Source organism: Pelecanus crispus, chromosome 9 (genome assembly GCF_030463565.1).
Source record: "Pelecanus crispus isolate bPelCri1 chromosome 9, bPelCri1.pri, whole genome shotgun sequence".
Lineage (NCBI taxonomy): Eukaryota > Metazoa > Chordata > Aves > Pelecaniformes > Pelecanidae > Pelecanus > Pelecanus crispus.
Window position 1 is genome coordinate 33,285,723 of NC_134651.1, and position 140,425 is coordinate 33,426,147.

General features: G+C 47.2%; 5 protein-coding genes, 1 long non-coding RNA gene and 1 pseudogene across 11 annotated transcripts; 5 read left to right on the plus strand and 2 right to left on the minus strand.

The window, feature by feature from the left end:
- Positions 1-5,259: 5,259 nt before the first annotated feature.
- LOC104031876 (discoidin domain-containing receptor 2) lies at positions 5,260-36,125 on the plus strand. Its single transcript, XM_009484015.2, has 16 exons — positions 5,260-5,323; positions 9,678-9,780; positions 12,033-12,261; positions 16,122-16,269; positions 16,482-16,587; positions 19,294-19,480; positions 22,759-23,005; positions 24,099-24,191; positions 24,720-24,877; positions 25,123-25,318; positions 26,549-26,793; positions 29,444-29,565; positions 29,940-30,137; positions 32,956-33,190; positions 34,589-34,738; positions 35,985-36,125. The coding sequence occupies exons 1-16, from the start codon at positions 5,260-5,262 to the stop codon at positions 36,123-36,125; spliced, it is 2,622 nt and encodes an 873-aa protein (XP_009482290.1).
- A 6,944-nt stretch (positions 36,126-43,069) lies between these two features.
- On the plus strand, positions 43,070-58,245 carry CIMIP2A (ciliary microtubule inner protein 2A). Its single transcript, XM_075717205.1, has 7 exons — positions 43,070-43,125; positions 46,729-46,922; positions 50,574-50,887; positions 51,892-52,009; positions 53,194-53,288; positions 55,432-55,549; positions 58,157-58,245. Exons 1-7 carry the CDS (start codon positions 43,070-43,072, stop codon positions 58,243-58,245), a joined length of 984 nt encoding a protein of 327 aa, XP_075573320.1.
- A 7-nt stretch (positions 58,246-58,252) lies between these two features.
- Positions 58,253-60,418, minus strand: TUBB4B (tubulin beta 4B class IVb). 6 transcript variants are annotated; one of them, XM_075717211.1, is made up of 5 exons: positions 60,325-60,418; positions 60,116-60,224; positions 59,928-60,038; positions 59,354-59,445; positions 58,253-58,747 (listed from the first exon to the last, which is right to left on the minus strand). In XM_075717211.1, the coding sequence occupies exons 1-5, from the start codon at positions 60,379-60,381 to the stop codon at positions 58,385-58,387; spliced, it is 732 nt and encodes a 243-aa protein (XP_075573326.1). In that variant the 5' UTR covers positions 60,382-60,418; the 3' UTR covers positions 58,253-58,384. The 6 variants fall into 6 exon arrangements, with proteins under 6 accessions (XP_075573326.1, XP_075573325.1, XP_075573322.1 ...); XM_075717210.1 differs by having other exon boundaries at positions 58,253-58,992; positions 59,338-59,445; XM_075717207.1 differs by having other exon boundaries at positions 58,253-59,199; positions 59,299-59,445.
- Positions 60,419-71,186: 10,768 nt separating this feature from the next.
- LOC104027790 (ectonucleoside triphosphate diphosphohydrolase 2-like) lies at positions 71,187-83,424 on the minus strand. Its single transcript, XM_075716232.1, has 9 exons — positions 83,311-83,424; positions 80,958-81,075; positions 79,131-79,281; positions 78,196-78,355; positions 75,973-76,200; positions 74,584-74,856; positions 73,603-73,697; positions 72,449-72,584; positions 71,187-71,417 (listed from the first exon to the last, which is right to left on the minus strand). Exons 1-9 carry the CDS (start codon positions 83,422-83,424, stop codon positions 71,187-71,189), a joined length of 1,506 nt encoding a protein of 501 aa, XP_075572347.1.
- A 3,090-nt stretch (positions 83,425-86,514) lies between these two features.
- On the plus strand, positions 86,515-105,526 carry NELFB (negative elongation factor complex member B). Its single transcript, XM_075716231.1, has 13 exons — positions 86,515-86,616; positions 86,873-87,036; positions 87,228-87,327; positions 93,918-94,148; positions 95,780-95,965; positions 97,355-97,467; positions 98,165-98,267; positions 99,355-99,450; positions 100,673-100,815; positions 101,789-101,895; positions 102,844-102,985; positions 103,791-103,899; positions 104,155-105,526. The coding sequence occupies exons 1-13, from the start codon at positions 86,515-86,517 to the stop codon at positions 104,290-104,292; spliced, it is 1,734 nt and encodes a 577-aa protein (XP_075572346.1). The 3' UTR covers positions 104,293-105,526.
- A 5,317-nt stretch (positions 105,527-110,843) lies between these two features.
- On the plus strand, positions 110,844-116,400 carry LOC142594315 (uncharacterized). The gene is made up of 3 exons (XR_012831330.1): positions 110,844-111,567; positions 111,834-111,924; positions 116,188-116,400. It is a non-coding gene; the product is annotated as an uncharacterized LOC142594315 (long non-coding RNA).
- Positions 116,401-131,362: 14,962 nt separating this feature from the next.
- LOC142594308 (P2Y purinoceptor 4-like) lies at positions 131,363-132,469 on the plus strand (annotated as a pseudogene).
- Positions 132,470-140,425: the final 7,956 nt, after the last annotated feature.

Consider the following 140,425-nt stretch of genomic DNA (forward strand, 5'->3'; position numbering starts at 1 on the left):
ATGTTTTAAGTGATCAGAATCCTTTCTGCTAAGCATTTTCATCAGCAAATTCTGTTTGGTCCAAACTGGAATTTCATGGGCTGCAAGCGTGTGCTCCAGAGGAAGACTGGGTTTGGGGTATCTCGGATGAATTCTGAGGCAAACAGAAATGTTCCACCATCATTCTGGAGCCAGAAAAATGGAAATCACACTTTCCAGCCTATATTTCTTCAGGCTTCAGATACTGTCCCAGTTAGTAGCTTTGTTGTTTCCTCCTTGAATTCCTCTAGGAATGCTAGGAGATACCGTACAGTCCTGTTCCTGAACCTCTTCTGAGGATACTTTGATTTAGGATAGATCCTCTTGTAATACATCCAGAGTGCATCATACACACAGCTATGAGTTTTGATCATGACCATGGAGTTTCTTGGCATGGTGCTGGGCATCTGTAATGGGATTCCTGCAGCAAACCCTAAGGTCCCACTCTGGGGTAATGATCTGCAAAGGAACCAGTTAAAACGAATGCCTGTTGCAGTTGGGATCTAGAGAGGCTTGCAAACATGCCAGACCTCCGTAATAGATCTCTGGAGGGAGAACAGTACCTGGAGGTGCTCCAAGTCCCACCTTCTTCATGCACGTCACTATAAAGAATAGCTCCCTCCTGTGCCCACTGTGCCCAGTGCTTTTGCTTGCAGGCCTCATGCTGCGCTGGGGACAGCGTGCTGGGTCACAGCGAGCTGTCTCTCTGCAGAGGGATGGATTGGCTTTTTAGACATAGTATCTGCTGGGTATATTGGGAAAAACTACCCTCTTTTGCATTTCTTAGTGAGTTTTTCAGTGAGCAGATATTTTTTTTTTCCACTCTCAGAATGATTGTAACAGGATTTGATTCTCCTGTAGCCAGCTGTTAGCAATTAGCAACTTGATCCATTCAGTCCTGAGAACAGAGTTTAACACTTTCTTGCCTCTGTGAGGATGTTGCTAATCCTGTTTTTGCTGGTTTCAGGCTTGTGCTGTAGTTTTGGCACTTTCTGTGTATGTGTGGGCAGGTCAAGAAGAAAGGCAAGGGACTCTAATGTAGCTGAAAGAGCTACAAAGAAAAGTATTGAGTCGTCTACCAAGAAAAAAAATCATTAGGAAGATGATTTCCAAGCAGTTTGTGCAGAGGCTTGTATTTAGTGGCATATTCCAGTGTGTTCTAGCACTTGGAAGTGTGCAGTTTGGGAATCCAATCTACGACTAGCTGAGATTTAGACTCGGCAGAAATCAACATCAATAGTTCTTCAAACAGTGATTTCCAGCAGTACAAGCTCCTGAGTGGAGCTGAGGTTCCTCTAAATTACAAGATGGGAGTGAAAAACAGCCTCGGTGTCCTTGTTCAAGAGAACAGCAGCTGCTGTCAAGCACTAGAAGATAAGTGACACTGTTTGCTCCCTGTGTGCAGCACCTCTCCTGGGACTCCCAAACATGCACTTCAGTGGTCCAGGACTGGGAACCGAGTGTGGTGGGAAGAGTGAACCCAGCACAGCCTGAACTCAGCTGCTGGGGTCCCTGCATAGGGCTGGAAATAGTTTGTCACTGCCACATACAGAGGTGAGAATTTGTCTCACCAAACTGTGGCCACCTGGGAATGATGAGGCTAGTCTAGGCCAGCCTTTTAGGTTCCCTTTGTCATCAGTGGAGACAGATGCATCCCGAGAGGATTCATCCTGCTCATCTTGGACATGCTTTAGGCAAGGGCCAAATTCAAAGCCAGCTTTCATAGGCACAGAGCTGCAGACAGGCGAGCTCTAGGGCCAGCTCTGAAGGTTTCCTTTTTTCTCCTGGAGGCCAGGCTGGCCTCTATGGCCACATCTTCCAGTTTTGGCTTGCAGTTCCCCCAAGCCACACTGTTTTTATGTGACCTGCTGAGCTCCACGTACCCATCAAGTCCTGGGAAGCCCCCAGTTCACAGGTAATCTGTAGCCCACAGGTTAGGGTGGGACAGACAATTGTCTGAGCCACCGCAACCCATACCTTTCCTCCAGTGCTGGTTGGTGGCTCAGTGGCAGGAGCTGACATGGTGCTTGGGCATTTCTATGTGGCTTTTCTTGTCCACCCTCCATCTCATTCCTTCTTCCCTCCTGTTATCTTTTACATTCTGATCACTGCATTCAAGTGGTTAAATTATGTGACTGGCTGTGTGGCAATACAATAGGTGTGATTTAGAATCATAGAATTGTTTAGGTTGGAAAAGACCTTTAAGATCATCCAGTCCAACCATTAACCTAACATTACCAAGTCCACACTAAACCAGTTAAGGGTAGACTAGTCTAAACCATGTCCCCAAGTGCCACATCTACCTGTTTTTTGAATGCTTGCAGGGATGGTGACTCCACCACCTCTCTGGGCAGCCTGTTCCAGCGCTTGACTACCCTTTCTGGGAAGAAATTTTTCCTAATAGCCAATCCAAACCTCCCCTGGTGCAGCTTGCGTCCATTTCCTCTCGTCCTATCGCTAACTACATGGGAGAAGAGATCAACACCCACCTCACTACAACCTCCTTTCAGCTCCTTCATCCTTGTGCTCCACTGCAGGCAGATGCCTGGGCTGTTGATTCTTATTTGCTGGGCTTTTGGATCAAACGGGAAGCCAAGGCATCTGAACACTTAATGATGTCTGGGGTTGCTCTCATTTCTTTTTTGCTTCAACAGCAGACTCTGGTCCTCACCTAGCCATGTACGATTGCTATTTCAATGCTCTCTGGCTACCCTTTCCCTTAATCCTGACCACATTGCAGAGGGAAATCCCAGGGTGTTTTGGTGGGTGCTAGCCTGTGTCTTTACAGATGCCTGTTTACCAGGCTCAGTTTCTAGGCTCTGAAGGGGGTGATGAGGGCATGGACATATGTGTGCTTGTCTTCTGCCATCTGAGGGCTCCAGTACAGCTGGCAGCTTTTAAACCTCCAGCTGAGAAGTCACCTGGGAGATAGCTCCAAGCTGCTGTTCTCCTGCCAGGGTTTCCTGAGCAACTTGCAGCTCTGTTCAGTGACTGGTCCAGCATGAGGACCCAGTGGAAGGATCTTCCCTAGCCCAGGCTACACCCACATAGTGCAGCTTATCTGGGCAGACACCTGGGCCATGGTCAGGGCGCCCCATATACCACCAAACAGTTCTCTGCTGTGTTTCCCCTCACCTCCTTCAGGAACATGGTTAAAGTTAAAGCCTTAACGTTCATGACGCTTTCCTTTCTCATGTTCTATTGAGGACAGTCTCCTCTAGTGCTGAACTCTGCAGTTCCCTTTGCAAGTCCTGCTTTGGGAGCCTCCAGGGCACCCTAGCAAATCACCTGCATAGATTAACATCCAGCAGGTCTGTCTTCAAACTCTGATGCAAAAATGTCTTTACAAAGTCTCCCTCTGCATGGCTACAAGAACTCTCTGCTCTGTGGTACTTGCAGTCTGTCGTGGGATGGTGGGAATTAGTGTGTTTGCATCAGAGATCACCCCCCTCCATTTCAGGGGGGAAAGACGACCTTGGATGCACACACAGCTTGAGAGTGCTTGGGCAAAACCTCTTTTCTGATTGCCAGACCCTGCTGCTGAGATATGGGCTGCCTTTTCTCTCCAGTGCTTTGCTTTTGCATACCCACCACCCAAGATGCCACAAAATCCAGAACCCTGTGGTCACCCTCCTCACAGCCTTGGCCTGGGTGCTCACACAGAGCACAAGAGGTGGCTAAAGCAGGAGGGGTCCTGGCAATTTTAAGGTCTTTTTTTGGGTTTGCTTGCATTGTCGCATGGCTGGGCACAGCACCCACCAGGCAGCATCCACTGATCATTAGTTCCCCTCCTGCATGAGCATTTGGCTCTTTTCCCAAGAAGGCCTTTAGTTGTTTTTCAGGCTCAGAGCCATCTTTTCTGATGGAATCTAGCAGGGACAATGGCCAGTAGCAAATCCTTAGGAAAGAGAATAAAAACAGGGCAAGCCTCAGTGATTCTAACCCTGATTTAGCTTCTGGGCATCTAGCAATCTGCGGCTGGGGGATTTCCTGATCTAAAGGTTTTACCTTCAGATTTAAGAAGCCGTGGTGTATCTTTCTGTTGTGAATATATCCAGTTGTTTTGGTATCCATGGCAACTCATAGCTGTGACTTGTACAGTTTAATTATGTTGGGTGGAAAAAATAGAGCCTTTTGTTACAAATCTCTGAGCTAATGGCATCTGATGCTCTGTCGTTCTTATACACAAGTATGCACTGGCATAGTGATGGTCCCTTTTTTATCCTCTCTTCCTTTACTAACAAATCCTGACATTCATTTTTGTCTTTTTACTACCACTCTGAGGATTCTTGAGCAAACACCCTCTGGTCCTGGCAGCTTTTCATTTATTGATTTGTTCTGTTTTCTTTTTGCCTGACATTTCAATATGAGACAGAGCCTTTAACCTGCCTTCTGTAAAGCTATCTTCCAGGATGGGAACCTCCTAAGGCTCTTTGTAGTGAATGTGGACACAAAGAATTCACATAACTTTGCTGATATGCCCTTGTGTTCCTTTAGGTGTTATCTTGGCTTTCCACTGAAATCGCCAGCATTTAAGCCCTTTGCTATTTTTCCTTGTTTCCAAACAGGAAATTAAGTGTGCTCATATGTGTGAGTGCACACGCTCTTTTGGCAGCAGTGTGGACATGTAGGGAGAGATTATTTTCGCCCTGTTTTAGACATTTATCGTAAGGTTGTGTGACAAGTTCCAGAGTGCGCACTTGGGTACTTGGAGTAGACTGCTGGTTCAGATAGAGGTGTGCGTTGGGTGGGTAAGCCCCACTTGGGAAGCCTGCTTGGACTGTCCAGGTTCACTGTAGATACAGCTTCAATACTTGTTAATATAATAAGGAAAGTGAAGAATCGATGGGGGAGCAATTATGTGGCATTGGACTTGTTTAAGAGCAGTGAAGGGAGTATGTCTGCACAATAGTCATGGCAGCTGAACTCCTAAAAGCTGAATTACATTAATAGCTTTAGAGATGGTATAGGTAGTCAGGCAATCATTAGTTCTTTGCTAAGCCTCTGATCAGGTGATGGGTCGGAGTAGGGCTGAAGTCAAGACACTCTTGAAGGCATGGAAGATTGCCCAACCCATCACGAGGCAATGACAATATAGCAAGTCTGCAGCACAGAGAAGTCCTGTCTTTGGAGGACTCTCATCTTCTCTCTTTGCTTTGTCTTTCAGAAATGTAGATGGCAGCTGCTGTCTTTGAAGGACTCACACCCATCTGACCCTGCGCTGTGCCTCCGATTGCTACCATGATCTTCTGCATGCTACTGTTGGCCTCACTGCCTGAGCCATCTGGCACCGAAGTCAACCCTGGTAGGGAGCTGCCAAGCTGGGAGAGGATTCTAATCTCCCACTTTTCATATGTTTGTTCTCAGCCTTTCTTTGCCCTCTCATGGTGAATGCATATAAATGTAATGAATGCACGTAAATGTAATCACTAACGTAGTCCCTGAATGTCCTACTCTGGACTGAGTTGGCCAGTCTGACTTGACAGCTGTACTGGAGTGAAACACCTCTCCTGACAGTCCCAGCAGGGCTCACGCACATGGGTATACTCCTTTCCCTGCCCACCCAGAGGGTCTGTGCTATCAGTAGGCCTGTTTTGAGCTCTGATTATCTCTTCATCAATTTGACCATGTGGCCTGCAGGACAAACCTGTCTCTAGACTGGTTCAGAGATACTGTGCTCACTGTGGAATATAAATTACCAATTAGCAAAGCATAAGCTACAGCTGTCCAGCCAGCAAGAGAAGTTCTGGAGAGAGAGGTGTGGAAGGAAAGGTACAAAACCCTACCTGGCACAAAGCTAGGGTGGAGATAGGGATATGAGCCTATGAGTCCCTGTGGAGGGCATGACCTCTTGTCCTACAGCATTTGGCAAGTTATAATCATGATTGAGATGAGTAAGATAATGGTCTGCAATATATTGCAAAAAATCCCTGTAATGAGGTGGTTTGAGCTGGAGACAGTCTGTGAAATAAATGAGTCTAATCCTTTTTCAGCTTGGCTGAAGGTGTGGTGAGGCAGCAGAGCTACCCTAAGGGCCTTAGTTTGCTCTGCTGGGTCTGGCTCTGTTTGTTGGAGCCCTTTGACTGTGTCTGGTTCTGACCCTGCTCTGGCCTGTAGAGCTCTGCAGAGGTTTGAGGTTGTGCTGCAACCAGCCAGCAGTGAAGTGAAGCCTGTGGGGGAGCTCAGAAGACACTCCTGTTCTCCCCGTTACACAGCTGTGCCCTGCACTGCACACACCCAACATGTCCAACTTTGAACTGGGGTTGCCATCTGGATCTGATGGTTAAAAATAGTGGAAGAAGAGGGAAGATGGCAGCTAGAGGGTCAGTCACACGCAGATCCCTTTTGGTGGTGCTAACTACAGGAGTTAGCACACCCTAAGGTGCAGGAATAGCTTCCCCCACCACAGGATTCTGGGAGGTGGGGTGGGCTCTGAGCACAGGGCTGTGTTCCCACCCTGCTGCAGTAATCTTTTCCACCAAGAAATAAACATGTAGCTTCATTCACACTTCTCAGTTCTGCTTGTGACTTTCTCAAGCAGCTTTGTGTTCTCAGCCCCCACAGCTGCTCAGTTGCCTCTGTGGCAAGGGGCCATGCCTTGCTGTTCCCACCCAGACTCCAGCACACCCATAGCCCAGCTGATGCTTGATTGATTATCTGGACCTCCTGATCTGCTCCAGGAGTGGTCTGGAGTGCCTCCTGCATTGCCTTCTAAACCAAAGGGGCTGCTTTGTGGGTGATTTCAGACCTGAAAATTCCAGAAGATTCCTGTGCAGTCCTTTTGTCCAGCATCAGTTGTTTGACCTCATTAACAGAGGTGAGCTGTGACGTTTTTCTGAGCCTCCATGTGTCCTGTCTGCATGGCAGGTGAGTGTGTTCCTGAGTGCGTAGTAAAGGGTCAGGGATGTCTGAGCAGGAGTCCTGCTGGTGCCTGAACAGAACCCAAGGATGGTTTTGCTTGAAAGGATGTGCATTTTGGTGAGAGCAGAGCCTTATGCCACTTGTTTTGGTGAGAGCCACAGCCACCCGTGGAGTGCATCCCTTGATGCCAAGGCCACTCTGGCTTCCATCTACCAGCCCTGGGTTTGTGAACGAATGAGTTTTGTTCAGGATTGCAATAAGTCCTGATCCCCCAGAGTCCTTCCCAACTAGCTAGCTCTCAGTCTGGCATTGCTGTAGGGTGTGCACTTGACCTTTAAATAAGATGTGACCAGAGAGGACGCCCACTGCAGAAAGACAAAAACACTTCCTGTTTTCAGATGACGACTCAACCCTTTTGGAAAATCTTCAGATATTTACTCATAGTTCAGCAACATACTAGCTTTCCAGCAATAGATCAGATTGTACTGGTCTGTGGTGGGACAGATAAGAGTGAAGACAGGCAAGGCTAGTTTGATTTACTAAAGTTACTGTTCAGTATCAGAGCAGGGTTAGAGCCCTAGCTGGCTTTCAGCAGCTGCAGTCATCATGCCTGATCTCAGCCAGACACAATCTGCCTCCCAGTGAATTCTTCTGTAAACAGGCCTCTTAAGAAACCTCAGACATATGAATCAATGTTCTGGGTGAGACCAGAGGCCCATCCAGCTTGGTGTCCTGACTCCAGCAGGGTCCCATCCCTGCTGGTTCTGGAAGAGTGCACAGATGGGCAAGCACACAGCAGTGCATTACCCCAGGTATGCTCTTGGCTCGCTGCAGTCTGCTGCTTAGGAGCTTTCCGAGGTAGCACTTGTGTATTTGCCTGTGGCAGCTGTGAGTGTCTAGCTGATTTTTGAACCCATGTGAACCTTTGGCATTCAGAGTGTTTTAATAGATTAAGGATGGATATGTTGGTTTTGAACTCTGCCACCTGATCTTTTCATCCTGGTACTGGTATTTTGAGAGATAGTGAGTAATTGTTCAGGATATAAATGATCTCTTGTCATACTTCAGTAATCTCTTTTGTAATGATGAGGCTGCTGATCTTTCCTTTTGCATCATCTGTGTTGCCTTCTCTGCCTTTTGATGGGAGAAGGAAGGAGTAAGAGCTCTATTCCATCTCTGATGGGCACCTGACCATGAATACAGACAGTGGTATAATGGTGTTTTCTAGTTTGTCTTGTATGTATTCCCATAATTTGCTTTTTTTTTCTATATTAAATAATCTGGTACCATCAGCAAACATTGTCACCTCACCACCCATCTCCTTTACAAGATTATTTAGGAATATATAGAACATCACACTTTCATTGATACTGTGCTTGACAACAGCTGTAGCCAAACCCTGTTGAAACAACATCTGTTTGCAAACATTTCTACATTGAAATCTGCCAAGTAGTTATTAGGCCTGCAGTGTTTATTCTGCATGGTGGCAACAACAGGGTGGGTTTCATGCCTCTGTCTTTTCTTGTAGCTTCTGAACCTGGTGAACAGCTTTATCCAGGTTTGGTACAAGGGTAGCAGTCCTGAAATACAGAAATGAGGAAGTGCACTTGCTGAGGGAAAGGCAGGCAGAACTGCTGATATGGCAGCAGGCAGCGTAGCAGTGAGGATGCCAACCGGCATGCCAGTTTGGAGTGACTGGAGCATGTGCTGGCACTTGCCTGTGTCACTGCAGGCAGGGGAGGAGCCGGGGCTGTTGTGATGGGGCTCCTGTGAGCTCAGAGGACAAAGACCAAATATCTATAGGAAAGTCTATTTCCTCTTTTTCCTGGGACTTGCCATTGGCTATGTTTCTGTCTTTTAATTGATTTGTAATTTAATCCCATGTAACTTTCTTTTTAATCTGCTGTTGATGTCAGTCTGACAAAAATATCTTACTTGGCTGTGTTGAATACTGAGCCTTGATGAATACATTAAGGCTTTGAGTTTTCTGAAATATCTCTAATATTCCAGGACGTGTTTAAAAACTTGTGTCAGGGGAGAGAGCTTGGCCAGCTTGGATTTGTAAGCTACATCTGCACTGTCTTTGGTGTATTGAGCTGTACTGAGCTTGTAGAGCTCCCTGTCTTGAGCCAGTTGTGTCTGTACTCCCTGGAGGCACCAAGTTTGAGTCTTCTCATTTTCTGGAGAGAAGTGCTTGCTCCAGTTGAGGCTAGAGGCAGGGAACAGACCAGGATGGGGCAGCGTGGATGGTTAGGGGCTTGGCCTCAAATGTAAGCTCTAATCTGCAGTGACACGACAGAGCAGATGTTTCCATAAGCTAGTCTGGTCATCTGTAATAGAAGCTGTTTAACTTCTCACTTGTTACTGGACTGGTGGAAATAATAATAATTGTTCTTATTTGAATGCAAGTCAAGCATCCAGTTTATTCCAGAAGAAGAAGAAAAATCTTTAAAAAAAGTCTTCCTTTTTATGTTGTATCATTATTAATAAATAATTTTTCATTGTAAAATAGGTCCGTGCAACCATTAACACAAGTATGGTTTTGGCTTTCCTGTTCTTAAAATGTTTCTCTAAAGTTTTTTTTGTCTTGCCAGGACTCTGCTGAATGATACTAACTCTGAGTGTATTTCATTACTTATTTCAGTTTATGGTAATTATTTGCATCTTTATTTGCATTCTCTATTTTATCATTACCATGTTTATTCCCTAGGCATTGATAGCCTTTTAATTAAACTTGTCTGGTGATTTAGAAAGAATTGGTACTCATTTTTTTTTTTAACTGTTGTTCGCGTTTTCAGCTATATGCCGTTATCCTTTGGGTATGCATGAAGGGACAATACGGGATGAAGACATCACTGCTTCCAGCCAGTGGTATGATTCCACAGGACCCCAGTATGCACGGTAGGTTAACCTCTGGCAAAAAAATGTAATCCTCTTTTTTTTCTTCTAGATATCTAGTATGTGATTGAGGAAGAAGTTCCCTCACCCTTAAAGCAATCTTAAGTTTGCTTAGCTTGTTCACTGCTTCCATATTAAATCTAATTAGCATATAGTGGAAGACAAAGAGGTAATGGTCATAGTCACAAGCTGTAATACAGGAAATTCTGAATCAATATTAAGGAAAAAACCAAAAATCCTTCCACATGAGAATGAAGTGGTGGAGCTCTCAGACAGGTACCCAGAGACATGATGTCTCAGTGTTTGGAGATTTTCAGGATGTGGCTGTACAAGTCCTTGAGCAATGCACTGTAGCTTTGGAGTTAGCCCTGGTGTGAGCAGGGGATTGGACTAGAGGCTACCAGAGGTTGCTTCCGACCCTGGTCTTCCTATAGTTCTGTGAATAAATCTTTAATGGATTTATGACTTACAGGTCAGCTAGGGACAGTGCCCCTGGGATTCTTGTAGAGCGCTTTAAACAAAATCATAGGAAATCATTTATGAGGATCAACTTTTCAACAGCATCATATTGAGGAAATGGGCTGTGTCCACTTTGACTCTAAAACCTGGAGACTGCAGAGTTAAGAAATTGTTAGGAAGCACCTAAAGGATTTTCTTTCAATGTCAAGCAGTACTACAGTCTTTCTCATAAGCTTGGCTCTTCATTATTTTATAATTTCATTTCTCTTAAAGCTACTAACTGATGATTTGCAAAATATTTACAAATGTAAGTTTCCTTAGAATTGTTTACAGTGATGATATCAAACATTCCTACAGTTTCAGTGCAAGTCACATATGAATTTCAGGTTAACTATGATACTTACATTTTTATGATGATTTTGGGCAGTCCAAAATCATAGCCTAGTGCCTGATTATTTTTTTTTCTTAGTCTGTGGTAGAGCAAAGATGCTGAGTGTCGTGGGTTTTTAATGGAGTTTGAACAAGCCTGTAGGTCTGAAAGCTGCGAGACTTATTTTGTTCTCTGAGGTATGGCTTATCTCCAGTACTTCAAGCATCACTTATGATCTGTTACCATCATCTCTTTGCCAGGGCAGCAGGATGTCCACAGGGTGAAGACATGAAGGCACCCTCTAGCTGACTTAATTTTGTTAGAGGTCATAGTTAGAGGTCATAGTTGTCCTGTGCAGATATCTGTCCTTGTCATTTCACAGTCACCCTTCCTGCCTTTCTTATCACTTCTTTGACCTGCCACTTCACCGTAAGAAAGTCTTACACAAACAGCTGACCAGCCTGAGACAAAATTCTCCTCTAGCCTGTGCCTTGACCTTCAGTGTCATCTTCTAGGTTGGCACTCAATGATCCCATCAGTTAGAGACGGGATAGCTGTCTGAAAGACAAGGGCACTTCAAGGGCTTGCTGTTTGCTAAGAAATCCCTGTTGCTAAAAAACCCACATGGTCTTTTTGTGTGTGGATAAATTATTCATATTCAAAACTCTCACCACCTTGTGGCTTGCACAGTTGAGCCTACAGAAGTGTAGGTAAGGCAGCATTTCCTTTAGTGGCTCCACCTGCTGATTGCTACTGGACTATGCTTGGCATGCAATCTCCAAGGATAAAAGTTTTAATCTTGGCAGCTGACACCACAATGTTCAACTTTGAAGCAGAGACCTTCACATCCTACACCTAGCAGTGTCCTGCACAAGCAACTCTGCTGAATGAAAGGAAGGGTGAAAGATGTGTTGAGATGACCCAGAATAATAGGTAGATGGGCAGAGTTTTTCTTTCTGAAATGTATTTTTAAGATAGGTCCTCTTTGTGCTTGTTAGAACTGTGGGAGGTGGTCAAGCAGAGGTTCAGGCCTTATTGTATGGGGCTTAGGAGAAGTGAGTATGCACTTTACCAGCAAGGTGCTAAAAAGCATGCAGTACGCAATTACCTACCAAGTAGCATAGTTGCTTATGATCAACATGAAAGTATGTGTCTGGGAAAGAAATTACTTCTAACAGTTAATGAAAGATATCTGAAACTGAGGGAGTTGTTCTGAACAGGACAAAACTGGCTACAGGACTCTGATAAAGTCTCAACTGATCATCACCCCAAAGGGAAGAGGTATTTGGTAGCCAGCTGTCAGGTCTCACTTGCTGATTTGGTTTCTTTCTCCCAGTTCTCAGCATTTCAAGGTGGTTCCTCAGTTGCTGGGAAGGCTGGATCCTTGGAAGTGACATTTTTTTAATGTGTGTGGTTTTCCCCTCAGGTTACAAAGGGAAGAGGGGGATGGAGCCTGGTGTCCGGCTGGGTTGTTGCAACCAGAAGATGTACAGTTCCTTCAAATTGACCTGCACAAGCTCTTTTTCATCACCTTAATTGGGACTCAGGGACGGCATGCCCGTGCCACAGGCAAAGAATTTGCCCGTGCTTACCGAATTGACTATAGCCGCAATGGAGAGCGCTGGATCTCCTGGAAAGATCGTCAGGGCAGGAAGGTGAGTGTAGTAGGAACTGAATCATGGAGCACACAGAAGTCAAGTCATAGAGAACTAGACTGTAGAAGGCACATCTTCTATGTACTGCCTAGTGCATTGTTCTTTATCCTGACTCTTCTCTGTCAGGCATTCAGTGTTCTCTGCCTTAGTCCTGTGTTTGCTGTGATGTTGGACTGTTATTCCCCTGACCTGATCCCCCAAATTCCAGCCATTGCCGTAACTGAAAACTGTGGCTCTTCACTGCCTTTCTGCCATGTTCAAAAAACATCATGTGAATGTCCCTCTACCAGCCAGACGCTTACTTCTAAAGTGGAAGCTGCAAAGCAGATGCCTGCTTTGTGATTAAAAAAAAAAAAGGGAGGGGGTGGCAGGGAATGGAGATAAGTTTCTGGATGTCCGATAGCAGTGTTTAATGTAGGGAGCAATGAGGAGGAAGGAGTTTAGAGGGTAGGAAATGTGCTAAGCACACACACAGAGGCTTCCCTGCTCACCATAGTTGTCTCCTGCTATCTCCAGACTTGAGCACACAGCTCAGCACTGGCTGGGCTCTGGTCATGTTCATAAGCCTTTATTAAACTTCCCCTGGGAAGGAATCCCCTTTAATCTGCAGCTCGTCTGACCTGATCACCCTGCCTCAGGCTGGCTTGTGGAGTCTGAAGACCTAAGCCAGACTAGAAAAGGTACTGGGTGTGGTGATGTTTTCTAGCACTGGGGGAGCTTTGGAAGTCACAGTGGGATCTGTATTGCAGTGTTAGGTAATAGCTTCTAGCTTGTTAATAAATTATTTGCTCACTCAGACCTTTGATCTGCTATTTGGTCATTACCATTTTCTTGCCCATCTCTCACGTTTTGGTGTGTGCTACAAACACTTGTGTTTGCAGGATGGGAGGGGAAGCTTAAACTCCATGGGGCTACCTGTTCTTAGTCAGTACTTTCTTAGGTGAAGTCTGTCCTCATCTTGAGTTGTATCAGAATTCAATTGGTTACACGCCCACAAGCAGCTAAATGTTTTTTGTCTCCCACCCAGTCCTGTGCAGAGCAGTGTTCTCTGGCACTCAGGACTGTTAGTGTCAGGTGTTATGATTTAGCATGGGTCAATTTTTGCAAGATCTTCCTCTTAGGCCATAATAAGGTAATGAGCATGTATTCAGCTGTGTATGATGCTATAATTTGAGCTATCCTCTATTCTGTATATGTGGATGTCCACATATATTCTGTCAGTGTGTGTACCTGTTCCCCATCACATGAGACCACAAAGTTTTTCCTCCTGGTATCCTTAGAGAAGATGCTTCTGCTCCTCTGCTCCTGGTGTTCTGGACATGATGTACACAGTGGGGTGCAATTCCTGCCCTTTCAGCTCCTCTGTAAAATGACCTTCCATAAAACATTTTTCAGAATGTCATCAGTATCCATTAGTGAATCCATATTTCAAAAGCACTGCTGTCTGGTCAAAATAATTTGGTAAAAATGTCCTGTAACATCATTCAAGCCTTGGAATGAGGTGCAGATAGAGATGCAAGATCCTAATCTACTTATTTGCATGGATTAGGAAGGCCTCTACCAGTCTTGCAGTTGATAGATTCCCAGTCACTGAGATTTCAGAGTGTGACTATGTGGGCCCATCTTGGCATGTCTCTGTCCAAGGAGATCACATGAATGGTTTCAGTAAGAAAAAAAACAAACCAAAAAACACCCCACCCCCCCAAAAAAAAAACCCCAAACCCACACCATCACCCCCTACCCCACCCCCCTGCCAAACCCAAAACCAACCCCTTCCCTGTGCTCTTAAGTTTTAGATCTCACAGGATGTTGCATTATCAGGTATGTAGCACATGCTGCTCCTCACCAGGAAAGTCACCTCCAGCTCTAATTTGCTCAGTAAAGGCAAAGGGTCAGGTTGCTGTCCCCTTGCCTCTGACACCAGTTAAGGATGGTGCTCTCCATTGACACTAATGTTGCATGGTGCAGCACTGTTGAGTCCTGGTCTCTCATCAGCTTCTGGGATCAGCCCTCTACAGTTGTTTGCCAGCAGCACTGCTTCATTCCTGATGTTGTTGGGAACATTGATTGGCATCAGTAGTGGCCGGGACTGGAAACTGGTGCTGAGTTTGTTCCACACACAGCTGATCACTTTGGTTTTTTGGCCCTGAGAAACCAAATGTGCTCAATAGCAGCAACCCCACCTTGTGGAGGTGCTATGCAAAATGCATCTTCTCTTTTGCTTCTCAGAAGATGTCCATACAGCACAGGCAAAAATGTCAGCTCTTCCAGTACAGAGCTGGTGCAAAGGTACCTTTTTCTGAAGGGGATGGCTGAAGGTTTTTCCTCTTTGTCCATGTAGGACTTTTTGGCTTGATGTATCTGCCACCTCCAAGATTCCTAAACAAATGGTCAGCTCCAGAGGATCTGTTCAACTCCTGTGTGGTGTGGGGTATTCTGCCATATGTTGGCTCCTCTTGGGTTTTATCTCCTATCAGCAAGGTCTTGTGGGAGCCAGTTAGATGGCTTCCAGGTCTCCTATCTCAGGCCAACTGACAGCTGAAAGGGTTAATAGCTGTCACTTGGTTCCCAAACTCAAGGATTATTTACGTGTCCCTACTTCACTGGAACAAGTCATGGGTGCATCTCCTAGGAAGCAAGATCTTAAGAGGCTGCAAGTTAAAAGCCTGTTGAGCTGAAGAAGGTGAGGAAGCAAGCTTACTTTTTGGCTTTCCTTCTGTTTTCTTTGGTCAGCTCCTGGGACTGTGCTGTGCACCTTTGTAGAGCTGTCCAACCAGGTGCAGAAAACTTTCACAGCTATCCTGGTGCAGTCCAGAAGACCACCAGATGTGACCGGCTGCTCTTCAGGGAGATGTAGTCTTTTGAGTGGCTTCCTTTTGTGGTACAATAAGGTCTTTGACTTCTCAATGGACTCTCCAGATACATTTACTCTCTGGAGATCTTCCCTGCTGCCATGAAGAGGAAGCTACCTTTCTGCTCCCTCATTGGCCTCCCGTGTCTTTTAAATTGCCTGTACATCAACAACTGCAATCCATGTGGTCTTTTGAGTAACCTCAGTCTCTGATTCACCCCTCTCACCAATAACATCTTTGAACAGGAGCCCTTGCACTTATAATTCAGACTTTTGGTATCAAAAGCGTTCTTACTCTGTTTCCATAGATCCATATCCTTTCAAAAAAAATCTGTTAGGCACTTTTGCCCACTGCTGGGGGATTGACAGCTTCAGCTGTTTCCACATACTGACTGTCAAAATAAACAATGGACTGTTTCCAGAACTGTATTGAAACTGAGGGGAAGGGGAGGGTGAAAGTCCTTGCCATATCAGACTGCACTTGAGCAGGATGGGGTGACTGTGGCAATGCTGAACACTTCAGTTCAAGACATCTGCTGTGCAGCTGCTTGCACCTTCATCCCCCAAACACTGCAGCACCTCTGGAATTTTGTTGGTTCATAGAAAAAGGATATCAGGACCCTCCACCAGGTAACTAGTGATGAGGGCAAGTGCTCAGTTACCTGCTGTTAGAGTGTACATGGAGACTCACTTGAAGAGAGGTTACGTACTAGTAACTGGAGCTCTCTGCAACGTATAGTCCACGTGTACATTCATCTCCCACTTGCCTTTCTCCTCTCCCTCAGAGTACTGCCTGCTGTGGGTCTGCAGTGGACAGGAGGTGAAATGGCAGCACCCTTCACCCTGTAAGCCATATACCAGGTAGGAGGAGGGGAGCAGCAGCAGCTAATCCTCTGCAGATATTGCATGGGAAAGCTCCCCAGTCTCAAATGATAGGGTACAAGTACACCACTGTTCATATTAACTGCACAATAGGGAAAAGTTACTGATAAAGAGCTCTCTTCTCCAGGTGATCCAAGGCAACATTGATACTTATGATGTGGTCTTGAAAGATCTTCGACCTCCCATCATTGCACGTTATATCCGGGTGATTCCTGTGACGGAGATGCCAATGACTGTCTGCATGAGGGTGGAGCTCTATGGCTGTGTCTGGTATGGTAAGTAGCAATTTCCATGCCTGTCAATGGAAAGTAGTGTTTACTCAACGCTGACTGGGACTCAGCTGCGTCCCCACGTATGCAGAGGGAATCCCAGGCCCACGAAACAGCTTCTGTTGGTCCACATCATAAATAAAAGGATCATATGGACAGAGATGATGGAAGGCTGCTGCTGCTGCTGTATTTCTGAGGTATATGGCCTTCTTTTTTAGATGGTTTGGCATCCTATAGCATCCCTGAAGGAGGGACAATAGCGGCTCCTGGCTTCCCCATCGTTTATCTGAATGACTCGACCTATGATGGCTACCAGGAGCGCAGGTGGGAGAAGTTGTCCTGTTCTCTCTCGGTCACTGTGCATATTATCTCTTCTTTCCTACTTACCCTGTCATTAGTATCATGTACCTCAAACAATTCTTTGGGACCTCCAGAGCTGCAAACTAGCCTACTTGTTCTCCAAAGCATCATGGCTTCATTGTTCCACACCCTTTCATGACATGCTGTTAGTTGCTCTTTCAAAGGAGGGCAATGGGCTCAGGATGCATCAGATTAATTTCCTACAGCTGACAAAGGCTGGTGGGAAAGAAATATTTGTTTTGTTATTGGAAAATGTTGTTGCTTCTCTTTAAAGAGAAGAGTGTGTCCTTATACAGCTAAGTGCTGTCTTTGTTCATAGCTTCCATCTTTACATGATGTGATGACACCGTCTTGATGTGTCTGATTGCCTTAAAGCCCTCTTTGCTCGTGGTCTCTAATTGTGACCATTTTCATTGCACTGATTTCTTTGTTGATTCAGGTATAGCCTTAAAGCTGTTGTTGATACTGCAGATCATAAGGTGCTGCTACTCTTCTGTTGCCCCAGATTGGAGTGGGAGAGCTGGCTGGACCTTCTACCTGTGCAGTCCCAGTGTCCCTGGAGCAGATGAAGGTCCTTCCCCTCTTCATTGCCTTTGTTGATTCTGGAGTTCGATATCTGAAATGCATTCTCTAGCAGACTGCATCTTAAACTGTTGCAGGAGGTCTCCAGGGTAAACTGGGCATCCGAGAAAGTGCGCAACACCTGAACTCTAGGCCTGCACTTGATACCTGTGAGCTTCTGGACAGATTTGAGATATTGTTTTTGAAAACAAAGCTCTGATGGACTCGAAACAACTTGGAAAACTGCATCACTCCCTGTGAGAAGCTCCAGGTCAGCAGAGGCGCCACTGCAAATGTGGTATGAGAGGAAGGTGGCTGATTACTCACTGTAAAGATTTCTTGGGTATGATGCTTTTCCAATTTGGAGTCAAAAATCCTAAAGTAACTGGATTTTGTCAGCTCATTACAAGGTCTGTTAATTTTTCACATCACTGAGGTTAGTTAGGTAGAGTGGCATGTTATTGACATTTTGAGGTGTCTCTGGTTTACCAGAGATTGACTCTCATGGAAGGAGAGTTCACTAAGACTCTATCTGAAGTGTTAAATAACTGGCTGAACTTTCAGACGTTTAGTGTGACCACTTTCTTTGCTATAAATACAGATTTAAGTGTGTTTCAGCGGATTGAAACCTCAGACAAACTTGGGCATGAGGCAGCATATCCCTGCCTGTGCAGGAATGTGCCTAATAAGTGAACAGTGTCTTTTCAAGTGACCTGGTGTCATCCATTGACTTAAGGTGCTTCTATGATATGTCCCGTTTCAGTTGTCATTAACTTCCTGAAAATTTTTACTGTTGCCTATAATTTTTTTATGCTTAGAGGTGATTTTTGTAAATGTATTTGTGTTTTATCATGCTGGAGGTTAAAATAAGGCATTGGAAAGTACATTATTCATGCTTGTAGGATGTTGCAAGATAGCGGGTAACAATGTCTTTATATGTTAATATCTGATGCTTTCAAGCTGCATTGATATAGTAGGGATTGGATATTAAAAAAAAAGGGGGGGGGGAGTATGTGCAGAAAGGTGTAGGTGTTGCACTTAGCTGTCCAGCACCAACTTAGGAAGCTGGGTTTGCTGAGGAGTGTCAGGGTGCTACAGATGGAGGCACAAGACCCAACATGCTAAGCAAGGAGTCTTTCAAACTATTGAACCTGTAGGTCATGTGCCTGACTGGCCTGGAAGCAGGAGTCTGCCTCTTCCAGCTGCTAATCCTGTTTTGGAGTTCAAAGGCAATACATACCTGTGCAAATCCTAGTGATAGGAGGGCTCACCTGGAATGGACTTGGAGACCTTCAGTGTATGCAGCAGCAGCCCAGCCTGGGTTACAAAGACTGCCTAGAGGTAGCTAAATGAAACGGGGCCAGGGAGCAAGTTCAGGCACTAATACAGCTGAACTGTTTGTGCTTTGCTTTTGCTGCTATAGGACAAGGAACATGGCAGGTGGGTCAGGAGTGTACCACATCTGGCATCTTCTACTCTGGGGCAGTGCTGGAAAACTGTATAGTGGGCTCTGCACTCTCGGATAGGAAGTGGAATGAGGCAGGGTCCTGGGTGAAGAGTCTGATCAGCCTTGGAAATGGAGCCAATAACATTCTCTTGCACAAGGAGTAATGCCAGAAATAATCCCAGTTAGAACTGGCTGTGGCTGGGTGAGCTGCCCGTGGTTTCACTGCTCTCTTTCCTGCTTTTCTGTGCCTGCCTGCAAAACTTTCCCCACTGGTTCCCCCAGGGCAGGATGGAGCAGTGTTCCTCCCATGCAGCTCCATGGTGAAATGCTGCAATTAAAGCTCTCTGGAGAGCATACAGTGTCATTTTCTGTAGTCTCAGTTTTCGTTCTCAAGAGATTCTGCTCGTAGCTTGGCTTTGCTGTCAGTGCTTGATATCAGTGGAAAAACTTCTGCATTTTCCCAAGCAGGGAAAGGTTTCAAAAGTCCAGCCTGAACAAAATAAAGGTGATGTTGCATAAGAACAGGGAATGAGTTCTTGTCCAGGATGGGTTAAGAGTAAATAAACTAATGTTTTCTTGGTACCGGTTGGAGGACCCATGTGCTTTCACATTTGAGCTCTCCTGGCTGGTATTCTGCCTAACTGTTGGTTCTTTCTTGCTAGGCACTTGTACGGTGGTCTGGGCCAGCTGACAGACGGTGTGTTAGGACTGGATGATTTCACACAGAGCCACCAGTACCGTGTGTGGCCAGGCTATGACTATGTGGGCTGGAAGAACGAGAGCTTCAGTACGGGCTCTGTTGAAATGGAATTCCAGTTTGACCGACCACGGAACTTCACCTCTATGAAGGTAGTCAGCATTGTCCCTCTCCAGCAGCCTGGGACAGGCTTTGGGTGTGGGTGCTCCCAGGTACTCTTCCCAAAGCAGGAGAATATAAGGTGCCCAACAGCAGAGCCCACCAGAGGCAGAATTTTAGCAGGAGATGTCCCAAGTTTGCCATGTAGAAAGGTGAAGCAAGGGAGCACTTGTCTTGCTGGAGCTCAGACACAGTCCTTCCAGTATTCGGCTTAAAGGGACAAAAAGCAGACACATGAAGCAGTGGTTAGGCAGCCACTGTTGGCAACTGAGATGGATTGAAGATGTATGCTACTTACTGTCTAGGGCCCGCCTGACCCTTGAGGTAAAGGAATGTGGTTGTCCTTCCATTTTGACCAAAAATTTCTTTGGATGCCTCAATCTATGCTTGTGCTGTGGGAAATTACTTAAACACACAGGAAAAGGATGAGCTGAACTTTCTGAGTCTGTAGTAAACAGCAGAATCTTTTAAAAAGGATTGGTGGCTTTTCTTGTAGAGATTTCAAATGAAGGAGAACCCACCACATCCTTAAGTAAATTGTTTTGGTGGTTACTTACCCTAGTTTTATTTTGTCTATTTTTAACTTGGCAGCCATTGGCCCTTAGCCTGCTTTTGCTGGCAAAAATAAGAGTCCTGCCTTCTCAGAAATTTTTATGCTTCTACGCTGTGATTAAACCATTCTCTTAATCTTTGCTTCAGTAAACTAAGTTGGCTGAACTTCTTAATGCCTTCCCTGTGAGAGCTAGGGTCATTTTTGTAGCTATCTTCCGATCCTTTCTTTCCTTGCCAGTGCTCTTTTGGAGTTACAGAAACTGGAACTGGATGCAGGCTTTCCATCAAACTGCATAAAAGAATGGTACCGATTTCCTGCTTTTGGACAATTCTTTTTTGTTTATGAATCTTGTGATCATATTAGTCCTCCTAGCCAATGGAGGATTAAGATTTCATTAAGACTTTGGTATCATGGTAAAAGTCAGTTCAAAGTTATTAGTGTCCAGGATAAAAGTCCAGTGTAGAAAGCATTGCTTGCATTTTGTTCCTGAGTTTACTACCCTGAAATGAGTCAGTCCCAAAAACCTGTTCAGTTCAGATTATTTGAGGAAACTTTGATTTATTTGTTTCCCCATTTAAATTATTTTATTGCTAGTGATTCTGCTGTCTTTTTCAGATCACTGAAAAAGGTAGCAAATAACCGTGAGCTAGGTATACATTCCTGCTAGAAAAACACCTACAGAAGAATGATTTGTGCCTTAAAATTTGTAAGACTTACTAGTTGAAAATTTTTAATCAAATTAATATAATTCATGTGTTCATACTGTGCTAGTTGGAGTCAGATGTTATAATGAGTAAATCAAATGCCTTATAAAAATCTGTCAGGTAAACACAGCCATCCTGATCAACCAAACACATAAGCTCATAAAAACAGCTACTTCATTTAGGATTTCATTGTTAAGCTGTATTGATTAGCATAAGTTATTCTTCATTCTTTGAGTGTTGCCTGTTTCAGCTTTGAATTTATTTCATATAGGCTAGGTGATCTGTAAATACTTTTTTGTGTCTTCATACCTGCTAGCTTTATTCCAGTTATCTGAGCTTCCCCAGTATCCAAGAAAGTATTAAAAATAAATGTTAGCAAATATTGCAACTGCATTGCAAATTACTTGGGCTTGCATATTATAAAATTGGACATCAGTAGGCGGTGTTTGGAATAAAGTGTCTCTGTATCAGTCCAAGATGCAAACGTATCCAACTACTGTCCAAATATGGCACAAATTGTATATTGCAGGCATCAGGCTTTCCTGCCTTGTTATGGATGACTGTATCTCCTTATTGAATAACGTTGTCTAAGCCTTGTCTGTTCCTAATTATACGCAAATACCCTTCTTTTGTCTTTCTGCTGCTCATCAGGCCTGTCGTCCTCATTACTGCTTCACTTATTCACTGCAAGACCTCGCAGAGGCCAAGCAATTAATAAGGTTCAAAGCTACACTTAGTTTGGAAACTGTTGTTGTCACCGTTGCTAATACTCCACAGTCATTAGGAAATAATGTTTAGAGTTGCTAGGGGAGGTCAGACCACTATGCCTGTGAAAATGAGGGATACTGAGGGATACCAAAGACATCAAGGGTCACCTTACTCCTTCTGGTCACTGGCCACAGTGCCAAGATACTGTGGTCTGGATCTTTAGGGCTGCATGGCAGAACTTACTGTCATGTTTGTTTAAAAAGGCGCAGGGTGAGATTTGCATTGAAGACAGACAGTGGAACAGCATAAAGGATCCAAACAAGCCTTGTTCCTCTTTGCGAAGCCTGCTTCCTTGGAAATGCTGGAGGCCTGGGAGAGTGCCAGGTGTTTGGTGTTGATGGGTCTGCAGTGCTGCAACCCAGGAAGACGGAGATGATGCTTTTATGCTGGAGCCTCTTGGTTTGGGTGCAGCCCAAGAGCAGGAAGGGAGAGAGTTGTTACCAGCTGTTGGGAGGGTAAAACAAACCTCCCAAATACGGAGGTGTGAAGTCAGCCTGAAAGCAGTTTGTGAACTCTGTAGTCTGAAAGCAGACTGTGTGGAGCTGTAGCTCAGAGATGAGAGACAGTGCCTTTGTTTTAGTGAGATGTTAGCTTTGCAGCATAGCGATTGCAGTTTAAATTCTAGTGTCATTAGCTAAACCAGTGGCGCCATTGCAACAGGGACAACCTGATGATGAGTCACCAGGAGAGGTTGATGGATGCAGGCTTACTTGGTGGTTGTCTTAAAACTTATATCTTCAGTTGTATTTAAGGTGCAGCCACAGCAGAAGAGCTGCTGTATGTCAGGGGAATATCTTCTTGAGCTTGTACCATTTTGGTGGGAAAGAAATTAGCTTAGCCTGAAGGCTTTCTAAAAGAGGCTAGAGCTCAGGTGTGGTTTTTCTTTCCTCTCAGGATATATGTTCAAGGAGGATTGGTCTGTGAGGCTTTAGATTAGCACAGGGTTTGTTTGATATATTTTTATATGGGCCTTTTGAAGAGCCTGCCAAAATTTGACCATTAATGTAGCTTTTGCATGTAAAGTTAAGAGCTATTTCAGAATCACTTTTTGCACAAACATTCTCATTGCACACTATGAGTAGATGAAGCTATACTGGACCAAGGCACTCATTCTGGGTTAGGAAGGAGTATTTATACAGGGAGATATTAGAAATAGAAAATCTTCATGAACAGAAAATCGCTGAAGCTTGATTTAGGTTTCAGTAGATCTTCCTCCTGTCTGATTGATCTGTTCTCTCCTTCCTAGGTGCACTGTAACAACATGTTTTCCAAGGGGGTGAAGATCTTCCAGAAGGTGGAGTGTCTGTTTAAACCACGCCTGATTGCAGACTGGGAGTCAGAACCTGTTGGAGTGGCCACTGTCTTAGATGACAAAAACCCTAGCGCTAGGTTTGTGACTGTCCCCCTCAATCAACGTGTAGGTAAAGCCATCCTTTGCCGCTTCTACTTTGCTGACACCTGGATGATGATGAGCGAGATTTCCTTCCAGTCCGGTGAGTATTCCTTCAGTCGAGCAGATCTGGCAAAGCAGAGAGCAAAAGAGATGGTGTGGAGATGCAGGACATTTGGGGTTAACATGAGTGTAGGGTGTTTTGGGGCTACACAATAGGAAGGAGGAGGTAGTAGAAGCACTGAGAAGGTTGGAAGGGCAGTGCAGGGGCAGAATGGTCAAGTCTACAGTGGATCCTTTTCAGGCTGATAACTGATGCACATGTGCAGAAGCACAACCAGGGCAACCAAAAATTGGACTATAGAGCATGTCTTCTTTTTGAGACAATTGCCTGCTGCTTATGGAGTTGATTTTTATTTCTCTTTACCAAGTATTTTGTTACCCATAACTTAAGTATAGGTGATGATCAAGTTAGCAGATTATGAAAAATAAGAGGCTGACTTTTTTTTTTTCTCAAGTCTTAACTGTGACGCAGAAGTCAGTGCCATGAGGTGCTTTAAAAGGCTTTAGAAGGGAATGGACAAGAGTCTTGGAGAAAACCACCAGCACTGACAGTGAAATGATCTTGCTATAGGTTCCTACTCGAAGGTCCCTAATCAGCTATAGTGAGAGGACATTCCTGGGGAAGGAGGGCTCTGATTGCAGCTTGCTGCTTATCTTGCTGATAGCAGCCCTTCCTGGCTACCCTCTGTCACATGTGGGGCTAAGTAGACTCTTGGTCTAGCCTGGGATGGCAATTCTTATAATCATGCTAAAATGAAAAAAACCCCAAAACAAACAAAAAACCACCGAAACCCACCAAAACAAAAAACCCCCCACCAAACCAACCAAACAAAAAAACCCAAAAAACTTTTGCTTCAGTCCCCTGTGTCTGGCCAAGCTCAGGGAAGCATCCTGCACACACTGGCAGTTTGCTGTGGTCAGGACGTACATGCTGTTCAACGCAGAGGTTCATTCCTGTAGGTGTGCTGGGAAGTGCTGAGTGAGCAGGTATCTCTGCTCATGCTGTTTGTGACCTGCTGTGTGGGTCTCAGCCCAGTCCTGCTTGGGAAGGCAGGAATGGTGGTTGGGATTGCACTGACCACTGGCAGGAGGAGGGAGGTTGTTGGACTGACGCCTTCCCTTCCCTTCCACAGACATGGAGAGTGTGAATCCTAATTTCGTTACGGTAGCCACAAGCACAACGGATCTCCTGGCAACAGAGTGCAACGTTACTATGGGGACCTGGGGTAAGGACTTCTGTCACTTAGCCGTGCCAAGGGCTCAAGTGTTGGGGGATTTCACAGTAACATCCTAGTTAACCTGGTCTCTCCCTCCATTTCTGGAGGTTCAGGTATGGCCTGGTTATTGCCCTTATGCACAGGGCTGCATATTACAGTCCTCTGAGCCTCAGCTATTTCTTCTTCCCTCAGCTGGCCAAGGCTGCCTCAGAGCAAGTGGGTTGAAGGCATATGTGCAACCAGTAAAACTCTGAAAACTGTCTGCTCTAACATGGATCCATCACAAGAATCTGTTCCAATGCTAAGAACAGTCTTTGATTGCAGAAGTCCTCTGCAAAATTCTTAGATGCAAGCCTCCAAAATGAGAATTTCTGATAAGACCAAAATGTGAACACAGCTAATGTTAATGCTCAGGAAGCTGCCTAAGATCTTTTCTGTACCAGACTGTAGGAAGGGACATGTAGGAAGTTAGCCAGTGCAGATAACAACCTATGCTTTGTTAACTCCAGGTTCTTCTTCTTTCCTCTATGATTGCAGAAACCACATCTTCTGTAACCAGCACTTGGATAGGAGAGAAAGCAGATGACTCCAATACCTCCATCCTTGTGGGCTGTCTTGTGGCTATTATTCTTCTTCTCCTGATGATTATAATCATAATTCTTTGGAAGCAATACGTTCAAAAAAGGTTGGAAAAGGTAATACAATGGGGCTATTTTGCAGGCACAAATTCAATATTAAGCATTAACCTTAATGAACTCAGAATTATGTGGAAAGCACATAATTCCCCAGCTCCATAGAGTAGCTAAAACTCTGTTCTCACAGCAGGGGAGGATGCCAGCCCTATCCGTGATGTTACTGGAAATTGCTGTGGTTGCAGCCAATGCGTTACTTCACAACTGAGCATTGCCTCAGCATTTTTTTTTCCTCCTCTCTTTTGCAGGCCCCACGTCGAATCCTGGAGGAGGATGCCACAGTTCGCCTCTCCTTCTACAGCTACACCATTGCCAACAACCAGACCCAGATTCACCAGTCAAATCCCACCTATGAACGTGCTTTCCCACTGGATTTGGAATACCACCAGCCAGCTACACTGCTACAAAAGCTTCCAGAGCTCTCCCAAAGTGCAGAGGATTCAGGTAACGTAATCATCAGTCTCCAGAAGTTATGCATTTTTTTATTTTTTATTATTTGTCTCAGATTTTAAAATGTGCCGCTTCTCGGTGTCTAAGTAATAATCTCTGACTCCTATGCAATGCAATACTAACCAAGGGACCTAAGACAGTATTCTGGAGCTCTGAAACTTTTTTAGCATGTAACTTTGGTAGATGGAGCACCAGCCCCACTAGAGGCTGATGGCCTTTTACTGTTCTCTTTGAAGACTGTGTTTATATGTTAGCCAAGTCATCTTTTAGGAGCTGGTTTTGGCAATCACAGCAATCGCACATTGTTTGTCTCACCAGCCCCTTGGCAGTGGAGTTGCTACCTGCAGCACTCCTGAGCTGTCCAGACTGGCTGGTGGAGAAGACCTTTAGCACGTTTTCCAGCAGCGAGGGCGCTTTGAATTCCCTTAAGAAAAGTAGAGAGAAATGTAGCAGAGAATTGTCAGTGGTGCCCTGGCTTCCAGCCCCTAGGGAGCTTTTGGATGCATGCAGAAGGGAACATTTCCAACAGTGTTTTGTACTCAGTGATGGCAGTGCTGATTAGTGAATGGAAGGACAGTGCTGCATTCCTCAGGCACCGACAAGTTGCTAAGATCCAGCACTATACTACACAGGGAGACTGGTTTGGATTGAGTCAGGATGTGAATTTGAAGCAGAACAAAAGTTCTGTGTGATACTGACCATACAGGGAGTTAATGTTATGCCATGATATTTATGTGAATAAGCTGTAAGAGGTAGCATAGCATGCGAACAGAGTACATGGAAAACAGAGACCCTGATCAGTTCTTGTTGCAGAAGCGAATCCAGAGCAAGTCTGACATTGCAAACAACATCCCTGCATCAGGTCAGGGGAACAGATCATATTTAGGATGAATCAGAAACAGGAAGTCACTTTAGATTCATGCCTCCATGTCTGGGCAAGAATTTTCTCTCTCATAACTGGATAGAGAGGCAGCTTTTTAACATGAATTCACTGGCACATCACAGGCATTCTGGTGTCTGCAGAAGTGTGGCTTGCTCTGGTTTAAGCCCTAGTTAAAACAAAGGACAGTCTTCCATCTGGGTGTACCTTGGTACAAGGCGGTAGGCGTGCAGCTAGGCTGAATTCCCAGAGGTCTGCAGGATCGAGAGGAGTGGAAGCCAGGCCATACTGGTTTTAAGGGAGTGAGTGTGTCTGACTCCACCTGTCTTTTGGTTTCCCCTTAGTGTGCAGTGGGGACTATGCTGAGCCCGACCTGACCAAGTCCACTCCTCACCAAGGCTTTCAGAACAATGTTCCTCACTATGCTGAAACGGATATTGTCCATCTGCAAGGTGTGACCGGCAACAACATGTATGCAGTTCCAGCCCTCACTGTGGATTCACTTACCAAGAAGGACATCTCAGTGGGTGAATTCCCACGGCAGCAGCTACGACTTAAGGAGAAGCTGGGAGAAGGACAGTTTGGAGAGGTACAGCCATTCTCTTCCACACTTCCTCTGACAGAAAGGAGATGCCTGGCACAGTGAAACTTAGGAGCTGCCTCTCTGGCACTGCTTCATATTTGGGGGCTGAGGGACCTGGATACCAGTATTTTATTTAATACGTGTCTTTGCTGTTGGGGAGAGCTGATGATAGACTCCAGAGAGCCCCATTCTGCACCTGTGAGGCTGCTGCTGGTACCACATGAGTCTTTCTCAACAGATGAGCTTTGCGAACTTTTTTGTTTGCTGTCTGTATCCCCATTTATGACCTTATACAAAAGGCCTGGGGGTGTGAGTTCAGACTGTTTCACAACCTTCCATGGACATTTCAAACATATCGGCTGTCACCCATCTCTAGGCATGTGAGTTTTTGAAAACTCTAGCAGTGACTCCAGCCAAGACAGATTGATCCTAGCTGTAAAAACAGCTTTCACATTAACAGGTGGAGGTTCTGGTAGAGCTCTGCATGCTGACCCAAGCAAAGACAGGCATTACCCAAGCACTGTGGTGCCCTTGCATATTCTCTAACATTGCTGCTTGCTCAAGTCCCAGTTTGTGTCAGAAGCCTCAGGCAGCATGATACATGCATCTGTCACCTGCCAAGCTTTCTGTTTACTCCTTGATCTCCTTGCAAGCCATGAATAGTTTCACCTCGCCTTTTCTTCTCTCCCTGCTTCATTTCCATGCTATCCCTAGTTCCATACTGAGCAGGTCTTCCCCTCTCCTGCTCCTACTCTTCCACTGCCTCTTTCTTCCCAGCTTTTGCTCACTCACAGCCTTAAATTCTACCTGTCTACTACATTTTGGCAAAGCACAGCCCTTTACTGACTGCTTCATTCTCTGTGATGTGCCCGTCTTTATAGTTCCTCCCTTCTGACAGCACACTTTCCCTACCCCAGCCCCTTCCCTGTCCCACTCACTTCTTTCTGGGTCACTCTGTGTATTGGGAAGGTGCTGACATCCTCAGCCTCTTCACCTGGCTGTCAGTGTAGCCCCTTCTGCTGTTGCCTGGATCCTGCCCTGTCTTGGGCTGTGCTCCAAAACTGAAACAGACAGGCTTTTTTTGTCCTCATTGTTTTGCTTCTGGTTTCTCCTTCCCTCTTGTTTCTGTCCTTCTAATAACTATCAAAGCTTTCTCCTCTTCCTTTGTGTTGTCAAAGAGCAGCATCCAGGCTCTCCCATCTCTGTTTTCCTTGGAGACTGATTCAGAGCCTGTTCCTTTCCTCACATCACAGGCTCTTCCCCTAACTTTTGCAAAGGTGCCACACCACATTCTCCTGTCTCTCCTTCTCACCTCCTTAGTCTTTACCAAACTGGTCATCATCATATGCTCTGCTCCACTGCTCTCGCTTAGTGTGCAACCTTGCTTCTAGCAACATGGCTCTTCTCCCCACCTCTGCCTGCTGCACCCCCCCCCCCCCCCCCCCCCCCCCCCCCCCCCCCCAAGATTTCTTCCCTTTCAATCTTCTTTTCTTCCTTGCTCCTAACCATCCACTCCCTGGACTCAGTGACACATTACCTGTGCTTGTAATACATGCACTTAGTACCATGGCTCTCTTCCCTATTCCTAGTTTCATGACTACTTTCACCACAGCAGATTTCATTCTCCATGTAACTGCAGCAGCATCTTTGTACTCTTATTTCTGTTCTGTGGGTTGGTCCCATTTTCTATACTGACTCCTTTTTCTCCTCACCATGCTTGTCACATAAGTTCTTGGTGCTTTCTTCATATAAAGTTCATTAAGCTCCCATTACATTCCCCTCACTGCTGCCAGTCTTTGACGCATCCAGTCTGCTCCCCTCCTCCAGTCCATTTTCCTGTCCCACATGCTCGGGTCTGTCTACGTTCCCCACCCCAGTCTCTCTTGCCCAGTTCTCTATTTGAATACGTATTCTGATAACTTCTTAAGCAAGTATCTTGTCACCCCTTCTTATACAACCATGGCAGTAATTTTATGTCTTTATTCATTTATTTGTCTGACGAAACTTGGAGTTCTGTGTACTCACCAGAGTATTCACCTCCTGGGTATATTCACAGGTGAGGTGTTCACATCGTGTACACATGGATGGACGTACACGCATGCACACACTTCTCCCTGTTTTTTTCTGGAATTAGAGGACTTTGGATAGCTGTCTAGTTCCTGGATGCTCCTCAGCTAAGTTTGAGTGGTGACTTAAGCCAGGCTGCACGACAGTTCTGGACTTGTATGGCTGGTGTGATGTGCTGTACATGCCAAACCTGCTGCAGCTGTGCTGTTTGCATGCACATGCAGAGTAGAGCAGACAACTCCAGGCACAGTGGCCTTTCTGAACATCTCCAGTACTCGCTGGGTGAATTGGACTGCCCCACTGCACCAGTCTGCACATGTGCAGTAAATTCAGTGTGTTGGGGACGCATCAGGCTGCAGTCCACGTGTGTTCCTACATCATGGGCTATATAGTGTAGGTACACATTTTGTCCAGGATCTAGGGACAACCTATGGGCTATTTCTGATCAGAACAGTGTCACCTTCATTAGATCATTCACTTGGTTATTCTGCCAGTGGTGGCCAAACCGGTGACCTCAAAGTGACGGCGTTTTCCTCTGTTTTTCTGCCTGTGCATGCCCTCATAGTTGTCTCTGCTTTCTGCCCTGCAGGTACACCTGTGTGAAGCTGATGGCCTGCTGGAATTCCTGGGAGTCTCGCCTACAGAATTCACTCACCAGCCGGTTCTTGTAGCAGTGAAAATGCTGAGATCAGATGTCAACAAAACAGCCAGGTAAGTGCATCCACAATGCTGACCATCTGAGAAAGAAAGCAAATACTCTTCAAGCAACAGTTTCACATAGGTTAACCCTGGTGACTTCTGTAAGAGTGTGTCATGTCTCTGGTGTACGTTCTGTGTGTTCATGTAAGGAATAGGACACAAGCAGGGAATAGGGGATAGGAATGGATGTAATGTCAAACTGAAATGCTGTATTACTCCTGTTTGTTGAGGAAGCGGTCAGTGTTGAACACAAGCACAGAAACAGCTTTCAAACTTACTGTGTGCGGAAGTGTAAGTGTCTCTGAACTGAGATTTTCTTACATGACACTTCTGCTTTCCTTAGAGGAATAGTTTAGGATTCGAACCTGTGTTTTCTGTTTTACAAGAAATGATTTCCTGAAGGAGATCAAGATCATGTCACGGCTGAAGAACCCGAATATCATCCGGCTTCTGGGGGTGTGTGTGCGTGATGACCCACTGTGCATGATAACAGAGTACATGGAAAATGGCGATCTCAATCAGTTCCTGTCACAGAGGGAGATCTACAGCAAATTTGCCATTTCAAATAATATTCCCTGCGTCAGGTAAGAGGAGCTGCCTATCTTAGGGACAAATCAATAATACAAAGCTACCGGTTTCATCTGCTGTGCCTTTCAGGCAGTGACCTTCCTCCAGCCTGGCCATTGCCACAGCACATACTGTGGACACTAGTCGTGCTTTGCATGGGAGGTTGTTCTTGAGGCCTCTGGAGATCTGTGTTCCTGTGAAGTGTCCCTGACTGGGCTGTTCTGGTCATGGTGACCATCTTACATGCATTGTTTACTGATGTGACCATCTGTTTACATTAGTGGGCTTGCATCAAATATTTCATTAATATGGGAAGCCAGCTGCATTACAGCAAGAATTTTGGGATGAAGATCAAGAATGTCTCTTAGGCTTTTAAGAAGGTTTATATGTTCTCTGGATGTCTAAAAAATATTACATAAGGGGAGTTGAGTGTGGAGCTTCACTAAGGAAAGATTTCATCAGCCAACAGAAGGATTATATTTGGCAAAGCAAACCATTTTCTGTCAGTGGTAGCCCTTATCTCCCTCCTCTATGGAAGGATTAAATCTAACATAAAAGCATCTCTACTATTGCAGAAATCCTTTCCTCGGAGGAGAGTTGTGTGTAGGACTAACGTATTCTGCTTGATAAAGAAACTTGCACTGATCAGAAGTTGCTGCCTTGCTTAGCCTTTGGCATGTACCTCCCCAAGGATTAGATTTATTTATAGTTCAAGAAGTAGGCAGTTAGGCAGAGCCAGTTCTGTTGATAGACTGGGCAGGAGATGGCTGGCTGGGTCTTACCATGTCGAGACAACACCAGTGTTTCTGCCAGTAGCTGGCAGTGGTCAGTAGTCTGTCAGGGAGTGTTAAACTGGCATCCTCCAGTCATGACACACCAGGAACTGTAGGATGGGAGAGGGTTTGCATCTGAGTAGAAACATATTCCAGCTTTCTCCAGTCTCTTGCCCTTTCTGCACATCTGAAACAGCTTTCACCTTTAGACTTGCGGCTTTTTTTCCTGGCCAAAGCCTCAAACTGTTCTTTATTCTTTATCTCTTCCTCACCTCTCATCTGATTTCAGCACTGTCACTCACATTCCTCCTTGATTTCTATTACTTGACTCTACCTCTAGTTTTTCTTTCTCTCCAGCTGATCCTTTGGCCTTTCCTTTTGTCCCTTCCAGCCAGATATAGTTTCACATTAAAAGAAGCTGGTATGACTAGCTTAGATATCTGTCTATATAGGAGTTGTTTACTGAGAGTGAAATGAATTCCCTTGCCAAAGAGTGCAGCTTGTCTCTGCCGGTGCCTGTGGGTGTCTGACAGGGCAAGGTCCAACCATCTCACCTATCTCTCAAGCTCAGTACTTGGTGCACCAAATGTGGTGACCAGCCCTTTCCTGCAGAGAGGTCATACATTTTTAAGTCCTTATGGCTCTTTGGGATTTGAAATGCATCTCCCTACTGTCTCTCTGGCTACCTAGCAAATTATGAAGATGAGTCTGCTTAGAGGTGTCTCCCGTCCTGCCTCTCTATATGCAAAGCCATGTGCATCGAGCTGTGCAGAGTTTGCTGAGCAGAGGGGCAGGAAGCCAGCAGGTAGCTGCTGACGGGACCCTGCCAGGGTGCAGGTGGGATGGGTGAGATGTGGCTTCTTGAATGGAAGAGCAACAGCCCCAGGCAGGGAGACAGCTGGAGCTGAGCAGGGGAGAAGGTTGGGTCTGGAGGCTCTGCCCACTGCTATGTGAAAAGCCAACAACCAGGTTAACAAGGTACAAGTGGGTGGCACAGTTCCTTCTCTGGGGGCACAACAGGTCTGCTCAGATCAGGAGAAACAGTGAGCTGACTGTGGCACTGGGCTAAGTATCACCTAGCTGAGTTGTGGTGCTCACCATGCTGAAAGGCTGGGAGGGAAGTGGTACCCAGACCCTCCTGCCAGCGCTCTGCCGTGGCAAGGGGCGGCCTCTGAATCTCTGTAGTGATAGCTTAGCTATTGATTAGAACAGATAGATTGGATCTGTTATCGTTAGATGCAGTACATTATTGTAATTTGGATAACATGGTAGTGCTTTTCTCATTGCCACCAGAACACAAAGAGGAGGCGGTTAAGACTTTTTCTGAGCTTTATCAGAGGAGAAATACTAACTGTGAACAGTTTATTAGAATTGTTGTGACAGATGCTTGATTGTGTGAAGCATTTGAGCATGCACAGTGGGAAACGAGCCGAGCATCACAGAATAACAGTGTGTGAAGAATGCTGAAAGTCATATGGTCCAAACTTGGTCTGTGTATCATGCAACTTTATTAATATCTTCATTTTGCTAATGGGGGAATTAAAATTATATTAGATGGAAAATGTGTCTGTTTATATTGTCAGTAATATTAAACATATTTTAAAAAAGTAAGCTCTCTTTAATGTTAAGTGATATACTAATATTAATGTAAGCATGCAATAGTGGCAGTGTTTGAAATACCAAGCTAAGCATTTTTTTAGGTATGAGATTCTGAGATTGTACAGCTTAAATTTTCATGTCTCTGCAAAAAGTTGGTGCTTTGATGCATAAATTCTTTGAAAATCTTGAGATTAATGCTTGATAATTTAAAAAAAAAAAAAAAATCTAAGGGATGTCAAATTCTACGGACCCTGAATTGTTGTCTGTTCTTGCTTAGTCAGCTCTGGAGCTTGACTTAGCCTGGCAGCAGGTGGGGGTGTCAGTGCCCTGAAACTAGACAGTTTAATTTCACTGTTATGGGAAAAAATAAAATGACAGGTCACTGCAATACATCAGATGCAAGGGAGAGTTGAGTGTGGGGAGCCTTATTGATTTTTCTTCATTTTGTTTTCTTTCAATGCAGCTACTCTAACCTGCTGTACATGGCCACCCAGATTGCCTCTGGAATGAAGTATTTAGCATCTCTGAATTTTGTGCACAGAGATCTGGCAACTCGCAACTGCCTGGTGGGGAACAACTACACCATCAAGATTGCAGACTTTGGCATGAGCAGGAATCTTTACAGTGGGGATTACTACCGTATCCAGGGAAGAGCCGTACTGCCCATACGTTGGATGGCCTGGGAAAGCATCCTCCTGGTAGGGACTGCACAAAACCATTCTCTTTCCCTTCCTCTGATTTCTGACTGTGCCCCTGAAATAGTAACAACGTGTATGTGTAACAGTCCTTACAGCATCAAAACATATGCTACAGATGCCCCAGGTGAGATGTCCATTAGGTCACATTGGACATAGCTCGGATCCTGGAAAAGGAGCGTGTCCTTGCAAATACAGCACGGATCATCTGGGGCATAATTTCTGTTCTGTGCCTGGTGTTCAGGATTCCTGCTGGAATCATAAGGAAATTGCCTTTCTGTGCTTATTTCCCCAGCTGTGAAGCTGAGAAGGACAGGGACAGAACTTCATGAGTTTCAAATGCCAAGTCTGGTTTTGAGGTTGAGGTTTTGTTTTGTGTTTAAGTGTCCTGCTGTCTCCTCTTAGGAGATTGTTCAACAGCCCAAACACATCCAGACTGGAGGCAGTTCTTTAATATTCAGCCCCATATTTCTTTCTCAGACTAGTTGGTGAGATCACCTGGTTATACTTTCTTACAACACCCACTCTGAATACCCAGCAAAATTGTACTTACCTCTGCTATAAAGGCTGATAGGCCTAATTTTTTCTAAATTCACCCTATTTTCCTGGTTACAGCTGCATCTAAACCCTAAGTTGCTCCGATCTTCCTTGTGTGGATATCTTCCAAACATTGACAGACTGCTAGGGTTGCCAGATAAGCCTGGGCAATCCAGGTCTTGGATGTTTTCTGCCCAAATAGGCCCTCCAGCCCCTGATTGTTGTCTGTTATTTTCTGAGCAATCTTTAGCTTCTTTTTACTTCAGAAACACATTGTTCCAAACACAGCCAGTTTGGGTACATTTTTCAAAGACCGAAAACAGGGACAGCAGGCAGACTGTAACCGGCTTCTTACATGTGCAAAGATCAAAATTATCTTGGCCTTTCTGTGAGTCGGGAGTCTGCTTCGGTCTGCTTTCACCCCGAAGGCTTTGCTTCCTATTCAAAGGCTTTTCTGTGCTGCACTGCTGTGTTTCAGGTGGAGGTAGGCAGCAGTTATCCACCCCCTGCCACAGTCCATTTTCCTACAGCTGCAGACAAATACAGACTCTTTTGGGATGGACAGTAGTCTCTGGCTTTCTCTGAGACTTGCTTCCTGTTTCAAGAGGTCTGCCCCAGTGAAAGCTGTCCCAGGGGTCCCACAGACATGCTGCTCTTGCCCCACAAAGCAGCAATGTCGTACGTTGGTCCTCTTGTGCATTGCTGAGAGCAGGTCACCTGATCTGCTGTCTCTTTTTGAGAGCATTTTCCCAGGTACGAATTCTGCATCCTTGTGTTTAGCTGCAGGGAGTGTAGACTGAAGTGGGTTTTGCTGGATGTGTGCTGTGAGCAACCTGGGCTTACCAACATCTTTTCTGTTAACAGGGCAAGTTCACCACAGCCAGTGATGTCTGGGCATTTGGTGTCACCCTCTGGGAGATGTTCATACTGTGTAAGGAGCAACCGTACAGCCTCCTCTCAGATGAGCAAGTCATCGAGAACACAGGAGAATTCTTCCGGAGCCAGGGCAGGCAGGTAAGAAAGCAAATGTGACCTCTCCTTCCCTCACTTGACCTGGTGACATCCAAGTGGATCTTCCCAGGGCCTTTCTGATGTTCTTGCGTCATCTGCAAAAGTCACTGCTTCTATTACTTATCTCTTCAAGCATGTCCCACCTCTCCTCCCCTTCCTCCAGGCTCATCGTGCTGGCTTTCCTCTCTTGTAGTCCCACTGGAAGAATATTTTGGCCCTGTCCAGTGCTTCTTCCTTATAAGCCGCTTCTATTTCAATCTGCCCATGATGCACTGTCCTCCTTAGCATTTCTGGCCTCTCCTACACAATCCTTAGCTCTTTGCCGTTCTCAGATCTCTCTCCCAGTAGTGTTTTCTCTGAAAGACAAGGAAGCACTTACTGAGGTGGGGAAGGAGGAGTTGTTACTGCCCAGGGATTAGATACTCCCTGTAATATCTCCACACGTGTTGAGAAGCCTTTGGCCATCTTTAGTTGCTGAAGGGTTTTTCTGTGTCATTGTCCTCTCTTACTAACTCCCAAGCAGGACTGTGCACTCCACTGCTGCTACCTTCCATAGGTACCAATGATGATGCTAAATAGAGCAGGACAATCCAGCACCTCAGTACTGAGGATCACTGTACCCTGAAAAGTGCAGTGCCAGTTGTATGCTGTTCTCCCCAAAATTCACCTTTAGCACAAAATAAGTTAAAGGATTAAGGGGAATAAAATAATGGGAGGTTTTATTCACTGTCTCCTGAACACTAATGATTTAGTGAAGAGCCTAAAAGATGTGTATTGAAATGAGAGTGGGGGGAAAAAAAAAATCTGCCAAGCTGTGCTTTAGATAAGCTCTAAAAGGTGTTTTTTCTCTCTGCTAACAAGCTGTCACGATGCTTAGAAAGCCTCATGGGTTGTCTACGGTGAGTGAAAGTATTTGGATTTTATTGTGGTAAATTTGGTTTTGGTTTGTGTTTTGCTGTCACTTGGAAGACAAACCTCTCTGAAGCATTCATGTTTCCTGGGGGACAAAGGACTATTTTGTGACCAGCTCATCAAACAAGTTGGTAAAGTGTCCACAGTACCATTTGAGATGGCATCAAAGTTCCATCCAGACTTCACTGCCAGGTTCATGCTTAATGGATTTCAAACACTGCATGATGGCTGTGTCTTGTAAACCTAGAATGAAACTGTCCTTTTGGTTTTAATTTAGTAGAGGTTCAATTCTTTTATGAAAAGCCCACTGAAATAGCTGTATTTTTCTTCCTTTCAGATCTATCTCTCCCAGACTCCTCTGTGTCCTAACCCTGTGTTTGACCTGATGCTGAAATGTTGGAGCAGGGATATAAAAGATCGTCCCACTTTTGACATGATTCACCACTTCCTGCTAGAACAAATGGAATCAAACATTTGAATCCAGAAAAAGAGACAAACTGTTGAGAACAGAGTGACTTCGGTGTCTCTTTGCCTGTACCTCACAGGAAGATGGTCAGGCCACCTTGCTCTCCTCCCTTGACTGTTCTGTATTTAAGTTGAGATGTCCATGGCAGCTGCTCATTCTATTGGCCATGGTCTGACACACAGGACCAGAGGATCTCGTTTGGTTGAAAAATCATCTCCTCTTCCGAATCATTTCCTGGGAATACTGTGAGAGGGGTTTTATTTGATACCCGTACACCTTTGGGCAAAGCGAATGAGTAAAACTTTACAAGGGACTTGGCTCTCTCTCCTGGGTGGAATAGAAAGCTACCAGTTGGTGAGAGTGCTACCACTCAAAACAGACTTCTAGAAGTAAAGACTTCAGTTTTAGAAAACTATTCCATTAAATCAAATGGAAGTCTTGTGCACATTAGCAAGTGTTTTTGTTTGCTCTTGCTACAGACAATATGTATAGTGAGAGACTAGAAATGTGTAGAGCTAGGGAATGGTTTAACAGACTTGAGAACTGACGGAGCTGGATTTAGCAACCCTTTGGAAGTAATGCTACCAGGGTCTACGGAGGATGCTGATACAAGAGTCCAAGATCATGTTCTTTTTTCCTGTGGTTGTTAAGCACTGCTTTTGTTATATATGTGCGTTTTCCCCACACTGGATTTTTTTTCTAGAAAAAAATTTTGAAAATGAATGTTAAAGGTCATAGGAAGGTCATGACGGTAGAAGATCTTCTTTTGACCTACAAATTAAGGCTAGGGTAGGGAGTTTGTATTGAAAAGTAGCTGATACTGTACTACTGTCACTATGTAGATTTATTAGCCTAATGAACTTGTAGCCACAATGGACTGATGTGCAATTAATCCTGTATAAGTACCCATTAATATGAGATCTCTAAGTGAATGCTGTTACATGTGCAGAGGGAACTTAGATTTGGTGAAACGGAATGGCTGAGAGCAGAACCTGCTATGTCACTTGTCATAGCTCACACAAGAGGAAAATGAGCAGAGTACGGGTTGTCCCCTGGCACGCGTGTGCGTACGCACTCAGATATATATTTCTAGCATCAGCCGTTCCTCTTCAGGTCTGCAGCAGGGTTAGTGCTGTCAGCCAGGCAGATGCACTTTGGCCCAGGCTCCTTTATTGCCATGGTCAAATCTGGCATCGGGAGATGGGACAGACATAACCCCTTAGTTTGGGTTTGCGTTTTATTTTGGATGCTCCCTGCACAACCTAAGACAACTTACTCATTGAACTTGGGGTTGTGTTTTGTTGTGTCACAAATGGCTCATTCTCTGGAGGGTTTTAGAGGGCTCTGAAATCCATTTGGAGTGAGTTAGAGAATTCAGCTCGTTTCTACAATAAATCCATTGTGGATTTACCAGGTGCCTGGGGAATACTCTGCTACTCCCTCTCTAATTGTTTAGCAAGATACTTAGGACCAAACCAAATATTTCATAAGCTGGGAGAAGATGAAAGCTCAGCACTTGGCATTTTTTAAACAGCATCCAGCATAGCATATATTTCCAGTAAAGATTATAATTTTTATCTTAGCCACAAGCATAGTGTGAATGGCTGTCTGTGCTACGAGCTCTGTAAGAGGGCACTGCTGAGAGGGAATCTCAAAACAGTTATAATATGAGGATAATTATGACTGTTATGTTGAAAGAAAAAAACCTACTTCTGAGTTGGCAGATGCCAGGACGGAGCATGGCATGGCCATGTCTGCTTCCCAGGCAGAGCAAACTCAGTCATGAAGTTTCCCCAGTTGCAGCTCATTTGATAGGACCATGTCCAGATTGTCCTGCCACAGACCTGGCGTGGGGGTTCCTCTGGCTGTGTGTAGGCGTGTCCATCCAAGCTGGTCCTCTGAGCCCCCTTTACGTGATAAGGAGCTGGATGGTACAAGTCATCTCATCTTCCTGTGAGGGCTACATGGGCTCAGGTGAATCTCACCCCCAAATAGTTTTGGTTTTTTTTTTTTTTTTTCTTCCCTTTGACTAGAGGGGCCCAGGGTGAGCTGCCGTTACACGTGTGCACTGTCTGTCTGGAGCTGGGCGATGTGAGTCAAAGCCAGCGTGGTCCCTGCTGCAGTCTGTCGGGCACTGGCAAACCACACATCATTTGTATTTCTGGAGTATTTCTATCCTGTCCCAGAAAATGTACCCAAGTTAATACACAGCCATGTGCGTGATCTGTACTTCAGAGTTTAGAGGTACCAGAGCACTGTAACATCACCCAGATGGGCTTTGTACTTCTGTTATGTCAGGACATGCTGTTCCTCTGTTGACATGTTGACATACGAAGTTTCTCTCACATCAATAAATTCTAATGATAACCTTGACAAAAGTGAATTTCTACTTTTTTACCCAGGTTTCTGTAATGAGAACTGATATTTTGGTCTGATTATTCATTAGCTCTTTGGGAAGTCTGTGGTCCCCAGGTTTGGAAATAGCAGCCACTGGCCATTTAAAGGAGTGAGCTCTTCACTGAGTGAAGGGAGTTTCTGAAAATGCTGGGAAGATGCTGACCTGAGCCTCCTCAGGAGCCAAGGAGGATGATGGGACCTGGAACAGCCTGGGATCGTTGCTTGGTGCTATGAATATGGTGCTGCATTTCAGTAAGCAATTTTTTTTTTCATAGAATCACAGAATTGTTTAGGTTGGAAAAGACCCTTAAGATCATCCAGTCCAACCATTAACCTAACATTACCAAGTCCACACTAAACCAATCAAGGGTAGACTAGACTAAACCATGTCCCAAAGTGCCACATCTACGCATTTTTTGAACACTTCCAGGGATGGCAACTCCACCACCTCTCTGGGCAGCCTGTTCCAATGCTTGACTACCCTTTCCATGAAGAAATTTTTCCTAATAGCCAATCTAAACCTCCCCTGGCACAGCTTGAGCCCATTTCCTCTCGTCTTATTGCTAACCACATGGGAGAAGAGACCAACACGCACCTCACTACAACCTCGTTTCAGATAGTTGTAGAGAGCTATAAGGTCTCCCCTCAGCCTCTTCTCTAGGCTAAACAATCCCAGTTCCCTCAGCCGCTCCTCATAAGACCTGTGCTCCAGACCCTTCACCAGCTTCCTTGTCCTCTGAACATGCTCCAGCACCTCAATGTCTTTCTTGTATTGAGGGGCCCAAAACTGGACACAGTATTCCAGGTGCGGCCTCACCAGTGCCCAGTACAGGGCGACAATCACCTCCCTGCTCCTGCTGGCCACACCATTCCTGATACAAGCCAGGATGCTGTTGGCTGCCTTGGCCACCTGGGCACACTGCTGGCTCATGTTCAGCCTGGCTGTCAACCAACACCCCCAGGTCCTTTTCCGCCAGGCAGCTTTCCAGCCCCTCTTCCCCAAGCCTGTGGTGTTGCATGGGGTTGTTGTGACCCAAGTGCAGGACCTGGCACTTGGCCTTGTTGAACCTCATACAGCTGGCCTTGGCCCATCGGTCCAGCCTGTCCAGGTCCCTCTGCAAGGCCATCCTACCCTCGAGCAGGTCGACACTCCCACCCAGCTTGGTGTCGTCTGCAAACTTACTGAGGGTGCACTCAATCCCCTCATCCAGATCATTGATAAAGATATTAAACAAGGCTGGCCCCAAAACAGAGCCCTGGGGAACACCGCTCGTGACTGGCTGCCAACTGGACTTATCTCCATTCACCACAGCTCCCTGGGCTCGGCCACCCAACCAGTTTTTTACCCAGTGAAGACTATGCCTGTCCAAGCCATGAGCTGCCAGCTTCCCAAGGAGAATATTGTGCGAGACAGTGTCAAAAGCTTTGCTAAAGTCCAGGTAAATGACATCCACAGCCTTTCCATCATCTACCAGGCGCGTCACCAGGTCATAAAAGGAGATCAGGTTGGTTAAGCAGGACCTGCCTTTCATGAAACCCATGCTGCCTGGGCCTGATCCCCTGGTTGACCTGCACATGCCTGTTGAGTTCACTCAATACGAACCTCTCCATAATCTTTCCCGGCACTGAGGTCAGGCTGACAGGCCTGTAGTTCCCCAGGTCCTCCTTCCGGCCCTTCTTGTAGATGGGTGTCACATTAGCAAGCCTCCAGTCATCAGGGACCTCCCCTGTTAACCAGGACTGCTGAGAGATGATGGAAAGGGGCTTGGCAAGCTCCTCTGCCTCCTCAGTACTCTTGGGTGGATCCCATCTGGCCCTATAGACTTGTGAGCATCCAGGTGGCACAGCAGGTCATTAACTGCTTCCTCCCGGACTATGAGGGCTCTATTCTGGTCCCCGACCCTGTCTTCCAGCTCAAGGGCCTCAGTACCCTGGGGATGACCGGTCTGGCTGTTAAACACAGAGGCAAAGAAGGCGTTAAGTACCTCAGCCTTTTCCTTGTCCTCGGTGACAGTGTTCCCCCCTACATCCAGCAAAGGATGGAGATCCTCCTTGGCTCTCCTTTTATTGCTGATGTACTTATAAAAGCATTTTTTATTATCTTTTACAGCATTGGCCAGATTGAGTTCTAGCTGGGCTTTTGCTTTCCTAATTTCCTCCCTGCATGACCTAACAAGATCCCTGTACTCCTCCTGAGTTGCCCGCCCCTTCTTCCAAAGGCTGTAGACTCTCCTTTTTTCCCTGAGTCCCCGCAAAAGCTCCCTGTTCAGCCAGGCCGGTCGTTTTCCCCGCCAGTTGGTCTTACGGCACACGGGGACAGCCTGCTCCTGTGCCCTTAAGGCTTCCTTCTTGAAGAAGGCCCAGCCTTCCTGGACCCCTTTGCCCTTCAGGACTGCCTCCCAAGGGACTTTCCCAACCAGTGTCCTGAACAGGCCAAAGTCTGCCCTCCGGAAGTTCATAGTAACAGTTTTGCTGCCCCTCCGCTTGGCATCACCCAGAATTGAGAACTTTATCACATCGTGGTTGCTAAGCCCAAGATGGCCTCCGACCTTGACATTTCCCACAAGCCCTTCTCTGTTAGTAAACAACAGGTCAAGTGAGGCACCTCCCCTGGTAGGCTGGCTTACCAGCTGTGTCAGAAAGTTATCCCCCACATGCTCTAGGAACTTCCGAGACTGCTGCCTCTCTGCTGTATGGTATTTCCAGCAGATGTCCGGCAAGTTGAAGTCCCCCATGAGAACAAGGGCTAGCGATTGCGAGACTTCTGCCAGCCGCTTGTAGAACGCTTCATCTACCGCTACGTCCTGGTTGGGTGGTCTATAGCAGACTCCCAACAGGACATCCGCCTTGCTGGCCTTCCCCCTCATCCTTACCCATAAGCACTCAACTTTGTCATCTCCACTGTCAATTTCTATACAGTCAAAACACTCCCTAACATACAGAGCCACCCCACTGCCTCCCCTTCCCTGCCTATCCCTTCTGAAGAGCTTATAGCCCTCCAGTGCAGCACTCCAGTCATGAGAGTCGTCCCACCACGTTTCTGTGATGGCGACTATGTCATAGCCATCCTGCTGCAGAAGGGCTTCCAGCTCCTGTTTGTTGCCTATACTACGTGCATTGTTGTAGATGCACTTGAGCTGGGCTATTGATTTCGCCCCCAATGTTGCCATGCCACCCCTGGGGTCCTCACTAGCGGGCCCGTTTATATCCCCTTTTTCATGTTCATATTAAACTCGGAGGAAGATCTAGGCTGGGAGGGAACTTTGTATGTCTCTAATCCAATTGTCCACTGAAAGCTGAGCTAACTTCAAAGCTGCATTGCGGTCCTCTGGGTGTTCCCTATCTAAGCTTTGAAGTTGTCCAAGAATGGAGATGCCACCATGTGCCAGGGCTGTGCCTCTCCTGTGAGGGAGAATTTTCTCCTTGCGTCCGGTGAGCCTTCCCCTTGTTGCATCTTGTGCCTGTTACCTCTTGGTCTTCTGCTGCACACCTCTGAGAAGAGCCATCATACACCTCTCAGACCCATCCACCCTGCAGACCTGGGGTTGTGGGACAGGTCTGCCCCTGGTTAGAGCTCAAGTATTTGGGCAAACTCAAATATATTTATACAGGCTGGAAATTCCAGACCTCCCAGAGTCTTTAGGCACCAAGGGCAAGAGTCGAAGCAGAATTTTTATCTCCTCAGATACAATTTTGGGTAGAGTATAGGCACCTAAACAGGTCAGAACAACCCTTGAATACTCTATGATTTCTAGTTAGTAGCTTTGAAACCTTAAAATGATTCTGCTAGCCTTGTAGCTGAGCTCTTCAAGGCCATAGAGGGACTTCAGCAGTGAAGCAGGCTTGCTGCTGGTATTGTAGCTGTGGCTACTCAGTGGCTGCTCACTAAACAGGAGACCTGTGTCTTGGTCCTGCCTTCAGCTGGAGGGGGGCGAAACCCACTGCACACAAGACAACATGACCATACAATGTTGGGAATGGGAACAACCTTTATCTTACATGAGGCAAGGCAGCAAAGGATTGCACCCTCAAACAGCCAGACCAGGAGGGCAGCAAGGAGCAGGGAGAGGAGGGTTGAGCCTTCCACTACAGTGTGGTGAATCCTTGAACCTCTGCCTCGGTGTTTCCTCAACAGAAAGATATGTGTGTGGCCATGTGTGTGCAGGCAGTGCTGGCCTGGCCATGCATGTGCTGTACCAGTGACCGGGCACACACAGCCAGGCTGTCCCGAGTTGTGCATGTTGGACGTGAACTGCACCATGAACATGTATTTGTGCTGGGGCTGCTTATGGGAAACATCTGGCGCTACTGTCCCAAGGGCTATGAGCCTTCAGGAAATCTGACAATTGCTATAAAATCTTCATGCTCATCCAAAATTTGCAGGTGGGGGAAAAAAAAAAAGACATGTCCAGAAAAACCTGACAAGCTGTGTGCTGCAGCTGGAAGTGCTGTCGGGTACCGACAGCACTCCCAGCAGCATCACAGAGGTTTCCCGGGCGACTGCATCGTGCTGCTACCTCCTTCCTCCCACACCCGCCACCAAGAGCTGCTGCATTGCCATGGCAGCCCCGAAGGAAAATAGCCTCTTCCCTCCCAATCCCTACTATATCCCTGGGTAAGTTCTGAAGTTCATCCAAAATGTCTGCTCACTTCCAGTGCAAATAGCTCCAGTTGGGATCATGTAGTATTTATGATTCATGATACTTTTTTTTTAAAGACACTATTAAATATTCTATGTAACAGTGCTCCAAAGGAGACAGGGCTCCAGGATAAGAAGCACCACCTTGTAACAGGGTATAATTAAAGACCATGCCATAGCACATTGAGGGTAAAGTCAAAATTGTTCTTCCCCCCCCCCCCCCCCCCCCCCGCTTTTTTTCATTTGTTTTAAGTTGCCAAATGTTACCAGGGCTGCTGTGCAGGCTTTGGCTTCCAAACTGTCATAACTTTTGCATGAAGGATGTTTGAAGATCTCCTTTGAATAAGTAGTTGCATAGACATGTTATGCTCTTGTCAAATTGGTTGGAGCGCAGTCCTGCTGTGGCATCTGAGCTCTTTGAAGAAGTCAGTACTCTGTGGATGCTGGTGATCTAGTTGATACGTAGTTAGATTTTTTCCAAAGCTTTTTGCAACATCCTCCTCTAAAGGCTTGAAAAGAAGAAACCAAGCTGTCATGGTTAAGAGGTAATGAGTTATTGGTTAAAAGGTAAGATATGAATGGCAGAAAAAAGTGGATAGGCTTCACGGTGAAGTAGAGAAGTTGTGCATGGAGTCCCCTGGTGACCCGTGCTGGGAGATGTGGTCCATGATGTGTAAATAAGCTGGGAAGGGCTGGATGGCCACTGAGGGAAAACAAGCTTCTGTTCGTACAAAATCACTCGGATTAGTCCAGCCTGAGGGTAACTCCAAAGGGTGTCTGGATGACCTCCCAGGGCAGAGGGGCTGGTGACAGCCCAGGCTGCAAACCTCAGCACAGAGAAAACCAGCTGTGTCCCGCACAGCTCCAGGTGCAGCACAAGTACAGGCAGGAGGCAGGCAGATCCCAAGCTGCCAGATAAAGGCTGGAGCGCATTTGCTTCCTTAACGATGCTCCTGAGGTGACAATCAGATCAGTCCTTCCCATTACAGCAATGTGCAAGATTTTTCCATTCCTGGTCTCCATATCTTCCATAAGCTCTGGGGTTGGGGGTTTTTAACACGTTTTTGCATCGATGCAGTTGTCTGAAGATGTGATGTGTTACTCCGTGCGTGCTGTCACCCTGTCAAAGCTGTGCACTGACAGCAGCTTGGGAAAGACAAGTAACAGCAAGGAGGGAGCTGTGGCTGGGCTTGCACCTCCAAAAGCCTCCAAACCTTCCCTTGCTTGCTCCTGCCTGCAGACAGCTCCCTCAGAAGCAGCTTTGAGCCCTAATACTGTCACATCAGCTGGGGCTGCTCCTCTCTGGGCTGCTGCTTCAGCCACTAAAGGCAGGAGGAGGAGGAACCAAATTCTGCCACTGCTTTTGGCAGTGCCATGCAGGGTCATAGCATCACCCTGAGCCCCAGAGGAAGCCCCCATGGGTGGCTGAGGGTGCTGCTTTGCATCTGCTTTGGGTGGCTGAGCACAAGGAGGAGCTGCCTTAAGGGCATTGCCAGAGCCTGGGCTCTGCTGTTGACAGACAGTGCACCCTATGCCAGGGTGCCAGCAGGAGGAGAAGGAAGATGCTGCATCACGGCATCTCACCAGTGCCGTGAGATGTGCTCTCATGTGCTGTATCCTGCTGTGCCGGTGAACCCGCAAACACAATGAAGGCATCAAAATAGGTTGCTGTCACTCAGGTCGGTCAATGGTCACAGCCAGGGCTTTGAAAATGCCACCACAGTGTTCAAGAGCATTGGGAAGCCAAAACCAACGTGTGGGATAGTTTGGGAAGGACTTGGTGCTCACAGAAGGGGTAAATCCATGAATCCTGGGCTCAGTCCTGGCTGCCCCATCCTGAATTGGTGGAGCTGGGAAGGGCAGAGCTGAGTGAGGACAGGCCCAGGGCCAAGGCTTTTCCCTGGTGATCAGGAAGGCTGAGCAGGTTTAGGTGACGTGGTCTGGGGAGTGGTGATTGAAGAGATATGGCTGAGTAAGACAAAAGTGAAATAGTGCTCAGCCTTGGGAAAGCAGGTTACTCACTGCTTGCCAATGAGGTTTGAGATCAGCGGCTGCAGGGGCTCAGCGTGGACTACAGAAATGGGGGATCTCTCTGGTTTCTTAATCAAAATACCAAGGATAAGGTCAAACAGCCCTGCTGAGACTGGTCTCTTCCCCAGGTGCCACAGCTTTTATCAGCGGCACTTGTAATTCACTCTGTGGCAGATCCCTTTGCCATAAACCCAGACTGACTTGCCCGAGCTCCTTGGATTACCTTACTTTTAATTGCTTATGAATTGAATCCTTTCTCAGCCCTACCATTATTTTGTTCATGATCAAAACCCCTCTGGCCATCCTGTAATTATTCAGGCTATGTCATTTGTGCTCTTGCTCAGCTTTATCATCCTGGTGTAGCTTCCCCGTGTTGCAAGACTCATTGAAAATCAATGGTGATGAGCCACCGAGCTCCTCCGGCAGCAGCCGGTGAAAGATCCTGCATGCAAAGTGGGAGAACTTGCCAAGTGTAAATGCACGGCTCTGCTCGCTGTTGTTTAAAGTATTTGGAAGGGAAAGTACTTACTCATCATCTTATGATCTTTATGCATCATCTGGCTTTATCCCCAGATACGCAGTAGGATCATTGATTGAATATTTCTGTCTGTACATTGTAACTGGCAGCTCTACCTTTCTTCTTCAGTGGTGGTATAATGTCACCATTAGAAAATTTGATACTGGGAATAGCTAATGTTTCTGATCCATACTGGTGGACTTGGGAGCAGAGCCAGAGCTCCAGCACCTGCCCAAAAAGTCAAACTGCCCGTCCCAGGCCGTGGGGGGCAGAGAAACAGCGTGTCATTACACACCCTGCACAAAGGTCTCGAAAAAATCACGTGATGTTTGTTACTGGGGCTGAGCAGCTGCCTGCCCACTGATGCCTCTCCATGTAATGCAGTGCCTGGGTAGGTTTTGGCAGGTACAAGCAATTTTTCTGATTTTTGAGTTTCAATATTGAACAAGGGACACTGGGTAATTCCAAGTAACTCACTGTGTTTTAGAATAGAGAGAGTGATTGCAAATGTAAAACTGGAGCATGTTTAAATGGAAATAATATTTTAACTGGGAGGCTGTCGATGTCAGCACTGTCAAAGCAACTGCAGCCCACACTGTGCTCCTGCTGTAAGTTTTCCCATCCACAGATGCTGCTTTGGCCATGCTTCCTGACCTCATCCCATATTCCTCCATGAACCAAAGCACAAGCCTGTGCCTAAGCATGCTTGTAAATCTGTAAGCCAGTTTTCATGCTGATATGTAAGAACATGCATGTGCGAACACACACACAGACACACCCACCTGGCTTCATGCATAACCACACACATCTCCTCAGTGCTCCCCTTGTGCTGCTGCTCCAGCAGCATAAACGAATTCATGCTTGCAGGCACAGCCCTGTGCAATCACCTTCCCTGGGCTCATGTACTCTCAGCCACATGTGCTCCTGGCCATGGCCTTTCCAGTGTACAAAAGCTCTGAAGCAGGTTATCCTATCTGCGGGCACCTTCTAATGCCATCTCAGTGACTGCTCTTTTTTGGTTTCCTCCTCAGCTATGAGGGCTTCATCCCTCAGTACAACTATCAGTTTGGAGAAACCTTTGGCAAAACCACCTACCGCCTGCTGACGGATCCTGGTGTTAGCAAGAGCCCTCGCCCCTTGCTGGCACCGCTGTACAAGCCCAAGTTCGTTGAGGACTTCAGCAGGACAAAGCACAGTGTCCAGGGTTATCTCCCTGGGTGTCCAGGTGAGCACACCCTGGGTCTCATCCCTTTGCCAGAACAGACTCTGCTAACGAGCACCAGGGTCTGTGCCCATCCTCAATAGGCACAGTGAAATGGGATATTTTCCATGGAGCAATCAGAGCTCTGGTGTAGGAGCACAGACGTGCGGAGAGCCGCACTGGTGCGGAGTTGGAGCACTCAGCCGATGAGCATGGGGCTTCTCGCATTGGGTGGCTGGTGGAGTGGAGAGGAGAATTTTAGTTCCCAGGTTATCTTCAGTTAGATGAAGATAAATGATTTTATGGCATATTATGAATTCACTCCCCAATTCTTCCATATTCCTGTTGTGGTTTAACCCCAGCTGGCAACCAAGCACCACACAGCCCCTCACTCACTCTCCCCCAGCGGGATCAGGAGAGAGAATTGGACGGGTAAAAGTGAGAAAACTTGTGGGTTGAGATAAAAACAGTTTAATAATTGAAATAAAATAATAGTGATAATAATAAATTGTAATGAAAAGGAAAATAACAAAAAGAGAAATAAAACCCAAGAAAGACAAGTGATGCAAATGAAAACAGTTGCTTACTACCAACCGATCGATGCCCAGCCAGTCCCTGAGCAGTGTCCTCCCCCGCCAACCTCCCCCCCAGCTTTATGTGCTGAGCATGACATCCTATGGTACAGAATATCCCTTTGTTGAGTTGGGGTCAGCTGTCCCGCCTGTGCGCCCTCCCAACTTCTTGTGCACCCCCAACCTAGTTGCTGGTGGGGTGGGGTGAGAAGCAGAAAAGGCCTTGACTCTGTGTAAGCACTGCTCAGCAGTAACTGAAGCATCCCTGTGTTACCAACACTGTTTTCAGCACAATCCAAAACACAGCCCCATGCTAGCTGCTGTGAAGAAAATGAACTCTATCCCAGTCAAACCCAGCACAACTGCACAGGCTACAATCTGTCTGGGGAAGGTTGGCTCTGCCACCTCCAACCCTTTCCCGGCTGACCCGCCTGGTGCAGCGCTCGTTCTGCTCAGACCTCTTGCAGCTTGTGGTTCATTTTGGATCTTGCTGCTCCTACCTCAGCTCAGCAGAAGGGCTCGTGTGCCCTTCCTTTCCCTTCCCACCTTCCCCACTTCTGCTAACAGGCCCCATCACCTCCATCACACACTGAGACATGCTCACGTGGATTCCCAGCTCTGGGAATTTGCAGGAATCTCCTACCAAGTCTCAGCCCTTCCAGGCAAAGTGCCTGGTCCCAGTTGACCCAAATCAGGCCACAGCAGCAGCCACACCATAATCCTGATCAGACCCTCTCAGGGACATGTCATCCTTTGGAGGCACATTTGCCGTGTACTATATCATGTGTCTAAGCTGTAGCTGTTGTGGACACCCTGTTCAGTGGGAGCGAGTCCACTCCCAGCTGAACCGCAGGGGTAACATACCTGGGTGGTATCTGGGTCTTCATTTCCCTGGGGATGGCCACACCAAAGTGATGCTTTCCCATTTCTCGCTGGGAATTTGTACTGTGTAGCTTCTCTCAGACTTTTAGCATTTCTGTTCTTCCTAGCCGTGTTTTCCAGGATCCAGGTCTCTACTATGCAGGTGGTGTTTACAGGCATCATTCCTGGACATTTAAATTTGCATTTCCTTGGACTAAAAGGTAGTTTGGATGGACACAACCAACCAGTTGACCTAGTTGCTCTCTGTCATTATCTTGTCCTCATTCTTGTTCTCCCCTTGCCAACCTTTATGTCACCTGGCAACGTTTGCAGCTGGGAGCTCATGTTTGCTGCTCGTTGGTGAAATTCTGAAGAACATGGCCACAAGGAGCACCTTGCTGTGCTGGTAACTCTTCATCAACAGCTCCTGCTGTTGAGCTGTTGGTGCGTGATTCCTAAAACACTTCACTGCAAACTTTATTAGTACTGCCTGGCATCCTTCTGGGTATGTTACATGATGGAGATCAAAGAGCTCATGGCAGTGTTGGATCTGTGTGGTTGCCTTTAGCAAAGTCAGTCAAGATTTTTTTCTCAAGATTTATTTTTGATAAAGTCTTGTTGATGGGCACCAAGTATATTGCTGGTTTCTATCAGTTGAATCCCATGTTGTTTTCTTGCTGGAAGTGAGGCCAGGCTCAGTTGGTTGGGGATATCAACCAGGGTTATGCTGGATCTCCAGGGGTGGCTGTGTTGGCATTGAGGGGTTACAGCATAGGCCAAACGTGCAGGCACCCGCTCCCCAGGAAGCTGAAATGAAAACATATGGATATTTACTCAAATCAAATGCACAGTTCTCTCTTGGCTTTTAATTTAGTGCCTTACTGTGCAACCTTTCTGAATCAGTAAGTTTGGAAAACCCAGTGTCACAAAAAAGAGCTAACATGGATTTCTCAAGTACAAAACAACTTCATTTTGCCTTTTCCTTTGGTTTGTGGGATAAAAAGAAAAGAGTAGATGCAATATTTTCATTAATAATGAAGGAAATATTAAGATAAACCTGCTTTAAAATTTGCACACTGGATTGAAAAATCACTTTCATCAAGGATTTGTCTTTATTTTGTTGCTAGCCTGGACAACACTTGATAATTCAGTTACATAGAGTATATATACTTTACAAGGTTATATACAGTCTATACTTTATAATACAGTTATAAGCAGATTGTAAACCTAAATGCCCATCAGAAGTTTTAGACTCTTGCAGAAAGGAGCAAATTTTGCTCTGCGCTGTTTGAGCCAGGACAGGCTGTAATTCCCCAGGACTCTCTGCAGATGAAGCCTTTGCTGGAAGATGCTGTCTTGTCTGTGGGGCTTTGCATTGTGATACAGATGTCTACCAAACATGAGGAGGTCAGGGGAAGTCAGTAATGACCAGAGGGTTGAAAAAAAAATGACCTATGAGAACAAAAATGGGAGGAATTTGGTTTGTTTAAAAAAGACAAGACTGACATAGTAACAGTTTTCCAATAAGGAAAAGGTTGTTGGGGGGCATAAGAGCAATCATCCTCTGTAACCACCGAGGAGGGAGAAATTGGCTTCACTCCTGGCACAGAGCATGAGGAAGCACCTGGTCTGGAGGTGTTGTACAGTGCTGGGGCAGCCTGGGGAGCCACATCATGGGACATTTTTATGGGAAAGTCAAACAAAAGTTGCCAAGCTTGGCTGTCCCTGTGGAGTTTCAAGCTGCAGGGCTCTGTCCCTAGTTCACAGTGGAGATATTTAGCATACACTGGCTGTAAGATAACTTTTTTCCAGCTGGCGTTACAGCAGACCTTTTCCTTGATGAGCAGCAATGATGCCAGTGCAAGAATTCATTGGGGGTGGTGGTGGTGGGGGTGTCTGTGTTTGGGGTGTGCTGACTCAGCCACATGGAGAAAAGGCTATGGTTTCCCCACCACCACTCCCTTACTACTTTGTAGCTTGGCTGATAATATTTTACAGTTTAGATGTCACTTAGAATAAATTTTAAGTTACTGAGCTTCTATCTGTGCAGTTTTTCTGTGCAGGCCAGTTTATTGGATGGGGCTGATGTCACTCGCAGGATACATTCACAGCCCGTGGGATGCTGTTGACCTCCAGGCTCCTTCCCTACAGAGGGATGTGTGGGGGCTGAGGTCCAGTGTGATGGGAACCCCTCATCCTCGTTTGGCCACTCCTTTCCCTTAACTCAGTGTCTGTCCTGCAGGGTACTTTCCCTATGAGAAAGCTGGGGCTACAACAAGCTTTCCTGAACCAGTCCTTGGGCCAAACCCCACCCCACCGGGGCCAGGGCCGGCAGAAGAAGAGCTGATGATGATGCCTATGGACCCCATACCCTGGCACCAACCCAGCGAGTATGTCCCAAGGACACGACTGCCTCAGGGGTACCCACAGAGGATTTCACACTATCCTGTGTCTGAGGAGCGAGAGTGGCGATTGCCCGAGCTAACCCCAGCCTGTGGGCAGGGAAAAAGGTGCGGACATGGCCAGCTCAGCAGTGCTTTGGCAGGAAGCAAACCGGTATGTGGTTTTGGGTGGAAGAGACATATGGTAAGGGATGCTGCTGCAGAGGGTTGGGGTTTGGGGACTGATGGGCATGGAAGGGCTCTCCTCAGTCCAGGAGTGTGAAGAGGGAATTTCATATGGGCGTGGATGGCAAGGACAGAAAGTTTAGAGTGTCACGTAGAGAAATACCAAATACACAAATGTTTCTAGCAGTGGCAAATCCACCACATCTTCAGGAAATTGTTGTAAACGTTAATTATTCTTCCTAATCAAAAAGGTTTATCTTCTCATTTAGTTGAGTCTTAGCTTCAAATCCTAGTCATTAGATCTTGTGTTATGCTGTGCTATGCAACCAGGCTTCTGTTTCCTTTGGGTGAACTGGGAAGCCCTGCTGCTGCTCTCCTCTTCCTCCTGAAAAGAAAGCACTTCTGGCACCTTTGGTTACGTGCCGGGTTTCTGACCCCTTAACTGCTCCCACTGCTCACCTGAATTTCCCACCATCGTTATCCCTTGTTGAAACAGAAGCATTGGAATTTGCCTATGGTGCTGGGTGCTGCTTTGTATGGCACTGCTGGTATCACTCGGGACCAACATGTTTGAGCCCCTTATTTCTCCTGGAGCCAGAGACAGCATTTGTCACGTCACAGCCAGCCAGGGCTCTGCAAATCTCCTGAAGGCAGAGATTAGAGATTTGACGTATCAAGTCAAAAGCTGGCTTGGAGATAAATCCTAAGAAGGGGGATTCCTGCTCCTTGCTCTGAGAAATGGGTTTTGCAGAGGAGCTCAGTGCCCAAAGCTCCCCTTGTTCTTCCTGGGGATTTTGCAAAACCTCTATGTACAGGCAGCTCATCTGGTAATTTGACTTTACCAGAAATTCTTGGAGTAGCTCTTAGTGTAAAGCTGGGAAGAAATGGAAATGGCAGTTGCTGTTCACAGGTTCTGGCAGTGATTTAAGCAATGGAGCCAAAGGAGGAAGCAGGTTTTACTGGTGTTTATTTTATTTCTGCTTTTATTTTGAGCCTGTAAAAATTGAAGGTGTGACTCTGCCAGGAGTGGCTGAAACCGCAGATGTGGCGCAAGATAATTGGTTACCAAAACTGGATGTACCAAATGCGATCCAACAGAAAGTCATTCCAGGTAAAAAAGAGAGAGGTCGTGCACAGCATGAGTCCACCTCAGAAGAAGTTGTGTCACCCTTCTCCCCCTGGGGAAATCTCAGAGACATTGGCCAGTCGCTCCAGCTCGTTTGAACATTTTGGGATGGAAAACGCCCCTGCTCCTCTCCATGCAAGGGTGTTTCTTTGGGATGCTGTCACCCCCGTGGATCTCACACTGAGGGACACATGCCCATAGGCAGGTGGAAGGGATGCAGGAGCCATCACAGTTCCCCACAGCTGTGGGGCCAGGCTAGAAAATGCTCAAGAAAGCAAAGAGCAAAGGGTTATGGGCTCTGCACCAACTCCAGCAGCTTGATGAGTATCTGTTACTGTTGAGGTAATTTCTCTCCTAGAAATAAGATGCTTTTCTGACTCATCAAATCAACACACAGTGGTGTATTGCACCATCATAAATGTATAAAACTCTGTCTTACAAGGTGTTATACTCTGTAACTTCTCCGCTTGCACTGGAAGAGTGTTCCTGTGCAAGCAGGAGAATTACGAAGGGCGATGCACTGGGCTCCCCCCTAAAGGGTATGACACCCTTAGGGATACTTAGCTCTGTGGCAGACCACAGAGAATACAGGGGTAGCATGTCAAAATATTTTAGACTCGGTGAAAGAGCATCAATGTTTTAGGATGCAGAAGTCAAATTTTGCACTCTCCAAAGCATCCATTTGGGAAGAGTGAGTTCTGGTTGCTTTTAGGATGTACCTCCCTCTCTGTTTTATGTAGTTTTAGACTTTATATATCTGTCTTATAATTAGTGAAAATTTGTTGGATGGGCAGGGCAAATGAGGAAGAAAGGTTGGACACCCAGTTGTTAGCCCTTGAATGTGTATTAAACTGGGAGAGAACGTGACAGAGCTGTTGGTGTAAAAAAAGACTATAAGAAAATGAAATGTTTCTTCCATACATCATGGAAACCAACAAAGATCAGTTCAGCCCATTGAGTTTTCCTTTGGAATCATAAAAAATACTCTTTCAGAAAAGATACTTCACATGTAAGAGTTAATTTTACAGTTTAAATGGATGAGTTTTTCCTTCCTATACTCTGCCAAGGTTTTGTATTTATCCCAGCCTCTTCCACTTCCAGACTGGTTGATCCTTATACGATATGTATGTTCTCAAGCAGAAAATGTTCTCTCTTGTCTTCTTCCGAAGGGTACGCTGGATTCATCCCCCGCCTCACCGGGATTAATGGCGTGAACTACATCCAGAGTGTGAAGGAAGCAATGAACGAATTTGACCGACAGCAGGTAGATTATATGTACAAATCTTATTTCAACAATATAATGCTGGTGTTGATTCATCTCCAACACCAAAAGTAGTTTCATCTACCGTAGTAGTATTAGAACTGGGGTTCTAAGTACAAGCAAAATAAAATGCTGTTAGGTAACATGTTGAAAAAATCATGAGCAATGAAATTCTGTAACTTGTTTCCTTGGGACATTAAGGGAGGATAAATGAGTTCATAAAAGGATTAAGCAAATCCATTGAGAGTTGGGTCAAAGGTGGCTATTAAAAATGTTGCTCTGAGTGCAGAAACACAGGATACAAGTATCTGTGCTTCACTTACGGAGTGTATCTTCTCTACCTGGATGGCAGTGTTGGATGGCTTCCTGGGCTGCTTGGATGGATTATTTCTCCCTTTTAATTGGTTGTAAGGCTTTTTCCTTTACTAACATAATTTGTCTTCAAGGGAACTAGATCTTCTTTCTCCTTCTTTTGGGAAGGATGCAGAAATATGCCCACTGAAAAACTATTTTGTCCCATTGCTGTAAGATCTCCCATATAATCCTCCTACACAGGAAAATAAGATCCCTCCCACAGCAGTCAATAGTTTGCATTCAAAGCTACACGTTTCTTCCTGCTACCAGGATGGAGTGAGATCCCTGGGATGCAGCCATCTTGCTGGTCCTGTGCCAGTGAGGGCTGATCAGCTCAGTGACGCAGCTCATTAAAAGCAGGTTACAACATTTCCAGCCCTTTCTGGTCACCGGGATTCACTGCAGTGCTTTTGTCCCAGAGTGTATGGGTCTGATGTAGAAAAAAGGCCAAGACTGAGGATCCCCAGCTCAGAGAAACTCAGCTGGGAAAAAATGACTCAGCAGGGAGAGCAGCACGGCTGACGGTGCTCATGGCAGCCTCATGCTTTGGCTGAAATATATTTTCCTGTGCTGGCTTCCTTATTCATCTGCCATTAACAGGAATTTAAATGAAGCAAACAGAACAAAACCCAGGCATTATCAAAACTAAATGTGCTGTTTGCAAAGCCTTTCTGCCCCTGATTTCTTAAATGTCTGCCATGTAGTAAATCAGCGAGGGAGGTGTTTCTCTGTTGCAGGATTCAGCAGAATCCAGGCTCGCAGAGGTTAGCTGCAGCACATCAGGTGCTGGAGGAATATAAGCATGCTAAAAAAAAAACCACACCACAAAACAAACCCTACTACATTTCTCTCTAAGATGGCTTCTGACTTCAAGCCACTAATCTTCTGCCCTAAATCTCTGTTGCCCTAGGTTACATACTGGGATGTGCCATGGATCATTGCTTACTGTCTGCATCAGGGAAAATAATGCAATCCTCTCACTGCAGTGCTGCACTTAAGGAATTGCAGCAATCGCTCCATCATGAGTCACAAAATGGTTCAATGGCCTCACGGTTTGCTCAGCTCTGTGAACTCAGTCCCTTCACCACTGAGCAGGGTGCATGCCGAGGAGGGCGGCACAGCTTTAGTGACTTCTTTAGAGGTTTTGCCACTGCAGAGACATGCAGAACTGCAATATCCATCCTCAAGCACAGCCCCTTATCTGGGTCTGACCTTGGAGCAAGGACAGATCCAGGAGATGATTTACACTCTCCCTGCAGTTAACACCCCCTAAGCCTTCCTGTTCCTCCTAGCTTGGGAATTACTGGCTAATCAGTAAGACTCATGGAAAAATAAAACCGGTTGAAGGGGTCAAACCAAAACACAGATGTGCAGAGTCACAGCACAGGAGCAGATGAGGCACAGACCCAACTCCCAGCAGCCAGTGCTGGCTCACACTGTATCAAACGTATGAGCACAAGGTGTTTGAGACTTCCGGATGATGCTCAAAGGTGATGAAATGCAGTCCGGTCTGTAGAGATCCTGATGACTACACCTAGGCCAGGAGCTGCTCTGTGCAGCTGGGGATATGAGCTAGCAGAGGCAGCGCTGTCGAGGCCTGTCAGGAGAAAAACGTATGAAGTAGAAAAAGGGGAAGATATAATGTAGCTCCTAACAAGGAGAAAACAGAACTGGAAAGAGAATTGCTGTACATTATATCTTCTTTAATATGGGGTCAAAGCACATGATGTGGGTAACAATGATATGGTTTAAAATGAACTGTACTGTATTGTTGGGTTTGTTTGTTTTCCAGTTTTTGCAGAGAAACACAGCTTGCAGCTTTGGCAAGATATTTCCCCAAACATACTGGCCTAACAACAGAATTTACACCAGTGATGGACTGATACCTTCCTACATGGGCTTCGTACCACGTAAGTTTATCAGCTGAGTGAAAATGAAAGTCACTAATTACTGTCATTAAGTAGCGCTGTTATTAGCTGTAGTGCCATAGTAGTGACCAATTACTGAAATGTTCCACATGGGTAGTAGATTTTTCTTGCAGTCTGTGCCAAGGTGCTGGAGCTGTGCCATCCCCTGCCTTTCTGCAGGAGAGACCATCATCCTCACTGCCAGCCTGGGCTTGTGCAGAACATTCCTCTGTTTTCCAGCCACCATCCCCCTGCAAAATCAGAGGAGGCTCAGTAACACCGCACCTGTTACATGGGTGCATTACAATTTCATCAGGAAAGTGATTCTTTTCTAAAAAGCTTGAAGTCTGATAAAAAGCAAAAGGTAGATGATACAAAGGGGTTGAGAAGGCACAAAAAAAGCAGCGAAATGGTCTTAGCCATCAAGACAGGTGGTGGCTACTCCGTACTGTCCGCCTGATCCTTGTCAGTTACTGGTGTTGCCTAAAAGGAGAGGTCTGAAGAAAGTAATTTTGTCTATGTTAAGGTTTGTCCATACACCTTGAAAACATTAAGGTATCAGGCTAAAATTTCAACAAATCAGCAACTAGTATTGCTATCTTTGGCCACAGCAAAGTCAAGAGCCCACAGCTCAGTAATGTGGGATGGGAAATCATGGAGATAGATAAGCTAGAAAACACGAAACTCATAGCTTGTACTTAATGCAATGCAGAGGAGGAAAATGGTAGAAGACACAAAATGTGGCAGTAATGAAAGCGAAGAGTGGGAAAATTACTATCCTGGCAGGGTTGGACTGTAGCTGATATCAAGGTTGAGCCCAGAGAGAACGTTAAGGAAGTGAATGTGGCTCTAGCAAGACTTGTATCGGGGCATGGGAAAGCCGTACAGAAAAAGCAAAGTTCAACACCCGGCCAGTCATCAGGAGCTTGAGGGATGGTCTAAGGGAAAGGATGGAAGCATCATACACACTGATGGCGAAAGGTGGGGCTGGGGCCTTCTGATCAAAGATGAAGAGAAATATGTTCATTTTGGCCTCTGTCACCACACTGCTGCTCTGGGGCAGACGGCAAGCGCAGCAGCTGCTGTCCCCGGTGCATGACAACTCGCCTGTCCCCTTCCCTCACATGGCAGCTCTGGGTCATCTCACAGCAAAGCCCCGGCTGTTCTGGGTGCCCGTTTCCTCTGTGCTGGATTGCTCAGGGAGGGCTGTGGTCACACTCCACGCGGCTGTGGCCTGCAAGCTAAAGGCCCCTGGAGAAGGAAGGGCTTTATGAACCTAAGGGTAAGCTGGACTGCAGTGTTAATACTTACCCATGTGTTTTGTCCTCTGTCCACAAGCCTGCAGAAAGCAGGGAGAGCAGCCGGAGCTCTTCAGAGGAGGGTGACTAATGTAGCTCTGCCCAAAAGGGTGCTGGGGAGGGACAACGCTGTCCTGCCCTCGGTAACTGGCAGGCCAGGGAACACACTGGCTTCAGTGCAATGAAAAGGACGAAGAAAAAAAACCACACCCTAAAATCAAGGACAAAAATCAACTGCTTAAAGTGTTACTTCATGCTTTAAAAATCCGTTGCCATCTCTTCACCTACGGAAGTATTCTTCTGTGCAGGTTTGAAACAGCCACCTGCTTCTGTAGACAGACTGATTTCCACTGCCCCCAGAGCCACCACAGTCAGTGCAATTTTAACTACTCCAACCAGTTCAACTCTGGAAGGAGAAACTTATTTTTAAGACAGAAAAACTTAACACAAAATCAGTTACAATTAAGAACACAACAGAATTTATTCAGCAGGAAAGCAGCCTGCTGTCTCCTGTCCAGCTATTCAGTGACAGGTTTGTCACTTAAGGTAACACTGAACTTATTAACTGTTTCCACAGTAAAAATCTGCTTTGCTAATATAGGGTTTTCATGAGACAAAACAGTGTGACTTGGTATCAGGTGTTCAGCTCACTTCAAAAACAGAGGCTGCAGTTAACAGCTGATTGATTTGCTTTTAAAACCTCTACATACCCATTTTAAAAGAAGTGACTCCAGCAAAGCTGCATACACAGGAGCTCTTGTCACTTGTCCTTAGCAGTAGGCTCAGCACAGCTTGTCACAGCTGTCCCCAGCGCTCTTGTGACCGGCCACGGCAACCTGCTGGGTAGCCGCAGTGGATCAGCCACAGTGAGGCCAGCTCATCTTCTGCTACACACACCCACCTGTATCCGAACAGCAACTTGCCTGCACCATGCTGTCGCCCAGGCAGCCAGCATAAGCTACAGCTTACAGACGCCTACATTTGAACCTACGCTTCCATTACGGTCAGGAGAGCAGCTCAGCTCCCGCCAAGAGTGAAGCCTGTAACAGGAGTCCACATGCAGGTACCTAAATTTAGACACAGCTTGGAGCTGAATTCCATCCTCCATGTGAAGTGTATCCCTCTCCACCAGTATTGATTTTAAACAAATAGCAGAGAATTTCTGCAACTCCCACAGCACCAGGAGCAAGTAGGACTGCCACCACATCCAGTGACAGCAACAGGCATGCACCTCATTAGAAGGCAGGGAGAGAAGTGTGGTTGCATGGGCAGTGGCAGGGCTCACGCCAAATCTGTTATTTTTCTTTTCCAGACCTCCGACACACCTACGCGCTTACTTTTGGAAACAGCACCCGAAAAGCTTACCAGAAGGAACAAAGGAGACGAGCTTGTGCACTGTGAAAAATGCTTTAATGGTGCCTGTACAGCATTTGAAGTGACTTTGAGACAGGAAGAGGAACACAACACAGACAGAGAAGTTTTGAATGAAAGAGTTCATACAGCTTTAAACAAAATTTACAGGTGTTCATCTGCATAGCTTTTACTCTGCCTCTTCCTCAGCCTCCTCCTCAAACTCCCCCTCCTCCTCAGCTGTAGCATCCTGGTACTGCTGATACTCAGACACCAGGTCGTTCATGTTGCTCTCGGCCTCTGTGAACTCCATCTCGTCCATGCCCTCGCCAGTGTACCAGTGCAGGAAAGCCTTTCGGCGGAACATGGCAGTGAACTGCTCAGAAATGCGTTTGAACAGCTCCTGGATGGCTGTGCTGTTACCAATGAAGGTGGCAGACATTTTCAGGCCACGAGGTGGAATGTCACAGACCGCCGTTTTAACGTTATTAGGAATCCATTCAACAAAATAGCTGCTGTTTTTGTTCTGAACGTTCAGCATTTGCTCATCGACCTCTTTCATTGACATACGGCCTCTAAAAACAGCAGCTACGGTCAGATAGCGGCCATGACGCGGGTCACACGCAGCCATCATATTCTTTGCATCAAACATCTGCTGTGTTAGCTCTGGCACAGTTAAAGCACGGTACTGCTGGCTCCCACGGCTCGTGAGCGGGGCAAAACCAGGCATGAAAAAGTGCAAACGGGGGAAGGGAACCATGTTCACTGCCAGCTTCCGCAGGTCAGCATTAAGCTGGCCTGGGAATCGCAGGCAGGTGGTAACACCGCTCATGGTTGCTGACACTAAATGGTTCAGATCACCGTATGTTGGAGTAGTTAACTTCAGTGTTCTGAAGCATATGTCGTAGAGGGCTTCATTATCAATACAGTATGTTTCATCTGTGTTCTCCACAAGCTGGTGCACCGAGAGCGTGGCATTGTAGGGCTCTACTACAGTATCTGATACTTTAGGGGAAGGTACAACACTGAAAGTATTCATAATTCGGTCTGGGTACTCTTCACGAATTTTGCTGATGAGGAGGGTACCCATGCCAGAGCCTGTACCACCACCGAGGGAGTGAGTAAGCTGAAAGCCCTGGAGACAATCACAGCTTTCTGCCTCCTTTCTTACAACATCTAACACGGAATCGACTAATTCAGCACCTTCCGTATAATGGCCCTTTGCCCAGTTGTTTCCTGCTCCGCTCTGACCTGGAAAAGAGCCATTTTCGTATTAGATTATGGTCACTGCTTCCTGCTTACTAGCAAAGGTTAGGAGCCTCAGCCTACAGAGAAGCCCCAAAAAAGCTTTCATTTTATCAAGCATAGAGCTGTGGTTTCACACATGCACCTTTGAAATGGCTTGGTAGATACACGGAAAACATTCATTATCAATGATACAGCAGCCATTTAATTTCTCCTGATACTATGAAGGAGGTAATGAGAATCAGAAGAGCAACGACCTCTTGCGCCTCCTCGGACCTGCTCTCCCAGCAGCTGCCATGATGCACCATCCGCAGATCCCCGGTATTTCACGCCCGTCATGAAGCGCCAGGATTAACCCCCCTCCCGGAGCCGCGCTTCCCTCAGGAGCATGTGCGGCGGTGAAGCCCGCAGTGCAGCGTCCCTGCCCTGCCCACCCCACCCCGAGCCGGTTACACGACAGGTCCCTCCCCCGCTCCCAGCACACTCACCGAACACGAAGTTGTCTGGCCTGAATATCTGGCCGAAGGGCCCGGAGCGCACCGAATCCATGGTGCCGGGCTCCAGGTCCACCAGCACGGCGCGGGGCACGTACTTGCCACCTGCAAAACAGGGAGAAGCCGTGACTGCGGCGCCGGTGGCGGCCCGGGGAGGGGGCGGGCGGGGCACTGGGCCCTACCTGTGGCCTCATTGTAGTACACGTTAATGCGCTCCAGCTGCAGGTCGCTGTCTCCATGGTAGGTACCGGTTGGGTCGATGCCATGTTCGTCGCTGATCACCTCCCAGAACTGCCGGAGAAAATCGCGTCAGGGGCGGCTGGGCCGGGCGTGACCCCCACCACCACTCCTCCTCCCTCCCATGCCACCGCCCCCTGCCCACCGCCCGGACCTTAGCCCCGATCTGGTTTCCGCACTGCCCGGCCTGCAGGTGCACGATCTCCCTCATGATGGCGGCGGCACAGGTCACTCTCAGCCAACGCCACTCTTCCCCCAACTGACTCTGACTGACTGAGGCAACCGCCAAGCCTTATATAGCAGCGGAATGCGCGCGCAGCCTTCTTTTCCCCGCCCAGGCGGCCATTCACAGCACCCACTGGCTACTCATAACGAGGCTCTACGAATGAGGAAATATGGTTGGTCTGAGTGCTGTCATTCAAATCAGCGGCTCCTATTTGCTCCGCCCGTCTGTCTGTTGATTTTACTGTTAGGCAACCGGGGCCCACGAATGCCCGCCCTACTCCCTCAGAACACTCTCGATTGGCTTAATTGAATGATTGATGTCGAGCATGATTGGCTGTCGGCCTCAGGGATGAGCTAACGTCATTTGATTGGATGAAAACAAAGTGTCCTAGTAACCGTCGCAATGGCTCCGCAGCAGGCCCTGGGCGGTGGCTCGCGCAGCCGCCTATTCCCGAAGCCGTGTGCGCACTTTCCGCAGCGTAGGCGGCAGCTCCTCCTTACTGCGGGAGAGGGGGAGGGTGGTTTTCGGGGAAACCTGGCTGGGCCGTTTCCCCCGCGGGTCCCGAGCACCCCCCTGCCTCTCGCCTCTGCTCCGCCGGGAGGGCCTCCCTCGCCCGTCCCCGCCGCCCACCCCCTTCCCCCGCCGTCACCCCCGTCCCCCGCCCTCCGTTGGCCCCGGGGCGCTGCAGCGGCGCCGTGGGGGCAGGGAACCCGTCTGCGCAGGCGCGGGCTGCTGCGCCTTTCTAGCACTTTCTGGCGCGCAGCCGCCTGAGGCAGTGGGGGCCGGGCGGCCGTTGTTATGGCAACCGCGCTCCGCGGCGGGAAGGGGTTAGGCTAGGGCACGGCCTGCTGCAGCAGCGGGTGGCGGCGGTGGCCTGCCTTCTGCTTCGGGCGGCGGGGAGGCTGCGTGGGCTCTGGGGGTGCTGGTGGCTAGGGAGAGCCGTTTGGCGGCAGCGTTTTTGGGGGAAGGGCCTGTGCTGTGAGGCGAGCGCTTGCGTGATGTGGTATCTGCCTGGGAGGGAGCCTGTGTGAGGTGGCATCCTCTCACAGGCCTCGAGGTGGGCGGCTGGCTCACCAAGTCTTTCCTAGGGTGAGCAGAGCAGCACTAGGTGAGACTTCTGTCCTGGGCTGGATGTTTATGTCGCAGCCCTGTCATGAGGCAGCCAAGCATCCCAAACTAGGTAAATGTCTCCCATGCTTACCTTTTCTCTGCCTCTTATTCTGCCATACAGTTCGCCTTCCACCATCCAACTTTGTTAGCACATTCTTGCATAGATAGTTCATCTATTGGTCACAGCTTCTACTGAGCATACTTTGATTCTTGTTTTAGCAGAGCCTTTTTATGATTGTATGTATTCATTAGGATGCCAGCAAGGTCTACAAGTCCAAGCATCTCTTCTTGTTTCATAATGCAGCTCAAACTTGAAAGAGGCTCCTAATTGGGTTCTCCAAACCTAGCTAGTCTCAAACTGTTGCCTTGATGTGGGAGCAGACTGAGGCAAAAGCAGCAGGTGACCTCAATTCTTTCTACACAAATTGAGCACATTGGGCTGGTGCTCTGTGTCATGCAGGCACTCATATAAGGCAGAGGTACATTATGGCTTGTATACATATCTTGATCTATGCTTGGATAACAACAACCTGCTGTTTCTGTGACTGGGTCAGGTGAGGAGGTGGGCATAAGAGTAACACTGAAGATTTTGGCTGGAGATAGACTAGCCTCTGGTAGTTGACTTAATACAAAGGTTATGGTGATTGGTATTTCTTGCATGTAAATAACGTATTCCCCCAGAGATGCTGGAAGGAGCCCAGGAGCACTGGGAGCAGCCCCAGAGACCCTGGGAAGAGCCCCAGGGCATCTGGAGTGGCCTGAGAGGATCCTGGGCAGCTCCAGGAGGGCCTGGGAGAGACCTTCGTCAGCCCCAGAGGTGCCCAGTCAGGACTAGAAAGACACACATATGGCTCATCCTCCACATTTGAAGCCAGAATGCAGGAGGTTTATGCAGTTTACTTCGAGATAGCTTAGTAATGCAAAGGCATTAGGGTCCGGATTTATCCCACCTAATTATAGACATTGACTTGAATAGCTAACTCTGGGCTGCGTTCACACCAGAGTCAGTGGAAAGGGATGGCTCGGCCCACTACAGCTCTGACTAGTCCTCTGACAACGCCTTTCTGTTCTCTGTAAAGGTGTTTGAGGTGACCAAATAACAAATCTCAGTGTTATTTAGGTATCAAAGGCAGCTGGGATGAATCTAGATCAGACTCGCTCAAGATTTCATACAAGGCTGTAATAATCAGTAAAGAAAGCTTTTCCTCCAGGATGTGATGCCATCTCTTCAGAGTAACATAAAAAATGAATACTGTCTTCTTTCTGATTAAAAAGAGAAAATGTAGAATGTCTTGCCTGTGTTCTGCTGTCTGGGAAAGTACATTCAGCATAAATTCTCATTGAGGCGTACTCAGAACAGTGTTAGCAAGCTTCTGCACTCATGAAGCCCTAGAAAACCATCCCTAAAAAGGAGCAGGGGGAGCCACTGCAGGGCTAGTAGGAGCTTTGCTGGTACAAGTGCTGTTGTATTTAATGCAGATACAGGTTTGGTTTTTTTTTTTTTCAGTCTGGGCCAGAATGCGAAGGACTGCGCATCAGTGACAAAGATCTATTTCCTTACTTTGTTAGAAATCATGAGCCCTTGTAGCTGGTGCTTCTCACAGCTTGTGCTTCAGCCTGCACTGCCTTTAATGTTTGGGAAGCTGTTCTATAATGTGTAGAGTGAGAAATGGTTGCCACCCCCAGCGTTCCCAGTGGCAGCGAAAAAGTGGAAATACTCTGCTCAGTTAAGACTTCCGATATCTGTCTCCAAAACGCTAGCAGGATCGCACGCAGCAGAGCAGGGATAGTACCCTATGGGGTAGCTAAAACTTTGCTCCTGTGATTGAGCCTCCAGAGGTTTCCCTGGGAGATTCAGACACCTGAATATCTATGGGTTAGGAGGCATTTCAAATTATTCATGCATCATTTATTTTTGCTAATTCTATCCCAGTCAGCCAGTACTTCTGTTCTTAGCTACGTGCAGATTCACAGGAAATGACAATTCTATTTAAAATATTTTTGCATTTTAAAAATGAAAGTAAAATGCCAGTATTTCTAAGCTCTCTCTGAGGAGGAACACAGCCAAGCTGACAGGAATCTCTATGGAGAGCTGCCGGAGCTGCCGACCATCTTAGCCCTGCAACTTCTAATGCTGTGGCAGCCCAGCAACCTAATTAACGCGTACGAGAAGGTGAGCTGGCAAGTAACAAGGCAGGTTTCTGCCAGAACCTTGTCTCACATGAAGCGTTCCTTCCAAGGCAAACCTTCTGTACAAAACACTGACAATTGGGCAAATTCTGTGAGAAAAAAATTGCACATTCTGTGGTCCTGCCTGAGCAAACTGCTTAAATGTGTTTTTAGATGTTATTGGTTTAGTGGACAGCCTACACACAGATACTGCTGCAGATTCCCAGGGCAGGGAGCGGGGGGCAGTTGGAAAGCAATTGGGATAGCAGAGAAGAGAAGAGCTTGACCAAGGTGGGGAGGTACGTGGCTCCCACATCATGTTTTCATTGAAGACATCTGTTTTATCTGGTATTTGATTTCTTTGAAAGCTCTCCTCAAACCTGCTGCAAGTGACAGGCAAGGACATTTCACCTCATTTAGGTGCTTCTAAATTTCCCATCTGTAAGTTTGCTGTATCAACTAAAGGATGTAACAGGGACACCAGAAAACATTAGGGACTGCTATTAGCAGGCCAGAGTCCCTGGGTATAATCCAAAGAAAGACATGGTAGTAAAGTTAAAACTAAGTTGGAAATTGCATTTCTGTTCGCTTGAATTGTGTATTAGTTATTTTTTAACTTTTTGTTGTAATTGTGGTTTTTTTTTTAAACTATCTGTACTGCTTTTGGCATGGAAACAGATTTTACTGTGAACACAATTGGTTTGAGCAGAGTGGGGAGACACTTTCTTTCAGTATTGCATTCCCCTTTTACTGAACCAGGGTTCTTTGTGTGCTATGGCATGTATAGAGATGATCCCTGCCCTTGGCAGGCAGGCAGGCAACAGCTCTAATACTTCTCTTGATACTTAACTAGCCAGATAGCAGCCTGTGTCTCTGAAATAGCATCCTAGTCTAAACTGAGCCTAGTACCTGGGGCTGGGATGATGTTGGAGCTGGCAGGAGCCCAAAGAGAAATCACAGAACTAATTCTGTTTATATAGGTGAAAATCTGAAGCCCTGAGTTCAAGAGAGGGATGCTGCAGAACAAATGTGGGTGGAAGCCTGCCTCCAGAACTGAAAAGCTTTTGGTGTTGGGGTCGTTCCAGGTTTATGGTAACACTGAGGTATGACATGAGTATGTGCAGACCATTTGTCATTCTTGTCTTTCTGATTGTTACTTCTAAGGATAAACAATACTTTGTTTTCTAAAAATTATTGCTCCTGGGAGATGGGAATTATTGAAGGTGAGGTGCTGCTTCCAGAGACGGGTGAGTGAGAGGTGCAGTTGTGGGATTCCTGCTTGAGAGAAATAGGAACAGCTGAATGGGATCAAGCCACAGGTCCATCCAGGCCAGTATCTTGTCTCTAATGATCAGCAGCAGTTGCCAAAGAAGAACAGGGCAAATGTATATGGATATGGCAGGTGGTTCATGCAATTCTTTAGCCACAAGCAAATAACTTTTTTGTTTAATAGCCCCAATGGATTATTATGAATTTATCTAATATCCTTTTGCAGCCATGTAAACTTGGCATAAACAACCTCCTGTCATGATGAGGCCCATGGCTTAACCACAAGCTGTGTGGAAGAAGAGCTCCTTCCATTTGGTTTGATGATTTCCACTGAGCTCCTCAGTTCAGAAGGCTGTGAGCCTGTCACTTCAAAGCTTGCACTCAAGAGAGTCTTAAACATTGTCGGTGATTACCATGAAACAGAAGGTAATGCTAGACCTGCTTTTACTTGACGTAAGGTTCAGCATTAACTGGCAGTTACGTCTCCTTCATGTTTAAAACCAGTGAACTTTGAACACTGTTCCCATAAAGTTTCCCTCATTCGATTCCACAGCTCCACTGCTGTACATTGTCCAGTGATAAGCCCTACAGGTATTGCCTTCTTTCACTTGGGAGATCTGTTTCTCCGGAGAATTTCCACCAAGAAGTGGTGACTAATTCGATCATGAGGTGCACATATGGTGACACCCCCTGCTGTGAACAAAAATAAGCTTTCCTTCACAGAAAAGTTGATTTTATCATTCCTCTGTCTCTCTCAAACCTCCTCTTCTTCATTCCCAGTGCAGTCCTCTTCCTATTAGGGATTATTCTTTCTCCCTCTTGTTTCCAAAAAAGCCTTCATCCACACTCTGTGCTAGTGCCCATCTCCCTGCATCTTCCACCACAGCTTCTTAAATCACTGATTAGAGCTGCTTTCACATCCCACACATAGAGAGCTTCCATACTGCAGTGTGTCTTTCATCTGTGTCCACATCAAGGAGTCTCCTTGACAAGTTTCCAGACAAGCCGGCTTGCTAATTGCTTTATGGTGGGACCAGCTACTAGCTGTGCTGGAGATTTCCTGAGGCTTAAGGCACTGTTCTGCCAGCCTCCCTCTTGTGACTAATCCCTGTCATTACATGCTCAAGGGAGCAACAGCTTATGTTCTGTGTTTACCTGACTTTAACAGGGGATCTAAAAGCACCCTACTGCAAGAAGGCTCTGAATATCTCATATTGAGGGCATGCTGGAAACTAGGTCAAAGACACCTCTTCTGCCTGGTCTCCACTGTGTACGAGTACACAGTGATGTTTGCATTTGCAAAACATCAAAACACTTTGACTTGCCTGGGTTTGATGGCATTATGAAAGTTTTTATTAAGAGAGCTGTGGCAAAAATTGGCATTTTACGGATCTCGGTATTCATTTGGGCTTGTTCTTCTGATAGCATTTCCATCTACTTCAGTGTGTTCTGAATTAGCTCTTGAAGTAGGAGTGACAGTCCATGAGGTAGGATATAAACATCATATGGCTTCCTACTTCTCTGGAAGATATTCAGATACATGCTCAGAGGCACGGTATAAGAACAAGATAAAATGTACTGATTGATCTCTAAATCCAGCCATCCTAAAAGGCATTCCTCTCATGTTCTGCTGGATTTGCTCCACCAGTGGTTGTGGATTTCAAGTTATTTCACTATTGTTTATTATAACAGCCCCAAACAACTGAAATGAGTGCAAGTACTACAGTGCCTGTTGCTGTATGTTTTTTCTACATTTGCTGCTCCAGAGGCCTTCCCTTAGCCACTGAACTGGGTATTTTCACAGACAGGACTATCTCAAGGAGAGGAAGAGTAACAATCGCATTACTAATGGGAAGCCATTATGACAAGATTTGCAAAGTCCTTGAAGCATGCATGACCTTCTCATGATTTGCCAAGATAAGCTAGGAAGTCTGTGACAGCAGCTGGTGGAGAGTCCAGCTCTGGGAAATCCCGGAGAACTAGTTCATCCATAAGCATCCTGTGAAATGCCTGTATCTCAAAAAGCAGCACTTATCTACAGCCCTGCCTCAGGTAGAGCCATGTACGGAGCGGGAGGTTAGGACTCAGCTTAGGTCTCTCTCCTACAGCCGCAGGGTCCTGGGTGCATCAGAACGGGAAGAAAGAAACAACTCTGGTCTGTCATGGTGAACTTCATACTGCAGAACTGGACTGCAGACAAGAAATGTTATTTCTCTCAATTTTCATGGGAATTCATTGGTACAATCCTGATGTGATGTACTGTTTGGGAATCCATGGTGCTTTGGAAGTGTGTTGTGGTTTAGCCCCAGCCAGCAACTAAGCACCACGCAGCCGCTCACTCATTCCCCCTGCCCCGATGGGATGGGGGAGAGAATCGGAGGAGTAAGAGTGAGAAACACTCCTGGGTTGAGATAAGAACAGTTTAATAATTGAAATAAAATAAAATGGTAATGATAATAATAACAATATAATAATGATAATAATAATATACAAAGCAAGTGATACACAATGCAATTGCTCACCACCCACCGACCGATACCCAGACAGTTCCTGAGCAGCGATCGCTGCCCCCCGGCCAACTCCTCCCAGTTTATATACTGAGCATGACGTCACATGGTATGGAATAGCTCTTTGGCCAGTTTGGATCAACTGTTCTGGCTGTGCCCCCTCCCAGTTTCTTGTGTACCTGGCAGAGCATGGGAAGCTGAAAAGTCCTTGATTAGCATAAGCAGTACTTAGCAACAACTAAAAACATCAGTGTGTTATCAACATTCTTCTCATACTAAATCCAAGACACAGCACTATGCCTGCTACTAGGAAGAAAATTAACTCTATCCCAGCTGAAACCAGGACAAAGTGGTATAAACTGGAAGAAAGACAGGAGCTAATATACTCCTACAAACATGCTGAAATGAAATTTAGACCACTCTAGCCAGCAGCAGGTCAGCTAGCCTATTGTGTTTCTGGAGTTAGAATAGAGAAAGTGCTTTCTGGTGTCAATTTTTATATCTAATACTTTTGATTTCCTTCTTATTGATACTTGCTGACAGCAGCAGAACTGCAATTATGTGTGAACATACATTATTTGCCAGAAGAGCTCTCACATGGTTTCAGCCTGAGTAAGAAGCAAGGGAGCTATGCACAAACCTAAAGAATTGATGGACAGTTAGAAAATCCTCATTATTAATCATTTCCACAATTACATTGTAACCGAAGGGCTGCAAGCATCTTTGTTTCAAAGTGAGTGAGTTAACCTAGAATCTTCTTTTAAGTAGATTTCTGCTGTCCAGGTAATCTGGGGATTAATTCTGCAAACTAACGTAGTGCTGACATGAAGGAGCTGCTTCTATAGAGAGGAGGGAGAAAGGAATATGTTACTTTTATTAGTTTCCAGTCTTCTCATAGGTTCCCAATTTTGTTATGTTTTGCCTTTTTTTATGGCTAAAAACACACTTCAGGGCTTTAAATATACCAATCTAGCTCATCGTCTAGTAAATACATCTATAAGTGTTTTTTTTTTCTGCCAGATAGAAAGAGAATGATACACACCGCCAATACTGCCCATTCCAAGCCCCGTTCACCTGGTAACCCCCCTGCTGGGGGCTGCAGCTTGGGCTGGGCAGCACAGTCCTTAGGTGAGAACACATGTGCCTGCCCATGCCTGCCCCCACGACCTGCCTGCAGGAGAAGACAGCGGTGGCAGTGTTTGGAAGCAGTGATGGGAAAGGAGCAGTGTATGGGCCACCAGGGGAAGAACTTCAGCCATTGAAATGTCTCACTGTGCCTTTGATGAGAACAGCAGCTTTTAGCTCAAGAGTTTAGGATCTGCTCTAAATCAAGTGGTTGTGGGTTGTCTTTGCATCGCAGAGCAGTGGTTCGATGTCAAATGGTGGCTCATGTCATGGATTTAATGGGGCATGTTAGGCCATCTGTACGTGCCATCACTCAGTACAGCTCAGTGGCATGTGCGAGGCAAAAGTAAAGTATCAGGAGGACGTGCTGAGCTTCTTGCCTAATTGCTTACTTACTATCTGCATGGAAGTCCCAAAACTTCTAAACAAGAGCTTGGGGAAGTTCCAGCCAATGTCCTTTTCTCTTGGACCCTGTGATCTAGTATTCAAAATCAAGAAGGTATAATGACTGAGCAGGCCAGAACACCTGGAGTCCTGGGGTTCCTGGCATCTCAACTGGCTTATTTCCATTTCTGACAGTGGTAGGATTCTTCTTGGGCAGGTTGCAAACCTCAGCCAGGAATCCCGCTGTTCTCCTATGTGCTGACAGGTCACAGAGCCAGCGCTCTGTTTAATGATTGCATTTCCAGATGTGGAAGGAGTGAAGGAATTTCCCCAATATCACTGACTCCCTGATAACCTCTTTTTTGTTTTCTGTGCAGGTTTGCCTGAATCCCTCCTGCCTTCTTCAGATGGTTTGAGCAAAGAACACATCAAAGATGTAGACATGTCTCTCATCAACTAAATACCAGCAGCCAGGTTATCTGAAGTCATATTCTGCCTGCCTGCCACTGGGAAGAAAGTGCCTTCAGGGGTTCTCATTGTGTACCCCGAAAGTACACAGCAGAACAGCTCCTGAGTAAACAGAGGCAAAATCAGCATCCCCCATCCTCCTCATTGAAACACTCTGTATTCACAATAAAACCCCCACTTTGATCTCTTGCCAAGAATAACACAGACAGTCTATTAAAACATCTTTAATAACATGATATAATTAAAAATATCTAATGTGCAACTCAAAGAAATGAATATGAAGCTTGTTTAAATCTGTTTCCACACCCCTCCAAACTTGACCGACAGGTTCCAAACCTTCATTAATTGGCCTGAAAATTTATGAATAACCCAATATTATGGGGGAGGGGGATGTCCTATATAGGAGTTGGGAGCACAAGGGATTAATAATCAGATTTGAAAGGATTTGGGTGCCATGGTAGCTTTAAAAATCCTGCAAGGCACATCACTGCATCTGTGAGCATTTAAATTTCTGTTTAAAGTGGTCTGAAATGACTAGGAGACACTTGTCCCTTAGGCTTTTAACAGCCTGTGTGTTTAAGTCTCTAAAGCAATCCAAGAAGTGAACTCTAAATGCCTTAGTCAAAGGAGAGTGTTAGTCTGAATCCGTGCCTTTTCTTCACCATAACATGGGGAATTTGTACAGCACCTCATCTTTTAGACAAGCAGAACAGACCAGACCAGAGGAGCTGGAATGACTACCAAGTCCCAGACGGATCCTGAGTATTGGATTATAAAGTAACTCTGGTCACAGTCTAATATGAAAGTCATTGGACTGACAATTAGGAAAGCTTCTGTTCCTGGGTCTGCTCTTCTCTAAAGGACAATATTAGATATGATACTTCATTTTCAGACTCAGCGAGACAAGCAGTTCAGTGCAAATGAATGAACTGGTGGACTTCAGCACAGCACACACCCGATTTTAGTAGATGTGAAATGAAATGTGTTAATTTAAGTCCTGGTTAAAGAGTTTAAATTGGCAATTTTAACCCTGCATTGCCATGACTCAGCTGAGAGACAGGAACTCAGCTGCTTGTCTGTGCCTTTTGTTTCTCCTTTGAAGCTCTGCACATTTTGTAGAGACCAAGACCAAAACCCATTGCTTTTGAAGGATTCTTGGTCAGCAGGAGCATTCACTGGAAGGGATGCATGGATACTGTCACTGAGGTGGAAGAACAGACACATCAGTAGTAGCAGGCAGAAAATACCTGCTTGTTCCCTAGAACATGGAAGCAAGTTGGCTGCTATATTCTGATTATATTTTAATGCTGTTGCAGTCTTCACTAGTGGCGATACAGCAGGTATCGTCTCTCTTGTGGACACAGAAGAGGACAGAGCTCCTCTTCAGATGCCACCTCTCCTGATTAGACAGGATTATTCGATATTAACTTTACAATAGCTCAGGGCCTGCCTGCTCAGAGGCATCATTTCATTGGGTTGACACGAGTAATCTCAGCTGCAGCCCAAGCAAGATCTGTGCAGGCTGCTCTCATTTGGAGAATGAATAGCTTGCCATCCACCGGGAATCACAGGCTTCCTGCAGAGCAGGATCCGTTGTCTCAAAGTACAGTAGTGCAAGTGCTAGCAAGTTGAACTAAGGCACTGAGGCTCTGGGAGTCCTGCAGGAAAATCACTTGTATCCTCCACTGACTTACACCTATTTCTGTATGTACCATGTTAACTGCCCTCTGGCAAGAGTATTGAGTCCCAGAATAACTGTCAGTTGTCATCAAAAACACTGCTGTTCCTGTTACTGAAGCTGTTTTCCTTGACCATTACTCGGTATGAGATGCGCATGAAAGAGCCAGTGAGCAGCACAACAAAGAGGATAAGGAGCAAAGACCAGACCCGTGGTTCAATCCCCTTGAGGAAGCCCGGGCTGTCCTGGGGGATGGTGTTCGTCAGACTCAGCAGGTACCCAAGAGTCCAGCCAGATGATGTATCACCCATCTATTGAAATAAAAAGGAGGAGAGGTCAGAAGAGAAGGAGACAATCGGGACCACAGCTGTGTTCCTGTGCACAGGCCCAAGACCTCATATACTTTATTTGAGACTGATCCAAGGATTAGGCTTGAAATGAGGAGCTCTCCCACTCCCAGTGCACTAATAAGCCTTAATTGCCCTGCCGAGCCTCATCTGGGGCTTCCACGCACCCCCTCTGCCCATGGGTCTGGGAGCTCCATTTAGGCTCTGGCCTGGGCAGCCACCTCTTTCTGGAGCTATGCTGTAGGTGTGTGCTGTTCCTTCTCCTGCTTACTGACTGGTTTTCCCAGGTGGACCTCAAGTCTACATTGTACTTCTGTCTCTGGTCCTGCTGTCTGACTGAACCTCAGAGCTATGTTGTAGGTAGCTTGTCTCTGGCTTTCCAGGCTGGGCTCCCTGGATGGACCTACCTCTTTACCTTGCCTTAGTCTGATGATCACCACATGGCTGACTGAGCTGCTACTACTGATGTGGCCCTGCTCAGTGGGACCATGCCTTTGCTGGTGAGTTGAGAAGACGTCTGGGAATAGGCTTTCCTTATTTTGTGAAGGGAAGGGCTTGAATCAAATCCTCCTTTCCTCAGGGGCTCCAGATCCTGAAGCAATTTCAGACTTTATAAGCCAGTTACAAACCCTCACTAGTATAAAGGTGATTGCAAAGAGGTAGGGCAGCATCTTTTGGCTCAGGAAATATTATCAGCAGTTTTTCCTTAGCATTAAGTGGTGACCAAGCCATACTTCCTTCCCTATTGGGCATAGACTCTTAAAGATGGTATTGCTCCAGATGAGGTTTTGGCCCATGTGTTTTTCAGTGGGACAAGTGTAATATCTAGCTCTCTGACACTGGTTTTCTTGCTTATCACAATGGTGAATTTATTTTGCAAAAGTGTCTTGCTGGAGAAACGTAGCTGATTAGGGCTTGTAGGAGTGGGGACAGGCTGGCTTTACTGAAACCAACCCTCCCTTGTAATTGGAAATACCACACTGTAGGTAACTGACCTTCTTCTGGAATGCGGTCCAAACAGACCTATCAAAGTCAAATGTGTATCCCTTTGTACTGAGATGAAAGATGAAGGCAGACACAATGCAGTAATCAGCAAGTGTATCCAGGCTTGTTTGGGAGTTCTTGACCAGCAGGTGTCATTTCCAAAAGAAGATGGGGGAAAAAAATAAAAATAGTAAATATTCAGTCGCTGAATTTCAGGCCTGCTATAACCTCTCCTTTGCTGCTCTGGGACCAACTATGGGACTGGAGAAGGGATTTATGTCCTGTGCAGGCTGAAACCATGTTTCCTGCACCCACTGGGCTGTAGTGTAGGAACCAGTGTCATCTCTTAGTGGCTTTGTTCCCATCTTATTAAAGACCAGGCAGTTCCAAGAGCACCAGGACTGGCAGCCAGGTCTCCTACAGTTGCCTTGCAGGTGAACTGCTTGGTATGATTCTCTGCTCTCTAATTAGGTTGCGCTAATGCTGCAGCCTTTCTCTCAATAGGAGCACTAACAAGATCTTTCTCTTCTATCCAGAAGAGAAAACCTTAGGGAACTACTTATGGGCTTTGCTACCCCATTAGCAAGTCCTGTAGAAATTTGTCCAATTTGAATGTTACTGTGGATGCTCGGTCAGTGTGGGTGCAGATGACGGTGACCTCATAAGCCACCAACTAAGGGAAAGAATGTACGAATTCCCGCTGGCTTGGTCTCCATGGGCCCTGGTGAAAAGGGAAAGTCCCTGGAGTCTGAGCGGATGTATTCCTTGCACTTAAGGAGAGGAGGATAACAGGAAGACCAAGGTGATGGACAGGAGTGAGTAGACAGCCTTCCTGTTTACTCCTTAATGCACAGTAAAAGGTACTTGTGGTTTTTCATTTAATTAAGCCCAGGTGTTACCAGCAGCAGCTGGGATTTCAGAGGAAGGAAAATAAGTGGAGCTTGTTTCCTCAAAGTAAAAAAAAAAACAACAAACAAACCAAATGAAACAAAAAAACCTCCACACAAAACCAAAAAACACACAAAAACCACCTAGGCAAATCTCAGTTTTTCCCTGAGGGAGACAGTAACTTATGGCTCTGTCAGTCTGACCCACATGGGCTTTTTACAGCAGACTGTTCCTTATTTTCCACTCTCTGTTCACACTAAGTTATTCCACAGTTACCTCTTTGACAGACATCCCACAAGGCCTGTTGACTGCCTGACCCAAGTCAGGAGAGGATACAGTTTCTCTCATGGAGTCCATGGCCTCAGAAATCACCTACAACAGCAGTAGAAATAATCATCAGGTTGGACTGCGCTCTGCATCCTTGCATACAGTGCCCATAGGAAAGTAAGTGGCAGTATCTGTGGGGTGCATTGCCAGGGTGCCCCTTCTGTGTGCTTGTTTTGGTGGTTACAGGGCCTCCAATGGGTGCAAGGAAGACAAGCAGATCTGCTACTGTCTGGAGATGGAAACAGGACTGTTTCTAGTTTGCATACAGCAGCCTTTCTGGCCCTGCCTGGATAAGTAGGCAGGGCCTTGTGCTCCTTGGCACCATGTCTGTGGGAGGCTCTCAGGAGCAGGAATCTGGGGAGATTTCTGTAATTCCTCCCTCTGAAATGCACTCAGTTTGTCCTAGGATCTTGAGCTGGTCCTGGCTTAACAACCCAATGACTTTGGACACTTGATTCAGGGTCTCAGATGTAAGCATGCTTGTGGTGGAGCATGCCCAGATGTTTGCTGAGGGAGTGGCAGAGGATCTTCAGCTTCACTACATACTTGGTGTGGGAAGACCTGCTCAGCACACAACTCCTGTCTGCCCTATCCTTGCTGGCTCACGTGAGCTCCTTTATGGCTTTTTGGAACCCCAAAGTCTGTCTCACAAGCTGACATTGCTGAGACATGGATGAAGAAATCCCTACCGCAGTCATTGGTAGGAAGCTGTGGTCCATGTTTGAATAGCTTTTGCCAATGAGGGGGAGAGGGCAGGAGTGCATGTGTACGTTATTAGCACTGTGTATGCAGCATTAGCCAGAGCACTGGCCCTCTTGGCTAGCAGAGGGCACAGCATGGCTGTTCCCACTGTATTTATTAAGGACTGAACTGGTCCCGTTTCATGGGTTCTCCATACCAGTTGCCTACCCCAGTATAAATAAGAACCCACCAGAAACCTGGTCCGGACGGGCTTGAAAACACTGCTGAGGGAATGCTTGAAGAAGCTGCAGGAAGTGGAAGAGTTGAGCAGGCTTTGCACAAGTCTCATGCAGGCGGTGGGATTGCTAGAGCCAGTGATGTTGAAGACCTCCTTGGGACCAGGTATGTCTGATGTATCATTACTGGCAGCACAAGGCCCAGCATGCACCAATTGCCACTCCACTTCCCGGGAGTAGGTGAGGGGCCAGCAGGGATTAGACACAGTTTTAGCACTTCTCTGATCCTAGAGAAAGAATAAAACAAGGACAGAGGCAGCAAGAGAGGAGGTTGGCGTCCCAGGGCTTCACACAGGAAGACAAAATATAACACAGTGAAGAACAGTTTCCTCTGGCACCACAATGTTGTAATCGAGCAGGCAGGCTTCAAAAGGTTTGCCAAAACTTACCTCAGCTAGTCAACTGCAAGGCCCAGACAGATGCAGCAGGTTCCCAGCTCCTGCAGAATTCAGGGCAAGCTGCAATGACTGGACATGCTGTTGGAGGCTGAGGAGTCTCAGCCCTACCTCTGCTCTCCCTCAGGCCAGAAATAAAATTTCAATGAATTCTGTACTCTTTCTAGTTGCAAGAAAGAGGCTGTTCTAGTTTGCATTCTAAATGGATCAACCCCTCAAGAAAATCAGTGTTTCTCATCTCTAGGAGTTCCCCAATATAACTGGGGGAAGTGTGTCTCCATGTGGGACATTTGGGTCTCAAATATATGGGGAGGTCTGGTTTATAGGGAAGCAAGTGGATGGGCAGTGAGTAGTTTATTTCTGAGAAATTCAGTTTTAGTGGAGACTGATTCCTGACTTTGCATCAGACCCTGCCACATCCCCCCTCAAGTGAAATAAAGTTTGGAAGAACCAAAACACCTGTATGTTTTTAAGAGGAAATATTGCTCTTTTAAAGACTGCTTCAGGGTTAAAGTCAGCAAAGGGCAGAAGTATATCAAATTGAAAGGTCCCAGTTGGTTCCCGGGAGCTGTTGTTTAGGCTGTCCTAGGATGGAGGAGTAGTTCAGAGGAGCCAAGGGAAGTCTTTGCCTTGCTCCATCCTGAAGGTGATCTTAGCACCTCTGGAGAGCAACTCCATGTGTATTAAGTAAGGAGCCAAACAGAGCCTGCAAGTAGGAAACTCTAGAATGGGGTGCCTGTGTGTCTGCTTGGAGGGCATTGATTTGGGCATAGAGAGTATGTTTGACAAAAGCACTGGACTTTTTTAGATATATGTAAATGCCTTCTATTAAAGATAGTTATTGACTTTTTGCCCATTAGCAGCTATGCCTTATACATCTGTCATTCAGTGCAGAGGGTTGATATTGTATCCAGGAACCTTGCAAATGCCCTTCTGGAAGATACTCACTTGAATGAGCATAGAGAGCAGCCTGCTGCGGAGCTGGTCTGTGCCGAGGCAGGGGCAGTGATGAGTGTACACGTTGTGCATCTGTCCATACAGCTGCAGCCTCACTCCCTCTTTTGGTGCCTGGTTCCCTTCTTCCATCTTGGAAGTGAGCTGTGCTGAAGTTCCTCCCACGGACAGGACTCCTGCCATCTCCTTCCCAGAGAGGACCAACTGTCCTCGCCAGTCGTACTGACCCAAAAAGAACCAGAGAGGTCAGTTCTTAAGACTTCTACATCTGGCTCGTGGTCAGATGTGAGCATTATTGCACAGAGAGAGAAAGCAGCTTTCTGCTACAGTACAGCCCAACTTTTCTTTTTGCCCACAGGACTTAAGGATGCTGAACTGGTGGCTTTGTAGGGAACAGAGAAGCCATTGTATAAGCACTGTCATCTGCGCAGAGAGCTCCCCACAGCCAGCAAGAGCAAACAGGGCTCACCACTCTGGATGGCTGTTCAAGGCACTGGTCTCAGCAGATAGGAGCAGGGGAGAGAGGATGGGGGGGGGGGGGGGGGGGGGGAAGGAGGTTTCCAGGTGGACAGATATGGGCTTCAAGTGCTGCCTTGATGCTAAAGTGACCCTTCTGTCAGAAGAACCCTGTGGTTTCATCTCCTGTAGTCTTGCAGAACTGATTTTGGCAATGCTGAAGTTAGCAGTACAGGCAGGAAAGTTTACATAGAATCATAGAATCGTTTAGGTTGGAAAAGACCTTTAAGAACATCCAGTCCAACCATTAACCTACACTACCAAGTCCACACTAAACCAATCAAGGGTAGACTAGACTAAACCATGTCCCGAAGTGCCACATCTACCTGTTTCTTGAACACTTCCAGGGATGGTGACTCCACCACCTCTCTGGGCAGCCTGTTCCAGTGCTTGACCACCCTTTCCGTAAAGAAATTTTTCCTAATTTCCAACCTAAACCTCCCCTGGCACAGCTTGAGTCCATTTCCTCTCATCCTATCACTAACTACATGGGAGAAGAGACCAACACCCACCTCACTACAGCCTCCTTTCAGGGAGTTGTAGAGAGCAATAAGGTCTCCCCTCAGCCTCCTCTTCTCCAGGCTAAACAACCCCAGTTTCCTCAGCCTCTCCTCATAAGACCTGTGCTACGGACCCTTCACCAGCTTCGTTGCCCTTCTCTGGACACGCTCCACCACCTCAATGTCCTTGTTCTAGTGAGGGGCCCAAAACTGGACACAGTATTCCAGGTGGGGCCTCACCAGCGCCGAGTACAGGGGCACAATCGCCTCCCTGCTCCTGCTGGCCACACCATTCCTGATACAAGCCAGGATGCTGTTGGCCGCCTTGGCCACCTGGGCACACTGCTGGCTCATGTTCAGCCAACATGGGTGTAAGCACTGTCCCTGGCCAGGGGAGGCTGTGTTGCTGCCAGCAGGGCTAGCAAATCCCTAACCAGTGCATGCTTGCTGCTGGCTATCAGAACTGCCTTTCACTTCCCTGATGTGGAATAACTCAGTCTAACCCAACTTTCTCTTGCCCTTTGAGTTCTTTTTGGGACCCTTTAGCTTGAGAACCCATGGACAGAGCAAGGAAACTTAAATGTATTCTTTTTGTTTAGCAAGTGCCTTCTGAATACAGACCTGGCCCCTATGCTGGGGACATCCAGCTATACTCTTGCTAGTGTCTCAATGAGCAGATATTTGATGGGCTTTTGCTCTGGCAGCAGAAGACTCTGCTTCTCTGTCCACCATCCACAGGATGTCCCATGGGACAGTTGGACTCCAGTGGCAATCCCACAGCACCCCACGGACATAGCAGCAATGCCTGTTTGACAGTGGTGCTGAGCTACAGCTGCAGGGACTCAGGGCAGTGAAGTTTTTGTTGACACCCCAGGGCCAGGCTATGTAAGGTTATCTGTGTGAGAATCTTGGATGTGCTGTCCAGAAAGCCTCGCATCTGTTAGTCCAACTGCATGAACGTGTCCATGAAAGGCTACATTAGAGGTTGGGTCCTTCAGCCTAGTTTTAACCATCTCACATTATGTCCCCCAGCCAGCTGGTGTTGGATATAACCTGCCTTCTCTAAAAGACAGTGGAAGTTGTGCTTAAGCACTGTTTAAAGTACAGGGCTTTATCAATCCCTCCACACGTCTCTGTGGCTGTTTGTTAATGGGAGTTGCTCAGCCCAGTTCTGTACTCCCCACGCAGGATTGTCCTTTACCTTGAAGAAGTTCTCCAGGACATAATTAACAGCAACCCAATTGAATGCTTCCTTGTCTTGACTGGACAGGATTTGTGCCCTCTGAAAGTTAAAGGGGGATGACTTCAGGGCCACAGTCAGGGCTGCAAGGAGACCGTCAGAGAAGGTGGAACTGGTGAGGCTAAACAGAAAAGAAAAAGAAGGCACATTTGTTGTTACAGGACCCTGCCAGGAGTAGCCTGCAGTTGGGGCACAGCTGCAGGGTTTCTGCTGCGCTCCCCACTTTGGATAGTAACACAGGGACACAATGACAATCCCACTCCTGCTGCTACTTCCCTCTCCCCTCACATGGCACTGGGGGAAAGAACAGCAGAGGGATGATTTGAGCAGTTGTGCCACCATTCAAGAATTTAGGAGTTCAGCACCCTCTGCCACTGAGGGATCCTGTGGCCTTGCCCCACTGACCCAGCCCCCTCCAGATCTTACTTTTCCAAAGTGTCTAAAAGGAGTTAAAGGTCCCAGTAATGAGGTGACTGAGAATAGGGTCCACAAAAATGTGTATGATAAGGTGGATCTTCCCACCACTGCTCCCAACCTGCTGACAAGAAGCACCCCTGCAAGCCCACATGGGTTTTCACATAAACTGAAAACATTTCAGCTTCCAGACTGACAGATGTTTTTTCCAAGCACTAATTGTGAAGCCCTAATTGTGAAGGAGACTTTACACAGACTGGTAGCAGTAGCAAGACTGTCATCCTCATGGCTGTTTGGGGGGACAGTATGGAGACACAGCCGTGCCGTACTCCCCTTGAGTGTGTGGGGACCTGGAGAAGGTTTACCTGACTAGCAGATTAGGGTTGAAACACACTGCAGAGCAGACAAGGTGAGATGCATTTACAGAATGATCCGCATGACGTGTTCTGATGTCTGGGTGTGGGTTTGCAACATGCACTCACTTCAGCTGCCTCATGCTGGCGGTTGCTCCCAAGTAGAGGGGGGTTTGGCTGTGCTGCTCTGCCGGGATCTCATTCTGGGCCCAGTTCAAACAATGCTCCAAGCTCTTCCCTACTTTCTCAGGAGAATCTGAGTAGTTGGAGACTCCCAGACCTGAGGATCAGGGGAAAGAATGAAATTTTCTAAGGAAAGATGTGGGAGAAGTGTGAGAGCTGCTACCCAAGAGGTTGCTGTCCTAGGGCATGGTTAAAGACAGGACCTGCCACAGGTAGAACAAAGGAGTTCCTCCAGGTAGCCACCCTGCTAAAATATGGTACGGGGAGCAAAACAGCACATGCACGTAAATCCCAAATTGCAAAAAGAGAACCCTAGCTCTGCTGCTGAGACATCCCATAAATGACCACATACCAGACACAAGACTGGTGCAACAGCTGAGGCTGTCTCAGCCCATAGAGGAAGAAATGTGGCTTTAGCCACTATAAAAGATAAGCAAAAGGACACACTGCCATGCAGATAGAACTGAAGTTGATGTGTCAGCTCTCTCCTCCAGCCACTTCCTCTTGTGTTGGCGGAGGTGGCTTCTGAGCCCTGCGCCTCCAAGCAAGACACCTCTGCTCTAGAGGAAGCTGGTGCTGCGTGGAGGGAAGCTGTGTGCAAGCTTTGACTCATCCTTCCAGCAAGATTCAATGGGGTCTTAAATGCTGGTTTTGAGCTACTACCCAGAAAGAGCCTCACTTCTCCATCCTCTGGCCCACTCATCTTCCTGGTTGCATGACTCCCCCACCACGTGCTTTGCTCTCCTGGGCCCTTCACAGGGCTGAGCTGCAGGTTGCCTACGGCCACTCAAAGACTGTGACCACACTGCCATGCAGAGGACTACTACTCACATCTGGGTGAGAGATCTGCCTGGATCTCTTGCTGCTGCTGCTGACAAACTGCTGCACTGAGCTACAGTCGCTGCTTTTAACCCAGCCAGTGAACATGGCAGCAGTCAAGGGATGCATACAAGGTTTCAGGGAGCCCTTATTGCATCTTCTGTATGTAGTTTGTATTGCTTACAGTCTGCAAGGGCACAAGCCCCCTTCCCTGCTTGTTGTGCAGCTGCCCTCCCACACAATGCTGCTACTGAGAGTTCAGTGTTTTCCAGCATCCTGCTATAATTGGGCTTCAACATCAAAGCAAGACTGAGAAGTAGGCAAGGAAAACCCCAAGCATTAATGCATGAAACCCTTTCAGCTGGCTTTGACAGGGCCAAACTGATTCAAATGAGTGGGAAAGACCTCAACATTCTTCAAAACATGACACCTAAAACCAAACTGAACATATGCTTGTGCTGTCAAACCTCGCATAGGGGTTTGGAGTCTTCGCATCTCTGTTGTCCTGGAGCTACACCACTTACTGCCCAGAGTACAGTCAGGAGAAGGCAGAAGATACCAGGAGTCACCCTGCAGCCAGATTTGTCTGTTGTTGTTCACTGTCTCGTCTGGGTGAGAAGCTCAGCAACCTTGTCTCTGCCACTGATCCACGTGGACATCAGGACCAGCCCCAGCCCCTCTGTGTGCTTCCCTGCCTGCAGCAGGCTAAAAAAATTGTCACCTGCTGCTGCTGAGTGCTCTGATGTACAGCTATGTTTGGCTAAATCTGCCCATGTCGAGAAGAACCCTGCTGAAAATAAGCAGCCTGTGCTTCACTGTCACCACTATTTCAGTGTACAGCTAGATGATACAGCAGCCAAGGAAATTGCAGCAATGGTCCATGCACAGATCTCTAGGTTTCCATCCATCCCATGCCAGTCCCACAGACCACCGAGCATGAATCGGGCACCTTACCTTGTACGGGACAGGAACTGCATTCCCTGATCACCCCAGTCTTTTGTGCCTGGATGGTGGTCCACTGGTAGATGAACAGGATGGTGCGGGATGGGTCAGCATCCAGAACAATGGCATACTAGAAAACCCCAGAAACGTTCTAGATAAACACCACTGAATGCATGCTGCTCTGTTATTGTAGGGTTACTCAGCATTATGTAGGTATTCTGGGTACCCCATAGGCCTGCAGTATTTGAGTTAGCTTTTTACATTCAAAGAAAGGGTAAAGCCAGAAGATGATGTGGATTTGCAGCGAACCATCTGCATTTCTGAATATACATGAGGAGCAGCAGGAGTAGAGAAACACCCAGAAATACATCAGACCCACAGTGGCATGCTCTGTAGTTGTTCCTGAAATCAGGCAGAAGGCTTCCACTGAGAGCTGAAGCATCTGGACCTCAGGAGAAACAGGTCCTCAAGTAGTAGGAGATGGCACTATACAGGCTCTTGGCTGATTCTGGGACTCAAACTGCTGCTGGATTGGTTTGCTAAAGAGACAAGGGTTTTGTGCAGGAATTGGAGGGCTGTGGCTTATTCCTGCTTCTGAGGAACCCGCAACTCCCACATCTGTTTGATGCCCTGCTGCAGATGGTGTGACACAGGCTGGGTTTGCCCTGATGCGTGCCAGACCTGTGAGAGCTGCAGCGCGCTGGGACCAACCAGCACATACACTGTCCAGCACAGCAGTCCTGAGGAGACTGAGATAATGTCTTGGCAGAAACAGCAGCAGTGAACATGAGATTTCTCAACATCTTGTTCACTGACAGTTCTCCTATTGCCTAGCAGGGAGGCCGAGGGCTTTCTTAGTCTCTTTGCAGCCCAGCATCTGGTCTATTTGCTGCTGACCAAGCCTTGCTGAGCTGCACCTCATATGTGAGGTTAGGAAATGAGAGGCCACTGCTCTGTGGCTGTTTTGGATGTCTCCACACTCAAAATAGCCCCAGTGCTAGTCTAGGGTCTCCTCCTCTCCCCACTGTTACATGACCCCAAACTGGGACATCTCCTACACAGATGAAAGAAACTCGTGAGATCTGGGAGGTATGTGATAGTGCATGGTCTAAGCTGTATCTTGCACAGAAATAGTTGTAGCTGTGACTGAGTGGGAGGAAAAACCTCCTGAGAGGTTGATGTTAACACTGTCAGAAGGGTTTTAGCACAAGACAGAGCCTGGCTGCAGCCTCTGAGCGCAGCTGGCTGCCTGCTGCATTCCTGGGAGCTCCCAGCTGCATCAGACACAGTGCCTGGGCCAGGAGCTGGTGGGACTGGAGCTGAGGCAGAAACACGGAAGGAGGATGGAGCTCCCTGTCCCAGCCTGCTGGCATCCTCCCACACAAGTGACAGCTCATGTTTCTTGCAGGGGCATGTTGGCTGCCATGGAAGAGGAAGAAACAAATGGTATTGGTGGAGGAACCCGGATTTTTTCCTCCTTCACAAAATAAGAGGCTGCTGCTGGGAGCACAAGAGAGAAAGGATCACCATGTTTCTGCCCCAGCTCAACACCAGGGAAGGGCAGAGTGCTTGCTAGGCAGAGCATGGAGCAATAAGGGTTTTTTTAATCCCATTTGGTTTCTGAGAGGAGCATAGAGGAGGGGTAGTATCTCTAAACGTGCAGGTTAACCTAATTCTGTTTGAGTAAACCATAGCGTGCCACTGATCTCACCACAGCAGCAGTGCATCAAGAGGCAGGGCGGATGGGCATTAACCCCCCAGTCACTGGGCAGATCTGACCCTACTGTGTAGAGCAGGTTGGCTCTTCGGTTAAAATCGAGAGAGGACAGAAGAGGAAGAGGCATGGAAGATAATTTTTTTTTTTTTTTAAACACAGAGGCAGCAGTTCAGAGCCAAGTTCCTACTGACTTTCAAGAGGGACCTAGGTATTTCCCTCCACTGACACCGCTGGTCCCTTGCTGCTCTGGGGTAGCTCCTGACAGGGGCTGCCTCTCCTTGGCCTGTGGTGAGCATCTCTGCTGGATGATATCCAGCCTGCATTTCCCTGACCAGCCAAAGGGTTTGGCTTGGTTTTGGTTTGAAAAGCTACAGCATGTTGAAGGATGCAAACCCATCCTTGCAGTCTTGTTCTAGTCTCCTCCTCAATTTTTTGTTTTTTCTGTTAAGGGCTTGTAACTAAGTCAGTAGTGCAATGAATGTAAAAAGCAACAAAACACACCAGGTTTTAGTTTAAATGCGTGGCTTGCACAAGGAAACAGGCAGGTTCTCCTTAAGAAGCAGCCCCACAGACAAGGAGAAGGTCCTCTGCTTACTCCCCCACTTGACCCCTGGCTTGGCTGCCCCTCAGGCAGGTGGACACCCTTACCTTGGTCCTAAGAGGGGTGATGGGTACATCTTTAGTGGAGATGCAAAGGAGCACGATGCCTGTCAGTCCCGCTGCGATCACCAGCCAGGGGGGAAGGAGTTCACGCCAAGACATGAAGCGCTTTCTCCTGTCGCAAAGTCAAAAGAGGAAGCAGCGGAGCAGCAAACTGACAGCAGCTGCTTTTTACAACCTTTAAAAAGAGGAGAAGGGTGGGGCTGGGGCCAGGCTCTGACTTTAGCCCAGCCCCAAGCCACAGGGATCACAAGGAGCACGTGGGCTAAACTGCAGTGCATCAGGCAGTTCCCCCTTCCATCGCTCTACGCAATAAATAAAACGACAGCTTCATGCCCGTTCCAGTGCTAGATTTTCAAAGGCATTGGTGCAACCCTGAAACTGCCCCAGGCATTGGGGTTGAGGTAAACAGAAATGTGAGGTTAACTGAGCTGTGTAATAAGCAGAAAGCAGGCAAAACTCATCTGTTTGGTATTCGGTGCCTGGCAGTGCTAGGTGCCAAAATTAGAAATGGGGAAACTCCTTATTGCTGGGTTTACTTTATATCTGAGGGCTCCAGGGTGGACCTGGGGTGCTTCCCCGCAAGCACGCGTCCATCGGGTTGGGGCAGAGCATGGGCACTCTGCCCAGTTCCTTCAGACTGCCCCTGCCTCCTCATTCACTCTCAGGCAGCAGCTGGGACAGGAAAACATCTGCGTGTTTGGGTTTCCACCCGCAGGAGACTCTGGCTGGTTTGGTCTTTGCTGTGGGGGGAGGTGGCGAGGGCTCCTTGGGTCTTTTGCCCCCAGAAGGCCAGAGTCAGTGTAGGTGACTGTACGCCCCTTCCCAACAGTGTCCCCATGAAAGATAATCAACCCCCAGACTTTACAAAACACGCGCCCACTTTCTCCTTTCCGGTGCCACAAAGATACATCCCCGAAACCAGAATTTCTGAAGAAAAATCTGTTAGTCAGACCCAGGAGAGGTGCTTCTTTCAGGCTGTCCCCATATGTTTCATGGTGATTTGGTCTAGGAATAAAAGTGCAACTCCTTTAAAGAAACGTTTTGGTTTGTGTGAGCTGGACCATTTATTGGCAAGCCAGGCCTCTGTCTGCAGAACTAAAGGAATGACACTTTCTTGGTCTTGCAGGGGTATTTGGAGATGCATCTCTCCATCTTAGAGTTGTTTTAAGCAAAGTGCCAGAATTCCCTCATCTTCCTGCAGACTTTAGACTTTGGTTCAGATTTTGCTGGTCAGCAACTAGAATGCATCTGCAGATGTCCTGTACTGACAGGACAAGGGGCAATGGTTTTGAACTGAAAGAGGGTTAGATTGCACATATGGAAGAAATGTTTTATGATGAGGGTGGTGAGACACTGAAACAGGTTGCCCAGAGAAGCTGTGGATGCCCCATCATTGGAAGTGTTCAAGGTTACGTTGGACAGAGCTTGGAGCAACCATGGCAGGGGGTTAGACTAGGTGATCTTCAAAGGTCCTTTCCAACCCAAACCATTCTGTGATTCTTTGTTTTGCTTACACTTGGGCTGACAATGCTCTGCTTTGCAACAGGCACACGGATTAAATTGCCAGAGTGCTGACAGTCCTCCTCCCTCTGCTCTCACATCTGCCCGGGAGGACAAGCAGGCTTTCACACACTTCACTGGTGAGGATTCGTGCAGCAGTCCAGGTTGCTGCAGTGCTGCAAACGAAACAGGTGCCCAAGGCGTCCTCCTGGCTCAAAGAAATGCTGCACATGGGATGCGTGGAGTGGCCGCTTGCACTGTGGTGGTTGGCTGATTGCTCATGCCCGTGGGCTGGTTGCAGCAGTTTATACCAATATTGTGATATATCATCAGCACCTAAGGATATCCAGTGGCTACCAAGGAGCTGCCAGATCCTGCCATGGTCAGGCCAGTCCTGCTTCGCTCCCGCAGAAACCACCCGCTGGCAGAGCAGTGTGCACCTCAAACTGCGCAGGGGTTGCTTTTGCAGATGGGACATGGGGAAACGAGGGACCTAAGGACATTGCAGCAGCTCATGGCTAGGAATAGTGGAGCACATCCATTCTCTCATCTGGATGTCAGGGTTCACGGAGGTCTGTTGACAGACCCAAGTGGTTTGGGGGTCTCTAAATCACATAGGTTTTGACTTGAATACTAAGTGAGCAGACACCAAATGGGTTTCTGCGATGAGAGGATGAGAGGATGAGAGGAAATGGCCTCAAGTTGCATCAGGGGAGGTTTAGACTGGATATTAGGAAAAATTTCTTTACTGAAAGAGTGATCAAGCATTGGAACAGGCTGCCCCGAGAGGTGGTGGAGTCACCATACCTGCAGGTGTTCAAAAAACGGGTAGACGTGGCACTTGGGGACATGGTTTAGTAAGCATGGTGGTGTTGGGTTGACAGTTGGACTGATGATCTTAAAGGTCCTTTCCAACCTTAATGATTCCTAGTTTTACTCATTAAAAAATAATCCAGCCACCAAGCCAGGAAACATGAAAATAATTATTTTTAATATTAATATTATAAATGGTGGACTGGGTAGTGTTAGGTTAATGGTTGGACTGGATGATCTTAAAGGTCTTTTCCAACCTAAACAATTCTATGGTTCTATGATTCTATGATGGGTTGGACTGATGCAGCTTTATACAGTCCTGCTGCCTGGCTGCAGATATCACAAAGGACAAAGTTGGATTTTTTTCCCCACTCTGTAGCAGCTATCCTGAAAGTACGGGCCTGCAAAGGTCAAACCACGACGGGGAAAGGCCACTTCTCCTTTGTGAGGCTGTTTTGGGATGTGTCTCCTGTTTTCATCGCTGTCTGCCAGGGATCAGCCAAGAACTCGCGGCCGCCCCGCCGGCACGGACGCCTCACGCAGCCCCGACATTTGCTGCCACGCTCCCGTGTCGGTGTTGACTGGAGCAGCGTGCCTTGGGGCCCCGGGGCCTGGCCGCCTTCCCCAGCGCTCAGCCGGCAGCCGCAGCGAGCCCCCCAGCACGGCGGGTGCTGTGGCCCCGGTGCCGGTGCCGGCGGGGGGTGCGGGGAGCCCGGGCTCCGCACGGCAGTAGCCGCGGAACCTTTGTGCGGCAGAGCGGGTTCCGCGGGGCGGGGAAGAGCGCCGGACCGCGCCGAGCTGGGGGACCCTAGAGGGGGGCGGAGCGGGAGGGAAGCTGTGGCGGGAGCGGGCCCGGCGGGGCCCGGCCAGGCCGCCATGTACGCGGGGCTGCAGGAGCTGGGGGTGGCCAACGGCGAGGACCTGAAGGAGACACTGACCAACTGCACGGAGCCGCTGAAGGCCATCGAGCAGTTTCAGGTGGGGCGGGTCGCCATGGAGATGCCCGGGTGGCGGCGGTGCTCCGGGGCCCTTGGCAAGGGACGCCCATGAGGGGCCGGGGCTGTGCGGTGCTAGGGAGCACGAGAAGGCCCGACGTGGGGTCTGTGTTTTGTGGGTTTTTTTCCTCTTTTTATTTTTTAACGAGCATGTCTTTAGCAGTCCCTGCTGTCGTTTGCTGGCTGGCAGAGCCGGCTAACCCTCCACCTCTGTCCCTGTCCGGTGTTTGTGTCGGCAGACAGAAAATGGAGTGCTCCTGCCCTCGCTGCAGTCGGCCCTGCCCTTCCTGGACCTGCACGGCACCCCCCGGCTGGAGTTCCACCAGTCGGTTTTCGACGAGCTGAGGGAGAAGCTACTGGAGAGGGTCTCTGCCATCGCATTAGAAGGGAAAGTTGAGGAGAGGTTTGTCGGCATTCTTGTTGGTTATTTGGAGTGAGCTGGGAATTTTGTGTGAAAATTAGTTACAGTAGGCAAGTGACTTTGCAAAGGAGAGTTAGGTTCCTGGGGGATCAAGTTCCAGTGACTTTGGGATGAGCCACTTTGGTCCTTTACTGTAACATGGTACTTAGTCTCTTGGTTTTACATGCTTTCAGATACAAGAAGCTGGAAGATCTCCTAGAGAAGAGCTTTTCCCTGGTCAAGATGCCTTCCATACAGCCTGTGGTAATGTGTGTCATGAAGCACTTGCCCAAGGTAAAACTGTTCCACCGGTTAGCCTGTTCCATTACATCTCCACTGTACAGCTTCTTCTCTTAGCTGTGCTGTCAGCTGGGCTGCATGCTCCATCTGCAGACCTTCTGCAAGTTGTTCAGTTTTAGGAACTGACTGAAGATTTACTACATTCTTGTATCTGGTAACAACTTAGTAGAATCATAGAATGCTTTGGGTTGGAAGGGACCTTTAGAAGTCATCTAGCCCAACCCCCCTGCAGTGAGCAGGGACAGCTTTAACTAGAGCAGGTTGCTCAGAGCCCAATCCAACCTGACCTTGAATGTTTCTAGGGGTGATGGGGCCTCCATTACCTCTCTGGGCAACCCGTTCCAGTGTTTCAGCACCCTCATTATAAAAGGTTTCTTCCTTATATCCAGTCTAAATCTATACTCCCTTACTTTAAAACCATTACTTCTTGTCCTGTCACAAGAGGCCTTGCTAAACAGATTGTCGCCGTCTTTCCTATAGGCCCCCTTTAAGTACTGAAAGGCCTTAATAAGGTCTCCCCGCAGCCTTCTCTTCTCCAGGCTGAACAACCCCAACTCTCTCAGCCTGTCCTCGTAGGAGAGGTGCTCCAGCCCTCTGGTCATTTTTGTGGCCCTCCTCTGGACCCGCTCCAGCAGGTCCATGTCCTTCTTAGAATCATAGAATCATAGAATCATTTAGGTTGGAAAAGACCTTTAAGATCATCCAGTCCAACCATTAACCTACACTACCAAGTCCACACTAAACCAATCAAGGGTAGACTAGACTAAACCATGTCCCGAAGTGCCTCATCTACCTGTTTCTTGAACACTTCCAGGGATGGTGCCTCCACCACCTCTCTGGGCAGCCTGTTCCAGTGCTTGACCACCCTTTCCGTAAAGAAATTTTTCCTAATTTCCAACCTAAACCTCCCCTGGCGCAGCTTGAGTCCATTTCCTCTCGTCCTATCACTAACTACTTGGGAGAAGAGACCAACACCCACCTCACTACAGCCTCCTTTCAGGGAGTTGTAGAGAGTAATAAGGTCTCCCCTCAGCCTCCTCTTCTCCAGGCTAAACAATCCCAGTTCTCTCAGCTGCTCCTCATAAGACCTGTGCTACAGACCCTTCACCAGCTTCGTTGCCCTTCTCTGGACACGCTCCACCACCTCAATGTCCTTGTTCTAGTGAGGGGCCCAAAACTGGACACAGTATTCCAGGTGCGGCCTCACCAGTGCCCAGTACAGGGCGACAATCACCTCCCTGCTCCTGCTGGCCACACTATTCCTGATACAAGCCAGGATGCTGTTGGCCGCCTTGGCCACCTGGGCACACTGCCGGCTCATGTTCAGCCCGGCTGTCTACCAACACCCCCAGATCCTTTTCGGCTAGGCAGCTTTCCAGCCCCTCTTCCCCAAGTCTGTAGCGTTGCATGGGGTTGTTGTGACTCAGGTGCAGGACCCGGCACTTGGCCTTGTTGAACCTCATACAGCTGGCCTCGGCCCATCGGTCCAGCCTGTCCAGGTCCCTCCCTCGGCAGGGCCATCCTACCCTCGAGCAGGTCGACACTCCCACCCAGCTTGGTGTCATCTGCAAACTTACTGAGGGCGCACTCAATCCCCTCATCCAGATCATCGATAAAGATATTAAACAAGACCGGCCCCAAAACGGAGCCCTGGGGAACACCACTCGTGACCGGCTGCCAACTGGACTCAACTCCATTCACCACAGCTCCCTGGGCTCGGCCACCCAACCAGTTTTTTACCCAGCGAAGACTATGCCTGGCCAAGCCATGAGCTGCCAGCTTCCCAAGGAGGATATTATGGGATATGGTGTCAAAGGCTTTGCTAAAGTCCAGGTAAATGACATCCACAGCCTTTCCATCATCTACCAGGCGGGTCACCAGGTCATAAAAGGAAATCATGTCATAAAAGGTCAAGCAGGACCTGCCTTTCATGAAACCCATGCTGGCTGGGCCCGATCCCCTGGTTGGCCTGCACATGCCTGTTGAGCACACTCAATATGAACCGCTCCATAATCTTTCCAGGCACTGAGGTCAGGCTGACAGGCCTGTAGTTCCCTGGGTCCTCCTTCCGGCCCTTCTTGTAGATGGGCGTCATATTTGCAAGCCTCCAGTCATCAGGGACCTCCCCTGTTAACCAGGACTGCTGAGAGATGATGGAGAGTGGCTTGGTGAGCTCCTCTGCCAGCTCCCTCAGTACTCTTGGGTGGATCCCATCTGGCCCTATAGACTTGTGAGCATCCAGGTGGCATAGCAGGTCATTAACTGCTTCCTCCCGGACTATGAGGGCTCCATTCTGGTCCCCATCCCTATCCTCTAGCTCAAGGGCCTCAGTACCCTGGGGATGACCGGTCTGGCTGTTAAACACAGAGGCAAAGAAGGCGTTAAGTACCTCAGCCTTTTCCTTGTCCTCGGTGACAGTGTTCCCCCCTACATCCAGCAAAGGATGGAGATCCTCCTTGGCTCTCCTTTTATTGCTGATGTACTTATAAAAGCATTTTTTATTATCTTTTACAGCATTGGCCAGACTTAGTTCTAGCTGGGCTTTTGCTTTCCTAATTTCCTCCCTGCATGACCTAACAAGATCCCTGTACTCCTCCTGAGTTGCCCGCCCCTTCTTCCAAAGGCTGTAGACTCTCCTTTTTTCCCTGAGTCCCCGCAAAAGCTCCCTATTCAGCCAAGCCAGTCGTTTTCCCCGCCAGTTGGTCTTACGGCACACGGGGACAGCCCGCTCCTGCGCCCTTAAGGCTTCCTTCTTGAAGAAGGCCCAGCCTTCCTGGACCCCTTTGCCTTTCAGGACTGCCTCCCAAGGGACTTTCCCAACCAGTGTCCTGAACAGGCCAAAGTCTGCCCTCCGGAAGTTTATGGTAACAGTTTTGCTGCCCCTCCGCTTGGCATCACCCAGAATCGTGAACTTTATCATATCGTGGTCACTAAGCCCGAGACGGCCTCCGACCTCGACATTTCCCACAAGCCCTTCTCTGTTAGTAAACAGCAGGTCAAACGAGGCACCTCCCCTGGTAGGCTGGCTTACCAGCTGCGTCAGAAAGTTATCCCCCACATGCTCTAGGAACTTCCGAGACTGCTGCCTCTCTGCTGTGTTGTATTTCCAGCAGATGTCCGGCAAGTTGAAGTCCCCCATGAGAACAAGGGCTAGCGATTGCGAGACTTCTGCCAGCCGCTTATAGAATGCCTCATCTACCTCTACATCCTGGTTGGGTGGTCTGTAGCAGACTCCCAATAGGACATCCGCCTTGCTGGCCTTTCCCCTCATCCTAACCCTCTGTGCTGAGGGCTCCAGAGCTGGATGCAGTACTCCAGGTGAGTTCTCACCAGAGCAGAGCAGAGGGGCAGAATCACCTCCCTCGACCTGCTGGCTACGCTTCTTTTGATGCAGCCCAGGATATGGTTGGCTTTCTGGGCTGCAAGCGTACATTGTTGGCTCATGTCCAGCTTTTCATCCACCAGTACCCACAAGTCCTTCTCTGCAGGGCTGCTCTCAATCCCTTCATCCCCCAGCCTGTATTGATATCGGGGGTTGCCCCATCCCAGGTACAGGACCTTGCACTTGGCCTTGTTGAACCTCATGAGGTTCACACAGGCCCACCTCTCCAGCTTGTCCAGGTCCCTTTGGATGACATCTAATCCTTCTGGCGTGTCAGCTGCACCACTCAGCTTAGTGTCATCTGCAAACTTGCTGAGGGTGCACTTGATGCCACTGTCTATGTCATTGATGAAGATATTAAACAGCGCTGGTCCCAGTACGGACCCCTGAGGGATACCACTTGTCACCGGTCTCCATGTGGACATCGAGCCATTGACCACTACCCTCTGGATGTGATCATCCAGTCAATTCCTTATCCACCAAACAGTCCACCCATCAAACCCATATCTCCCCAATTTAGAGGGAAGGATGTTGTGCGGGACTGTGTCGAAGGCCTTACAGAAGTCCAGATAGATGACATCCGTTGCTTTTCCCTTGTCCGCTGATGCAGTCACTCCTTCATAGAAAGCCACTAGGTTGGTCAGGCAGGACTTGCCCTTGGTGAATCCATACTGGCTGTCTCGAACCACCTCCCTGTCCTCCGTGTGCTTTAGCATAGCTTCTAGGAGGATCTGCTCCATGATCTTCCCAGGCACAGAGGTGAGGCTGACAGGTCGGTAGTTCCCAGGGTCCTCCTTCCTTCCCTTTTTAAAAATGGGCACAACATTTCCCTTCTTCCAGTCAGCAGGGACTTCACCTGACTGCCATGACTTTTCAAATATCATGGAGAGTGGCTTGGCAACTACGTCAGCCAATTCCCTCGGGACTCTGGGGTGCATCTCATCAGTTCCCACAGACTTGTGTACATTGAGGTTCCTCAGGTGGTCTCGAACCTGATCTTCCCTTACAGTGGGAGGGGCTTTACCCCCCTGGTCCCCATCTTGCAGTTCATCGATTCGGGAGGGGAGAGGAGAGGTTGCCGGTGAAGACTGAGGCAAAAAAGTTGTTGAGTACCTCAGCCTTCTCCTCGTCTGTTGATAACTAGGTTGCTATTCTTGTTCATCACGGAAGGGGTGCGCTTTCTTTAACCTTCCTTTTCTGGTTGACATACCTGTAGAAGCCCTTGTTATTCTTTACATCCCTTGCCAAATTCAGCTCCAGCCATGCCTTGGCCTTCCTGACCCCATCCCTACACAACCAGGCAGCTTCCCTGTACACTGCCTGTGCAGTTCCCTCTTGCTCTTTACTTTGACCAGCATGTCTCGACTCAGCTATGCTGGTCTCTTCCCTTCCTTGCCTGATTTCTTACAGAGAGCTCTTGCGTTCTATGGAAGGTGTCCTTAAAGATCTGCCAGCTCTGTTCCATTCCCCTGTCCCTGAGGATTGTTTCCTAGGGGGTCCTTCTGACTAACTCCTTGAAGAGCTAGAAGTTTGCTCTCCTAAAATTTAGGGTCCTGACTATACTCCTCGCTTTTCCCGTATCCCTCAGGAGTGTGAACTCCACCAATGTGTGATCACTGCAGCCCAGGCTGCCTCCAGTCTTGACATCACTGATGAGCTCACTCGCATTGGTGACCATCAGGTCTCGTGTTGCATCCCCTCGGGTAGGGGTGTCTGTTACCTGGCTTAGGAAGTGTCGTGGTTTAGCCCCAGCCAGCAACTAAGCACCACACAGCTGCTCGCTCACTCCCCCTACCCCGATGGGATGGGGGAGAGAATCGGAGGAGTAAGAGTGAGAAACACTCCTGGGTTGAGATAAGAACAGTTTAATAATTGAAATAAAATAAAGTAAAATAATAATAATAACAATATAATAATAATAGTAATAATAATATACAAAGCAAGTGATGCACAATGCAATTGCTCACCACCCGACGACTGATACCCAGACAGTTCCCGAGCAGCGATCGCTGCTCCCTTGCCAACCCCCCCCAGTTTATATACTGAGCATGACGTCACATGGTATGGAATAGCCCTTTGGTCAGTTTGGATCAACTGTTCTGGCTGTGCCCCCTCCCAGTTTCTTGTGCACCTGGCAGAGCATGGGAAGCTGAAAAGTCCTTGATTAGCATAAGCAGTACTTAGCAACAACTAAAAACATCAGCGTGTTATCAACATTCTTCTCCTATTAAATCCAAAACACAGCACTGTGCCTGCTACTAGGAAGAAAATTAACTCTATCCCAGCCGAAACCAGGACAGGAAGTTATCCTCAATGCATTCTAGGAATCTTCCTGGATTGCCTACAGCTCGCTGCGTTACTTTTCCAGTAAATGTTGGGGTGGTTGAAGTCCCCCAGTAGGATGAGAGTCTGCAAGTGTGAAGCCTCCTGGAGCTGGAGGAAGAAGGCTTCGTCAGTAGGCTCCCCTTGATCAGGCAGCCTGTAGTAGACACCAGCCACAAGGTTCCCTTTGTTGCATCTGTCTCTGATTCTTACCCATAAGCTTTCGACGTGCTTGTGGCTGTTCTTCAGGGACAGCTAATTAGTAGACTAATTCAAAAAGTATTTTACATTTTCATAATCAGCGGAGACTTATTTTCCTATTTTATTCAGTACATGCAGCTTCCTAAAAGTAGTCAAGTTCACCGACAAGTGAATTTTTCCACAGCTAATTTAAAAATCTATCATAAGTGGAAAATAATATTTGAAGAATGCAACTGGAAGTAGACAGGAGTGAGATTCAGATCTGTGAAACAAAAGTCTCTAGCAGTAGCCTTAGTAAAAGCATCATACTGTACGTAAGGTAATGGATTCAAAACTGCTACTACAGCTTTTGTAAGTTACTGAGTTTTGAAACATCACCCCAAATCTTAGTGTCATAGGTTTAAAGGAGGTCTTATCCTCCTTGAAAGAAATAAGGAAAAGCTTGGTGCATAATTTGGTTGTTGAAGAAGTTAAGTGTCATAGGACTGGCTTACTGTTACTGTAGGGAAGGGAAAAGATGAGTCTGTGGTATTCACTTTTGTTTAGTTGCTTTGTTGTGTAAGTTACCAGACTGCCTGAGATTATGATTTGGATGTCTTCTGTAGTCAGTTACTTATTACTTGGAACAGTCAGGCAGTTAAGCTGCTCTACATTTTGGTAACTGCTCTGTTGATCATAGGTCCCTGAGAAGAAGCTGAAGTTAGTAATGGCCGATAAGGATTTGTATAAAGCATGTGCAGTGGAGGTGAAGCGCCAGATTTGGCAGGATAACCAGGCTCTGTTTGGTGATGAGGTATCTCCACTGCTGAAGCAATATATCCTGGAGAAAGAAAATATTCTCTTCAGCAATGATATTTCTGTCTTGCACAATTTCTTCAGTCCATCTCCCAAAACAAGGCGTCAAGGAGAGGTAAGGACAAGGAAACCACTTACAGCATGCTTGTGAATGGAGTTCATTGGCTTTTAGTCAACCTCATCAAATAACAGAGTCCATTTCATCCACCCAACTTTGCTACTGAAGTTGTTTGGCTAGACAAAGTATTTGCAAGAAATACCAGGTCCTTTTCTCCTACATACCTTGATGAAAGCAGCAGGAATTATTTTAATAGTTAGTTAATGTTGTGGTTAATTGATTAATGTTCTAAGCAGTTTATGAGCTTTTAAAAAAATAGCAAGGCAAAAAATTTTTTCCTTTATTGCTGTCTGGCTTTAATACCCCTCAGCTATTCTAAAGGCTGAGCATCTCTATCAAATCAGTTTGAATATCTTAAATTTCTTGGGTTTTTTTTTTTTTTTTTAGCAGGACATAGCCCAACAAAAGCTTCCTCCCCTCCTTCCACCCCCCTCACCCCCCCTGCTCAAAGAAGAGATCAGGCACCAAAGCCATTGCAAGGAGATGGGCTGGATCACACAGGCAGGATTGTTGTGGGATGTTCTATTACATGGGGGGTTTGGTTTGGGTCTGTTTTGCTTTTAAAAGCCCATTTAATGTAAGTGCTCTGGTGCACTTTACTTCAGGTTTACACTACAGACTTGTGGTTTAACCCCTGCTGGCAGCTAAGCACCACGCACCACACATCTGCTTGCTCACTCCGTCCCTGCAGGATGGGGGAGAGAATTGGAAGGGTAAAAGAAACTCGTGGGTTAAAATAAAAACAGTTTAATAATTAAAAATAAATTTTAAAAAAATCATAAGGAAAAAAACAACTCAATAGAGAGGAAAATAAAACCCAAAAAAGACAAGTGATGCAAATGAAAACAATTGCTCACCACCAACAAAGTGACGCCTAGCTAGTCACCGAGCAGTAGCCCCCTGCCCCCCAACCTTCACCCCCAGTTTTATTGCCGAGCACAATGCTGTGTGGTACAGAATATCCCTTTGGTCAGTTGGGGTCAGCTGTCCTGGCTGTGTCCCCTCCCACCTTCTTGTGCACCCCCAGCCTACTTGCTGGTGGGGTGGTGTGAGGAGCAGAAAAGGCCTTGACTCTGTGTAAGCACTGCTCAGCAATAACCGAAACATCAGTGTGTTACCAATGCTATTTTCAGCACAAATCCAAAACATAGCCCCATGCTAGCTACTATGAAGAAAATGAACTCTACCCTAGTCAAAACCAGCATAAGCCTTCACCTGCATTCTCTTGTCCGTAGCCTGAAGGTAGATGGAAATACAAAAAGACTTCCAAAGAAAAGTGAGTTTTTTCATGTTACAATAATTGTAAATTATATTCATCAATAACGGGTACTGCTTCCTACCTACTTTACATAGCTGAGCAACTTATTTACAAATGCTTCTATTTTGTTTTGCAAGAGAGCCTTTTCTTGACATTCTTCTTTCATTATGGCTATGAAAGATTTGGTGAACATCTCTTGAACAAATGCTCTTGGAAATCATGATGTAAAATAGTTCCTTTTCAGGAACTCATGTCAACGCGGATGTTTCAATCTTGATAAATCATGTAGAAGAATTAATTTACATTTTGTGTGTGTGAAATAACAGTATCTCTTGGTACCAAGTGCACATTTTTTCCACTTTGAATTTAGGTGGTTCAGAAGCTCACCCAGATGATTGGGAAGAACGTGAAGCTCTACGATATGGTGTTGCAGTTTCTGAGAACGTTGTTCCTTCGGACAAGGAATGTTCATTATTGCACACTACGGGCAGAGCTCCTGATGTCACTGCATGACCTGGAAATCAGTGAAATCTGCACCGTTGACCCCTGTCATAAGGTATTTATCATGTGGGACAGATAGGAGTGTTACTGGAGATTTTTCTGTTTTGCCCACTCCTATGCATACCTGCTGCCCTGCAGGACTTCAACCCAGAGAAGATGACTCCTCTCTGTGAAGAGAGTTCAGACCATGAATCCGAAAGTCATCTTATATTCCTTGGAACTTCAGGTGAAAATTTCATCTTGGTTAACCAGCAGCTTGCTTTAATTTCATAACCCATAGATCATTCAAATTTATGGTACTTGTGCAGTGTTAAAAACAATGTCTAATCTGACCTATGTAGATGCTGCAAAAAATAATCAAAAACATTAGCTAGCCCCAGGTTCTCAATCATATCTTGCTTCCCTCTGTGTTGTGCCTGGTGTGATATACTCCATCTGTCAGTAAACTGTGTGTTACATTAGATACTTTGGATCTTGAATTATAAGAAAACATTAAACCATTAAAATACTGGGTGGTGACAGATGTGTTGTTAATGTCACACCAGGATCTTGTTACTGGTACCTGGTCTGTGGTCAGCATCACTGATCTAGAACAAAGCTTTTTCTCCTAAGTAATATTGCTAAGCTTTATGTATATTCAGCTTATAGAGAAAATGTCCTAAAGTGATGATGTTACTGCATGTTTTTTAATGTCTTCTAATCAAGAATCCCAAAATCAATATACAGACAGTGACTGAGTAAAAAGGGCAATTCTTGTTCAAGTTGCAGATCATTTTCAGAGACCTCATTTTGCCACTGCAAAATGCAGTGACTGCTGCAAGGAAAGGAAGCCATGATGAAGGCATTTCAGAAAATTCAGCAAGTTCTTCTTTTTTGACAGCTGAAATGTTGGGGGAAAAATAGATGTTGTTTTCTGAAAGGGGAAAAAAAGCCCTTAATTTTAGGTCAGACAAAACATTTCACTTAACTGTCTTTTTTGATGGTACAGCTCTAAAGCAGAAGCACCTCCACTGTTGGTATCTCCTGCTTAGAGGGTGGGAGTGGTATCGCAATGGCAAAAATATCCCATATTATTATTGCTAAGAGATGCTGCTTCTGTGTGAGTCTCCTACTTGTGTAAATAAATCCACAATGATCAGGTGTGCTGGGCAGCAGTAGATTTTATACATGCCCCTTCCTTAATTGCCAGGGAATGCCTTTCTTGGGAGGGGAGAAAGTGACACAAGGTTAACTTACATTGGTATCTCTGACCTCCTTGTGGAATGTATTTCTGACCTCCTCTATATTTGTGACCAGCTTGCTATGATACCTAAGTATATTAATAAAATGTATTCATTCCAGATAGTTGTAAGTCATTCGAGTCTGTTTTCTCTGACATTGTGTGTTTTATTGCTGGTTTACCGAGCTGCTGTGGTTCATAAAGCTTTCTCCTTTTTTATAACAGTTCACCTGGTGCCTTGATGCTTGCATTCGGGAGAAGTTTGTGGACAACAAGAGAGCTCGGGAATTGCAAGGGTTTCTGGATGGAGTAAAGAAAGGACAAGAACAAGTGTTGGGGTAAGGCATTTGGACTGTTTATTAAGAAACTGAAAATGGGTTCCTGGCAGTCATGACATCTAACAGGTATTATAGGTGTTAATTCTTCCCTAGAGCCACCTAACAGCCAGCAGCTCTTCTGTGCGGTCAAATCCAGTACGTTCATGAGCATTAATGCACTAGGGTGTAGCCAGGCATATTCTGGTGACATAGCTTGTACTGCTTAATTTACCACCCTTGAGTCTCACCTGTGGCCTGGTAACTGACTGTGGGAGTTCTCCTGCTTGATTTCAGTGCAGAAGACCTTTAGTGACTGTTTCAGGTAACATGCTCTTTCAAGTCAAAGAAATAATGATGGTGTTTTTACTAGGCAGGAGAAGGTTCATCAGGTGGACACCTGTAGGTAACAAAAGACAGAAATTCAGGTTTTACATTATCATAGTAACGGTATTGTTATGGTACTTGCCCTATGTCTACCTCTCTTCCTAAACACAGCAGTGTGTGCGTGTTTCTAAAAATATAGTGTGCACACACACATACACGCTACCTTGATGTTATATCTGATAGTTGACAGGATTACAACAAAGAGTAGGCTCAAACACCTTACTCTAGTGAAACACATGTTCTCAAGAAGCTCGTATCCTACAGCTGGATATGGAACTGTACAGTAGGGTTTTTTGTTATGTATGACATGTATTTGATTTTTATTTCTTCTCAGGGACTTATCAATGATCTTGTGTGATCCCTTTGCCATTAACACCTTAGCCTTGAGTACCATAAGGCACCTGCAAGACCTGGTTGGGCAGGACACCTTACCCAGGGTGAGTGTTGCAGCTTGTGTACCTAATCTTAACTTAGTCTTAATTGAATAGCATTCATCAACAAAAGACTGGCACTGTAGAAGAAGTACGATTAAGTTCTCAAATGCCTGTGTAAATTGAAATAAGGGAAATGTGATACTGCCTATCTGTTTGTAGTGCGTACCTTAGAGCTCTGCAGCAGCACTGTTTGGAGACAGGCCTTTTGGAGCTCTCTGAATTGGCAATGAATTCTTGGCATGGCTCATTCTACCCTAACAACTATGGATATATAGAATCATATAAAATATGTGCCTCCCTGCTTTGTTCTTCCATCGGTTTGACTAACAGCAGCAGCCTTTTTTCTCCTGCCACAGTAAATGCGATGGATTAGTTTACACTGTTCTGGTCTGTTGGCTGCAATATAATACAGTTCCTGCAAGTAGTGTCTGCAGGAGGTGCTTAAATGTTAAAGGAGGGTAGCCTTACAGGTGTCTGAACAGTGTGAGGCATTTGCTGGTTTTATCCGTGAGTTGTTAAATTTTATTGTTGGATTGAATAACTTCTTCACGAGAGTTTAAGACTGAAAATTAAGTTTAAGACTGGTGTGAGGCATTTGCTGGTTTTATCCGTGAGTTGTTAAATTTTATTGTTGGATTGAATAACTTCTTCACAAGAGTTTAAGACTGAAAATTAAGTTTAAGACTGGTTTCAGGGCCCAATATAAATGAAAAAACATTGTCATTCTTACACATGCTTTCTCTTTCTTACTTCTGCTGAGATGACTTGATTTGTCCTGTCACACATTATATTTCAGTATAGTAATTTGGCTGGACACATTTAAAACAATGTCATGATCAGATCAGCTGCATACTTCTTGGTGCATTATATTACAAAAAATCAGAAACCCTCAGGTGTGTCTGTTATTTGATTCCCATTTGAGGAATCAGTTGTCAATTAAATTGGAGAACTGAATGCCTTTAGCAGTCTTTGATAAAACTGGTAATCCAGGAGAGCTTTGAATGTAAACCACTACTTCCAAATAAGTATCTATATGTGCAACTCGTGGAAGATCAAAATAGCTGTTTTTCTCCTCCCCTTAAAATTCGAGGAAAGCCCGGATCTGCTGCTGCTCCTTAGGATGCTGTCTTTGGGACAGGGGGCCTGGGACATGATTGACAGTCAAGTCTTCAAGGAACCAAAAATGGTGAGCCATTTTGATGTTTAGAATTTAACACTTTTAATTAAACTGATTTAGGCTTGTTTATTATTTTATTGCGTCCCTGATCTTAACGTTCGTTCTGCATACTTCTTATAGCTTTCTTGGAAAAACCATGTAAGTGGTCACAGAGCAGCAGCTCGTGTAAGCTTCATTTACCCGCTTTTTTATTTACATGAATGCCTGGCCCTTACTGTTTTAAAATCAGACTGTACCCTTATTATATTTTGCACTGGTTGCTCATTGTTCCTGGGAACTTCTACACAACTGACAAGTTTGTAAAACACATCTTGTCTGAGGAAAGCAGGATTTAAGAGGCTGGTTTGTAACTCTGATAGCAGTGTAGCAGCTTTTCATTGACATGAAAATGTTTTTCCCTTCTGGCTGGCTATTGTAGCAATTTTGTGTAGTGCTGGAGTCAGCTACAATCTTTCCATGCTTTGGAAATACTTTGCCCAGTATTGTAGGCAGCCGTAGCTAGTTTGGGAGCAGGTATGTTCAGCTGATGGCAGGAAGGCTAACCATGGTGTTGCACAGCAGGACTGTTTCTCAAGACAAATTGGCTGTTTCTGTTCTGAACTATAACCAGCAAATGTCTACTTAGGGGGACATTTGAAGTCTCCAAAATATGTATTACTGGCTGATTGCACGTTTAACTTTACCACAGGAAGGGTGTGCATTAATACTCAGATTGTAACAGTGAGGGTGACCGAACCTCCAGGAGTAGCACTGTGATTTGACCTTCCACTCTGTGAATGTGATACAACATAGGTTGATCTGTCTTGTGTGAGGAGGTGCTCTTTATTGTTGCTGTTCTAGCTATGCATTGATCCCTGTCAGTTTAGGGAATGAAAAAATGATTTGTAATTGTTGATAAACGCAGTTTGGTACCATCCTTAACATGCAGTGGTTGCAGCAGTATTGGAAAACGTCTCTCAGAAGAAATGCTACATAACTGTCAAAATTTGAGCAGGAGTATTTCTGTAGATGAAGTGAAGTACAGTTTTCCTAACTACCAGCAGAACGTGTGGAAGGGAATTATTCAAGAATTTTGACTGGAACTGGATGTCTGAAAGCTTGTTTTCCTAAGTGTAGAATGGGGCTCATAATATTGCCTCGCTGTTTGTTACGGCACTCTCAGACCATTAGGTGGCATGAACTGATTGATGAAAGCATTGTTCTTTTCCCTCTGTTCTTCCATCCCTCTAAGGAAGCTGAGTTGATCACGAAGTTCTTGCCTATGCTGATGTCCTTTGTGGTGGATGACCACACGTTCAATGTAGATCAGAAACTGCCCTCAGAGGAGAAGGGACCAATTCCTTACCCCAGCACCATTCCTGAAGCTTTCACCAAGTACGTAATCTGCCTTACCGACTTTGTACATGTAGTCTTGTTACCAAAGTAAAGCATCAAGGGGCCAGCCAACACTGACAGGAAAAGATACTGTATGTGGTAAAGTGAAGACTTTCTTGGGGTAAGATTTAGTCCCAGTTAATCAAGCCTGAACTTTTCCTTTAGCAGAACAAGTTTCTACCATGATTCCTCAAATAAAATTTATCTACTTAAAATAATATTTCTTGCAATGACCATTCTTTTGGCAGATTTAATATGAAAGTATTTGGTATTACTGTTTTCAAATATGCTGCTTGTGTAGCTTCCCAGGCAGTGAATGATGGGTGTTTGAGTGATATTTGGGTGCAGCTGGATGACTGCCCATACTTGGTTCTGAAGAGTACTACTGTAAATTGTAAAGTTGGCATTTTTGTCACAGAGACACTCATTCTCTGTTGATAACATATCAATCCAGGGACATGAAAAAGATACATGAAACCTCTGTGTGCTCTGTGGTATTTGGATCTTGCACTAATTTCCAGCACAATTCTTACCTGTATGCCAGAATCTGGAGTACTGTATCCCGGTAGTTATCCTCTCCTTTATGGTAGTGTTGATATTTGACCTTTGGGAGACTAAAACAAAACCGTGTTGGACTTCACATAATTTTTGAGTATTTGGGCTTCTTCTAAAACCCATTTTGAATAACACTTTTATCATTAATACAATTCTAAATGTTCACAATCAAATCCAACTGTTTGATTGTGAGACAGTGCAATGTGTGCCAAATGGTAAGTTTTTCTGGACTGGGAACATAGTGATGATCACCTACTCAGTCACTGAGTAGCTGCTCTTCAGTGGGTTCGAGGTTAGCCACTGCTGTAACTGCTTGATTGCTATCCAACAGTATTTTCAACTCTCTTAAAAAACAAAACAAAACAAAACCACCTGTTTTAGCTTTATTGATTAAGAAACTTTGCTTCTGCCATAACAGATTCTTGCAGGAGAACAGAATAGCTTGTGAGATTGGGCTGTATTACATCCTTCACATCACTAAACAGAGGAACAAGAATGCTTTCCTTAGGCTCCTCCCAGCACTAGGTAAGTTTTTGTCTCATCTTCTATTCTATAGCTGTTTGCCTTGTACTGGACACCCAGGAGGCAAGTAAACCTGTAGTGAAAGTGATTTCAGAGTCAAAGATGTAATGTTCTGCCTTTGGCTCTTCTGATGTTGTAAGGCCCTGCAGAAGTGTTTGGTTTTGTCTGCAATCCAGATACTTTTCTGCTGATCCAAGAATTAGAGATAGTGACTGAAGGTCAGTAGTTCCTTAGATCAAAGGCTGAATTAACAATGGGATTAGTTGAGAACGGTTTGGAATGAATCTGAAAGATAAAAGAGCAGATGGCTTAATTCTGCCACTGCTCATAGTAATTGCCTGTGGCCAGAAATTCTTGGGACATGGCTTTGTGTGGTGAAAAAACCTGTAGCAAAACAGGACTGAACACAGCCTTAAATTCTTCCCTGGGTTTACCTTCTTCACTGACTTCTCTGGGGTAAGTTGCATGAGAGCTCTGAAGCAATCCTAGGAATTGCAGCTCCCAGTAATGGGGGGCGGGTTCGCTTCCCACTCTCTCATTCCAACTCTGGTGTTCTTTGAACCCTTTGCTGAACTGTCAGCTCACTTACATGGGTGAGTTTTGTACTGGTAAGTAATTTGTATCTGCTCTCTACGGGGTCTAAGAAGTGCAAGGAGGTAGGTGTGGCCATGAACTGATGGAGAAGGATAGTTAGGGGACTTTGATTTTGGCAGGAGCAAGCTACTCGGTGACTTTAGCCTTGGTGGAGACATGGGCTTTCTACATAGTCTTCTCACCCCTCTGCTCCTAATCTTTTATGTCTGGAAGATCAAAGCCACCTGCCTGGGCTATCTGTTTTAAAAGCCACTAAGGAAATCTCACTGCAAAATTTTCAGCAGGAACATCTGCTGTGTAGTCGGGTTTTGGCACATCCTTGTCAGTCTCAGTCTCGTTCCTTTTCATGTTGTATAGTTGAAACATTCAGTGACTTGGCCTTCAGTGATATTTTTCTGCATCTGCTTACTGGTAACCTCACACTGCTGGGTGATGAATTTGCACTCGAGGAGTTCTGCACCAGTCTCTTTGATGGCTTCTTTCTCACTGCCTGCTCAAGGTAAATCTGATTTTCCTCAGGGGAACTGAGTTTACGGGATAGCTGAGAGAGGTTATACGACTTTGAACTATAGTTTAATAGCAAACTCTTCACATATAGTGGACATATTAGCCTGATGCTGTTTTTCTTTAAGGAAAGGCTTATATTTTGTGATCAAGTTTTTATCAGCAAAATTGTTAAGTGTTGACTATAAATTATTGCCTAAACTGTAATTCATTATTCGTAAGTTGGAGTTGCAAAAAATGATATCCTTCGTGCTTTGCAGTAGCTGTGAACATGAAGAGTTAACTTCAGCTCTTTGCAGTATCAGCTGCACACAGAAAATCTGTTTGTATCTGTTAATTCTGTTAAGTTGGTGTGGTTCAACTGGTGGCTTGCGGACCAGATCTAACCTTCAGGAGGCTTCCCCAGAAGTGATTAGAACTGTTCAGGCTTAGCAACATGTGCTGCTGCTGCTACCACTTCCTCCACACATATGGACGGACAAACATCCTCCTGCATGTGCATATGGCCTGTCCAACAGAGAGACCAGCTACAGTCTATGCTTAAAATCTCCCCCTCCTTCCTCATGGTTGCTACAGTTAGTCCACTCCTGTTGAATAATTACATGAATTGTTTGAAAGTCTGAGGCAGGGTTAGCGCTTTGAAGCACATAGGCTACAATTCTCAGGTGTTTTGGAAAATTATAACAAAGCTGCCAGTCTGTGGGTGTGTGAATTATTCTGGTACTGCTGCTGTAGCTTTCTTGTTCTCAAGATGGCATTTGTTTATATCAGTTACTCTGCTTTAAAATTGCTTTTTGCAGAAAGGAGAATGTACATAGGCATGTGCTAAGACTGCTGCTTCATCTGCATCACAAAGTGGCGCCTGCCAAATTAGAGTCTCTCCAGAAGGCTTTGGAACCCACCAAGCAGGTAGGAAGGAAAGCATGAGAAAGGGAAGATTAATTGCAAATGAAAGCAGCTGCCTTTCCAGACGTTGCTTAATGGAACATGAGCTCTGCTTTCCAAGTGTACCAAGTCGTGTCTTAATTACCTTGGAACTTCCTCTTCCTATGTTGGTTTGTGTTAAAACACACAGGGTAATTGCATACTTAGTCTTCTAGCTAGTAGCAGCTAGAGTGAAGTATGACTCTTCTGTTTTTCCCTTCCCTAATTCTCATTCTGCAGAGTGGGGAACCTGTGAAGGAGCTTTATAACCAACTCACTGAGAAACTGGAGCTTCGCAAGCCAAGTCCAGCCGAAGTGACTGAGACTCCTTCCATGGAACTGCCCTTGCCCACTGTGCCCACACCAGCCTCACGCTGAGCTATGTCTGTAGTGCAAGAGTGAGACAGAAGAACTAACCTAGTGCTGTGCAGCATGAAGGCACTGTGCTGTCTTTCAAGTGTCTCTCCCTACAGGGTGGAAACAAAAAAAAGCCACTGAAGCTCTTTCAGGAAACACTGCAGTTTACCCAACTCACTGGCTCTTGCTGGTTAGAAAACTCTGTATGCAGTGCATTGCAAAGGTTTACTTTTCTTAAAGATAGCCAAGTGTCTTCTTGTAGATCCACTTAAAATCTGACTGTACATTTTTTTTCAAAAAGAAAATGCATATTTTTAAGCTTGGCATCTTGTATTTTTAAACTCTACTTTAAAAACCGATAAATGAGTGTTTAACTCCATTATGGCTGAGCAGGTAGTGTGAACTCCTGAAGGCTAACCATAGCTTTCCTCAGCCAGGAGTTTGCTCCTCTGGGTATTTGGAGAAGATGCTCAACAGAAGGAAATGTCAGAGGAGATAATCTCCACTGATACTATTTCCTGTTTGAGGTTCTGACTCTTTTGGTACATGGTAAGACATGCTGCACTAGTCAGAGATGTGCACCACTGTCACTAGACCAAGAAGCAGTGAACAGCCATCTTCTCAGCTAGGCTTTTACAAAGACGACCACAAAATGAATCATTCTCTCTCCTTTTCTCCCCACTTTTCTCCAGAGGAGTAGCTTGAAATGAGTCCTGGAGCCAGTGAAGAAAACCAAGACCAGCAGGTTCCCAAATGACAATAGGGGTTTGAGTGTAGGTGGAGTACAATTCTGTCTTTGCAAAAACAGCCTATTCTTCATGGCTCATTTGTGTCACTGTCTGTACTGTTACAGTTAATTCCTGTTCTGCTTTTATTGCTGCCTCAGTGTAAGCCTCAGGTAGAGTGTGCAGGAAGATGGGCATGAGAGAAGAATGAGTTGTGTGAATTTACGATGGACTTCACAGAGCAGGTACAATATGCCTGAAAGGAATCTTGCCAGTCCTCTGTAAGCAGGAAGCTGCCTACAATGAATTATTCTGAATTGCAGAATAATTCAGGTAGAAGGGCACCTCTGAGGGTCTGTGGTCCACCGCCTGACTCAGAGCAGGGCCAACCCAGGTGAGGTTGCTCAAGAGCAGGAATTTGTATTTTCCTTTGTTGAGTTTTGTGAGGTTTGTCAGGCTGATTCTCCAGCCTGTTGATGGAGGAAGGTCCCTTTGAAGAGCAGCCCTGCCCAGTGCATCAGCCATGCCCACAACTTGGTATCATTTGCAAACTTGCTGAGGGCATGTTCTGTCTGTAGGTAGTAAATAGAGGCATTAAACAATATTAGCCCCATTAATGACCCTTGAGGAATGCCGTGAGTAACGGGCTGCTGGTTGGGCTTTGTGCTGTTGATCACAACCCTCTGAGCCCAGTGTCCTGCCAGTTTTCTGTGCAGCTATCTGAACTGTTACCAAAATAATTTGGCTATATGGATTCTTCAGACAGTTGTGCCAAAAGACGTTTAAAGTCAGGGTAAGCTACCCACTGTGCTCTCCCCATCCACCAAGCCAGGCATCTCTTTGTAGAAGGTTATTGGGTTTGTCGGGCACAATTAACCCTTGGAATTTACCCATCCATACTGGCCGTGCCCTGTCACTTTCTTGTCCATCATGTTTCTGTATATGATGGGTATTTTTTTCCCCATTGCTCCTTGTTTCCTGGGACTTGAGCACTCCCAGTGCCAAGTCATGCTGATGAGACTTTTCTATTTTCTGAAGCTGTGTCCAAAAAAAGAGAAAGAAACAGATGCTAGTTAAGTAGGGGTGGAAGTCCCTCCCCAAAGCTGCTGACTCCCTCTTTGTGTGCTTTTCTTCCTCCTGAGTTCTCAAGTGCTGCATGAGGAAAGTGAGTGTCTCCTCTCTTCATCGCCTTGGTGCTTTATTTCTCCTTTTATGCAGGGACTTGTCTGTATCTTGTGGAAGAACTGGGAAGGTGGGTTAGGTTTGTGTGTGAGACAAGGGCACTGTCCTCTAGTCCATGCCCTTGTGCACCCTTATCTCCTGGCATCCGTATTGCCTTTGGCAGGCTCTCGGCACTTCTGGCATTGGACTTATTAGAAACAGGAACTGGGTATAACAGTCAGGTCTTTCTTGCAAAGTTTTGTTTTTAAACCATTTAAACCGTCATGGTAACTTACACCAAATAACATCCCACGCTGCTGGCAAACCTTTCGCAATGAAGCTACTCAGGCCCATGCTCTGCTCAGACTTGAAGGTTGGTTTAGCTTTGTGTCGGGGATTCTCTCTGTCACTAAAGGTTTACCTTATACCGTGTGCTGACTTGGTACTCTCCTGCAGCATGAACTTTTTTAATCCAGGCTGAGTGTGTGATTTACTACTTGGTAGAAAGACCTCTTGTGTTTCTGCCTGTACCCACAGTACACATGCTGGTGATTTTTTTCCAGGTTTTTAGATCCACAAAGAAATCGAATCCCAGAACAGAAACTGGCCATTACCTATGCTGGTGGCTGCTTTGGCTGAGGAGGGGAAATCGGTGGGCAGTGGAGAGTGGGAGTGGCTGCTAGTCTGTGCTCTCCTGGCCTGCCTTCTGCACAAAGATGTGATAAGAGGAGAGACGCTTTTCAGAAAACATTGTTTTAATAGTGAACATCTTGGTCTCTTTCCGTTCTTTGAGATGAGAATGGTTTCACTCCACTGCCAGAAATTACACAGACTTCTGTTGTATGCGTAAACCTCTGCACGACCTGTGGCAGGAGCTGGCTGCAGCTGCGTGCAGGATGCTCGCTTTCCGCCTGGTCCAGGGCCAGGTCATCTCTGGGTTCTGCTCTGGGGTTCCCACTTGGAGGAGCTCACTCTCTTCTCCTCCAGATGCTGTTGTATCAGATGGTACTGACCTGCAGCACAACTACCAGGTGAAGTACAGCTGGACTCTGTAAGAGAATTCTTTTTTTTTAATCTTCATTGTTTTGTAGAGTCTCTGTAAATGATACCAGCTGACATGCTGTGCAGCATGCAACAGGCGTGCACTGCTGTGGGTGCACACTAGAGGGTAGTGCAACCTGGCTGCCCTGCCTGCCCTGCCTGTAGCACGCTGCTGCTTGAAATCCCTCCACGTTTGGCATGGCACAAGGAGTTGGAATCGCTCCCTGTTTACACATATGTCACGGTTTGTCTTTACAACAGGGGTGTGATACCTGTGATATGAAAAAATGTGTATTCTCTAAAACCTACTGTGCTTGACTGGGGAGTGAGTTTTTACAATGAATTCTAATTAGCTGGAGCAATCTGGTCCTCTCTGTGTCCTTTTCCTGAGAGATCAGAGTAACTAATGGCCCCAAGAGGTTCTTCAGGCTATTTGGATAGTTAACATTTGACTGAAATTTTATGTTGAGCTGTGAAACAAATAATTTGGATTGAGCTATGTTAGAAGATAGAGCACTGTAACTGCAATAGTCAATAGAAGTAGGCAGGTACTGAGGCCTGTGCTAGCAGAGGAACCAGGTCTTATACAAAATTAGTGGAAAAGATGATTACTATAGTGAAATACTAGTTACTGCCGAACTACGTGACACCCAAAGCATGCTTAGCATCATTTCAAAACACAGCCAGATTCCACTTGACATACTGATTTGATGTGGTATAGCTCATTGTGGGCCAAGATAAAAGGAGACCAAACAAATCTGCTTAGCCAGAAAGAATAAGATGACCCCTTGGATGCCCATCAGCAATTGTGAGTCCTCTCTGGTTTGCTGGGAACTGTTTGATTTTCAGGTGGTTCCTGGCCTCCTGTCTATACAACAGGGTGAAGGAAGCCTGCCATAGGTTTAACTTTGGAGATAATTGAATTATAAGAAGTCAATATGCATGTGCAGCACTGATTAGACTGCTTCCTGCTGAAAGTAGTAGTGTGTTTGGTTCAGGAGTCTGGTTTCAATTCACCGTGCTGGTCTAGGGTGTCTGCACTCTGCTTCATTGGGAGTGTGGTACTGGGAACTTTCTTGGTGTGTGAGAGTGTCAGTTCCCAGACCAAGGTGATGGCTTGGGCTGAAAATTCCAGCTCTGGGATGTTGCGAATTTATGATCTTGACTCTCTTGCAAGCACTTTAAGAAAGGAAATGGCTGAAATCCAGAGGAAATAATATTTTCCCAATTTCTGTGCATTTAACTGCAATCCAGAGCAGTGGAATTTCTTAACCAAAAGGGCAAATAAAGGTGTTGGTCCAGCCTCGGAAATGGCTATGTCTTAGACATTGAATCGAAAGAGAGACCAGGTGTGAGGGAGACCTTAGAGGTTTCTCCCCAAGACCAGAAGAGGTTCCAGCAGTGAGTACAGCAAGGGGAGGAAGCAGCAGAACACATCCTGCACAAGATCCATTTGATTCTTTTGCTGACCTGAAGTGTCTGGGTTTGGGAACATACATCACCCCCATTTCTGGCCTGTCTTCTTGCAGAGGTGAACACAAAACTCGGGTTGTCATGAACTTCATTCACCCTGTGGTCCCCATGCATCTGGCTCTGGAGCACAGATCCCAGCAGGCCAACTGGAGTTTGCTCTGCTGGGATGGATGAACCAGTCACTGCTGCCAGCTCCCTCCCCGCTCCTTGGGCAATGCGGCTCTGCCTTGCCAGTGGAGTGGCAGATGGAGAGTTGTCACCAGTCACCAGGGACCAGCTTTCACCATTTGAGGCTGAGCAGGCCTTGGCATATTCTTTATTCCTTGCATAAGGGAAATGATACTTTACGGTTCTCTCTCCTGTCTTAAACTCGGCTATAAGACTCAGGCCCATCGTGTCTTTTACCTGTAATGCTAGAAGCAAATATCAATCCCCTCTTGTTCTTATCATAGAATCATAGAATGGTTTGGGTTGGAAGAGACCTCCAAACATCATCTAGTTCCAACCCCCCCTGCCGTGGGCAGGGACACCTTCCACTAGACCAGGTTGCTCAAAGCTCCATCCAACCTGGCCATGAACACTTCCTTGAATGCATGGGGCATCCACAGCTTTTCTGGGCGACCTCTTCCAGTGTCTCACCACCTTCACAGTAAAGAATTCTTTTAATTTCATGTTTCAGCCCACTGTGTTGCTTCAAATAAAGCTAGATTTTTGGCTAAAGCAAGGAGCAGGCCATCAGGCTTACAAGTGACCGGCCCTCCTCTCCTTCCCAAAAGCATTCTGGAGTGCCAGAGTTGGGTTCCTGTGGGGAGACTGTGCTGCCCCAAACACTGTCCCAGGATGTTCCTTACCAATAGCTTTCTTTCACTTCCTTTCTCGGACATGTAAAGCTTCAAAAAATGAATTTTCAGGTTTTTTGATCTTAATAATTTCGGCAGCCATGGGACCACAGAGAAGCATCCATGTTGTTTCAGCATGATGTGTCCTTCGCTACCTCCTCTGCTGAACCTCTTCATCACCAGACAATGGAAGGAGGTCTCCTGGTTCTGAGGGGTTCCCTGGGAAGGGGTAGAGGTTGTCAGGCCCAGAGTAAACAGCCTTTCTTATCCTTCCTCCTCACTACTAGAGTGCCTGGAGACTCACCAAATTGTTCTTGCTATGATTTCAAAGGTTGGCTACTGGGGCAGTGTGTGGAGGAAGCAGGTAGATGTGTCTTCCTGGCCTTCTGCTGCAGAGAAGTACAAAACTGTATGGTAGGTACCAGTTCCCAATGTGCACTTTCATCTGGTGTGAGTGGGAGGTCAAACCAGGGTTTGATGTGACCATCACCCCAGTTGTCCTGTGCTGTTGGGGGTCCTGATCATCCTGGCTTTGTGGTTCAGCAAGTCTGTTCCTGCTTCCCTGGAGCTCCCTGAGGATGGGGTGGCACCTCTGTCTTTGGTTTACTGCTCATTTTTGGGGAAGGGCATGGCCTTTCACTGAGCAGCACTAGCTTGCTGACCTGGCGCATCAGCTGTGAGATGTGCCTGACCTTGAAAAATCTTCCTGCAGCTCACCAGGTGTGTTGCTCAGTGGTCTTTTCCTAGAGGAAAGAAAAGAGGAGCAGTGGAGTAGCAGCACACTCCCTGCCTGCAGAGCCGCACCACAACCTGGCAGTTGGAAAGAAGACACTGGTGTGGTTCTTGCTGATGCTGTTGCAGTGCCTTGGTGACACCTACCCAAGTCCTGCTTGGCTGGAATGTGCTCAAAATGAGCGTAAGCATTTTACCTTAAAAAATAAAAAGGTATTTTAGTACTTCTCTACTACTAAAGCACCTCATTTCCCACTGAGATCCATCCAATTTAGTCCAAATTGGACTTTTGACAAGGGACCATGTGTGTCTACCAGGTGCCTTTGGGAGAAGTCTCAGAAATTTAGACATTTTATCTCTCACACCTCCTTTGCTCTGAAGCAGTGGGAGGACAACAAAGAAACTGGGGACCTTGGCAGATAGGGTATCGCTACTGTTACAACAGTTTATTCAGGAGTCTTTCTTTTGGGGAACCCTTTGGTTGTGCTGTGGCCTCAGTAGGATGATTAGGGGTGCAGTGAGAAACTCCATTGCACCAATTTCCACCCATAAAGGGAAGCTTCTTGTTCAAAAGGAGGGCTGGATTCTGACAGCCTGCAACTCCTGCGCTTCTCTGGATTAAACCTAAGTTGGTAGAAAAGAATAGCCATGAAATCATCCTCCTGGAGAGCACTGGTTGCCAACTTCTGGTTTCCAGCCCATTGACACTATTTCCCAAATAGTCCCACAAAAGCCACAGCTGGGACCCTTGTAAGGGCAGGCTCTGCTAGGCTGTGACTTAAAGGATAATAAGAGGTGGGGACCCAGCAATTGGAAGGCATTGTCGTGCAGCTTCACAAGTCTGAATGCTCAAAAGCATCTGTTTGTTGGCAGAACGCCCTGTTCTCTTTAGTGCTGTGGGCAGTGGATCTGTTGAAAAAGTGGTCGGGGAACAGTGGGTTGTGATGCAGATGTCTGGAGGAGAGATGGACATTTAAAAGGAGTGTCTAACAAAGTCTGGAGCAGATGCTACACAGCAGAAAACTGAATTATATCTCTCCAAGATACCTTTCTAGCGGAGCTGCTATATGGTTCAGGCTTTACAGTCACCTTTAGGTTAATCCTGATGAGTTGTGCACGGTGGGAGACTTGGTATGTAACTTTCCCTGTGAGGATCTCCTTATCCAGCTTCCCTTGAGATGAATGTCTTGCTTTGACTTTGTAAGAGTTGTATCTAGCCCAGAAAATGAAGTGACATGAAAAATCTTGTTTATTCCTTTTTCAGAAGCGTTCAGCCATTTCAGGATGGAGAACAATACAGATTTTGCCTGTAGGTGTATATAAAGGTACTTCTAGATGCTTTACGTACTGTTTTAGATCTTTTTACACCAGGGTTGTGTCTCAGTCAAAGGGAGAGGTGGTGTTTGGAGGTGACCAGCAGCAGGGCTGTGTGGGGCAGGAGCTGTGCTGCAGCCTGTACCCGAGTGCTCTGGGTCTCTCCCAGAAGTGGAGAGGAGACTGAACAACACGGGGTGCTTTAGAGAGTTTCTGGCTTTTCTTGCAATTTCGATGGATGACACACAGATGCTGCTTTATGTTTTCTTTTGTACAGCAGTAAGAAGCCTGTCCTGGCATACAAATGCCATTATTAATACAACTGTGTCTCTGGAGAGATGTCTCAATGGAGCAGCTTTTCAGGAGGAGTAAGTATTTCTGTGCAGTTATCTTTGCAGCTCTGATAGATCCCACTGTGACCTGCAGAACTCTCTGCATTCTCCAGCTTGCTTTCTCACCTTTATTTCCCTTGTCAGGCTGTTAGGTTAATAAGGGCTGAGCCCAGCAGGGCTCATGGACCTGTCCAAGCTCTGTCCCCATGGCTCTGAACCCACAGACATACTCTAGGTATCCTTGCCAGCACTATCCCTCCACCAGAGCCAGGCTCAGCATTAAAAACAAGGGGCAAGTCAGCTTCTTGGGGCTTCAGGTGGGTGTAAAACAAGGATTAAGGGCAGCTCCACCCAAGTTCACGTCACTCACAATGTTGTCAGACAAGGTTTCGGCTCCATGGTTGCTCCAGACTTTGCCATTCATGGACATCCTCTGCATCCACTGCTCTTTCCCAGGTCCTCTCTTCTCTACTTCTTGCCCTAGGGCACCTGGCACTTATTGCCATCATCTTCAGCTCCATTGTCTTCTCTGCTGTTGTTTCCTCTCCCTTATCTGATCCCAGCAGACCAGGCAGTGTAAATGGCAGAGATCTTTCCCATCTAGGTGAGGGCAGGCACCTTAACCCTTTCCTCCAGCTGGGTTCCTGACAGAGGCTGAGACTCAATGCTTTTATGGCCAGGGTAGCAGGGTCCTGCTTTGGTGGCTTGGCTGGGCAGAGAAAGGGCTGATGTGTGGCTGCGTGCGCTCAAGCCCCAGTTCTCTCTGTGTTTACAGCTTGGTGCCCTGTGCTTAGGGGCAAAGCACAGTTCAGCTCAGGATGTTAAAGGACCTGGGGTTCACACATGTTGTGAGCAGCTTGTCCTTGACTATTGCCAATCTTGTATGCTGGGAATTCGCTTAGAAGATGCCTCTAGCTTTGTGCTGGGTTTATATGTCAGCCCCTAATAATGAGATTTTTCTGCCAGGAGGCACTGATGTTGGAAAGTTTCTTGCTTTCTAGGGGAATCAGATTTTAAAACTGGCTAACACCATCCTCTGTAGTGCAAGCAGGGCCATCAGTGACCAGAGGAGCATCCATTAGCGTATAGAGACCATACTAAAGATAATGGCGTCAGTCCAACTGTTGTGGTTTAACCTGGCAGGCAGCTAAACACCACACAGCTGTTTGCTCATTCTCCCCCTCCCCAGTGGGATGGGGGAGAGAATCAGAAAAAAAAAAAAGTAAAATTTGTGGGTTGAGATAAAGACAGTTTAATAGGACAAAAAAGGAAGGGAAAATAATAATAACATACAAAATAAGTGATGCACAATGCAATTGCTCACCACCCACCAACCGATACCCAGACAGTTCCTGAGCAGCAATCGCTGCCCGTCCTGGCCAACTCCCCCCAGTTTGTACACTGAGCATGATGCCATATGGTATGGAATAGCCCTTTGGCCAGTTTGGATCAACTGTCCTGGCTGTGCCCCCTCCCAGTTTCTTGTGCACCTGGCAGAGCATGGGAAGCTGAAAAGTCCTTGACTAGCATAAGCAGTACTTAGCAACAACTAAAACATCAGCGTGTTATCAACATTCTTCTCCTACTAAATCCAAAACACAGCACTGTGCCTGCTGCTAGGAAGAAAATTAACTCTATCCCAGCTGAAACCAGGACACCAGCTTAAAGGATAACTTCACAGAAAGCAACTAAGTGATCTGTGTGGATGGATTTTGGCCTGCGGGACCTGCAAGGGGAGTTTGATGAGAAGGCCAAAGCTGAACAACTGTATGCAGTGAAACTAGCTTCCTTTTCTGGCAAAACAATTGCACAAGGGGCAAAAGTATCTCACTTGGGCTTGTAGACTGCTATGCTGAGATGAGTTCATGTTGCTGCTTCTCCTGATCAGCATCGTCTGTGCTCAGGAAAGAGGAAAAGTATCAGTATTAGACCACAGCTTCTGCATCTGCCTGTGTTAAAGGCAGCAGTCCAGAAGTGAGTGTCTTTCTCTCCTTGTTCTCCAGGTTCTGCGAATGTCAGTTCTATGGCAAGGAAGGGAGAAAGATAATTCCTGTAACCAGCCATCCAGCTTGAGTCAGACTAAACCCTTGCTGGTTCCCGTGCTGTTGTCATAGGAAAAAAGTCCAGAATTTAGGAGATTACTAGTAGTAGTAGTAGTAGTAGTAGTTTTTAATATTATTTTTTTCCCTCAGACTAGCATCAATTTGCTGTGCCAAAGCTGTGTTGGCTGATCAGGGTTAACAGAATTAAGAACTGAAATGTTTGTAAGATCCTAGTGATGAGTCATTAGTAATCTGATACAAAGCAATCTGATGATTAAGAGTGCAAGTTTCATATTACTACTTTTTCAACCACATTTATAGGTAGGAGCAATTAAAAATCCTCAGAAGAAATATGTCTCAGAGCATCTGTTCTTTGTATTTTATTAACTGTTGACTCGTATGAGGCTATGGAAGATGCTGACAGATTTTGCAGTACCTCTTTTTAACTCTGAAAATCCATTTTCCTGTCTGCTAGATCTGCTCTCTTCTGACTCTGTTGGCAGTTGTATTTCCACTTTCCCCTCTGGTTCCAGATCTGTTTGACTTCTGAACTTAGGAAGGAGACACTGCATGTGAATGAGAGAAGAAAGGGAGAGATGTGTCTGCGGGAAAAGTTTATTTCCCTGAACTGCCTATGAAGCCTCCCTCAAGATGTCATTCACTGGGCCAGAGTCATTACTGACTTGTGAAATGAAGCCTGGGTAGCAACAACAAAATATCTGGTCCAGTAGGTCATGTCCAGATTTGTTACCAACCCATGGCCTACTCCAAATGAGCACCATGGTCTCTGTTTAATCTCTAATGAATAATCATATAATTACAGAGGGCTTTTTACAAGCAGGTTCCTTGAAGAGCGGCCAAAGGGCAGAGAAGGGAATCTGTTTTCCATCTTGCCTGTCTGGCAGAACGGCATTCATGGGCTTTGGCTGAGGACAAGTGCATATGGAGGTGCAGGAAGCATCCCTGCAACTAACAGGGTCCTGCTTGGGGTATTTGAAGACGCCAGACCCTGGGACCTCAGATCCACCTTTACTAGCACTGTATCTAGGTGGAGGTACTTCCCTGCTTGTGGATGCTTGTGGCCTGACTGCTACCTGTGGGGATCACCGTATCTTCTGGACTCCACAGGAATTTTGGACCATGACCCTGTGGCCTGTTTTAAGAGCTGCTTGGCCTGATCTTTCAGTTCGGCCTGTGTGGGGGAGGTTTGATGTTTCCAGGTGCTGACTATCCTCTTAGCTAGAGGAATCCTTGCAGGCTTTGGGCCCCATATAAGGGGAATGCAGATCACTGTCTTTTCAGTGAAGCTCAGAAGTTCCTTCTAAAAAGCCAATAATTGCAGCAAGTCGAACACACAGTTTAGGTCAACCCTGATTTACTGTAACAAACCAATTATTGCTGCCTTTCTGTGATGCAGGTTGGAGATTGTGTGAGTTCTGGGTCACTGGTTAGCCTTAGGGAGGGTGGGTTTTCCAGTTTGTTAGTTATGCATCTTCCAAGTGGAGATGGGTGCTTCCAAGGAGCCTGAAGGAAGGTGATCTTTGGTGTTGCAGTGTGCCCTTGGGGCTGTAATGAATATAAGTACTAATTGGCACCTACCACCTCAATTTTTTAAAATCTCTTTAGCAGTAAAGAGGCCTAGATTGTCATCCAACAAAGAGGGAAATAGACCCCAGTAGCAGAATGACACAGTTCTGTTCCTCAATGCCTTTGCTCTAACAATACACAGCCCAAAAGAGTGGGAATGCTGCAGCAGTCAGGCTGGTGGAGGTGCTTTGTGCCACTTGCAAGGAATGAAGGGCTCAGTGACTATTCAGGTATTCTGGGTTGTTCTTCCAGCCTAAGTAGCTGGACTGAGTGCTTTGGACAAAGGATCCTGGCCTCATTTCCACCCTGGTTTCACAAAGGAATTGCAAACCTGCATATGCTGCTGCTTCCACTGCTTCAGAATGAGAGTTTATGAGTGCATCAGTGGCTCAGCTATGTCGCCATTCCTTTTGTGGCTGCTTAAACTGTGAGCTGAAAGAGTTGTCCTCTGCAAGGGTTTCTGCCCCACCAAAACTGGGGCAGACTGTTTTGCACCCCAGAGCCTGCTTTTCATTTTCTTCTGTTCTTTGGAGCCTACCTGAGTCCCAGGCTGTCTTCTATCAGATCAGGTCCTGCTCCCTGCTCACTTCAGGCTTGGGGAACTTTTTTCCATGCCACTTCTTTTACACAGCCTTCATCCATATTTGACCTACTTGTCATTTTTGTACAGAGTTGTCTGAAAACAGTAGGAGAGAGAGATGATGTATCTGAGGAGTGCTGGCTCTTTATTAAAAACATTTGCAGAACAATAGACAACTCAAGAAGCAGAGCAAGGCTCTGGTCTGCAGGTAAAGTCTGTTTCAGCACTCAGGTGCCTGTGTTATGTGATAGTCTTGAATACACATTTTGTTGGCATATCTGTCTTGTACTGATGACTATCAAAGTGTGCAACAGCCCAGTTAATATTTGCTCCAAACCCTTAGGAGTCCCCAGTGAGTTTGCTAACTGCTTCTCGACTCTACTCAGAGGTTATTTGCACAAATTGAAGGACTCGCACAGGTTCTTCCACTCCCATGAAACCTCTCCAGGACAACCCCGAAGCCATGCCCTTGAGCTGAATTTTGCACCAGTGCAGACTTTGGGGCAGAGAGGAAACACCCGCAACTTCACAGGGGGTCTGGGGGTGCCCTGCTGCCATGGGGAGGGTCCTGTAGCCGCATACCCTGTGGCCCCCGGAAGGGCCCTTCAGCACCATGGCTAGCCCCTGCCCCGCCCCACCCTGCCCTCCCAAATTGGGCTCTCATCACTCTAAAAATCAGCCTTTCCAGTTCCTCTTTTGAATCATTTGTCAAAGAACTTACAGCTTGTGACTTGCCACCAAGCTGTTTGGAAACCAACTGCCGTATTAAGAGCTGTTGGCTCTGGCAATAACTCAATAACTTTTTAAAAACTCAGGAAGATTTTCAGACCTGGGCGGTGTTTGTTTGCTTGAGTACTGAGGATGGTAAAAGAGCAGAGGCAGGGCAGAGGCAGTGTGCAGTCTGTTGGGATTTTAAAACGAACATTAGTCAATCGAGCTGTAATGTTCAGCAACACGCAGATTTTTTAAAAATTATTTTGTATTCGTAAGGTGGAGCACCTAATGCAAAACTAGGAGTAAGTTGTAATGAGTTATCCTGCCACTCCTACCCCAGTAATTTCTCTCTTTGATTTGGTGTAAAAAGCTGCTCTCCCTTGGAACAAAGGAGTCACGTTGTCTTTACTCATTAAAAATTGCATATGTATAAAATACCAGTGTTGTCTTTAGTCTAAAATCCCTCACTACATATGACTTCTACCATACATCAGAACCCATCTCCTGCAGCCTGGCAACTGTCTCTGTTGCTATAGGAACAGCTCCACTATCCTTTCATGGAGAACTTCAAGTATTCCCATTTTCATAGCTGCTAGAACACCTCCAGTCCTTGCTTGTTTCATTCACTTGCTCACTCCCATCCATGAGATCTTCTCCTCCCAATTTAGAGAGTTACTCAGCACTTCTGGGCTCATAAATGAAAGAACATTAGTTAGCTGAAGAAAAGTCACACAGTACTTTGAGGTGCACATTTGACTGGGACATCGCTACTGCCGTTGGGTTTATTTAATGTGCAGACATACACATAATTAGCATTCCCTAATGTGCATTAGATTTGTACTTAATATAAATCTATCAAAAACCCTGGCTTCTGCACACTTGTCTGCTGTTATATACCAAAGGGCAAAAGTTTCTAAGAAATACCTAACCTCAAGTGTTAAACCCACAGGTAACATACCTGAGCTAGTGGAGAAGAAACTTCCTCATAGTAAGTTTATTGTGAGATTGTGCATTATGTGGCTGTCACACCTGTCCTTGAAGAATTGCACTGACCAGTGTGTCAAACCCTGCACCATGTTAGACAGCAAGTCCAGTGGTCCGTGTGTTTATGTGGGAGCTGTGGAGTTGAAGATCATGAGTGTCACTGTATTTGTCCCTCATCTGGGCCTCCTTTTCTGCACTGAATTGGCACAGCTCCATTAAGCAAAGGTAGGTTGGTCAATCTGCCTTCTTGCTTCTAGATGATCCTGATAATTAAATAATCATAGAATCATAGAATCCTTTAGGTTGGAAAAGACCTTCAAGATCATCCAGTCCAACCATTAACCTAACATTACCAACAAGTCCACCACTACACCAATTAAGGGTAGAGTAGCAATTTCGTGTTTCCTGGCTTGGTGGCTGGATTAGTGATAATGAACGTAAAAACTAGGAATCATTAAGATTGGAAAGGACCTCTATGATCATCAGTCCAACCATCAACCCGACACCACCATGCCTACTAAACCGTGTCCCCAAGTGCCACGTCTACGCGGTTTTTGAACACTTCCAGGGATGGTGACTCCACCGCCTCTCTGGGCGGCCTGTTCCAGCGCTTGACTACCCTTTCCGGGGTAGAAATTTTTCCTAATAGCCAATCTAAACCTCCCCTGGCAGAGCTTGAGCCCATTTCCTCTCGTCCTATCACTAACTACTTGGGAGAAGAGACCAACACCCACTTCACTACCACCTCCTTTCAGGGAGTTGTAGAGAGTGATAAGGTCTCCCCTCAGCCTCCTCTTCTCCAGGCTAAACAACCCCAGTTTCCTCAGCCACTCCTCATAAGACTTGTGCTCTAGACCCTGAATTGTTATGGTGTTACTGTTCTACTTACAGAAAGATTTCACTGGAATAACATGAATTTTGTGAAAGATGCTCTTGGAAACACAAGGTAGATATTGATGAGGCTTGATTTTAAATGCTGAAAAAAGGACATTTTTTTTGGTTGTTCTATTTATACAAGTGTCTGAACAAGACTGGGCTATGCTTTTATCCTGCTAGAAATACCAGGCATGTGTATTGCATCCTGTCCTGGGGCTCTCTGTGGGGGAAGGAAGGGAGAGGCCAAGGGGATCTGGTGTCACAAGCAGATCTCAGTTGAGCAAGATCCTACACTGCTAAACAGAAAGAGGTGGAGGGGCTGGGAGAGAAGCTGTGGTGTGGAAAAGACTGGAAGCTGTGGCACCAGTGTTTTCCTGCACATCAGGTACCCTGCCATAGCTTTACCACTGAGGAAAGAGCAGCTGAAGATTTAGGTGAGGAATAATAATGAAGAGAACAAAACAAGAGTGTGAGAAAAGCAAGCAGAAGAAAAGATTTCTCGGCTGCAAAATACTCAGTAACACTCCCAATCAACATTGGCTCAGTGCAGCCCAAAATCCTGAGACACTGAGAAGAGACAGCTCAGAGAATCCCTAGTCATTGACTGGGGTTTTTAATTTATTCTTTGCAGCCAGACAGTGCTCCCGTTGCCGGCTTGCGGGCATGGCAGCCAACTCTCCCCCCCTGCTGCCAATCAAAGGGGCGCTGCCGAAGCAGGGCTGCTCCTGCGATAAAATTGTAGGAAGCTTATGGCTGCAGAGTAATGCAGACAAAGCATGAGTGAGAGGGAGACAAAAGGGATGGAGTCCCAGAAGATGTGATCCACCCCGTTAAAGGAACCATCCGTAGCCTCTGCAGCTGTGTTTATGCTCCTTCACGCAATAGGCACCAGCCTCTCATCCCCCTGGGAGATTTTACAGCATTAATTCACTCTGCACAAAACCCAGCCTGCAAAGCTCCTCTCCAGCAGCGACCTTTTTATCCCTCCAGCTCCCCCCATTCCCGGGAGCCCTGCCTGCAGGAGCTGCACCCCTCCGGCTGTCCTCCCATTGCTCTCAACCAAATGTCACCTGTACCCAATGAAGCAGACCCTGAAGTGCCACGAATGGATCCCAGGATTCTTATTTTCCTTCTCTATGTGATGATCCTTCATGAGCTGGTTAGTGGCTGGATGGAGTACCAGAAGCAGATAGCCAAGCCGAAGAAGCAGGCAGGTCCAGTTTGGTCTTCTAGGTGAGTTAATGCCTATTATGTTTCCAAAAGGTGAATAGTTCAGGTGTTTTGAGTGGGGAGATTGTCTTTTGTGTACATACATCGGTCCTTGTAGATGTGTGCATGTGTGTATCATCTGTTGTGTATTAATGCACAGAGGTAGGATTAAAGCCCATTAACATTTTGAGCCTGTATTGTCTGAACATTGTGTGCATTTGACACACACAGATAATTGTGATTTGTGGGGTTTTTTTGTGGAAATGTGTTGTAACTCAGTCCTGTGACTCAGGTTCCCAATCAACATACCTGGGAGAGAAAAATGTGGATAGCACAAGGAGCTACACTTCATGCATGATATTCATCAATGAGGCACAAACCTCTAGAGACTCTTCACAATCAGAGTATTTCATGTTAAATCACTAGCGTACATGTCACTATCTTGCCGTCTCCTCCCACTCTCTGGGCTGTGCCCACTACACTAATCCCTTCCTTGTTTTCTGCCCAACAACAAAAATAGCTGTAGAAATAAGGATGTAAAAGAAAAATGCCACATGTCCTTAAAATTCAAATATGTTTCTGCAAATGTTGTTCATGTCTTGTTCACTTGTAATAATGTTTGGGGTAATCGTGGTCTTAATATGGTTAGGGTCTTATAATGAAAGATATCTTGACAGCTATCCATTGGCTGCGTGGTTAGAGACCCAGAATGTGGTGGGACCCAGAATTCACCGCCTGCCAGATCTCAGGCAATGGCACACCAACACCTTGTAGCTTTGGACCTAAAAATGATGCCTGTGACCCAGTTTGCTCTAGGTCTGACAGCTGCAGCACGAGTAAACTGAGCTCACAGCTCACTCCTTATCCTAATCCTCTGACGTGCAGCAATCCCAGCTGCAATTACAGCCCCACTGTGCTTGGTGCTGCACATACACACCCCAAAGGTGTCTCCATAGACAAGACCACCAAGAGAAAGCAGTGGTGCAAGGATGCACCCACGACTTGCTGAAACTCAGTAGCCAGCAGATACCAGTCTCTTTGTCTGCAGTTCAGGGATAAATTCACTGGCTGAATTTCCAGACCAGCAAAGCTGAACTGCACCTTGCACTTAGTCTAGTTGTACAAGTAAAATGATGTGCACTGGAAACGCAGCCATGGGTGGAGACAGCTCCAGTGCAGAAATAGCTTGAAAGCGATGGGGCTTGCTGGATTATAATTGAGGTTAGAGGCAGATTTCCTTGCTGTCTTCAAGGAGGAGTGCAGGGAGGCATTGCACAAAAACTTGCACTGAGGTCTGATGTACCCCAGTGCTAGCAAAAGGATGCAATGCAGAAAACCTAATGGAATAATTTTATTTACTAGAGGCCACCAAACAACTTGCATCAAACAGCCAGGATAATGTCATAGGACTAATTTTTTTTAAGACAACCTAAGGGGATTAGGTACCCCGTCAAAACCAAAAATCAATAGGGGCTGCCATCTAACCCAGCCTCAGCTGGGGAGGTGGGACCAAGCCAGGTGGTTTGTGCAGGGCCCTGCACCCTGGGGGCATCCCAGCCGTCTCCATCCAAGTTGAACGAACAGCCCACCCTGCCTGCTGTCACAGCAGGCTTTGCCCAGGCTGTGTCCCCCCTAGTACCTGCTCCTCTAGCTGACTCCAGCCAGTTTGGGAAAGCAGAGCCACCAGGTCAGTGTGTGTCACACAGATCGTTCACAGATTGCACCATAAACAGGTGAAGCTCTGTGGCCTGGAGAACTGGAAAATTACAGGATGAATTGGGATCCTCTTAGTGGAATTAAGATTGTCCTGCATGGCACTCTGATTCTGGTGTAGCCTGAGCTGATATACCCCTGCTGTGATAATGCTGAAGCTTTCTTGAGTGATGAACCCTCAAGGCCAGGTTTTTCAGTGCTCAGGGAGCACAGCTGGAGCCAGATGTTCACCCTTCAGTATAGGCTTGGGCTTAGAGAATGCTCAGAAATGTTGTGACAGCAGTAGCCTGGATCTCCAAAGAGTTCAAGCCATGGCTCAGCAGTGCAAGAAAGCTTCCTCATGTCTTGCGTCAGGTCGGGAGTACCACAGCACAAAGCCAGCTCAAAAGCGAGGTTCACACTGGTTGGTTTAATGCTGGACCAGGTACAATCTGTCCATGGTAGCCTGGCCTGAAAATCACCTGTCTGCTGGCAGCTGATACAGGGCCAGCATGAAAGCATAAAGCCGCAGTATCAGCTTTGATTTAATTGACAGAAGGTGACTGTACACCCACACCTGCACCACATTGAACGTATTTATCTGGGGCACCCAGCCAAGCTCGACCCTGGTGTCAGTGGCAATGGAGTGTGATGGCTGCTCCCACTGTGCACACAGCTGTTGAGCCACCTCTTGCTGCTGGGCACCATCTCCAGCTGGGAGGAATGAGAGCAAGGGGCTGGTGCGATCTGGGATCCAAGGATTATTGAATTTTAGGAAGGATTTGCAGATGTTGCTCAGCAAGTCACCCAAAACCTTCCTGTAAGAGCTTAAAGCTGAGATAACAGCAAGGCAGACCTCCTTGGAAGAGATGGATATAAGGCCACCCTGCTTCCCAGCACGGCCTGGAACTGGGCCAGCACTGTAGAGGTGAAGCTTCATGTGCTGCCACAGGGCCTGAGCTGCCACCTCCCCAGCCTGTTAAAAGTAAGTAACTTGAAAACCAATTAGGAAATTAAGTTATAAAGCAGCAAACTAATTAGGACATGAGAGCGCTGTCTCTTGACTGTACCCTCAGGACAGGCAGGGATTTCAGGGCTCTTTCTCCTTTTGTGGATGTTGAATAGTAACAAGCTCTGTTGTAAGGCAGCTTTTTCTCACATTCACAGCTTTTCCCCAGCTCTGTCTTCCTCCGCTCCTGGAGTGGCTGGCAGCTCCCCCACTTCGTGCCTCCATTCATCAGCCACTTCTGGCGTCCCATGTCACTTCTGCTCTCCACCAGCCTCTCCTCACTGTCCCCCTCCAACACTTATGGGCATGGGGGGAAATGATATCTGGATGATTTTTATTGACAAAGCCCCTGGGGATCACAGGAGGAATGTCTCTGAGCAGGATCTAGAAAGAGGAGAGATCTCTAATCAACAGTCCCAGAGATCACCACTGCACTGCCCTTTTTGCAGGGATGGGAAGGGGATGCGCTTCACCCCATATGAATATCACTGCAAATTCCTATAGACACTGTTGTGCCCAACATCACCCTCTCCACTGGCAGGAGAATGTGCATGTTCACTGCACCAGTCTTTTTCAATGTCTGCAAAAGCTAGATATTAAAAACAGCTAGTGAAGGTGTTAGCCAGGAGGAAGGAAAGAAAAGCCTGGGACACAATGGCTAGGGAGAGTAGAAATGCCCAGGGCAAGTGGGCCTGAGCATTAAACCATCCCAGAAGAGCCCTAGGTGAACACAGCCCCGCTGCTCCTGCAGCTGAGCCAGCTCTGCTAGACTGCCCTGGGCGTCTGTGCACATGGTTGACCATGGTGTGGTTGATTCATGGCATGGTTGGTTCGCACCCTGGATAACCCCCCGAGAGAATGTGGACTGTAACAAGGGTGGCAAAAGCCCAAAGAAGTGCCAGGTGTGCACATTGTTGGGTTTAGTGGTTTTAAGGAAAACTGCTCAAAGGTATTCGAAGTGGAAGTTTTGAAGAGCAAAGGATTTTGGTTTCAGTGACTCACCTGGCCAGAGGTGACAATCCCTGGGGCTCCGACAGGCTGTTTATGGCGTCCTGAGCTCATGTTTGTGTACTTGTAGTTCAGTAGCTGTTTCCAAGACTTCCAGTAGCTGGGACAGGGAGGGTGCCCATCACCACTTCAGGTGCATAGGAGAGGCTCACCCCTGGGTCTCTGCAGCCCAGGCACCTTGAGCATCAGGAGCTGCAGCAGGATCCAGCACTGGCCCTTCTCTTGGCAGCAGGGTAGTGAACCCTGTTCTGCTGACCAAAATTCCATGTCCTTTTAGAAGCCTCCACTAGATGCAGGAGATGTGCCGCAGCTCTGACCCACACCAGTAATGATATCTCACTTTGTTCTTCACTAGCAACACCACCAGATCAAACCACTCCAGCTTCTCCAGGCCTCTGGTCCACTCAGTGCGTAGGGAGAGGTACAGGGACTGGAGGAAACCGGGGCGGATCATCCGGAAAGCGTGAGGATGCATCTCCTGGGGAGCACAGGGAGAGATTACTGAGCCAGAGGCAACCACCCCTCGTGAGGTCTGCACCGATTTACCACCTCGCAGCAGCAACCAGCATGAGAACATCCTCCAGGCACCATGATCTGCAACCTGCAGCTTTTTCCTCTTCACTGAGCCTGGCATGACCAAGAAGGAGCGAGCCCCTTCCTCCTGGGAACCCATCCCTGTGTGGTGAGCAGCCAGTGTGGAACACCTCAGCCAGCAGCGGAATCACTGGAGGTGGGACGAGGCTTTGGCACCCAACACAGTGAAGTGACTTTTCTTTCTTCTTTCCAAAGGGTTGAGTAGCTGGGGAGTAGATTTTTTGGGGGAAGAATGAAATTTGCTCCTGCGTGGGCAACCCTGGGAAGCCTCCAAATGGTTTCAGGCTCCTCTCCTCCTGCTCGAGGACTGCGTGGCCAGTAAGCAGCATTTCCCAAAGTGACTGGGAAATCTTTGGTGTCCAGTTTGTCACAATTCCCAGGAGAACTTGTCTCCACTGGGGGACCCAGAAGTCGTGACACTTTGGAAGTGCTGGCTCCCTGTTAAGTCTCATGCACTGGGAGTCTGTAAATTTTTTTCTGCTTTTCTTCACCCTTGTTAAATGAGTTACTCCAGGGTAGAAGGGGGAAAGCACCCTGAACCCGTGACCCAGAGTTATGCCACCAAATGCAATTTACTGCAATGACCTTGTAATTAGTTTTCTTTGGAGCATTCCTAGCAGTTGAGCCAAATGTAAGAGTGACTTTCTAATGAGCAGATAGATGGGAAAGGAGTACAATATTGCTCTTTTATTAGAGTCTGCAGTTTAGGCATAAAATTAGATTTTAGAGGCAAAAGTCAGTTGTTGTGTCCTGCCACCCCACATAGCAGTTGTATGCAGGATGGGAATCACTGAGTGCTGGAAGGATTCTGACACTGAGCTCTAACAGCAACTGTCCATGGCAAAACTGCCGGCCTTATTTGCTGAACATAATGTTTAGCTCAAATGCAGCTTGTTTTTTTCATTGCCAACCATTTATAAACCTGACTCAGGCTCACAGATGCATTATCCAGAAGTAGACAGGGAAGGGAGTCAGAATAGATTATGCATTCATTATCCAAAAGTAGCCACCAGATACATTTGCACATTTGTCTGCTTCTCAGTTGTTTGCAAATTGTCCCTGTCAGTTGACACTGTGTTTGTTCAGTCACTCATGGCAGGAGTCACCTGGCCCAAGTGTAGAGCTCTGCAACTGAGGCATCCAGACCCCTATGCTGCAAGAAGGGGCATGTGAGGGGCTGTGATTCATCTCCTCCAAAGTTAAACATCAAAAGAAAGCTGGCTGAACTGTGTTCTTGAAGTGCCCAATCCTCTACCCCAGGCAGGCTGGATAAGTAACTCAGATGTAGACCTCTACTCTTAGGGGAGAAGAAGTTTTTGCCTTGTGAAATGAAGTTCATGCCTTGCGTTTGGATATTTCTGAAGAAGGAGATAGGAGTAGCAATTAACACTTTCTGCACATTTCAAAGCATAAACTCTCTGCAAAGATGTGCCTCAGCTCTGTGACACTGTGGCTGTTTTCCGAGGCGTCCACTGCCTATCCCAATACATGCAGGTGCATCCACAAGTCACAGAGCAACAAATGGAGAAAGTGTCAGGAGGAACAATATTCAGAAAGCATTTCTGGGTGGTGGTGGACTTTGCTTTCTTTGAATTCAGTCTGCCCTTGTCTTACAGGGGATGTGCAGCTGGATGTTCTCCCTGCTTTACTGCTAGCATGCCTGTGAATTTGCTGGGAGCACTTGCTATGCAAAAAGTGTTTAAATTAATTACTGAAGTGGTGTAGGATAGGACTGGCCTCACTGCACAAGCTGGGCTCCCAGCCTCAATGGGACAGATGGACCTGAGCAGGGACAGATGGACATGAATGGCGACAGACGGACCCAAAGTGGGCAGGCAGATGTCCTGACTGCTGCACCCTTAAGGAATGGCGAAGGGACAAGAATGCCTTGCTCTGCTGATCACATGCTGGATTTATCCCTGTAAATATCGTCATGCTTACTTCCAATAAACTCTTTTACATATATGGTGTTTAGATTGTCTTCATTCTCATTCAGGCCTTGCATCTCTCTCTACTGGTTTTGGCTTTCCCAGCCTGGGAGCCAGCAAAGGCAGTGTGGCTAGAAGCCACCCCAGATGGACAGCTGGTGGTGTAAGGGGTGATCCGGTATGGCTGAAAGCATCTTTGATGCTGAATTTGTAGCCAAATGTTTGTTCTCTCATCCTTTATGCAGAGGAACATGTGACTGCAAAACAGAGTCTTGTTTTGGATGGTTGTAGGCTTTGCTTTGTTTTTTTTACAAATATCCAGGTTGCTCTGCAGCTCTGTTGGAGAAAGTCCTGCCCAAGAAACACACCTCATGGTGGGAACCGATGATGGTGGAGAGCTTGGGATCCACCAATCTTCAGTGGCGTGAACCCCCAGAGACCTGAGGGAGCAATGCAACCCAATGGCCTGAGTCCAGGCCCCTGAGGGGGGTCACCTTCAAGTCGGTATTTGCATCATTAATGGGGTTGACTGAAGGTTAACAAGGATGCAGTCAAGGGCAGCCAGCTTGCCTCTGTCTGCTGAGGTAACTTAAGTCCCCTGGGGGGTTTGGTCTGATTCTGCACTCTCACCTCACTGTTTCCCCATAGTACCCTTAGACAGACATTTACCCCTCATGCAGGGGAGGTGACTCCTCAGTGAGGAAGGGCTGTGCCGTGGCATCACAATACACAAGAAATGACTCTGAACAGGAGCTTCTGAGAAGACACCCCATGCACTGTAGCCAGCAATGTCTGTGACACAAAACCAGCACAGCTGCTGCACTGAGCCATGCTTTTTATTATAAAAAAAAAGGGACACCCCCCCCCCAAAAAAAAAAAAAGAAATTAACACAGCACTTACTGTAAGCCCTGCGGCAGCCTCTCGTCCCAGACTATGATGCGCAGTGCTTCTCCTTGAGTGCTGCACAGTGCAATGGAAGGAAGTCACCTCGTGTGGCTTCAGACCGCGTTAGATGAAGTCCCGGCTGCGGGGGCTGTTGACTCTGCTCTAAATAGACTCCGTGGGCTGTAGACTGTACGCTAAACCACACTTCTTAGAAGCTTCTCTTTTGGCTCAAAATGTTTCAGAGAAGTTTCCAGCCCTTCCATGGCAAGCCAGTGAAAGCCCCGATCACCCCAGTGCTGGCTGCTAGCAGGAGCATTCAGGGAGGTTTTAAAGCATCAAGTTTTGACCACCAGTGGAGTAACCTTCCTGCAGGCACTTTTTCCATCTGGTCCCAAAGAGTTCCTTGGGATGGAGCATCAGGATTTCACCCTCTGGGCTTTTAATCTCAGCTATGAATGTTGTCCTGCCTTACGAAGCAAAGGGTTCGTACAAGTTAGAGCTAGTGGCAGTGAGTTTCATGAGTTGGGCTTGGACCAGAAGACTTCTGGAGTCAACACACCAGACATCATCTTCTGAATATCTCAGCAAAGCCCTTTGGGGGTTTTCTTTTGCTTGGGAAAGAAGCAGAGAGACAGTTTCAGAAATTCACATTTTCTGACTTACAGTGTGATGCTTGCTTCGATCATTTGGTGTGGCTCAGGGGCACACCTCCCCATCCAGATCTTATGATCTCACTGAATCTGCAGCTTTTACTGATCCAAAAGAGTAAACACCACCCCAAAATTGCTGGATTTAAATGCTGCAGCTGAGTTCTTGGGCTGGGTCAAACTGGAGAGATGAAGCCCTCCCTTTGGTGTCAAATTCTGCCTTTGAGGTTACAAGCTAATCACATTTATTAGTGTCTACAGTACCTGGAAACCCTGACTGACCTGCCCAGCTCACCCCATGTGGCCCTGCCGCTGCAGTCGCTGACCTGTTGGCACTCCAGTGGTTTGTGGGAGCAGTGTCACCTCAGTCCTGCTGAGCTCTGCACCCCTCGATGCTTCCTGCTGCTTCCTGCTCCCTGGTGCTCGGTGGGGTCTGGCTACGTGCTGCTCATCACAGCAGCCACTCCATCTGCATCCTTGACTTGCAGGGACTGCTCCACTCACTGGCATCTCCTAGACCTTCCCCCAGTGAGAGCAACCCCAGAGGCTCCTGCTTTTGGAGGATTTTGAACAAAAGCAAGCTGTTCTCATAAATCAGCTGCTGCTTTTCCTGTCTGCAGTTGTCTGAGCTGCTGCAGTTTCACTACTGAGCTCTCCTTTGCACCATATAACTGTGGGGTCACTGGAGCCTCTTCCTGCCCATCAGTTCTTCTTCTCTTGGCGAGTCTGAAGGAGCTCAGGTGCTTCTGCTGCTCTGCCACCAGCTGCACCACAGACTGACCCTCGTGGGTATCCCCTGTGGCTGCGTGCAATGTTTTACTCATATTCTGTTTTAACAGGAATCAGTTTCTACAGGCAAAACTCTCCATGGGTGTAATCCCATGCAATGCTGTTGAGGTTTCGTAAGGGCTGAAACAGGTGAGATTTTTTTACATAAAGAGCAAGCAAAATGCCTGTAGTGATCAGTTTTTGAGTAATTCTTAGGTGTTTTCTTTTTACTGCTCAAAATTTCTCCTCTCACTCAGAGAGTGAGTGAGTGATCCTCTGCCTTTCATTAAGAAATTATTGCATATATTAAAATTTGTTTTCTACAGAGCGGGCATCAAATCCAGGCCATGGCTAGTGTGGGGAAAATGAAACTCATGACCTTGTGGATTTTTGTTGCCCTGAGAGCCGAGCTGGTCATTGCCGCTGCAGCATGTCTGCTTTGGGTAGAAGAGAAAGGATCCACTTGTTGCCAGCATGGCTGCTCTCTGCAACGGTGTCGCGGAGCCAGGAGCTAAGCACCACGCAGCCACTCACTCCCCCTGCCCCAGTGGGATGGGGAAGAGAATCGGAAGAGTAAGAATGAGAAAAACTCCTGGGTTGAGTTAAGAACAGTTTAATAATTGAAATAAAATAAAGTAAAACAGTAGTAGTAGTTGTAATAATAACAATATAATAATGATAGTAATAATAATATACAAAGCAAGTGATGCACAATGCAATTGCTCACCACCCGCCGACCGATACCCAGACAGTTCCTGAGCAGCGATTGCTGCCCGCCCTGGCCAACTCCCCCCAGTTTATATACTGAGCATGACATCACATGGTATGGAATAGCCTTTTGGCCAGTTTGGGTCAGCTGTCCTGGCTGTGCCCCCTCCATTTCTTGTGCACCTGGCAGAGCATGGGAAGCTGAAAAGTCCTTGACTAGCATAAGCAGTACTTAGCAACAACTAAAACATCAGCGTGTTATCAACATTCTTCTCCTACTAAATCCAAACCACAGCACTATGCCCACTACTAGGAAGAAAATTAACTCTATCCCAGCTGAAACCAGGACAAACGGGGTGGAATTTCTGGAACTTTGTGGAAAATGATGCCAGAAGGCAGCAACAAAACATTATTAAAAAGTCCTTAATTTGGAGAGGTTCACTTTTTGGGAAAAGGAGTGAAAGACAGAGGAAAGCAAACAGGTAATGGCTCCAATAGCCATAGACCTCTTTGTATTAGAAGCCACTGTCTTTAGCTGATGGCTTAGCAAATAATAATCAGCATTCCCCAGCCCCCTGGGTTAGAATCCTAGTTTTACCAAAATGGGAGTTAAAGGCTAGATTAAGGAAATGACACCCTGTTTCAGCCAGGCTTGGGGAAGCCCTGGTGAGGACGAACTGGTTCTTGATCCCTCCTGAGCTGTTCAAGCCACATTCCTTCATCAGCTACCACATTCAGGCACCCCAGAGCACACAGGAAGGTGCAGTTTAATTGCAAGTTTCTCTGGCTGACCGGAGCCAGGAGAGACTGAAGGTGCCTCTGCCTAAAAATGCATCAGCAGTAAAAATGCCTTCAAGCCTCCTTTCTTCTCAGGGTCTGTCTCACATCCCTTGGGATGCAGTGCAGAGCTTCAAGCTGCGACTGCAGCAGGGCAGGCTGAAAGCATCTTCCTGGAAATGGCTCATTACACAGGGCAATTATCCCAAAGTGACCCTAGAGCATTTTGTGGAGGTGCTGGGATGCGACATGGTCATACCCCAAAGGCAGAGTGAGCAATGACCGGTACAAGAGCCAGGGTGTAAATCCAAGTGCTTAAACATAATCAAAAGTGTCTGATTTCAGAATCATCCACATATGGAAGTGAGGCTCCCAAATGGCCAGGGAAATGTTTTACCACTGGTGAGACACCAATGGGCTTAAAAGCTGCATCCCAAAAAGGGACAGGCTCGGTGCCTGCCAGGCAGAGCTCGGTGCTGCCATGACAGTCTCACTCCTCACCCCACTATTGCTCCTGCCAACAGGAGCCTGGCACAATTTTGGGTCACCCCATGGTTACAATTTTGCTCAGTGGAAAGAGCAGCTTTGGAGGATGCGGTGCCCCCAGGCAGCCTCCCAGCTGTTGGTGCTGCTGACAATGAAGAGATACCTAAAGGGCCTGAGCTGGCATGGGTGGAGGGACCAGCATCAGCCACCTACCCTGTTCCCTCCAGGAGAGAGACCCAACTTATGCAGTGGAGATGTTCCCTTCACTAGGCTGTGAATAAACAGCAGCACCTTGTACCCAACAGGGTGTCTTGCTTGGAGGGACAGTGGGAGAAGTTTGGGTATGGCAGCTGAGCAAGATGGAGGATGCAGAGGGGCTGCTCTGTCTGCAGGGCTGGGAAGTCTGGCAGTGGGAATGGGAGTAGGTCAGTGAGCCACTTGCCAATTGCGCTGTAACAAAACTGGCTGAAATAATTGTAGTGTGGGTGATGCTGGGATCTCCTTAGTGATTTTAAATGCAGAGGCTTTTGGAGCCAAGCAGTAACAGCATCATCTGTTTCATCTTCCCCCATCAACAGTTAGTAGTGGTGAACATTTAAGCTGCTCCTGCAGTTCCTTTGTAGTCCTTTCTCTTTCCTTTGCAGCACAATCAGAGAAAGTCAAGCTGAGTGTGGCAGGTTTGAGTCTGATTCCCATGAGGTCGTATATTTGCATGTGAAAAGCAGGACTTGGCCCCTTGCACCTGCCAGGTCTCCTCCTGTGGAGGCTAGGATAAATAGTGGTCAACTTCTGGCCACAGATCTTCAGGATCAGGGATCATTTGAAAACCTGCCTCTGCTGCTTCAGCCACTGTTGCTTCTGATCCAGCTCAGCCTTAAGATGATGAGTTCGGTGTGGTTTCACTGCTTTCTTTTTTCCACCCCACCCTTTGCAGGTCAGCACAGAGGGTTCTCCGAAGTCCTTGGAGCCTCTCACCTTCATGAACACCAGCATGGACTGCATGCCCTAGGGGCTGCATCCCACTATCCCTACCCTGGGGACCCTTCTCCTGCTGGGCTGCATCCTGCTGAACGGCATGAGCTTCTGGGTGTTCTGTTTACGCATTAAGCAGTGGGAGTCAGGCATGATCCTGCAGTTCAGCCTGGTCCTGGGAGATGTCCTGATCATCCCTGTTGCTCCACTCAGGATTTCCTACCTCAGTCTCGGCAACCAGTGGCCATCTGGGCAGTTTCTCTGCCAGTTCAAAGTCTTCCTGCACAGCACCCACATGTACAGCATTATCTATTTCCTGATGCTCATCTGCATTCACCAGTACTTTGTCATTGTATGGTACAGAAGCAAGTTCCTCTGGAAGAAGAGGAGCTTCTTGAGAAAGCTGTGCTTGTTCATCTGGCTCATCCTCTTTGTCCAAGGGCTGCCTTTCTTCTTCCTCCTCAGAACTTCAGTTACTGATGGCTCAGCAAAATGCCTAAATATTCATCAGAGTTGTCCTCTGTTTACATATTCTACAACATAGTTTTGGTTGTGCTTTCTTTCCTCCTGTCCTTTGCCGTTTCCTTGACTTGCGGAGCTCTGTTGGGAGCTGCCATTGCTAAAGTGGCAAAGAAAAGCTCCAGAGGCAAGAAGATGAAAAGCAGGTCTCTGCAGATGGTAACAGTGTCTCTGGTAATTTTTGCCATCTGCTTTGGCCCCCTGCACATCTGGAGGACCATTGGCATCATTGTGAAGTACTATGGCATGTCTTGCAAGCTCTTGCACCAAGTAGAAGTTGCCTACTACATCAGCTGGGTGTTCACCATGGCAAACACCTGTCTGGATCCCCTGATTTGTGTGTTTGCTAATGACAAGTTTAAGAGGAGCTTTGCTGACTCCTTTTGAAAATGCTGGGGCACCAAGTGACTGTGAAAGGTCTGGGAGCCACCCTGGGGCATCCCTTCCTGGGACATCCCCTGGGGTGGCTGCTAAAGATCCAGACCCCAAGCTTCCTCCTCCTCCTGTTCTGTCCCAAGTCCCAAGAGCTACTGGTAGCAGCACTGCAGGAGTTTCAGGGTTTCTCTATGTTCCTCTAGTGTTATTGAAGGGTTGAGGTTGAGGTGCAAAAATGACATGAGAGCTGTAACGTCATTCCCTTCAGTGCCATGTGCTCCAGCCCTTCCCCTGCCTCAATTCATCTTTGTGTAAAAGAGACGCAGCCAAGCAGAGTTGTGCTGAATAAATGCAGTTGCACCTCTGAGCAAGTTTTCCTGTCGTTATAGGGTTACAAACTGTGGGAAAGAAGGCAACGGAGCAAGTACTAGAGCCAGGGGTCAGAGAGAGGAGATGCTCTTCTAGTTAAGGCAACAGGTTGGAAGTTCAGTGTTTGTTTTTAGGCTTCATGGTAAACTTACTCTGTGAGCATGACACGGGATCCATGTTTCACTTCTCCATCTCTCAAATTGGTCTAAATAGTACTTCCCTTTTCTTTCTTGCTCTTTCAATGGAAAACCTACAGTTACAGGTGGTAGCTGTAATTTGCTTTTTGTATCAGCAAAGTCAGACACAGAGATCTTGGTTTTGTCTGGGTTTTCTGGAGAATGCTGTAATAAGGAGAACGTTGTTCTGGAGAATGCTTCTATTAGGACAACAGGGAGAAAGTACTCATCTCCTAAGAGGAGCTGGGCTGCAGTTGGGATTTTCATCAAGGTTTTGGTTCCCAGTGCTCCACTTCTGTTTGGGTTGGGGTATCTTGGCTGTTAGATCTGCCTTCATGGCCACCTCTGACCACTTCTGCAAATGCAGCCTGTACCAGCAGAGCACACATGGGTTGCCAGCAAGTTTCCTTAGGACAGATATGGTGGGTGCTATATTCATGCCCTGCTGCGAGAAGGGGTGCAGCCATCACACTGATGGTACTGAAGCAGGGTCTGGGAGGACAGCTATTTGGGAGGTTTCTAGTGCAGCGATAGGTGCAGAAAGGTGGCTTGCAGGGGTCTGCTCTAACGTAACCTAACAAATAATGTGTTTATCCTAGAAACCAGTATCAAGGGCAGGGTAGAAGTGACTGAGAGACTAGTTTTCTAACTTGGCTTTTCTCTACTAATTAATTCTTTGACTAATCCCCACCTGCCTGCCTCACCAGGGGTTGCTGTGAAACTTAATAGAATTTGTGTCTATGATGCACCTTGCAAGCTCAGAGGAAAGGTGTTGTTCTCCCCTGTTAGAATCATAGAATCATAGAACTGTTTAGGTTGGAAAAGACCTTTAAGATCATCCAGTCCAACCATTAACCTAACATTACCAAGTCCACACTAAAACAATTAAGGGTGGACTAGACTAAACCATGTCCTGAAGTGCCACATCTACCCGGTTTTTGAACACTTCCAGGGATGGTGACTCCACCACCTCTCTGGGCAGCCTGTTCCAGCACTTGACTACCCTTTCCGGGAAGAAATTTTTCCTAATAGCCAATCTAAACCTCCCCTGGCGCAGCTTGAGCCCATTTCCTCTCGTCCTATCACTAACTACTTGGGAGAAGAGACCAACACCCACTTCACTACCACCTCCTTTCAGGGAGTTGTAGAGAGCGATAAGGTCTCCCCTCAGCCTCCTCTTCTCCAGGCTAAACAACCCCAGCTCCCTCAGCCGCTCCTCATAAGACCTGTGCTCCAGACCCTTCACCAGCTTCGTTGCCCTTCTCTGGACACGCTCCACCACCTCAATGTCCTTGTTCTAGTGAGGGGCCCAAAACTGGACACAGTATTCCAGGTGGGGCCTCACCAGCGCCGAGTACAGGGGCACAATCGCCTCCCTGCTCCTGCTGGCCCACACTATTCCTGATACAAGCCAGGATGCTGTTGGCCGCCTTGGCCACCTGGGCACACTGCCGGCTCATGTTCAGCCCGCTGTCAGCCAACACCCCCAGGACCTTTTCGGCTAGGCAGCTTTCCAGCCCCTCTTCCCCAAGCCTGTAGCGTTGCATGGGGTTGTTGTGACTCAGGTGCAGGACCCGGCACTTGGCCTTGTTGAACCTCATACAGCTGGCCTCGGCCCATCGGTCCAGCCTGTCCAGGTCCCTCCCTCGGCAGGGCCATCCTACCCTCCAGCAGATCGACACTCCCACCCAGCTTGGTGTCGTCTGCAAACTTACTGAGGGCGCACTCAATCCCCTCGTCCAGATCGTTGATAAAGATATTAAACAAGACCGGCCCCAAAACGGAGCCCTGGGGAACAGCGCTCGTGACCGGCTGCCAACTGGACTTATCTCCATTCACCACAGCTCCCTGGGCTTGGCCACCCGACCGGTTTTTTACCCAGCAACGAGTACGCCCGTCCAAGCCATGAGCCGCCAGCTTCCGGAGCTGAATTCTATGGGAGACAGCGTCAAAGGCTTTGCTGAAGTCCAGGTAGACGACGTCCACAGCCTTTCTTGTTGGATAAATTCTGTTGCAAAACCCAGGCAGGCTCCAGAGCCCTGCCTCACATAGACATGTGGGTGGCAGCAAACAGCATCTTGGTTTCAGGCTCTTACTTAGAGGAGGAAATACTTTTGTGTTATTGATTTGATGCATAAGTAAGGGGAAATTTGTATATTCCTGTGGAAAAGGTGGCTTTCCCTGTCCCTGATCACAGAATTTGCCAAAGTGCCCAGCAAAAAGATGAAGCCTTATATTTCAAAACCCTGGTGAGCAAGTGATGGGGAGAAACCGAATCAGGGTAATCCCTTATCATTGCACCAGGGAGCATAACTCTAATGATTTTGATGCTAAACACTTGTCCATGTCAACATTCACCCTTCTATTCTTAACTAACTGATTAATTCACTCAGGACAACCAGCTTTAAAACCCATAGTTGTTCAGGCAAGTACAGTATACCTCATCCTACATTTAAAACCCCAAACCTATCCTAAGCACTACTACAAATCCTATTGTCTTTCCTTGGTTTGAGCAGTTAGAGAGTATTTAGTAACTCCAGTAAAGTCATGGGATTCAAGACGTTTCATTTGAAGAAACTTTTGGGAATATGGTCCTTATTCACTTGCTATGAGGAAAACGGTTTTAAGGTTTTAATATTTTAAGGTGATTTTCTCATGCCTTTCTGAGATGAACTCATGTGCTTATAAGGAGCGTGACCATACCATTACTTGGTTAAATCCAGATTATCACTGTTAGATAGCTGCATCTTTACTGGAACTGGCCCCTCGCCCTGAAGGAACAAGACAGACCACTTGGCCAGGGCGCTGAAGGTCTGGTTCACAAGGCAAACACAGTTGGTTTCTAGCTTTGAGCAAAGATGAAGATACTGATGGCTTCGGATGAATGACCTCTGCCACTTTCAGGTTTCCAGATCTTGACACCATCGTTTCAACTTGGTTTAAACTGACATTGTTTCCACCAAGCCCCAAGCCCTGGTTCACCCCTGAAATGCAGCCAAGGGCTGAGATCAGGAAATGGGGATCAACTAACTCTCTGTAGCTGGTCAGAAGGGGAGAGGGAAGCCTGAGCCCAGCAGGAACATTACAGGCTATTGCCGGTGATGAACATTCATCTCGAACACTCATCTCCAGGTTGCTTCACACATGGAAGTCACAGCCCTGGACTGACTGATCCTTCAGCCACCCAAGGAGGTGGATTACCATCGCCTGTTCTGCACAGACCAGCATGTGTGAGCACTGTGGATGTTGCTGATCCTCTCATAGAGCCACAACATGAGAGCCCTTTTGTTAAAAATGCACAGAAGCAGCTTGTGATTTCCTATAATATTCCCTAGAGATATTTTTTTTTTTTTTGAGGCAGGGAAGAGCCATTTGGTCCTCACTCAGTTTGCACATGGCAGAGATTTAATGTGACAGACTATAAAGGGCTCAGTTACTGGCTGAGCTCTTGTGAATGGTGGTGACCAAGGGAACAGGATTTCTAATCCTGTTACTGGTGTCCTAAATCCTTCTGTTTAGAGAATGGCTGCCAGTGGTGCTGTGATGGATCTCAACTGGGCTCGGGCTGGGAGCCCACTGCAGCATGGCTGTGGGAGCATGTGTGGTGGTGTTTCAGTGACCTGAGTCTTTGCACTCACAAGTGAGAGATAGGCAAATAAACAAAAGTCTGACCTGAGCATTGCCGCTGGTTTTCTGTAGACCATGATGATCTTCTGGAAAAGCCCTGGTGAACCCAGGCCCAGAAAACCATCATGGCACCAAGTCCCCCTGTAATATCTGGCAACATGGAGGTCCTGGTCTGATGTTGATCAACCAGTTTTTATTTTAGATTTTGGTATTTAAGCTCATCGAGCAGCACAGCAAAGGTGGTGCTGTGGAGGAGAAGCTTGTTAAAAGACTATAAACCATGGAAATGTCTTGGATTGTGGGCAGGTGGTGCCTTTCCATGGTGCAGCTGTTTTCAACCTTTGGATTAAGCCAGTGGTTTCTTCCCAGATGACATGCGTCTATGTTCCCATTCCACGTATCAGGCTTTGCAAAGTACAACAGTACTCTGCTGAGGTTTGCACTGTATAGTTTTGCATTGTATGGTGCATTGCATTTAGGTTTGCATCGTACGGTGCTGCAGCACACGGCACACATGGGAGCAGGGATGTTATAAACAGGTCCTACTCCAGAGGCTGGAGAGCCACACCTCAATGTTTCAGCAGAAAGCTATCACTTGGGTGAAAACACTTCATTCTGCAGATTCCCTGGTTTTCCCGCAACCCTTCCTCCCCCAGGGAAATATCAGCCTGTTTGCATATTAAACAAGGTGCTGGATGATGAAAGCTTTTTCTCATGATGTCAGAGCCCTTCTGAGCATTTCCAGTGGTTGCCCATGGGAGGAAGGACTCCCAGCTGGCTGCTGACGTAGTTTTGGGGAAAGCCATCAGCTTCACCCCACTGTGCAGGGCTGAGGATCTATTTTATCAATTGCATTAGGATTCTGGAAGCGCCAATCTGGTGTGTGGGCAGACCACGCTGACAGAGCCTGCTTACCCAGCAGGAGCAACGGTCACTGACCCACATTTTTACCTGGTGACTTGCAAACGTGCTTCCTGTTTATGTAATGATAAAAGCTAAGCACAGCATAGATGAACATGCCATGCCGAGGCTCAGCTCATCCTCCTTTGATGGCATTTAATGGATGCTGCCTTGACTTGGTGCAATTGTGAAAGCTTTCTTCCTCTTCCACAGAGTGGTAGAGGTGGGAAGGGACCTGGGGAGGTCATGTGGTTCAAACCCCTGCTCGAGCAGGGTCATGCAGAGATGGTTGCCCAGGACCTTGTCCAGGTGGCTTTTGAGCATCTCCATGTATGGAGTACTCACAACCTCCCTGGGCAACCTGTGCCAGTGCTCACTGTAAAAAAGGGTTTCGTTACGTTCAGATGGATCCTCCCGTGCTTTCAGTTGTGCCCATTGTCTCTTCTCCTGCCACAGGGCACCACCGGAAAGAGGCTGCCTCCTTCCTCCTTTTACCATCCTTCACGTATTTCTAGATACAGATGAGATGCTCATGAGCCATCTCTCCTCCAGGCTGAACAGTCCCAGCTCCCTCAGCCTTTCCTCAAATGTCACATGATAGAGTCCATACATCATCTCCATGGCCCTTCACTGGACTCAGATATGTCCATGCCTCTCTTGTACTGGGGAGCCAAGTACAAAAAAACAGAACCAAGAAACACAGTGCTCCAGGTGGCTAGAGCAGCCTCAGGATGCTACAGACACCATCAAAGTATCATGGCTCAAGGGACAGTTTGTAACACTCCGGAGGCTTTTGCAGCTCTGCAGCACTTGCATGCTGCAAAGGCTCAAAAAGCAGCATGGTGGCCCCTGAACTTTGCAGTGCTTTGATTTCAGTTTGGCACCCTTTCCTTGAGGGGCCGGAGGGATGGACCTACCCCTTGCAAATGCCAGCTATATGCAAACCTCCGTGGGCCCCGCAGCTTTTCCGAACTCGCCTGAAATGACAAACTCCCCGCTCCTCCCCAAGTGCAGCTTCCTCCCTGCAGCGTCCCCCTTGCTGCCTCTTCTGGGTAAGCAGCTGCAGTTACAGGGAATGGGGGGAGAACGGGAGCTCCGGCTGCATCGGTGACAGACCAGCAGAAACAAGGAGAACTGGAGGCGAGACTTTAGTCGGGTGCTTATTCGGCCTCGTGCGCTAAGCGTGGCAGCAGCCACAGGGTCGAAGGTCGCCCCAAATCGAGCACCGCTGTGCAGGGAGCGACGCGCATCCATCCACCTGCAGCTCGGCCTCCCTCGTAAGGCCACGTATGCCGGCCATGCCGGAGCACAGCCGGCCACTCTGGGAGGGAGGCTGCTTCCATCGCCCTGGAGAGCCTTGCTGTACGTGTTATCCCTCTGGATGTCGCTGGAAGGTAATCTCTTCTGTGATTTCATTGCCTTTGGTCTTAAAGGAGAAAGTCGTCAAGCCGCATGGCTGGCGGCAAAGCTGTAACAGGGCACAAGGCGTGGGAAGTGTTGCCATGCCAAGGATGGACACAGAAGGAGGAAGAGACCGCAGGTTATACCCACGAAAATCTTGGCACTGAATATCCCCTTCCCCCCCGGTTCAGGCACCGGCTGGAAGGTCACGACGGTGCGCGATGCGAACGTGATAAACCACACCGTCATGACCACTGGCTGACGACCGTCACGTTACTGGAAACCAGCAGGGAGTCCAAAGCGAAGGCGGTATGCTGTAGCAGGAAGACAAAAGCAGCAGCTTGCGCGTGCCATCAGGCTGCGACTTGCGCCTTGTGCTGCCACACGGGGAACAAACCCGGACTTCGCAGAAGTCCCGAGAAGCACAGCCAGGTTGAGGTCAGAAGGCACCGCTGGAGGTCATCTGGGCCACCCCCCCTGCGCCAGCAGGGCCGCCCAGAGCTAGCGGCCCAGGACCGTGTCCCGGGCAATGGACCATGGCCATTGCCGTAGCCCCTCTCCAAACCAGACGGACCGCGTAGGCCTCAGGAGGGGCTACAGACACCGTCCAGCTAGCACGGCCCACGGCAATGCATCACGTCCATCGCCGTAGCCCCTCTCCCACCAGACTGAGCCCCGAGGCCTGAGGGCCCAGCGGAGCTGGCAGGAAAAGGGGGGCCGAGCACCAGGAAAAGGGGGAGAGCGCAGCATGGGTGGGCGTAACGATGCCAGCCGCATTGTTAATAATCACACTTAGAGTCCTGCTGTCATTGTCCTGTCTTTATTTTCTGGGAGAGCTAGGTTTTCGAGCACTGAGCAGAGCCTTCTGGTCCCCGTGGGGGTGGGCGCGTGGCCCCGCTGCTGGCCCAGCCCTCCTTTCGCCAGCTGCCGGGGCCGCCTTCTAGCATCAGCGGCGGGGCAGCTTCTTGGCGGGTGCGGCAGAGTCCTCAGAGCTGCTAGGCCCCCTCTTGAGAGGGCGCCGGGGCCCCCGGCGTGAGCAGCCCCTGCCCTGGCTGGGAGCAGAGGCACCTGCCGCAGCCTCCCCCGGCTCCCTGTGCAGCTCTTCTTGCTCCCCCGGCATGGGAGCGGGGACGGAGCGGGGGCAGCCGGGACCCCGCCGAAGACCAGCGGTCGAGCTGCCCGGGAGTTCGCCTGCGACCGCTGCGGCAGCGCTGCTGGAGGGGGCTGGTGTGGGTGCAGGAGTCCCCCCTCGGGAGGCAGCGGAGCTGGAGCTGCCCATGGGGCTGCGGTCCCGTCCCCCGCGGGAGGCAGGGGGGCCGGAGCTGCCCATGGGGCTGCGGTCCCGTCCCCCGCGGGAGGCAGCGGAGCTGGAGCTGCCCATGGGGCTGCGGTCCCGTCCCCCGCGGGAGGCAGAGGGGCCGGAGCTGCCCATGGGGCTGCGGTCCCGTCCCCCGCGGGAGGCAGAGGGGCCGGAGCTGCCCATGGGGCTGCGGTCACGTCCCCCTCGGAAGACCGCCCAGCTGGTGCTGGTCACAACGCAGGCCTCCCCTCTCTCTTGGAAGCCAGCGGAGCTGGTTCTGCGCACCAGGTTGCCCTCCCGTCTCTCTTGGTAGGCAGCCCATCTTGTGCTGGCCACAGGGCTGCCCTCCCGCCACCTCATGAAGGTAGCGGAGCAGATGACGCCCCCGGGGCTGTCCTCCGAC

What these genes read in the sequence shown, in the direction of transcription:
- LOC104031876 (XM_009484015.2), top strand. Translation starts at nt 5,260, where the DNA reads ATGATCTTCTGCATGCTACTGTTGGCCTCACTGCCTGAGCCATCTGGC. An exon ending in TGGCACCGAAGTCAACCCTG is followed by an intron (nt 5,324 to 9,677) that starts GTAGGGAGCTGC and finishes TCGCGTTTTCAG; the next exon opens with CTATATGCCGTTATCCTTTG. An exon ending in CCAAAGTGCAGAGGATTCAG is followed by an intron (nt 25,319 to 26,548) that starts GTAACGTAATCA and finishes GTTTCCCCTTAG; the next exon opens with TGTGCAGTGGGGACTATGCT.
- NELFB (XM_075716231.1), top strand. Translation starts at nt 86,515, where the DNA reads ATGTACGCGGGGCTGCAGGAGCTGGGGGTGGCCAACGGCGAGGACCTG. An exon ending in GGCAGGACACCTTACCCAGG is followed by an intron (nt 98,268 to 99,354) that starts GTGAGTGTTGCA and finishes TTAAAATTCGAG; the next exon opens with GAAAGCCCGGATCTGCTGCT. An exon ending in TAGGCTCCTCCCAGCACTAG is followed by an intron (nt 101,896 to 102,843) that starts GTAAGTTTTTGT and finishes CATGTTGTATAG; the next exon opens with TTGAAACATTCAGTGACTTG.
- CIMIP2A (XM_075717205.1), top strand. Translation starts at nt 43,070, where the DNA reads ATGGCAGCCCCGAAGGAAAATAGCCTCTTCCCTCCCAATCCCTACTAT. An exon ending in AATCCCTACTATATCCCTGG is followed by an intron (nt 43,126 to 46,728) that starts GTAAGTTCTGAA and finishes TTTCCTCCTCAG; the next exon opens with CTATGAGGGCTTCATCCCTC. An exon ending in CTACATGGGCTTCGTACCAC is followed by an intron (nt 55,550 to 58,156) that starts GTAAGTTTATCA and finishes TTTCTTTTCCAG; the next exon opens with ACCTCCGACACACCTACGCG.
- LOC104027790 (XM_075716232.1), bottom strand. Translation starts at nt 83,424, where the DNA reads ATGTCTTGGCGTGAACTCCTTCCCCCCTGGCTGGTGATCGCAGCGGGA. An exon ending in TCACCCCTCTTAGGACCAAG is followed by an intron (nt 81,076 to 83,310) that starts GTAAGGGTGTCC and finishes GGGGTTTTCTAG; the next exon opens with TATGCCATTGTTCTGGATGC. An exon ending in GGACCGCATTCCAGAAGAAG is followed by an intron (nt 71,418 to 72,448) that starts GTCAGTTACCTA and finishes TTATTTCAATAG; the next exon opens with ATGGGTGATACATCATCTGG.
- TUBB4B (XM_075717206.1), bottom strand. Translation starts at nt 60,381, where the DNA reads ATGAGGGAGATCGTGCACCTGCAGGCCGGGCAGTGCGGAAACCAGATC. An exon ending in GTACTACAATGAGGCCACAG is followed by an intron (nt 60,039 to 60,115) that starts GTAGGGCCCAGT and finishes CCTGTTTTGCAG; the next exon opens with GTGGCAAGTACGTGCCCCGC. An exon ending in GCCAGACAACTTCGTGTTCG is followed by an intron (nt 59,446 to 59,927) that starts GTGAGTGTGCTG and finishes GCTCTTTTCCAG; the next exon opens with GTCAGAGCGGAGCAGGAAAC.